General features: G+C 46.2%; 4 protein-coding genes and 1 long non-coding RNA gene across 5 annotated transcripts; 2 read left to right on the top strand and 3 right to left on the bottom strand.

The window, feature by feature from the left end:
- Positions 1 to 1,216: 1,216 nt before the first annotated feature.
- LOC142260649 (uncharacterized) lies at positions 1,217 to 10,626 on the top strand. Its single transcript, XM_075332035.1, is given in 4 exon segments — positions 1,217 to 1,247; positions 1,879 to 2,612; positions 2,614 to 2,726; positions 9,565 to 10,626. Coding segments are annotated over 4 exon segments (1,635 nt in total). The 3' UTR covers positions 10,322 to 10,626.
- A 24,226-nt stretch (positions 10,627 to 34,852) lies between these two features.
- Positions 34,853 to 100,822, bottom strand: LOC142260648 (uncharacterized; the record flags this gene model as incomplete). The annotated part of the gene is made up of 3 exons (XM_075332034.1): positions 34,853 to 38,982; positions 98,684 to 98,701; positions 100,261 to 100,822. Coding segments are annotated over 3 exons (1,713 nt in total), but the record flags the coding sequence as incomplete, so codon positions are not given.
- LOC142260645 (uncharacterized) lies at positions 57,559 to 64,732 on the bottom strand. Its single transcript, XM_075332032.1, has 4 exons — positions 64,600 to 64,732; positions 64,419 to 64,516; positions 57,956 to 58,105; positions 57,559 to 57,826 (listed from the first exon to the last, which is right to left on the bottom strand). Exons 1-4 carry the CDS (start codon positions 64,730 to 64,732, stop codon positions 57,602 to 57,604), a joined length of 606 nt encoding a protein of 201 aa, XP_075188147.1. The 3' UTR covers positions 57,559 to 57,601.
- Positions 71,753 to 81,214, bottom strand: LOC142260644 (uncharacterized). Its single transcript, XR_012728678.1, has 2 exons — positions 81,158 to 81,214; positions 71,753 to 73,323 (listed from the first exon to the last, which is right to left on the bottom strand). It is a non-coding gene; the product is annotated as an uncharacterized LOC142260644 (long non-coding RNA).
- Positions 82,386 to 89,839, top strand: LOC142260660 (uncharacterized). The gene is made up of 4 exons (XM_075332043.1): positions 82,386 to 82,607; positions 82,689 to 82,812; positions 82,896 to 83,009; positions 86,925 to 89,839. The coding sequence occupies exons 1-4, from the start codon at positions 82,386 to 82,388 to the stop codon at positions 87,758 to 87,760; spliced, it is 1,296 nt and encodes a 431-aa protein (XP_075188158.1). The 3' UTR covers positions 87,761 to 89,839.
- Positions 100,823 to 144,179: the final 43,357 nt, after the last annotated feature.

Genomic DNA, 144,179 nt, shown 5'->3' with positions numbered 1-144,179 from the left:
TATCTGTATGTAAGGAATGAATTCAGTCCTTGTATGTGTTTCCTCCAGCTCTATCCAGTAAGAGCTATCTACTCATGTACTTTCTGCACTAATTTTGTGTTTACATTTTTAGACTTTTTGCTCTGGTTTTTCAGCTGTATTTTCTTTGCTTCTGCTTCTTCTGCTGTTTGTTTCTAGTGTCTTCTCTATGTCATTATGAAGGCAACTCAAAGATCTGCAGAGGGTTCATGAATACCCTGTTTCCCTGAAAATATGATCTACCCCCAAAATAAGCCATAGCACGATTTTATGGGATTTGTGGAGAATACTTGAAATATAAGCCCTACTCCAAAAATAAGGCCTAGTTACAGTCAGGGCCAGTATTGGGAGGAGTCAAATTCACAATTTCTCAGGAACCCAACTCTCTTAAGGCTGCTTTACACCAAACAATCTATCGTGCGATAGATCGTCGGGGTCACGGTTTTTGTGACGCACATCCGGCATCGCTGGCGATGCCGGCCTGTGTGACACCTCCTAGCGACGCAGTATCGCTCACAAATCGTGAGTCGGGTACTGCTCGCTAGGTTCCATAATATCGTTTGATTTAGTTGACCATCATTTCCGTGGTAGCACACGCCGCTCCGTGTGACACCACGGGAACGATGAGCAGCTCACCTGCCTCCCGCGGCCGCCGCCGGCTCTATGTGGAAGGAAGGAGGTGGGCGGGATGTTTACGTCCCGCTCATCTCCGCCCCTCCGCTTCTATTGGCCGGCGGCCGTGTGACGTCGCTGTGACGCCGAACGTCCCTCCCACTCCAGGAAGTGGACGTTCGCCGCCCACAGCGAGATCGCACGAGAGGTAAGTATGTGTGACGGGGGTTACTAACTTTGTGCGACACGGGCAGCGATTTGCCCGTGACGCAAAAAGGCCGGGGGCGGGTACGATCGATTGTGAAATCGCACAATCGGTCGTACCGTGTAAAGCAGCCTTTAGGGTCCCCATCAGTTGTATTCTAAGGTTGATTGTTTAAGGACCTTTGATGATTGCAAAGTAGTTTGACATGATGGAACCAAAGGCCTCTTAATTACAGAAGTCTAAATGAACTGAACAGACAACAGGCTGGCATACAGGACTGGCATTAAGGGAAAGGAAGTGGAAACTGAGTAGTTTCACAGGGCCCCCATTCTCCTTTTATTTGTATGCCAATCATAGGACTGCTTAAGGACATGATTGACAATGTCTTTCATCTCATGTTGTAGAGGAGAAAGTATCATTTGCTCCCGTTCTGTATATGCTGGCTGGACTATTTCATTAATGCCAGTTATAGGTTACCTATACTGATCTGGTGAGATTTTGTGATCCAGACTTACAGGTGGTTGTTGTGCATTATTGCTGTGAACTGTTGTGGTGTTAACTCTTGTTGTCTTTTTGTTGCTACCTTCCTCCTTCCTCCTCTTGCTTTTGTCCTTAGTCTGTCACTATTTATTTCTATGAGTTTGCAATTTGTCCCATCTGTCTTAATCTGTGTTTCCATCATACTCCTGTCCCTTTCTTCCCAAGGGGATCACAGAATAAATCTGATCAGGAAGACAGTAATGCACGGGACTCCGGCATCTCCATCTTTAGTGTGAGGGACAGTATAGGAGCCCCCTGTCCCTCATTATCCTGCAATCACATTGTGACAATCCATCAGATTATTTACTGTAACACATTCCAGAGAACTGGTGCTAGGAATGGGAGATCCGAAGTAACGAAGATGTAATTCTTAGATGTCAAAATTAGATAGCAGATTCAGAATAAATTTTTTTCCTAATTTAATTTCTTATATTATGGTTTAAAAAAAATAAATGTATTTTCAAGATATCATTATAAAATAATAACATTGTGTTTATTTTTAGCAGATGACTCTATTGGGAGTTCGGATGTAAATCTGATATCTTCAGAATTTAAAACAGATGATCAAAGTATAACACATGATACATATAAAGGGCATGCTGTTGTCCCAGATATACCTCCAGTCCTTTCTCGGAAAGCTTTAACAACTGATCTTTTCAAACCAGTCCAAAATTCCGATTTTTCACAGAATTGTAAGCAAAATGAAAGTTACAGAAGGGATGTGGAACATGAAACAGCTCCCACAAGGGAGAAGCCATTTTCATGTTCAGAGTGTGGGAAATGTTTTATTCGGAAATCTGAATTTGTTGAGCATCAAATATCTCACACAGGGGAGAAGCCATTTTCATGTTCAGAGTGTGGGAAATGTTTTATTCGGAAATCAAATCTTGTTGTGCATCAAAGATCTCACACAGGGGAGAAGCCATTTTCATGTTCAGAGTGTGGGAAATGTTTTATTCGGAAATCAAATCTTGTTGTGCATCAAAGATCTCACACAGGGGAGAAGCCATTTTCATGTTCAGAGTGTAGGAAATGTTTTATTCGGAAATCAGAACTTGTTAGACATCAGAAAATTCACACAGGGGAGAAGCCATATTCATGTTCAGAGTGTGGGAAATGTTTTATTCGGAAATCAAATCTTGTTGACCATGGAGAACTTCACACAGGGGATAAACCATTTTTATGTTCTGAATGTGGAAAATGTTATTTTCAGAAATCAGAACTCGTTAAACATCTGAAGAAGCCGCACAGGGAAGGAACTTTTTTCATGTTGTGAATATTTGAAATGTTTAACTGGTAAATCAAGTCTTGTCGACCATGAGAAAACACACACAGTAGAGGAGCCATTCTTGCCTTTGAAATTTGGCAAATGTTTTTATCATTAATCAGGTCCTCTTGTCAGATGAGTCACATGGGAGAAGCCATCATGAGGTATCGTGAGTCAAAGGTTTTTATCCAAAAATTAATTGCTCAAGTAAGAATTGGTCATGGAAAGCACCATTTTCTTTTTTTAAACTTACTGTATTATTATGACCATAAGAGACACCTAGGTTTTAGAGAAGGAAAATAGGAAAAAGATTTGAAGCAAAAAATGTAGTCATGATACACTGTTATGTGGGGGGGGGGGATCTGCTGCTGTCACTTTTATAGTGATAATATCCCCCAATTCTGTACTAATGTCCCCCATCCTGGGCCCTTTCCAGTTATATGTGTCGATCATGCTGGTGTATATGTCTTTCATCCTGGTATATATATTCCCCATCTTTGTCCCATCATGGTAAATATAGCTTGCATCCTGGTATATATGGCCCTCATCCTTGGCTCATCCTAGTATATATGGTCCTCATCCTGGTATATATAACCCTCATCCTGGTATATATGGCTCTCATCCTGGTACACAATCTTCATCCTGGGCCCTTTCTGGAATATATAGCCCTTATCCTGGTATATATGGAATATATAATCCCCATCTTGGTATTTACAGGTGAAAATGGGCCCCCTTACCTCTTGGGCCGCATGTTCCACCAATGATATGTCTTTCCCTGCCATTATCCTGGTATATATGTCCCTCATCATACTGCAGACATAAAAAATGGTTATACACACCATCCCTCTGCTCCCCCAGTGTGTGGTGTTGTCTTTGATCCTGGCAAGTGAATTCAGTGTGTAAGTGACGCATTGCATGACGTCACTGCCATGCACCTGCAGTTACATGCGGACATCAGCTGCCGGAATATTCACTGCTCCCATACACCCGAGATTATGGGCTTGTGAAGCAGTGACTATTCATTCTCTATTAGAGATCATCCAGCCGCAGCAGTAAGTTGGCAGCTGGGTGATCATGTGTGCCCATCATTAAAGAGAAGGAATAGTCACTGCTCCCCACACCCATAATTTCTCCCACTCCTCAATGGCAGCTTCAGTGCCTAGAGGTAGATGGCATTATGAGAGTGAGCAGCAGTGAATATTCACTTTCGTTATAAGTGGGCACAGTGTTAGCCCTGACTCTGGTTCCTGCCTCCTGTGACCCACTTGTCCACTGCCACCCCTCCAGCAGGAGCACTCGGACTATGAGACAACCCCCCCTTTTCCTACACATTTTTTTTTGGGGGGGAGGGGGGAGAATGTGTCTTACAGTCTGAAAAATACTATAATTGGTTAATAGTAAAAGTAAAAAAGTACAATAGTCAAAATCACATATCATAAAAGGGCACAAATTGTTGTGAATCTGTCTGACCGTTTCAGGCACCACCCTCTTTCACTAAACTTTTCTGACAATTTTTAGAAGTGTCCCTAATGTCCCCCGAAAGAAACTTCCAGGTTGTGAGATCCCAGAGCCCTCAGCAATCACTCTCACAGTAAAAGAGTGAGCTCTACGACCCCAGCTCTGCGGCATCCTTCTTAAGCAGTTCAGTAAAATCTTAAAGTATGTGACCGCGCTGGATTAGTTGAGAGCAATGTCTCGTGCTTAGAGCAGCCACAGAGATTTGTGGGATCCCGCTCTGCACACTGAGATCCCACAAAATGGAAATTCAGGCTTAACTCAGGCTTAACTCTGCTAGTAGTTCATTTCGAGAGCCTTTAGGAACATTTGTGAAAGGTTTTGATACTGGATTATATTTAGATTATTCACTAATCTCAGGTTGCCCACTGCTTTATTTACTAAAAAGCGCAGCCCCAGATTGGAGATAGGAACTCTGAAGTATATCACATTGTATATAATTGCATTTCAAAACTTGTTTTGTTAATAAATGCTTGTAAATATATATTTTTCATGCCTACCTAGAAGGTCGACAGCAGCTGGGGGAGCAGGATGTCTCCAAACTTTTTGTAAATCTCTGTGGGGATCCCATCTGAACCCGGTGACTTATTATTGGGCATGGAGGACACTGCTAAATGCAACTCTTCCAGTGTGAGTGGACTGTTTAGGTATACCCTGTCCCCATCTGAAAATGAGGGCAGGGGGATGTCTTTCAGGTAAGAAGCTATCTGTTCCCTATCATATTGCAGTTTAGTACTGTAAAGTTGTTCGTAGAATTCAGAGAAGGTAGCCAAAATTTGGTCAGGTTGATTGACTATGGTCCCGGTTTTGTCCCTTAGCGCCCCCACAAATGTGTTCCCCCTTTGTGCTTTAGCAATCACCGCTAATAAATAACCCGCTTTTTCGCTCTTTTCAAAGAATCTCTGTTATGAAAAAAGTCTTTTGTTAGTGGCCCGTTCCTTAATGTGAGAGTCATATGCTTCTTGTGCCTCATTCCATTCCAGTAAGTCCCGTGTGTCCCCTGACAGAATGTACTTCTGTTCTGTTGTCTGGACCCGTTCTTTAAGAAAAATTTCAAATTGTGCCGACTTAATTTTAGATCTACTGACCCCCTGTATCAGTGATCCCCTCAAACAGGCCTTCATGGCATCCCAAACAGTGTTAAGCGACATCTCCCCAGTACAGTTGTCCTGAAAATAGTATTCAAGGGCTAGTTCAACCAGGCCCACATCTATAATCTGTAGCCAAAAAGGATTAAAGGACCACAAGCTACTGGTATGATCAAGCTTGGGTAAAATATTAAGTCGTGTCAACAGTGGGGAATGGTCTGATAAACCTCTAGGAAGGTATTCTGTGTTTTCCACCTTTGGTAGTATACCCTCCGAGCCCAAGATCAGGTCTATTCTGGACAGAGTGTTGTGTGTTTTGGAATAGCATGAGAATCGCTTGATCGGTTTCTGATTCGCCACAGATCTGAAAGTGCCAGTTCAGCCACCGTCTCCCCAAATTTGGAGTTAGGATAGTGTTCTGAGTACCCGCATTGTGTTTGTCCCAATATGGGTGAAAGATGTTGTTGAAATCCCTCGTGCACACCACCTGTACATTGGGGGTCTTGCTAATCATTTCCGCAATTTTGTTCATAACAGTATTATTATATGGAGGCGGTATATAAACTGTTATCAGAAGGAGCTCCTTGTTAAATATTTTACAGTGCATGCAAATTAATCTACCTTCCTGATCTACTGTGGATGAAATGATCTCAAATGGGATTGCTCTGTGGACTAAGATACTGACACCTCTGGAATGAGCTGTGTAGGTTGAGTGGAAACAATGGCCCACCAATGAGCGATTCATGTATGCTATTTTGTCGCCCTCCAAATGTGTTTCCTGTAGGCAGATGATTGCTGGAAAGTGGGATTTGACCTGTTCCATTACTGCTACCCTTTTTGTGGTGTCCCCCAAGCCACAGACATTCCAAGAAAGAATGTTAATCCTACCCGCCATCCTGGTGGTATGCGTATGTAGTGCAGGCAGTCACACCCGGCAAAGAGTTCCAACCCTCCTCCACCTTCCTGAACCACATGAGAACCATTAACAGACATAAATATAAAAGCATCATTAAAGCTGCAGAAACATTCCCCCCCTCCATCCTACCCCCCCTTCCCCCACATCTAACAGTTGTCCCACAACATAAACATTGAAACTGAGGCACCAGTCCATCCTGCAGCCGAAACAAGAGAGACAATAAAATTCCCACTTCCCAAAATGGTTTAAGGCAAGAAAAAAAAGCCTGAGAACAATGAAAACTGCAGGGAAGAGAGAAAAACAAAAACAGTCTCTGTAAGTGAAAAAGGGAAAGAAGAAGAAACCCAAACTCCTCTTCCAGGGAATTCTGCTGGAACCAATCAATGGGTATCATAATAATTTTATCCACTGTGCCAATCCTATGTAATCGCAGCAGAATGTCGAGTATTCATCATCCATAAAGTCCTTAAAGGGTTACATATCAACGTTGTGGACTTTGCCTGAGCTGTTGCTCATTCATGTCGAGCCATCTGAGAGCATCTTTAGGATTTTCAAAAAAAGAATGTCTCTTGCAGTGCAGCTACCAGAGCTTTGCTGGGTACAGCATGGAGTATGAGACTTGTGCATTTCTCAGGCATCGTTTGACATCTGTGAATTGAGCTCTTCTTTTTGAAATTTCAACTGAATCATCAGGAAAGACGGATATTTTGTGGCCATCCACCGTTATGGACCCTTTGTTTCTAGCCGCTCTTAGGATCGCATCCCGGTCTCTATAATGTAGTAGTTTCACCAGGACAGGTCTTGGAGGAGCTCCCGGAGGCAGGGGTCTGGTGGGCACTCAGTGGGCTCTCTCTACAGCATACAGGGGGGAATAGGACCTCTGCGTCAAATACGTTTTGTAGCCATCTCTCAAAGAATTCTGACAAATTTGTGCCTTCCGTTATTTCTGGAACCCCTATCAGCCGCACATTGTTTCTCCTCAGTCTATTTTCTAAATCATCTGTCTTGTTAAGTAGAAATGCCAGTTGCTGATCATGCCTGCGGGAGTCACGGGTAACCTGGGGCATTTTGTCACTGATTCTTCCCTCTGATGCCATCATGCGGTCATTCACTTTTTGGAGGCTCTGTTTCACACCTGATAACTCCTCCATGATTTGGCCCATCAGGAAGCTGAGGGATGTCATCGTGGAGCCATTTTGAGCTATAGCTGCAAGCACGTCTTTCAGAGTGGGCTCAGCACCCTGCAAAGTTGTGGCAGGCTCAGGGGGACATTTATTATGCATGGATGCAGGGGGCTCCAGCTTGTTTTGCAAACCTTGCTGTAATAATAATGAGTCTGCACTAGTTCCTCCTTCCTCCTCCACTGTATTGTGAGGGCTGTGCTGCCTGGAGCTCCCCCGTTCAGCTCCTTCATCCCTGTGTACCGCGTCCTGTGCCCCTGGCGTACTCAGACAGTTTTTCAGCAGCGTGCATGGCTGCAGCTCTCCGTGCTTTGGAGGCTGGTGTCTGTGTCCCACAACCATTTTGTGCAGTACCCTCCATTCCTGCCGCCGCCTCCTTCTGCCTCCTGCTCGTCCCCCCGGCCATGTAACCACCGTCCAAGCTGTGCAGTAAGTGCAGGGTAGTCTCTGGTTGCTGCACGGATGATTTTTGTCCTCTCCTAGGCCCAGTAGAAGTTAGGATAATCGGCAGTTCCAGGAGCTCTCCCTCTTAGCTTCCTCTCGCATCTCCGGTCAGTCCACACCCCACACCACCCATTATTAACCTGTAAGTGAAAGTAATAAACACGTACACCCTTTATTTGGAATAAAAGACAATAAACACCCTCTTTTACCACTTTATTAATCCCCCAAATACCCCTCCAAGGTCCGACTTAATCCACATGAGGTCCCATGATGCTTTCAGCTTTACTACATCAGAAGCTGACAGTAGCAGCAGTAGAACACCGCCACTCTCTGAGCTCCACGCAGAAACTGAAGTGAATCGCGCGGTCAGCGGGGATGTCACTGAGGTAGTGCCTGTGTGTGTGCGGTAATAATGGGGGTTGTAGTGCCTGTGTGCGGTGATGATGGGGGCGGTAGTGCTGCCGGTGTGTGCAGTGATGATGGGGGCGGTAGTGCCGGTGTGTGTGTGTGCGGCGATGATGGTGGTAGTGCCTGCGTGTGTGCGGTGATGATGGGAGCAATTGTGCCTGTGCGTGTGCGGTGATGATGGAGGCGGTAGTGACGGTGTGTGCAGTGATGATGGGGACGGTAGTGCCGGTGTGTGCGGTGATGATGGGGACGGTAGTGCCGGTGTGTGCAGTGATGATGGGGGCGATAGTACATCCTTGTGCGGTGATGATGGGGGTGGTAGTGCTGCTGACGGATGCCTGCAAAATAACGCATCCTTTGGATCTGTTAGCAACACAAAAATTGACGGATGCATCGTTTCGACGCAGCAATGGACAAGGCGGATGAGACACAACGCAAGTGTGAAAGCAGCTTAAAGCCTGCTTTACACGTTTCAATATGTCGTGCGATCGCATTTGCGATTGCACCCGCCTCCATCGTTTGTGCGGCACGGGCAATTTCTTGCCCGTCTTGCACAATGTTGTAACCCCCCGTTACATGTACTTACCTTCCAAACGACCTCGCTGTGGGCGGCGAACATCCACTTCCTGAAGGGGGAGGGACGTTCGGCGTCACACAGCGGCCGGCCAATCGAAGCGGAGGGGCGGAGATGAGCGGGACGTAAACATCCCGCCCACCTCCTTCCTTCAGAATTGCCGGCGGGACGCAGGTAAGCTGCAGTTCATCGCTCCCGGGGTGTCACACGGAGCGATGTGTGCTGCCCCAGGTACGATGATCAGGACGTGCGATTTTTAGAAAATGAGCGACGTTTCAGCGATGAAGGGGAAGGTGAGTATTTCTGCTCGTTCATAGCTGTCACACGCTACGATATCACTAACGAGGCTGGATGTGCGTCACTAATGAGATGTCGGCGGGGACACGTCGTTAGATATATCGTAGCGTGTAAAGCCCGCTTTAGATATCGAAATTGGACAACAGATTCAGAATACATTTTTTCCTAATTTATTTTCTGATGTCATGGTTTAAAAAAATAAATTAATTTCAAGATAATATCATTAAGAAATAATAACTGTTTATTTTTAGCAGATGACTGTATTGGGAGTTCAGATGGAAATCTAATATCTTCAGAATTTAAAACAGATGATCAAAGTATCACACATGATACATATAAAGAGTATGCTGTTGTCACAGATATACCTCCAGTCCTTCCTCGGAAAGCTTTATCATCTGATGTTTTCAAACAAGTCCAAAAGTCTGATTTATCACAGAATTTTAAGCAAAATGAAAGATACAGAAAGGATGTGGAACATGTAACTGCTCCTGCAAGGAAGAAACCATTTTTCATGTTCAAAATGTGGGAAATGTTTTATTTGGAAATCAAACCTTGTTAGACATCAAAAAACTCACACAGGGGAGAAGCCATTTTCATGCCTAGAATGTGGAAAATGTTTTACTCGGAAAATAATTCTTGCTAATCATCAAAAAATTCACACAGGGGAGAAGCCATATGCATGTTCAGAGTGTGGGAAATGTTTTATTTGGAAATCGGATCTTGTTGAGCATCAAAGAATTCACACAGGGGAAAAGCCATTTTTATGTTCAGAATGTGGGAAATGTTTTATTCAGAAATCATATCTTGTTACACATCAGAAAAATCACACCGGAGAGAAGCCATTTTCATGTTCAGAATGTGGGAAATGTTTTACTCTGAAATCATATCTTAATATCCATCAAAGATCTCACACAGGGGTGAAGACATTTTCATGTTCAGAGTGTGGCAAATGTTTTATTGCGAGATCAAATTGTGTTACACATCAGAAAATTCACACAGGGGAGAAGCCATTTTCATGTTCAGAATGTGGGAAATGTTTTATTCGGAAATCGCATTGTGTTACGCATCAAAGATCTCACACAGGGGAGAAGACATTTTCATGCCCAGAATGTGGTAAATGTTTTATTAGGAAATCACATTGTGTTAGGCATCAAAGATGTCACACAGGGGAGAAGTCATTTTCATGCCCAGAATGTGGTAAATGTTTTATTAGGAAATCACAACTTGTTTACCATCAAAAAAATCACACCAAATAAATCATTTTTATGTTCTGAATGTGGAAACTGTAACTCTTAGAAATTAGATCTTGTTAAACATCTGAAGAAGCCGCACAGGGAAGGAACCTTTTTCATGTTGTGAATAATTTAAATGTTTAAATGGTAAACCAAGTTTTGCCGACCATCAGAAAACCAACAGAGTAGAGCAGCCATTCTTGCTTTCAGAATTTGCCAAATGTTTATTTATTATTTATTAATCAGGTCATGTTGTCAGATGGATAAAGAGTAAGCCCGGCTCAACCGTGTGGGACGGTGCTCTGAAGTAAAAATTAGCCAATATAGAATAGAGAAACTTCGGCACACGTGAAAGAATAGAGGAAAATTTGCTTGAATTTAATGTCTTTATGTTGTGAAAAAAAGGAGTAACAAAAGAACGTCCCTCATACCACCAACGTTTCGGCGTGTAGCCTTTATCTGGGTGATAGGGATCTAGTAAAGACAATAACAATGAAGAGAAAACACTGAAAAATACGTTTTGTGTTGAATCAAAGAGGCTCTCCTTTGCGCTGGGGGGGACTGTGTGAAAGGCCCTATCGATCCACCAGGATCACTATTCTTGTGAGATGCCAAATGAAAGGATATAATATCCCTGTATGTAGGACAGTGAATAAGGATATGGTAAATCCTTGTGGTATATATTTTGTGGAGCACTAAAGGGTTTTGGCATGCGTTATGTGCCTTATTTGCTAAGTTGTACAGAGGTATGTCCCTGTCCCTGTATGCCCAATAGTGAATTATGCGCTTAATGGATAGTATTAATCCAGGGAAAAAATGGGGAATCCTGTACTCTGGATCAAGGTGGAAGGAGCAAATGGCCTTGGGCAATGTGATACAGCGCCTGCAGTGGTGGCTGGAGTGAGGGTGAGAAGGCGCTTCTCACCCTGACTCCAGCCACCACTGCAGGCGCTGTATCACATTGCCCAAGGCCATTTGCTCCTTCCACCTTGATCCAGAGTACAGGATTCCCCATCTTTTCCCTGGATTAATACTATCCATTAAGCGCTTAATTCACTATTGGTCTTTGCTAGATCCCTATCACCCAGATAAAGGCTACATGCCGAAAAGTCGGTGGTATGAGGGACGTTCTTTTGTTACCCCTTTTTTCACAAAATAAAGACATTAAATTTAAGCAAATTTTCCTCTATTCTTTCACGTGTGCCGAAGTTTCTCTATTCTATGTTGTCAGATGGGTCACAAAAGAGAAGCCATCATGATGTACTATAATTCAAAGAGTTTTATCCAAAAATTGGCTACAATTGCTCAAGGAAGAATTGGTGAGGGAAAGAACCATTTTCTTTCTTTTTAAACTTATCGTATTTTTCGGACCATAAGACACACCTAGGTTTTGAAGTAGGAAAATAGGGAAAAAGATTGAAGCAAAAAATGTGGTCATGATGCACTGTTATGGGGGATCTGCTACTGACACTGTTACAGGGGTAATATCCCCCAATTGTTAGCGCAATGTGTTTGACGACCTTCCCTTTAAATAGTGCTTATCACAAATCTGCGGCTTCTTTTTTTATTTACTAAAGCAGAAGAGAGCCGCAGATTAGTGAATTTTCTAAATGTAATCCAGTCCAAAACTTTTGGAAGTGTCCCTAATGTCACCCAAAATGAACTTCCAGGTTGCGAGATCCCATAACCCTCATGGATCTCTCTCACAGTGAAAGAGTGAGCTCTATGGCCCCAGCGCTGCAGCATCCTTCTTAAGCAGTTCAGTAAAACCTTAAGGCCATGTGCGCACGTTGCGTTCTGTACCTTGCAGTGAAAAACGCATCCTCTGGCAGAATTTGTCAATGTCAAATTTCTTTGTGATCACAAAAACGCATTAAAAATGCATGCATTTTTCTTGCGTTTTTGCCGCGTTTTGACCGCGTTTTACATGCTTTTTCAGTGCTTAAAATGGAATGCGTTTTCAATACAAAGACCGTACTAAATAAAGTTTGCACATTCCAACACTAAGAAAAAAAATGGAAAAAAAAACAACCTTTAAAACAAACATTATAATGATAATTTTCATAAAAAGATTATTGAGATTTAATATGTATGTTAAAAATAAATTTCTTATTGTTTGACTCTTTTTTTTACAGTCGGGCTGCATGTGAGGGCAAAAAGGAAACCTCTTGATCTCACTATAATGCTAAAAATGCATGCTTTAAATTTTGTTAAAAAAGCATGCGTTTAGCATCACAAAAGCATGTAAAATGCTTGAATTTTGATTTTGGATGCGTTTTGATAATTCTCATTGACTTCAATGTTAGTAAAACGCTGCCAAAATGGCAAAAACAATTGACATGTTGCTTGTTCAAACGCAGAGATTTTGACAAATTTTACGCACCTAAAACGCTGCGTTTTTAAAAGCATTGTTCGTACAAGAAAGCCCAAATTTCCATAGACTTTGCCTGGAAATCAAAACGCATGAAATTTGGCATGAAAACGCTGCAGCTCAAAACGCTGCGGAAACTCATGAAAAAACGTAACGTGTGCACACAGCCTTAAAGAGTATGTGACCGCGCTGGATTAGTTGAGAGATCAGTGTCTCTTGCTTAGAGCAGCTGCAGAGATTTGTGGGATTCGCTCTGCACACTGAGATCCCACAAAATGGAAATTCGGGCTCAACTCTGCTAGTAAGCTGGGTATTTGTAGAGCCTTTAGGAACATTTGTGAAACGTTTTGATACTGGATTATATTTAGATAATGCACTAATCTCAGTTTACCCACTGTTTCATGTACTAAAAAGTGCAGTATATCAGAGTGTATATAATTGCTTTCAAAACTTGTTTTGTTAATAAATGCTTGTAAAATATATATTCTTCATGCCTATCTTTCTCTATTGTTTAGATGTGATGATTTTGCCTCAGAACCTCTGGAGTTGAGGCAGAGCTGTAGACATTTCGCACAAAAATAGTGAGGGGATGTCACAGAGGTGTCATGGCCGGTGGACAATCCAGTAGCAGCGAGTGTTAGAAAATCCCAGAGATCCCTCACCCTGGGGTGCTTTGGGTGCGGTTTATAGTTGTTCCCGGCTGTGGTCTGCAGCGGTTGTCTCCTCTTGTTGTTCCAGAGACTTCTGTGGTAGCTGCTCCTAAGATAAGTGTTTGACCTTTGATATCTACCTGGGCTCAGGTGGTAGAATTTGTGTTTCCCCTGTATCGGGTCCTTTTGTCTCCCTTAGCGTTAGTGATGTTGATGAATAGCTCATACCTGCCGTTTTTACTTAGGGCTCAGATCACGGTTTGCCTAGGGTGAGGTATTCCTGCTCGGCGACAGGTGCAGAACTTGTGTAGGGTTGGTGAGGACAGTGAGGGTGAGCTGCAGGTTATTATCAGGGGTCACCACTTCCCCCTTTCCGTAGTAATAGGGCATTCTTTTCCCTTTCCCTTTATATTTTATTATACGGCCTATATACCTTCTATCCCCAGCCGTGACAGGGGAGAATTGACTGCAATTTGGACTGCATCCAAGATATGTGGAAGTTGTTAAGACACTCTGGTCCCAATTCATCAAAGCTTTTATGCCAAAAAAGTGGCACAAAAGCTTTGAAAAGTCACAACAATTTAGATAAATGAGTTGTGCCAAACTTTGGCGGCTTTTGGCTTTTTCACTCCAAAATTTGCAGAGCTTAGGTGGGATGGGGCATGACAGCACAGCTCCTTAAATACATAACAAGCTGTGGTGTTCTCTATGACAGAAATCTCACTCCAGTCCCTGAAGGGAGTAATATTTCTAGGAGGCACATGCCACTTGTCAAACGCTCCAGATTCATGAAGAGGCATGCACCACTTCATGAATCAGGAGTGGCCACCGCATAATTTGGGCCCTTTATGTTATAAAAATGATCCCTTTACAAAGTATAATTGTTGTAATTGAAAAATGAAAGGATTTTATATGTCTGATATCCAAGTGCTTATTTTGTTTAATGGGGCTACCCACAAATAGAGATGAGTGGACCTGTTTGAAGTTCGGGTTCGGCTTTTTCAGATGGACTTTAGATAAAGTTCAATTTGGGAACCGGACTTGACCTGAACCCCATTGGAAGTCACTGATTGGGCAATTTGGGTCTCCGCCCACATGCAACCGGTCATAAACAGAGCATTTCCAGGGGAGGGAGAGTGGGATTTCTTTCTTGTACACAATGCATCCTTTAGCAATGTTTTTACCCCCAGTTAAAACCATTCAGACACTGCAAGCGGCTCACACTGTGCCGAGCACTGAGCATACCCGAGTACACCAATTAAAGATCGAGTGGTTAAAACGTAAAGCACCCTTAAGGAGCAAACAACACCCAAGACTGACTTAGAGAGGCAGCAAACTCACCAACTGTCAGTACATGGATCATTATCTCCTGAGGAGCGTAGGAACGCTGTACAAGCCTGGATCACAGCAGAAGGAGGAGGGGGTGTGCGGGGATAAGATGGCGCCGACAGTGAGGAGGGAGGAGGGAGAGGAAGACCAACGGCAGCCGCAGCAGCATGTCGATACAGGAGGCTAGGATAACAGAAGAACCCAGAGAAATCAGAGCAGTACAGAGACACTGGGTGAGATTAATTACCTAAGGCTGGCAAAAGAAGTGGCAGACCATCTGACTGCAGACATTAGGGAGTCACTAGCAGTCTCAGTGAAGGAGGCTATGGCGGTGCTGCAGGAGGACGTGGAACATCATGACATGAGGCTGACAGAGGTAGAACAAAGAATCTCTGATGCCGAAGACAATTTGACAAGACTGGAGGGAAGATTTAAGGAGCTAGACACTAATGCTCCGCTCATGAAGGATGAAATAGAAGACCTTGAAAATAGGTCTAGGAGGAATAACTAAGGATGGTGGGCCTGCCTGACTCAGTGATGACAAAATATCTGGACTCAATCTGTGAAAAATAATTACCCCAGTCCCTAGGTCTACCACACAGCTGCCGGTAATAAAGGTAAAAAGGTTTTTTTCAGCTCACCCGGTAATCAGTAGAACTAGTTCCTCTGTCCAAGACGGTGCAAGGAGGTGGGCTCTTTGTTCAGGGGTGGAATGGCAATAGGTTTTGGAAAGGTGTTTCCTGTCCAGCAACACGTCCAGAGATAGTTTAGTTAAAATTTCATTTTATTTTAGAAAAAAACATAAAACTAACATGACGTTAGATGGACATCCAGAGCAGATAAAAAGCGTCTTACGCGTGTTTCAAGCCGCTGTGGCTCTTAATCTTAGACATATGCTGTTTGAATAAGACACAATATGTATAGAAAATACCTGATCACTCCCTTGAACATCATATCTGGTTTGGACACACACAGGTTGTACTAATCACTCTCCCAGAGTAGCAGCAGCAAAACATTATGACCCAGAGGTCTCTGCAAGTCATTTAACCCATCATAAGCCATTAAACATAGCAAATCCTTATGAGATAAAATCTTTACAATCATGAAGTCATCAATTAACTTTATTACTCGAGAAGCAAAAAATGACATAACATATTACTTTTCTCAATATCCCAAAAAAAGTTGAAATTTTTTTTGAAAAAAATTTTTTTTAATAAATTTAACCCCTTCACGACCTTGGACGGATCTATCCGTCCAGGATCGTGTCCCGTTAAGCCCCGCCCCCTGCCGCGAGCAGGCGGCGTGGATCGGCACACATATCAGCTGTTTTCAACAGCTGACATGTGTGCCTCCTAGCCGCGGGTGGAATCGCTTCCACCCGCGGCCATTAACCCCTTAAATCTTGCTGCCAAAGTCTGGCAGCAAGATTTAAATGCGCGCGGCCATGTTTGTCACTTACCGCCGCCCCCACCGGAAGTCACGTGTGTTATCACGTGACTATCGGTGGTTGCCATCGTAGCACAGGGTCATGTGATGACGCCTGCTGCTATGATGTTTCACTTTCGTTTTCCCTCGGCCGAGAGCAGAGGGAAAACCAAAGTGACTGAATCTGCTGTTTACAGCTGTATTGCTGTGATCAGCAGATAGCGATCAGCGATCGGATTGCTGATTGCTATAGCCCCCTAGGGGAACTAGTAAAATAAAAAAAAAAAAAAACCTAAAAGTTCAAATCACCCCTTTTTCCCCCCATTGAAAATTAAAGGGTTAAAAAATTAATAAATATACACATATTTGGTATCGCCGCGTTCAGAAATGCCCGATCTATCAAAATATAAAATCAATTAATCTGATTGGTAAACGGCGTAGTGGCAAAAAAATTCCAAACGCCAAAATTACGTTTTTTGGTCGCCGCAAGTTTTACGGAAAATGCAATAACAGGCGATCAAAACGTAGCATCTGCGCAAAAATGGTACCATTATAAACATCAGCTCGAGATGCAAAACATAAGCCATCACTGAGCCATAGATCCCAAAAAATAATAACGCTACGTGTTTCGGAAAATGGCGCAAAACGTGCGCCACTTTTATTGGACAAACTTGTGAATTTTTTTTAACCCCTTATATACAAGTAAAACTATACATGTTTGGTGTCTACAAACTCGCACCGACCTGAGGCATCACATAGATACATCAGTTTTATCATAAAGTGAACACGGTGAATAAAATATCCCAAAAACTATTGTACGATCCCACTTTTTTTGCAATTTTTCCGCACTTGGAATTTTTTTGCCGTTTTCCAGTACACTATATGGTAAAACTTATGATTTAATTTAAAAGTACAACTCGTCCCGCAAAAAACAAGCCCTCATATGGCAAGATTGACGGAATAATAAAAACGTTACGGCTCTCGTAAGAAAAGGAGCAAAAAACAAAAACGCAAAAACGGAAAGTGCCCGGGGGCTGAAGGGGTTAATGGACTTGTAGCTAATGCAATTAGTATATATACATAAGGTCGCTTCTAATATTCATACCCATTGACATGCAGGAATTGTATGTTAAAATCCATTTGGCCTCTTTATCTCGCAGCATGTGAATGCGATCTCCCCCTCTTCTAGGGAGTGGAATTTGTTCTATGGCATTCACCCGATAAGAACTAACATCACCACTGTGGTCATATAAAAAAATGCCTCGATGCTCCTGACAAACTCCTAGAAGTAGGATTTAGGATGTCACACAAATGCTCCCCTATGCGTTTCCTCAAAGTGCGGCTCGTGCAACCTATATATTGTCTCTGGCATTTTTCACGTTACAACATAGACACAATAATCCGTGCCACAGGTAATAAAAGAATTGATCCTGTGGCGCTTTCCCGTGATGGAATTAACGCTTTCTTTGGTATTATACATATAGGCGCATATCCCACATTGTTTTTTGCCGCACTTGAAGGAACTGCATGTGGGTAACCAAGATTTTATCTCATATTTGCTATGTTCAATGGCTTATGATGGGTTAAATGACTTGCAGAGACCTATGGGTCATCATGTTTTGCTGCTGCTACTCTGGGAGAGTGATTAGAACAACCTGTGTGTGTCCAAACAGGATATGGTGTTCAAGGGAGTGATCAGGTATATTTTATACATAGTGTCTTATTCAAACAGCATATGTCTAAGATTAAGAGCCACATCGACCTGAAACGCGTAAGATGTTTTTTATCTGCTCTGGATGTCCATCTAACGTCATGTTAGTTTTATGTTTTTTCACACAGCTGCCGGGTAGAAAGATCACACAGAGTGGGACCCAGATGGGAGCAAAGAGATCGACACAGTAATAATGACAATACCTCCAGGCAAAGTGAAATATCCAGAGCAAGACAGGTTATTATTAAATACCTGGAATACAAAGATAAAAAAGAAATTCTACGGGCCTTCAGGAATAGGAGACAGACACTACGCATTTAGGGACACAAGATTCTACTATTTGGCGACTATTCGGCAGAAGTCACACGAAAAAGAAAAGCATTTAGCCAGATCTGCACTGCTCTCTATCACAAAAACATTCAATTTCAGCTTTCATACCAAGCAATACTAAGAGTAAAAGGAGCAGATGGGGTCACAAAGACTTTCTGGGATCCTTCGGAAGTGGAGAAGAGGATACTACAGGAGGGGAGCACACAGGGACAGGAGAGGAATGGCAAAGAAGGGATGTCCACTGATCTGAAACATGCAAATCCTGCAAACATAACATCTGCAGGTAGACCCGACAAAAAGTCAGAGTGGAGTCAATTGATATCCAGACCAGCCAGTCCGAAGGAAAAGCGACAGATGGCAACTTCAGCTGGAGAAAGAGGAGGAAGAGGCAGCAGCTAGTGAAAAAGCAGGACAAGACGACTTAATTTGGGACTGGTGAAGGGAGCCATATGGTGATAAATGTGCCTTAACTCTCTAAAGTCTCACCAGCTTCCCTCTCTCTTTCTCTTCCTTTATCTCTCTCTTTTTCATGCCTAGTCCTTTTTCCCTTCTATCACTCTCTAATGCTCTTTTTTTACCTTCCTTTCCTCTTTCTTTTCTCCTTCGTCCCTCTTTTATGTCTCACCTCTTTCCATCTTCCTTTTTATCCTTTCATCTGCTTTTATTCTTACCCTTATTTTGTACCTTTCCTTTTCCGGCTCTCTTCCCCCCCCTCTTTTTTTTTTTTTTTCCTTCTCTTCTCTTAATGACCGGTGTAAGCTGTTTTAGGATTTTGAAAAATGTATAAAGGCTGTTTAGGGACAAAGAGCTAATAGCTGATAGAGGGGGAGGGGTGACATAGTGGGGTGGCTTCACAAAGAGCTTGACCTGAAGCAGGGGTTTGAAAGGAGTTTAAATCATCTCAGATAAAATGGAAGACATTAATTGTATTTGTAAAGTTGGGGATGGGAGGGGTTATATACAGTTGGGTGGGGGGATGGGAGGGGTTATATACAGTTGGGTTTGGGGAGGGTAGGGAAACGGAGTTGGGGAATCCATGCAACACGGCCAGAAAAAGGAATTGTTGATTTTGGGAAATATGGTTAAGCTCATTATGTGGAATGTTAAGGGACTCAGATCGCCACACAAACGAAATATGATACTACATCATCTCAAGAAGCTTAAGGTTGATATTGCTTTATTACAGGAGATGCACTTGCAAAAGGATGAGTTCTTCCGTATGAACAAGATGTGGGTATATGGGTCGGCCTCAAAAGGTAGGAAAGCAGAGGTTCTTATTTTGATCAATAAAAACTTTGCACACGAGGTGGAAGCACAAGATTCAGATGAAGAAGGAAGATCCATACATATAAAGATTTCACGTACTCAAGGCACTTTTAGTATCCATGATATACAGTATATGCACCCAATACGGAATAAAGGCCTTTTTTCGAAAATATAACTAATAAGATTTTGATGGATGGGGAAATACTGTATGTAAACTGGTGGGGGGAGATTTCAACACAGTGGTTTCTCACTAAGAAGATAGGAGGAGTCAGGGGAAACAAAGGAGGAGTACGGAGGGGCTGCTGGAAGCAATGCTAAAAACAACGACACTGCATGATTGCTGGAGAATACATCACCCGCAAGAGAGAGAATTTACACATGACTCTTGGTCATGGATTGACCTCTAGCTGACAACTGAGAATTTATTGCAGAGGGTAGAAGAGATAGCTATAGAGAATATGGTAATCTCAGATCATAGCCCAGTGGCAGTCAGTGTAGCTGATAAAATTCAGAGAGGACAGGAATATATATGGCGCTTCCCCTCATTCTTGACTGTGGACGAAAACTTCCATAGAATTCTGAGAGAGTGGTGGGTGGATTATACATTCACGAATCAGGAGCACAATGGGGAAACATGCACACATCCGATCGCATACATGCACACATCCGATCGCATACATGCACACATCCGATCGCATACATGCGCACACACACTCACGATATCACACGTACCACTACAATCGCGCGCGCACATACACAACATCCGGAGATGTCACATGGTTCCGGCCATGTGAGCAAGGTCCTGGAAGATCACAGCACAATATCGCCGCCGAGAAGCAAGCAGTATCACTGGATGGGGTGAGTGTGTGTAAGCGATCTGTAGTCTGTGTGTGTGTCTGTGTATGTGAGATCTGATGTGTGTGTGTGTGTTCCGCTGCAGGACCATGATGTGCTCACCTGCTCCCGGTCGGCGTCTGGTGAGTATGATCGGGGCGTCTTCTCTCTTCTTTCTTTAGTGGGTCTCCGTTGTCTATGATGAAGTGTCCTGCAGTGTCTTTAACTTTTTCATTGCTGCATGACACTTCATTAATGACCGCAGCTATGTCTTATTTTCAGGGGATGTCTTATATTAAAGCATCCCTGAAAACTCCTGCTATGTCTTATTTTCGGGGGGGCGTCTTATTTTCGGGGAAACACGGTAGTGCCAAAAGGTTAATGTCAATCGAAAAAGGAGGGATCAGACTACCAAACATTAGGGGGTACAATCTGGCCTGTATCTTGAGACATGTAGTCGATTGGATAAGACGAACAAGTAGGTACTCTGACTGGGATATAGAGGCTGAATTTTGTAAGCCTTGAGACCCGAGTTGAATTTTAAATACCTCCATTCCAAATTTGCCGCCCAATATTAAACACTCACTGATTTGTAGACACACAGTGATAACTTTGAAGGCGGTTAGGAAAAAGTTCGGGTTAGCCTGGAATATCTCCAAATTCCTTAATCTATGGGCTTGTCCTAACTTTCCACAGGGAAGGGAAAATGATCTCTTTAAAGAGTGGAGGGAAAAAGGGATTAGAACTCTAAAAAACCTGATGCATGATACAGAACGGAGATGGATGACGTGTGAGGAGTTGAGAGAAAAGTATGACTTGCGCCGATTCCAGATTCACCAGTTTGAACAGGTGAAACAAGGGATAATGAAGAAACTATACAACATAAATAACGAATATGAGGCAAATCAGATGGATGCGATCATATTAAGGGACATTCATGCTACAAATATATCAAGTTTATACGGAATTATGAGAGAAGTGTTAGTCCCTAACATATCAAAAAGAATTTTGGAAGGGTGGGCAAGGCAGTTGGGAGATCAAGAGGGGGGAGGAGAAGTTTTTGAAAGGTTGGAAGAAGGTTGAGGAAGAAGATTGTGAATGAGAACTTAAGGGATACCCAATTCAGGATCATACATAGAGCTACCTATGGATTTAATATATTGTATGCTGGACATCCAGATAAGATGATGAGTTGTCCAAAATGTAGTACGGAAAAAACAGACCTATTTCATGGGTTATGGCAGTGCGGGAGGATTGAAAGATTTTGGAAACAAGTCCAGCGGGTAGTGAGGAAAATCTGGAACAGAAACGTGGAGATGGATCTAAAAGTTTGGTTATTTCACTATCAGCATCAGGAGGAAGAAGGAAGTTTAGTGTAGATCACAGAGGGAAACTGGTTTATGCCGCGCTAAAAACCACTGATGCCGGTATATTAAAAATTTCTTTTTTATTTCACAAACTTATGCGTTTCAGAGACATGACCCGTCTCCTTCTTTAATATACTGGCATCAGTGGTTTTTAGCGCGGCATAAACTCGTTTCCTTCTGTGATCTACACTAAACTACGTTATCCACGGGGCCGCTGCTGAACCACGCAGACACTCACATGCGTGTATAAGGGGTTGTGACTGGCACAACCAAACTAGGTGAGTGTACCTCTTTTCTTCATTTCTAAATGTTTTACCGGGTAAGACCCTATTGCGCCTTGTGTCCCCCATCTCTAGCAGCATCAGGAGGAGGGAGAGGAAGAGGGGGACAAGTTACCGAATCTTTTCCATGATATAGCAATAAGTAAAAGGGCAATTCTTCAGAAGTGGCTGGTGAAAAAAATACCAACGAAAGAAGAACTGGTTAATCAATTGAAAAAAACGCTCATGTTGGAGAAGGTGGTGCTGGAGAGATGCAAAGAGAGGATGGCAGCAAAATTTTTTTTTTTTTCAATTTAAAGTTTTATTAAATTTTTCAAAAAGAAACATATAACATACATGAGAAGGACACAAAACCATGCTGCATCAAATAGCATTCATCCATAATCTGGATCAATAAAAAACTATCAAAAGCTTCATAATGGAATATGGATGATTACAAAAATATATGGATAATCATTTTTAAACCCTAGAAAATAGTGAAACAAAGAAGAAAGCTTAAGAAAAGAGGCAGTCGTGAAGAGTAGAGAGAAAAGAGCGGGTCAGAGGAGGAAGTGGAAGGGAGGGAAGTTGGGCACGGCGACCGGAGCTGATACTGTGTCTGTTGGACCATAACACATCAAAAGGGTAGTATATTATCTGAAGAATAAGGGGGGCCAGGGTACTTGTCCTCCGGAGATTAGATTAGTTCCAGAAATTTTTTACCCGACAGGAATGATTCCCACTGAAACCATTTGGCGGCTATCTCTACCGTCTGCCCACGTGACTGGGCCATCACCATTTCCATTCGGTGGATTACATTCACCTCCATTACCCACTCATCTAGCGTAGGGGGGGTAGGATCCTTCCAACGTCGTGGGATCACTGTCTTGGCAGCCTGGAGGAGGTGACCTAGGATAGATTTTTTATAGACCTTTTCGGGTATGTTAAAGATGTACAGCAAAACTGCTTCTGGGCGGCTGGGAACCACAATCCCGGTAACCTCATGGATGGCCACCAATACTTTGTTCCAAAAGACCGACAGACTCGGGCAGTACCACCAGATGTGTGACATGGTGCCCCCCTGCGCTCCACAGCGCCAGCATGTGTCAGGAACTTCGGGACACCATGCATGGAGAGATGCTGGGACCCTGTACCACCTAGAAAGAATTTTATAGCTGGTTTCTTGCATCCTGGTGGCCACCACTGACCTATGGGTCAGGCGGTAACAACGCTCCCATTGTTTCCTAGGGAACGTCTGATTGAGCTCTGTTTCCCATGCCGCACAGAAGTGAGGGCGGGACGTCTCTGCCGCGCCTGTCATAAACTTGTACACTCTTGAGATTGCATGGCGCGAATCAGAAGACCCACTACAAAGATTTTCAAAAGGTGTTTGGGGCGGGCAGTGGGCCCTGACAGTGTCTGGGGAGGTTATAAAGTGTTTGAGTTGGGCATATTCAAAATGGAACCGCAGTTTGAAGTTACGATTCTCTACAATCTCCCGGAGCGGAAGGAGGGAACCCCCCGGGGCCACCTGTTTTAATCTCAGGGGGTTTAGTTTCGTGCTGCCCAAAAAACTGTTGGACGATGCTCCCGGCAGGAACTCTGGATTATCAGTTAGTGGCATAAGGGGTCCTCTAGGCTGGATCATGAGGTTGCGTGATGACATAGAATGTATTGTTTTCAATGTTTGTTTGGTGCTATATGACATCTCAGTTTTATGTTTGGTGAGGAGAGGCCAAGTCCACGGCAGGGTCGGAATTGACAAAGGGCACAAATCCTGCGCCAGATCAACCCAGAGCTTGGATCCAGAACAATGCAGAAGGTCCAGAACCCTGGCGTACGCGGCTGCCATGTAGTACCGCCTACAATCGGGCAGACCCGCCCCGCCTGCGTTCTTGGTCCTAGTTAAGACGCTGAATCTCAAGCGAGCTCGCTTTTTGGACCAGACAAATTGATTGAATAGGCGCTGTACCTTGGCCCAGTATGCTGCCGGGATGTAGACCGGAACCGTCTGTATTAAGTACAACAGTCGTGGCAAGGCCGTCATCCTGAGAGCGCTAATCCTGCCAAACCACGATAGAGTGCCTTTTTGCCATGAGGCCAAATCTCCCTCGAGCCTTGACAGGAAAGTTTGATAATTTAATTGGAAAAGCCTGGCTGGGTCAGCAGGGATCTTTATACCCAGGTATCCAATACTGCCGTGGGGCGGCCATCGGAAGGGAAAATTTGGTTTAAGAGCATTTACCGTTGTTAGGGGTAGAGAGATATTTAGGGCCTCTGATTTATCAAAATTGATTTTAAAGTTGGACCATTTGCTGAAGCGGTTTAGCTCCAGTAGTAGAGACAGGAGGGATGTGAGAGGGTTACTTAGATAAATAAGGAGATCATCGGCAAACGCGGAACATTTATGCTCCCGGTTGGCGATCCGAACACCCTGTATATCCGGGTTATTCCTGATGGCCGATAACAGATGTTCCATTACTAGAACATAAAGTAACGGTGACAAGGGACAACCTTGTCGGGTCCCGTTCCGGATGGGGAAGGGTCTCGACAAAGTGCCATTAATCTTAAGATATGCAGTCGGAGAATGATATAAGGCCATAATCTTGGATGAGAAAACAGGTCCCAGGCCTATATGCTCCAGTGTCTGTGAAAGTGACTGCCATGAGACTCTGTCGAACGCCTTCTCGGCATCCAGGGACAGCAACATAAGAGAGAGTTTTTTATTGTGCGCGTGTTGGATTAGATCTAGGGTCTTTATGGTATTGTCCCTTGCCTCCCTACCTGGGACAAATCCGACCTGGTCTAGGTGAATTAGGTCAGGGAGCAGAGGGCCCAATCTATTTGCCAGTAGCTTGGCGTAGAATTTTAAATCGACATTAAGGAGTGATATCGGTCTGAAACTACCACATGCCGTGGGGTCCTTTCCCTCTTTACGGATCAGGGAAATATAGGCGGTGGTTGAATGGGGCGGGAAAGGGGCAGAGTCCGAGATTGAGTTGAAGGAAAGAAGCATTAAAGGTGCCAACCGCTCCGCAAAGGCCTTGTAAAATTTGGCAGGGAATCCGTCGGGTCCAGGACTCTTGTTACCCGGTGTGTCACGGATCACTGCTAGCAGATCATTCAATAAAAATGGACTTTCCAGGTCTTCAATTATGGAGCTATTGAGACGCCGAAAAGGTGAGGGTATTGCGGGGCATCCGTCACTCGACGCAGGGGGCTCGACAGGTAAATTATATAGCTTGGAATAAAAATCATGGAAAGTATTAGATATATCAGGGGTGGCATAGATTAATTCGTTGCGTGAGTTCTTAATACAGGGTATGAGGGTGTGGGCTCTCCTTTGTCTCAATGCATTAGCCAACAACCTACCTGGCTTGTCCCCAAACTCATAGAATCTCCCCTTTCCTACCTGCATTAGGCGCTTATATGAGGAGTCCAATAGTTTTTTAACCTCTATCCTGGCCTGTAAAAGAGCCTGCAAGTTTGCGGCCGATAAGGCCTGCTTGTGAATGAGCTCCAGTTCAGAAACCTTTTGAAGAGCTTTTACTATATCTTGGGCCCGTTCTTTTTTAATTCGGGACCCATGTTTGATAAAAATACCTCGCATGACACATTTCAATGCTTCCCACTTATAAGTGGGAGCTGTGTCATCTACGGAGTGGTCTTCTATGAACCTTGTGATAGAGGTCTGAACATCAGTAACACAGAGCTCATCCAGCAGCAGCGACTCCTTCAACCGCCACGACCCCCTGGGGGCTGGGAGAGAGGGGATCTCAATCGAACAATAGACCGGCGCATGGTCCGACCACAATATGCTATCCATCTCAGTGTGTTGGATCCAGGGGAGAGCGTTGTGCTGTAATAATATGTAATCTATGCGGCTATATGAGTCTTGGGTATGGGAATAGTAACTATAGTCTCTGTCGGACGGATGTTCCAATCTCCATGTGTCAAATAGTTGAATGCGCAATAAGGCTTTTTTGATCCGTTTAATGGTGGTATAGGCAATGTTAGATTTCCCCCTGGAGTTATCCAAAGTGGGGTCAAGGGTGACATTGAGATCACCGCATAAAATTACTGTACCTTGTATCAGGGGGATCGCAGCGTCCACCAGACGTGTAACAAAGCTGTCCTGCTTTTGATTTGGGGCGTATGCGTTAATGATTGTAAGTATTTGGTCCCCCACCCTCAGTGAGAGGATAATGTATCTTCCAAAACTATCTGTCGTGCACTTTAGGATTTGATGTGGGAGGGATTTATGGATAGCTATCGCCACACCCTTGGAACGGGAATCCGGGTTGTCTGAGGATACCCATGTCTGTAATACTTATTTTTAAGAGTGGGGACATGCCCTTGTTTGAAATGGGTCTCCTGAAAACACACCATGCTTACCTTCCGTTTGTGAAGGTGGTACAATATCTGTGATCTCTTCTCCGGGACATTGAGGCCCCTGGCATTGAAAGAAGCAATAGTCAGGTCCGCCATCTATAAAAGAGTGAGACATTAGAAATATATGAGAAAGGGGATCGAACACGATCAGCCCGGCCGCCCAAGTAAAGGGGAGAAAGAGGTTTAAGATGGGTAGAGTGTAGCGGGAAAGAAAACAAAAAGAACATCAGGTAAAAAGACCTTGCACAGTAAACTAAATCCGAATAAACGTTCCTAGGGAACATATCCGCCCTAACTAGGCAGGACAGAGGATCCCGACCTATTTGGGGAAAAAGGATGTCAGGCATGACCAAGCAGAGCTCTGGATATATGAAGAACCTTAAAGATAACCATAAACACCGGCAAAAGAGTTAGATGCTGATATGATACGGGCATTGAATAAACTTTAAAACACAAGTAAAAGTCATTTAGCTTTGAATATTTGTAGAGAAGATGGGCCAAAGGGGCACACGCGGCCTCTGAGCCTCTCTATGTCAAGTAACGAGGGCGGCCCGCCCCACGGCCCCGTTCACCTTGCGGAGGTAGTCCCCTGTTGTACCCAGAAGGTGGGTCTGGCCTGGTATAGGTGTTCCTTTCCCTTGGGACCCAGGGCTGGAGCAGCGTAAGTGGCCAGGCTGTGATAGAAATGGCAGGTAGGCCCAAGTTCTTGGTGAACGTCGGGATATCCTCTGGGGAGCGTAGGACCATCCATCGGGAGTCTTTCTGAATCGATAGGGAGAATGGAAATCCCCACCGGAACGGTAGTCCCTTTTCTTTTAGGACATCCAGAAGAGGCTTAAGGGTAGCACGTTGGGCTAGGGTGTGCCTTGAAAGATCTGGCATGATGCGAATGGCAGAGCCGTTGTATGATAGGTTCGGTTTCTTCCTGGCAGCTTGTAAAATGGCTTCCTTTGCAGCAAAGAAGTGCACCCTGCACACAACATCCCTTGGGCGAGGGTCCTCTGGGTCCGGGGGACGTAGAGCCCTATGGGCTCTGTCAAGCTCTAGAGGGGTTCCTGGTGGTTTCCTTAATAGATTATTGAAAATGGAACGGAGGACGGCTGGGATGTCTGGGGGCGCAATCGATTCAGGAAGGCCTCTAACACGCAGATTGTTTCTTCTATTTCTGTTTTCTTGATCATCTACGTGTTGTTGAAGGGCAAATAATTGTTTGGACTGGTTCTGTACTGTCTCTTGGATGGATTGAATAGAGACTTGAGAATTTGATTGCTGTTCGGTAAGGGTATCAACCCTATGGGTAAGTGAGGAGAGATCAGACCGCAATTGGATAAATTCCTGTTTACATTCCGCCACCACCTGCTTGGCCAGTGCTGCAATGTCGTTCTTAGTAGGAATTGCTTGTAGCAGTGCCCGCAGATCTGCCAAGGATGCCGGGCGATCTTCGCTCGCTGAGGCGTTAGCATGAGGTATATTGGGGTATGCATAAAAAGAGTCCTGTATAACTGGGCCAAAGATCATTTTCTGCGTATTTTGGGGGTTGTTCATGTCCTCCCACAGCGGTGGTCCGGCTACAAGATGGTGTGGGGGAGCCCCCAGCGTCATGGGCCCTTTGTGTACGGGTATCAATGTGCCCCTATCCAGAACCCCGTCTGCACCCGTCTGGCTCTCAGCCCAGGAGGATCCCGTGCACCAACTGTCTGGAGAGGTGGGGGGCAACTCCTTCTGAGGTATCCCCCAGAACTCAGCGGCCACCTCCATAGACTCGTGCGGTTCTCCTCTGTCCGCAGGTCCCTCTGAAGTCCGTGTGGTCCTTGGTAGGGGAGTGTGGTTTATGCTGCTACCACCGTCCCTGATGTGGGCCCCTTTTAGCAGGTCCCCTTTCCCCCCCTGTACCTGCAACGTTTGGTCTAGCAGTCCTGCAGGGGTGCCTGCTGCGTCGTCCCCACCATCATCAGTCGCCCTCACATAAGAGGCTGGCAGTACCTGAGCTTCGGCCGCTCTGCTCGGCATCTGACTCTTCATTGCCCGGGGCTGCAGCGGTGAGTCATCACCTGGGCCCGGGCACTTGTACAGATCACTCTCGCACGCTGCAACTCTCCAGGCTCCACTGGCACTGGCTACAGGTAAGTTGTGGGGGTTAACCGGTCTCATCAGCGACACCTTGGGGTGCAGGGGAGGCAAGATCGCGGCCACGGGTGTCTCGTCCTCCAGTGCTAGTCTTTCAGGCCGCGTCTCAGGGGAGCGGGCGCCATCTTGGAATGGCGCCAGCAGATTTACCGCTCCTCCCGTCGCTGGGCTCTTGAATGTGCACACCGCCGCTGTGGGTCTCTCGGTCGGCTCACTCATATCACGGGAAGTCTCTGCTGCTTCACATCTATCCCGGGTCTCCAGCATTGTCACATTCTCAGGCGTCAGGACAGGGGCAGGGACCGGATCAGGCCCTGCAGGCCGCGATTTGTGCCCCGGCTGCGCAGTTGTCTCATACTCCTTGGAGCGGGTGAAATATGCCCCAATGTTGTTCTGGGGCGCAGGGGGTCGACTTGGGGTGCTGGGCTTAGTCTTTTTAGTGGTGGATTTGCCCATTTTGCATATAAAAGCCGGCTTTATGGGGGATTATATGGAGGAGCTCCAGAAATCACGTCTTCACTCAGCCATGTCTACCTCCGCCCCCGGCAGCAAAATTTTTTAGTAAATGGAGAAAGTTTATAAGCGTGATCTGTTCAAGAGAAGAATTACTACAAATAATGTCCTTTGTGTCCACAGAGTGGTATATGAAGGAAGATCTGTCAGGGGCCCTGGGCAAGCTGAAAGTATAGTTGGCTAAGTTTGGGGTTGTGTCGCATGGAGAGGGGAGGGGGGGATGGGAGGGATAGTGTTTATAAGTAATGTTTGTAACAAGTTATGAAGGAGGGCTGAAGGGGGGCAGCGGAGATTTAACAATGGAAATATACACTGACAAAGATGTAGTTTTGTTGTCAGAACTTTCTGACATTTGACTTCCCAGCAAAGTCTATTAGAATTCAGATTTGCTGTGCGCACCTGTGGCGCCCTGGACAAGCCAGGATGTCACAGGTACTACAACAACACACCCCACACCCTGGTTAGGCACATCAGTCACACACACAAAACCTTGTTGCCTCCCTCCAGGGTCTGATGTCCACACCAGGTGGGGCGGGGCCAGGCGGTTGGCCCCACCCACCGAGGAGTTCACAGTTCTGGAGGTGGGAAAGGAAGAGAGATCTGTGAGGGAGAGTGGTAGTGGAGGAGTGAAGTGGTAGTGGAGAAGCGAGAGGAGACTGACCGTGTCCGGTTACGTGGCCCGGGCACTCAAGAGCAAGGTTGGCAGACGGTGGTGACCGTCTGCAGGCGAGGCCGATTGACGCACAACCGTGAGGACCGGGGACGGGCGGTGGCCCGCCGGTACCGAACCGGGGAGCGAAGAGAAGCCAGCACCATTCGGCAGGGCCTACGGACCCCGACCAGGCTTGGAGTCACCGTTAAACCGGTGAAATCCGACAGCGACGGGAACCTCCGGGGTTTCTCAGCAGCAAAGACCCGACTGAAGGCAAACGCTCAACCGTGAAGGGAAATACAGCTACCGCCACAGCTAGAGTTCCCAGGGCCAGAGCCTGCGGGCAAAAAGGGGCTCCTCTGGCAAATACACCGCTGGGGAGCGGGTTACCGGTGGGAAGCCATCGGAGCCGAAAACATATCACAGGTGCAGGGAGAGGCAGTCCCCGCCAACCTACCGGGAGTGACCACCGCGGCCGGCTGCGGGACCAGTCCATGCAGCCGTTTGTTTTACCAGAGACTCCGTCTACGTTATTGGCTGAGTGAGTACCACCGTGCCGTCTGGCACTGCGCTGCCCCCGTGACCCTGCACCTCACCAAACCCCGCCATCCACCTTACAGTCCCCATCACCGGGCCCCGGGACCACCAAAACCCCCTACCCACGGAGTGGAGAAAAACATCTCAGCTGCTCCCTGTCATCGTTCCCGGGATCCCCGTCCAGAGCAGCGGTCGTGTCCCAACCTCACCACAACCGTGGGTGGCGTCACGGACTAAATCCCCAAACCAAGCCACCCCTTTCACTCACGGGCGAGGAGCGCCGCTCGAGGCCCCGGATCCGGCCCACCGCTCGAGCCACCGAGCAGCAGCAGCGCCGGACCCGAGCGTTAGTGAGCGCAGCGTCCCCTCCCCGCCCGCGACACACCTTGCAGTTTGTCAGTGTTTTCTTTGACAAAAGTTTGTGACAAAAAAGAAGCAGCATGTTCATTCTTTAGCGTTTTTGTCAACATTTGTCACAAAAAACGCATCAAAAACACATGCTATGCTGTCAATTTGGTGCGTTTTGGGTGCATTTTTCACGTGTTTTTGGTGCATTTTTGTCATAAAAATGGCATAAAAAATGCACCAGAAAACACAGCTACATTACAAGCAGTTTTTTTTTTTTTTACATTTCCAGGCTCTCTGACAAGGTGCAGTTTTGGTTGCAATTTATGTGCAGAAAAAACTGCAGCGTGCGCATGTAGCCTAAAGCTCCTCTCCATCTCACCGGAGCAGCTTGATCCTGTCAATGCACCACTAATATGTGCGGAAATAACGACCGCAATAAACCTCCTTCCGGTTAATAAAGCCCCAGGCCCAGACGGCCTATCGAATTTTTACTACAAAACTCTCAGAGATGCTAGTTCTGCACCTGCAGGAAGCAATTCAGTTCACTTTTGTAATATCTTTTGTATATTTTTATAAATACTGCCTACTTTTCAGATTAAATATATAAAATAGCGTATGGCGTTGGAATGTGGTTTATAGATTAAGGGGCACTTTGCACACTACGACATCGCAGGTGCGATGTCGGAGGGGTCATGTCGAAAGTGACGCACTTCCGGCGTCGCACTCGATATTGTAGTGTGTAAATCCTAGATGATACGATTAACGATCGCAAAATTGTCGTAATCGTATCATCGATGTAGTGTCTGGGAATTCCATAATTACACGACTGCGACAGGTACGATGTTGTTCCTCGTTCCTGCAGCAGCACACATCGCTGTGTGTGAAGTCGTAGGAGCGAGGAACATCTCCTACCTGCGTCCTGCAGCTCACGCCGTCTATGCGGAAGGAAAGAGGTGGGCGGGATCTTTACATCCAGCTCATCTCCGCCCCTCCACTTCTATTGGTCGCCTGCCGTGTGACGTCACTATGACGCCGCACGACCCACCCCCTTAAGGAGGCGGGTCGCCGGCCAGATCGACGTCGCAAGGCAGGTGAGTCCATGTGAAGCTGCCGTAGCGATAATGTTCGCTACGGCTGCTATCACAAGATATCGCACCTGCGACAGGGGCGGGGACTATCGTGCTCGGCATCGCAAGCATCGGCTTGCAATGTCGTTGTGTGCAAAGTGCCCCTAAGAGGAACAAACCTACTTATATTGTGTGTCCAATTGAGCGATTGGTGGTGGCAGCTAGTAGTAGTTCCTTTCATTATTGTGGAGTTGGCAGTGACTGTACTGAGGTATAGATATATTCCAGAGATAGAAACGATCGTATATATACTATACCTTCACTGTGAGCTTTTCAATAATCATCCTACTAGTGGAAACAGTCATGGCTTCGTCTATTAATCATTGGTCAATTGCGTAAATGTCCTGACAATTGGCGGCAGCAGAGCGCTGTTCGTGACATCCTGTATCAAATGTTTTGGTGTTGGGGGGATTATCCTTATTCATTGTGAAATTTAAGGGTTAATTTACATATGATTGTGTAAAGGTCCATGAATAAGGAGAATTTATCCATTGTATTTGTGGGACAAATCGAGTGTATTTTAGATACCACAATTGACTCCATTTCCAGTGATTTGGCTGCTTGTTGAAGTGTTTGCTAAAAATTAGTTTTATCTGCTGAAGATCTATCAGTTCTAGAAATGCTGTTGTGTATAACCCCGCCCACATCACTGATTGGCAGCTGGCTGTGTACAATGAGCATAGACAGAAAGCTGCCAATCAGGGGTGGGACGGGATTATACAGAGCTTATGGAGATAGAGGATACATGGCAGCAGGTTTACTAGTTCTTTAGTGATAATAGTTATTTTATGAAAACTACATCAAGCAGCCCAGTAAATTACACGTCATTGGATATTTTTATATTGATTTTTAATTAAGTGGTAAACACTAAAGCGGGCTTTACACACTGCGATCTCACTAGCGAGATCGCAAGCGATCGTACCCGCCCCCATCGGTTGTGCAATACGGGCAAATCGCTGCCCGTGGCACACAACCTCGCTTACCCCCGTCACACGTATTTACCTGCCCTGCGACGTCACTCTGGCCGGTGATCCGCCTCCTTTCTAAGGGGGTGGTTCGTGCGGCGTCATAGCGACGTCACACGGCAGGCGTCCAATAGAAGCGGAGGGGCGGAGGTAAGCGGGACGTAACATCTCGCCTGCCTCCTTACTTCTGCATTGCCGGTGGAGGCAGGTAAGGAGATGTTCGTCGCTCCTGCGGTGTCACACACAGCGATGTGTGCTGCCGCAGGAACGACGAACAACATCGCTAACATCCTGAAAACTATTTTTCGTTTCAGGACGCGCTCTCCGCGGCAAACGATTTTGGCCGCTTTTGCGATCGTTTAAGGTCACTCCTCCTTGTCATACACTGCGATATCGTTAATGACGCCGGATGTGCGTCACAAACACCGTGACCCCGACGATAATTCATTAACGATATTGCAGCGTGTAAAGCCCCCTTTAGTGATAGATTCCCATTAAATTCAAAAAACCTCAGCATAGGTATCATAAATGTTACTCGCTCTTCACCAAGAGATAGACCCCTTTCAGTTCTGGTCTCTTAATACACCCATAATCTAAACTGTAATAAAGCTTCACTGGCAGAGAAGAGGAAACCCGAACAGTAAAGTTTGTACCGAAAACAGACTTAATAAAAAAAAAAAAAATCAGTGACCGAGTTTGGAGTTGGGGTGCTTTACGTATCCTAACCACTCGACCTAGAATCACTGTGCTCGGGTATGCCCGATGCTTAGCACAGTGCAAGCTCCTAGCAGTGTTTGAATGGCTTTCACAGTAAGTAAAAACATTGTTATTGGATGTAGTGTGCGCAATTCCCGCTCTCCATACCGCGGAAATGTTTGCTTTTTGGCTGGTGGCATGTGGGCGAAAACTCGAACTGCCCAATTAGTAACTTCCAATGGGATTCACGTCAAGTCCGGGTCCCGAAATGAACTTTATCTAAAGTCTGGATTAAAAAGCCGAACCCGAAGTTCAATGGGTACTCTTATCACTATTTGTGGGGAGCCCCATGAAAAAAAATAACCAATTGGATATCAGACGTATAAAATTCTGTCTGTCGGTTTTTTAACTACAACAATTATCCTTTGTAAAGGGATCGTTTTTATAATATAAAAAACCCAATTTATGCGGGGGACACTCCTGGTTCATGAAGTGGTGCATGCCTCTTCATGAATCTGGGGTGTGCCTTCGTGTGCCATAATAGAAATATTACTCTCATCAGGGACTGGAGTGAAATTTCTGGTATAGGGAATGCCACAGCTCGTCATGAATTAAAGCTGTAATGTTACGCCCCCGTCCCACCCATGGCTTTTATAATTTTGAAGTGAAACTGCCAAAAGCCACCAAAATTCTCTTAATTGATCCACATTTTTTAGACTTTTCAAAGCTTGTGTGACAATTTTTTGGCATAAAAGCTTTTATGAATTGGGACAAGAGTGTCTTAACAACTTCCACGTATCTAGGATGCACAGTGTGATTCAGTTCTTGTTGATAGACACTGCAAGATTGATAAGCTACTTTGATCCAAATGATATCCAAACAGCCAGTTTTGTGTGTTTATACGTCCAAAATAGGTGTGTTGCAGTGGGAACAAAAAACCTCTCATTATGACCTACTGATACAGTATATAAAATTGGTGTTTCATCAAGAAAAAAGACATATATCCATATATATTTTCCCAGAAACATTAATCATTACCCGAGAGAAAAAAAAATCCAGGTCACAGCGGTGTCCTATGGCTAAATTTATGTGGGTATGATTATAACAACAATATTCATGATTTCATATTCGCCTAAAGGTTATACATCCAGATCAATGATAAAAGACAATGTGCAGTCACACAGTTGATAATAAGGGTTGGTCTCACCCATATCTAGATCCGGGTCAGTTGTTGGAGGGGGGTCATCAACATAGGTGAGTCAGGTGGCTGTCCGCGACCAGGCATGAGCTCTTTCCCTGGAGTGGACTAACTGACGCCCTTTTTTTAGGGCCATTTCACTTAGGCTCAGTTTGGTACTGCCCTTGTAAGGGCTGGAGTCAATGGGGTTTTGAGGTGTCACTTAGTTCACTCCAGGGAAAGAGCTCATGCCTAAAGTAAGGATCGTGGGTATGAGCTCTTCGTCAACACCACTAATGCTAAAGGAGACAAAAGAAAACAATACAGGGGAAACACAAATGCTACCACCTGAGCCGAGATAGCAAAAGTCAAACACTTATCTTAGCAGCTACCACAGAAGTCTCTGGAACAACAAAAGGAGAAGAACGCTGCAGACTACAGCCAGGAACAACTATAAACAGCACCCAAAGCAACCCAGGGTAATGTTTATAAAGGAAGTCAGAGGCTGACAACTGAGAGGAAAAACTGACAGTTTGCCAGGGTCATAGAGTCCACTGCTGCAGAAATGGAAAACTGTCAGATAAGAACACGCACTGCCAATCTCTGGGATTTTCCAACACTCGGTCACTATTTTTGTGCAAAATGTCTATAGCTCTGCCTCAACTCCAGAGGTTCTGAGGTAAAATCATCACATCTAAACAACAAAGAAAGACAGGCATGAAGAATATATATTTTACAAGCATTATTAACAAAACAAGTTTGGAAATGCAATTATATACCATGTGATATACTTAAGAGTTCCTATCTCGAATCTGGGGCTGCGCTGTTTAGAAAATAAAGTCGTGGGTGCTGGGGTTATAGAGCTCATTCTTTCACTATGAGAGTGATCACTGAGGGTTGTGGGATCTCACAACCTGGAAAATCCTTTCGGGGCAGACTTCTAAAAGTTTTGGTACTGGATTATATTTAAAAAATTCACTAATCTGCGGCTCTCCACTGCTTTAGTAAATATAAAAGGCAGCCACAGATTTGCACTATTTAAAGGAAAAGTAAAAAAAAAAAAACACATTGTGTTCAAAATTGGGGGATATTAACCCTGTAATATAACATTGTAAGCAGCAGATTCCCCCCCATAACAGAGCGTCATGACCACATTTTTTGCTTCAATCTTTTTCCCTATTTTCCTTCTTCAAAACCTGGGTGTGTATTATGGTCCGAAAAATGCAGTAAGTTTAAAAAGAAAGAAAATGGTTCTTTCCCTCACCAATTCTTACTTGAACAAGTGTAGCTGCTTTTTGGATAAAAACCCTTTGAATTATAGTACATCATGATGGCTTCTCCCGTGTGACTCATCTGACAACAGGACCTGATTAATGATATAAAACATTTGCCAAATTCTGAAAGCAAGAATGGCTGCTCCGCTCTGTTGGTTTTCTGAAGGTTGGCAAGGCTTGAGTTACCAGTTAAGGCCCTGTGCGCTATGGAAAACGGAATTTTAGTAAGAAAATTCCGCAGGCACTGAAAGATTACTGCACCCGCAGAAAAAAACCCCCACAAAAAAATGCACCGAAATCCGCATGCGTTTTGTTGCGTTTTTCGTGCGGTTTCGGTGCAGTTTTTCTGCAGGTTGGTACATATGTTTTAATGCATTCAATGCAATAAAGCACATTGAGAAAAAAAAAAAAAGTAATTTTCTTGATAGATAGATAGATCACTCTAGTTCTCCCCAGCGGTAGTGTGTTCACATTACCAGCCATGGGAAATGACCTGTGGTTACCTCTCTGCAGGCTTGTTGCGAGGCTGCATTCTGTACAGTGTCAGTCGCGGCTTGATGCAAGCATCGTAGGACATGGATTACGCTGGAGCTGTGTGTTTGGGAGGGGTTAATAAAGAGGTGAAATGGGCTTTTTTGTGTTTTATTTAAAATAAAGGATTTCTCGGTGTGTGTGTTTTTTCACCTTAATTACGGGTTTTAATCATGAAAGCTGTCTCATAGACACTGCCATGATTAAAAGCAGTGACTTAAATGGCAGCGATCCGCTGTCATTTAACTCCTTATTACCTGGATAGCCACCGCATCACGGCATCTGGAAGACCTGGGGACACTCCGGGAATGCCGCATAATGGATGCAACAGTCCCGGGGCAGCTGCGGGCTGATATTCTCAGCTGCGGGAGGGGGGAGGGAGGGGGCGGGCATTAACCCTGCCCCTTGCCCTCCCCAGCCTGACAATACCGGGCTGCCGCTGTGTGCTTACCTCGGCTGGAAGGTAAAAATACAGCGGAGCCCGCATTTATTTTTATATGTCCGTTTGATTTCTATGTGTATTCTATATGTCTGTGTCTGTGTGAGTGAGATGTGTGTGTATTCTATGTCTGTGATCTCTGTGTGTTTACTCTCTGCTCCGCTTCCTCTTCCTGTCATAATGACATCACTTCCCTGCAAACCGCAGGCAGCGATGAAACATTATGTCCCAAAAACGAGAAATACCCGAGGGAATAACACAGGAAAACGCAATGAACCGCACAGAATTTGCTACCTGCGTTATTCCCTCCTGGATTTCACGATAACATTGTAGTCAATGGAGTGAAATGCCGCAGCTACCTGCGGAAAAGAAGTGACATGCAATTATTTTTGCTGCGGGAATCCCACATAAAAACAAAAAAACAAAAAAGTGAGCCGGAGTATGAGATGGTATACATGGAGCTTGTGAGACTATGTTCACACTAGCCATAAGATAAAGAGAAACCAAGGAAAAAATTGTGAAAACATACCCTGCTGTAACTAAATAAAAGCATAGTGCATATAAACATAGGGTACTTAGTAAACACTGTTTTTGATCAAAAAAAGCATAAAGCTATCCCACCAAACGTCAAGGTGTACCCAGTTGGGATAGTACCTACACTCTCTAATATTCAAACCTTACCATGGGTCTAAAATAGGCCTCAATGTGGCTAAGGGGTGAGAGTGACCGGGTCCCAACAGGACACACAGTCAGGGGATGCACAGAATGAAATGCCCAGCTCACTGAAAAGGGGGCCAGTCCCTGTTTGTACTGAATACAAAAAACTACATAAAAACAAAAAAGTGAGCCGGAGTATGAGATGGTATACATGGAGCTTGTGAGACCATGTTCACACTGGCCATAAGACAAAGAGAAACCAAGGAAAAAATTGTGAAAACATACCCTGGTGTAACTAAATAAAAAACATGCAGCTGTCAAAATCTGCATAGTGCGCACAGGATTTTTTTTTCCCATAGGTTTTGCTGGTGAATCACTGTAGAAATGTTATGAACATAACATGCAGCAAAACCGCAGGAAATCCGCGGCAAAAACCGGCAAGTGCGCACAGGGCCTTAACATTTCAGTTATTCACAACATGAAAAACGTTCATTCCCTTTGTGGCTTCTTCACATGTTTAACAAGATCTGATTTCTGAAAATTACATTTTCCACATTCAGAACATAAAAATGGTTTATTTTGTGTGATTTTTTTGATGGTAAACAAGACCTGATTTCCTAGTAAAACATTTACCACATTCTGGGCATGAAAATGGCTTCTCTCCTGTGTGAGATCTTAGATGCAAAACAAGTTTCGATTCCTCAATAAAACATTTCCCACATTCTGAACATGAAAATGGTTTCTCCCCTGTGTGAATTTTCTGATGTGTAACAAGATGTGATTTATGGATAAAACATTTCCCACATTCTGAACATGAATATGGCTTCTCCCCTGTATGAGATCTTTGATGCCTAACAAGTTGCCATTTCTGAATAAAACATTTTCCACACTCTGAACATGAAAATGAAAATGGCTTCTCCCCTGTGTGAATTTTCTGATGTTTAACAAGGTCTGATTTCTGAATAAAACATTTTCCACACTCTGAACATGAATATGGCTTCTCCCCTGTGTGAATTTTCTGATGTTTAACAAGGTCTGATTTCTGAATAAAACATTTCCCACACTCTGAACATGAAAATGGCTTCTCCCCTGTGTGAATTTTCTCATGTGTAACAAGATGTGATCTCTGAATAAAACATTTCCCACATTTTGAACATGAAAATGGCTTTTCCCCTGTGTGAGATCTTTGATGCAAAACAAGTTCTGATTTCTGCATAAAACATTTCCCACACTCTGAACATGAAAATGGCTTTTCCCCTGTGTGAATTTTCTGATGTCTAACAAGATTTGATATCTGAATAAAACATTTCCCACATTCTGAACATGAAAATGGCTTTTCCCCTTTGTGATTTTTCTGATGTGTAACAAGATGTGATTTATCGATAAAACATTTCCCACATTCTGAACATGAAAATGGCTTCTCCCCTGTGTGAATTTTCTGATGTCTAATAAGATTTGATATCTGAATAAAACATTTCCCACATTCTGAACATGAAAATGGCTTCTCTCCTGTGTGAATTTTCTGATGTCTAACAAGATGTGATATCTGAATAAAATATTTCCCACATTCTGAACATGAAAATGGCTTCTCTCCTGTATGAATTTTTTGATGTTTTAAGAGATCTGATTTCTGAATAAAACATTTCCCACATTTTGAACACAAATATGGCTTCTCCCCTGTATGAATTCTGTAATGTATAACAAGATCTGATTTCTGAGTAAAACATTTACTGCATTCTGAGCATGAAAATAGCTTCTCCCCAGTGTGAGTTTTTTGATGATCGGAATTTTGGACTTGTTTGAAAAGATCAGATGATAGTTCTTTCCTAGGAAGGACTGGAGGTATATCTAGGACACCAGCAGACTCTTCATATGTATCATGTGTGATACTTTGATCATCTGTTTTAAATTCTGAAGATATTAGAGGTCCAACTGAACTCCCGACACAGTCATCTGCTAAAAATAAAGCACAATGTTATTATTTAATGATATTACTTTGAAAGTACTTTTTTTTTTTAAACCATAACAGCAGAAAATAAACTAGGGTAAAAAATATTCTGAATCTGTTTTCTAATTTTGAGATCTAAGAGTTACATCTTTGTTAATTCAGACCTTCCATTCCTGTATCCAAGATATCTCTCCAGTAATACCAGTTCTCTGAAATGTGCTACAATAAATAATCTGAGTGATTGTCACAATGTGACTGCAGGATAACAAGGGACAGATGGCTCCTATACTGTTCCTCATGCTAGAAGACCCTAGGCTATCAATAACCTCTGGATTATCCCTGAAGGAGGAGATTCCAGAGACTTGTGCCTTGCTATTCTCCGGACCAGATCTAATATGTTATCCCCCGTAGGGAACGAAAGGGCTGGAGTATGATTGAAACACAGATTAAAACAGATGGGAAAATCAAAATTCAGACACACTACAAACTCACAAAAATAAAGAGTGAGAGACTAAGGAGAAAAGCAAGAGCAGGAAGGCAGTAACAAAAAGACAGCAAAGGTTAATACCACAACTGCTCACAAAAATAATGCACAACAACAAACACCAAACACCAGTTAGTTTGTATCACAACACTTCACCACACCTGTCTAGGTAAACTATAGCTGGCATTAATGGCATATACAGTAAAGAAGCGAATAACACTGGCTCCCCTATAGCATGTGATCAAAGACATTAACAAGTAGCCCAGGAGAGAATGACCTTGCTAGATTAATTAGACTCAGTGTGTTGATTAGAGATGAGCGAACCGGTCCCGGTTCGGCTCGAGGCGGTTCGCCGAACGGGGGGTCTGGCTCGAGTTCGGCTCGTCGAACGTTCGACGAACCGAACTCGAGCCCATAGGAAACAATGGCAGGCAATCACAAACACAGTAAAACACCTAGAAAACACCCTCAAAGGTGTCCAAAAGGTGACAAACAACTCACAACACAACACAAACACATGGGAAAGTGACAAGGACATGTACTCATGCGAAAACAAAACAGCTGGACAAGGAAAAAGAGGAGGACACACAGATATAGGCATGGCACGCCCTTCTAAAGTCATGTAAAACACCGCAAGGTGACTCCAAGCGGAGTCTCCCTTTTTTCCAAAAATTGGGCCCCACACACACCCACCCCTTCAGTGGCAGCACTTGGGCCCCAGTTGTACACTTCACAGCTAGATTTGCATCAAGCACATTCAAAAATACGCTATTCTTAACCGTCCCCAGGATGACACCGGGGTAGGTAGCAAAGTCTTTCCTGATCCCAGCTCTGTTCATCTTGGCTTCTTTTAAAAACACAGCAAGCAAGGGTTACTCCAAGCGGAGTCTCCCTTTTTTCCAAAAATTGGGCCACACAGACACCCACCCCATCAGTGGCAGCACTTGGGCCCTAGTTGCAAACAGGATGTTTTGATTTGCATCAAGCACATTCAAAAATACGCTATTCTTAGCCGTCCCCAGGATGACACCGGGGTAGGTAGCAAAGTCTTTGCTGACCCATGACTTGTTCATCTTGGCTTCTTTTAAAAACAATGTAAGCAAGGGTTACTCCAAGCGGAGTCTCCCTTTTTTCCAAAAATTGGGCCACACAGACACCCACCCCATCAGTGGCAGCACTTGGGCCCTAGTTGCAAACAGGATGTTTTGATTTGCATCAAGCACATTCAAAAATACGCTATTCTTAGCCGTCCCCAGGATGACACTGGGGTAGGTAGCAAAGTCTTTGCTGACCCATGACTTGTTCATCTTGGCTTCTTTTAAAAACAATGTAAGCAAGGGTTACTCCAAGCGGAGTCTCCCTTTTTTCCAAAAATTGGGCCACACAGACACCCACCCCATCAGTGGCAGCACTTGGGCCCTAGTTGCAAACAGGATGTTTTGATTTGCATCAAGCACATTCAAAAATACGCTATTCTTAGCCGTCCCCAGGATGACACCGGGGTAGGTAGCAAAGTCTTTGCTGACCCATGACTTGTTCATCTTGGCTTCTTTTAAAAACAATGTAAGCAAGGGTTACTCCAAGCGGAGTCTCCCTTTTTTCCAAAAATTGGGCCACACAGACACCCACCCCATCAGTGGCAGCACTTGGGCCCTAGTTGCAAACAGGATGTTTTGATTTGCATCAAGCACATTCAAAAATACGCTATTCTTAGCCGTCCCCAGGATGACACTGGGGTAGGTAGCAAAGTCTTTGCTGACCCATGACTTGTTCATCTTGGCTTCTTTTAAAAACAATGTAAGCAAGGGTTACTCCAAGCGGAGTCTCCCTTTTTTCCAAAAATTGGGCCACACAGACACCCACCCCATCAGTGGCAGCACTTGGGCCCTAGTTGCAAACAGGATGTTTTGATTTGCATCAAGCACATTCAAAAATACGCTATTCTTAGCCGTCCCCAGGATGACACCGGGGTAGGTAGCAAAGTCTTTGCTGACCCATGACTTGTTCATCTTGGCTTCTTTTAAAAACAATGTAAGCAAGGGTTACTCCAAGCGGAGTCTCCCTTTTTTCCAAAAATTGGGCCACACAGACACCCACCCCATCAGTGGCAGCACTTGGGCCCTAGTTGCAAACAGGATGTTTTGATTTGCATCAAGCACATTCAAAAATACGCTATTCTTAGCCGTCCCCAGGATGACACCGGGGTAGGTAGCAAAGTCTTTGCTGACCCATGACTTGTTCATCTTGGCTTCTTTTAAAAACAATGTAAGCAAGGGTTACTCCAAGCGGAGTCTCCCTTTTTTCCAAAAATTGGGCCACACAGACACCCACCCCATCAGTGGCAGCACTTGGGCCCTAGTTGCAAACAGGATGTTTTGATTTGCATCAAGCACATTCAAAAATACGCTATTCTTAGCCGTCCCCAGGATGACACTGGGGTAGGTAGCAAAGTCTTTGCTGACCCATGACTTGTTCATCTTGGCTTCTTTTAAAAACAATGTAAGCAAGGGTTACTCCAAGCGGAGTCTCCCTTTTTTCCAAAAATTGGGCCACACAGACACCCACCCCATCAGTGGCAGCACTTGGGCCCTAGTTGCAAACAGGATGTTTTGATTTGCATCAAGCACATTCAAAAATACGCTATTCTTAGCCGTCCCCAGGATGACACCGGGGTAGGTAGCAAAGTCTTTGCTGACCCATGACTTGTTCATCTTGGCTTCTTTTAAAAACAATGTAAGCAAGGGTTACTCCAAGCGGAGTCTCCCTTTTTTCCAAAAATTGGGCCACACAGACACCCACCCCATCAGTGGCAGCACTTGGGCCCTAGTTGCAAACAGGATGTTTTGATTTGCATCAAGCACATTCAAAAATACGCTATTCTTAGCCGTCCCCAGGATGACACCGGGGTAGGTAGCAAAGTCTTTCCTGATCCCAGCTCTGTTCATCTTGGCTTCTTTTAAAAACACAGCAAGCAAGGGTTACTCCAAGCGGAGTCTCCCTTTTTTCCAAAAATTGGGCCACACAGACACCCACCCCATCAGTGGCAGCACTTGGGCCCTAGTTGCAAACAGGATGTTTTGATTTGCATCAAGCACATTCAAAACTACGCTATTCTTAGCCGTCCACAGGATGACACCGGGGTAGGTAGCAAAGTCTTTCCTGATCCCAGCTCTGTTCATCTTGGCTTCTTTTAAAAACACAGCAAGCAAGGGTTACTCCAAGCGGAGTCTCCCTTTTTTCCAAAAATTGGGCCACACAGACACCCACCCCATCAGTGGCAGCACTTGGGCCCTAGTTGCAAACAGGATGTTTTGATTTGCATCAAGCACATTCAAAAATACGCTATTCTTAGCCGTCCACAGGATGACACCGGGGTAGGTAGCAAAGTCTTTCCTGATCCCAGCTCTGTTCATCTTGGCTTCTTTTAAAAACACAGCAAGCAAGGGTTACTCCAAGCGGAGTCTCCCTTTTTTCCAAAAATTGGGCCACACAGACACCCACCCCATCAGTGGCAGCACTTGGGCCCTAGTTGCAAACAGGATGTTTTGATTTGCATCAAGCACATTCAAAAATACGCTATTCTTAGCCGTCCACAGGATGACACCGGGGTAGGTAGCAAAGTCTTTCCTGATCCCAGCTCTGTTCATCTTGGCTTCTTTTAAAAACACAGCAAGCAAGGGTTACTCCAAGCGGAGTCTCCCTTTTTTCCAAAAATTGGGCCACACAGACACCCACCCCATCAGTGGCAGCACTTGGGCCCTAGTTGCAAACAGGATGTTTTGATTTGCATCAAGCACATTCAAAAATACGCTATTCTTAGCCGTCCACAGGATGACACCGGGGTAGGTAGCAAAGTCTTTCCTGATCCCAGCTCTGTTCATCTTGGCTTCTTTTAAAAACACAGCAAGCAAGGGTTACTCCAAGCGGAGTCTCCCTTTTTTCCAAAAATTGGGCCACACAGACACCCACCCCATCAGTGGCAGCACTTGGGCCCTAGTTGCAAACAGGATGTTTTGATTTGCATCAAGCACATTCAAAAATACGCTATTCTTAGCCGTCCACAGGATGACACCGGGGTAGGTAGCAAAGTCTTTCCTGATCCCAGCTCTGTTCATCTTGGCTTCTTTTAAAAACACAGCAAGCAAGGGTTACTCCAAGCGGAGTCTCCCTTTTTTCCAAAAATTGGGCCACACAGACACCCACCCCATCAGTGGCAGCACTTGGGCCCTAGTTGCAAACAGGATGTTTTGATTTGCATCAAGCACATTCAAAAAAACGCTATTCTTAGCCGTCCACAGGATGACACCGGGGTAGGTAGCAAAGTCTTTCCTGATCCCAGCTCTGTTCATCTTGGCTTCTTTTAAAAACACAGCAAGCAAGGGTTACTCCAAGCGGAGTCTCCCTTTTTTCCAAAAATTGGGCCACACAGACACCCACCCCATCAGTGGCAGCACTTGGGCCCTAGTTGCAAACAGGATGTTTTGATTTGCATCAAGCACATTCAAAAATACGCTATTCTTAGCCGTCCACAGGATGACACCGGGGTAGGTAGCAAAGTCTTTCCTGATCCCAGCTCTGTTCATCTTGGCTTCTTTTAAAAACACAGCAAGCAAGGGTTACTCCAAGCGGAGTCTCCCTTTTTTCCAAAAATTGGGCCACACAGACACCCACCCCATCAGTGGCAGCACTTGGGCCCTAGTTGCAAACAGGATGTTTTGATTTGCATCAAGCACATTCAAAAATACGCTATTCTTAGCCGTCCACAGGATGACACCGGGGTAGGTAGCAAAGTCTTTCCTGATCCCAGCTCTGTTCATCTTGGCTTCTTTTAAAAACACAGCAAGCAAGGGTTACTCCAAGCGGAGTCTCCCTTTTTTCCAAAAATTGGGCCACACAGACACCCACCCCATCAGTGGCAGCACTTGGGCCCTAGTTGCAAACAGGATGTTTTGATTTGCATCAAGCACATTCAAAAAAACGCTATTCTTAGCCGTCCCCAGGATGACACCGGGGTAGGTAGCAAAGTCTTTCCTGATCCCAGCTCTGTTCATCTTGGCTTCTTTTAAAAACACAGCAAGCAAGGGTTACTCCAAGCAGAGTCTCCCTTTTTTCCAAAAATTGGGCCACACAGACACCCACCCCATCAGTGGCAGCACTTGGGCCCTAGTTGCAAACAGGATGTTTTGATTTGCATCAAGCACATTCAAAAATACGCTATTCTTAGCCGTCCACAGGATGACACCGGGGTAGGTAGCAAAGTCTTTCCTGATCCCAGCTCTGTTCATCTTGGCTTCTTTTAAAAACACAGCAAGCAAGGGTTACTCCAAGCGGAGTCTCCCTTTTTTCCAAAAATTGGGCCACACAGACACCCACCCCATCAGTGGCAGCACTTGGGCCCTAGTTGCAAACAGGATGTTTTGATTTGCATCAAGCACATTCAAAAATACGCTATTCTTAGCCGTCCCCAGGATGACACCGGGGTAGGTAGCAAAGTCTTTGCTGACCCATGACTTGTTCATCTTGGCTTCTTTTAAAAACAATGTAAGCAAGGGTTACTCCAAGCGGAGTCTCCCTTTTTTCCAAAAATTGGGCCACACAGACACCCACCCCATCAGTGGCAGCACTTGGGCCCTAGTTGCAAACAGGATGTTTTGATTTGCATCAAGCACATTCAAAAATACGCTATTCTTAGCCGTCCCCAGGATGACACCGGGGTAGGTAGCAAAGTCTTTCCTGATCCCAGCTCTGTTCATCTTGGCTTCTTTTAAAAACACAGCAAGCAAGGGTTACTCCAAGCGGAGTCTCCCTTTTTTCCAAAAATTGGGCCACACAGACACCCACCCCATCAGTGGCAGCACTTGGGCCCTAGTTGCAAACAGGATATTTTGATTTGCATCAAGCACATTCAAAAATACGCTATTCTTAGCCGTCCACAGGATGACACCGGGGTAGGTAGCAAAGTCTTTCCTGATCCCAGCTCTGTTCATCTTGGCTTCTTTTAAAAACACAGCAAGCAAGGGTTACTCCAAGCGGAGTCTCCCTTTTTTCCAAAAATTGGGCCACACAGACACCCACCCCATCAGTGGCAGCACTTGGGCCCTAGTTGCAAACAGGATGTTTTGATTTGCATCAAGCACATTCAAAAATACGCTATTCTTAGCCGTCCACAGGATGACACCGGGGTAGGTAGCAAAGTCTTTCCTGATCCCAGCTCTGTTCATCTTGGCTTCTTTTAAAAACACAGCAAGCAAGGGTTACTCCAAGCGGAGTCTCCCTTTTTTCCAAAAATTGGGCCACACAGACACCCACCCCATCAGTGGCAGCACTTGGGCCCTAGTTGCAAACAGGATGTTTTGATTTGCATCAAGCACATTCAAAAATACGCTATTCTTAGCCGTCCACAGGATGACACCGGGGTAGGTAGCAAAGTCTTTCCTGATCCCAGCTCTGTTCATCTTGGCTTCTTTTAAAAACACAGCAAGCAAGGGTTACTCCAAGCGGAGTCTCCCTTTTTTCCAAAAATTGGGCCACACAGACACCCACCCCATCAGTGGCAGCACTTGGGCCCTAGTTGCAAACAGGATGTTTTGATTTGCATCAAGCACATTCAAAAATACGCTATTCTTAGCCGTCCACAGGATGACACCGGGGTAGGTAGCAAAGTCTTTCCTGATCCCAGCTCTGTTCATCTTGGCTTCTTTTAAAAACACAGCAAGCAAGGGTTACTCCAAGCGGAGTCTCCCTTTTTTCCAAAAATTGGGCCACACAGACACCCACCCCATCAGTGGCAGCACTTGGGCCCTAGTTGCAAACAGGATGTTTTGATTTGCATCAAGCACATTCAAAAAAACGCTATTCTTAGCCGTCCACAGGATGACACCGGGGTAGGTAGCAAAGTCTTTCCTGATCCCAGCTCTGTTCATCTTGGCTTCTTTTAAAAACACAGCAAGCAAGGGTTACTCCAAGCGGAGTCTCCCTTTTTTCCAAAAATTGGGCCACACAGACACCCACCCCATCAGTGGCAGCACTTGGGCCCTAGTTGCAAACAGGATGTTTTGATTTGCATCAAGCACATTCAAAAATACGCTATTCTTAGCCGTCCACAGGATGACACCGGGGTAGGTAGCAAAGTCTTTCCTGATCCCAGCTCTGTTCATCTTGGCTTCTTTTAAAAACACAGCAAGCAAGGGTTACTCCAAGCGGAGTCTCCCTTTTTTCCAAAAATTGGGCCACACAGACACCCACCCCATCAGTGGCAGCACTTGGGCCCTAGTTGCAAACAGGATGTTTTGATTTGCATCAAGCACATTCAAAAATACGCTATTCTTAGCCGTCCCCAGGATGACACCGGGGTAGGTAGCAAAGTCTTTGCTGACCCATGACTTGTTCATCTTGGCTTCTTTTAAAAACAATGTAAGCAAGGGTTACTCCAAGCGGAGTCTCCCTTTTTTCCAAAAATTGGGCCACACAGACACCCACCCCATCAGTGGCAGCACTTGGGCCCTAGTTGCAAACAGGATGTTTTGATTTGCATCAAGCACATTCAAAAATACGCTATTCTTAGCCGTCCCCAGGATGACACCGGGGTAGGTAGCAAAGTCTTTCCTGATCCCAGCTCTGTTCATCTTGGCTTCTTTTAAAAACACAGCAAGCAAGGGTTACTCCAAGCGGAGTCTCCCTTTTTTCCAAAAATTGGGCCACACAGACACCCACCCCATCAGTGGCAGCACTTGGGCCCTAGTTGCAAACAGGATGTTTTGATTTGCATCAAGCACATTCAAAAATACGCTATTCTTAGCCGTCCACAGGATGACACCGGGGTAGGTAGCAAAGTCTTTCCTGATCCCAGCTCTGTTCATCTTGGCTTCTTTTAAAAACACAGCAAGCAAGGGTTACTCCAAGCGGAGTCTCCCTTTTTTCCAAAAATTGGGCCACACAGACACCCACCCCATCAGTGGCAGCACTTGGGCCCTAGTTGCAAACAGGATGTTTTGATTTGCATCAAGCACATTCAAAAATACGCTATTCTTAGCCGTCCCCAGGATGACACCGGGGTAGGTAGCAAAGTCTTTGCTGACCCATGACTTGTTCATCTTGGCTTCTTTTAAAAACAATGTAAGCAAGGGTTACTCCAAGCGGAGTCTCCCTTTTTTCCAAAAATTGGGCCACACAGACACCCACCCCATCAGTGGCAGCACTTGGGCCCTAGTTGCAAACAGGATGTTTTGATTTGCATCAAGCACATTCCAAATCCACAAGCATTTACTCTCCCCAGGATGACACAGGGGTAGTAAATTCCTTCTGGATCCATGACTTGTTCATTTTGATGAACGTCAGTCTGTCCACATTGTCACTGGACAGACGCGTGCGCTTATCTGTCAGCACACACCCAGCAGCACTGAATACACGTTCAGAGACAACGCTGGCAGCTGGACACGACAAAATCTCCAAGGCGTAAGTTGCGAGCTCTGGCCATTTTTGTAGGTTTGAAGCCCAAAAGGAGCAAGGCTCCAGTTGCACAGTCATGGCATCGATGTTCATTTGGAGATACTCCTGTATCATCCTCTCCAGCCGTTGACTATGTGTCAGACTTGTTGTCTCTGGTGGCCTTGCAAAAGAGGGTCTAAAAAAATTATGAAAAGATTCCATAAAATTGCTGTTACCGGCACCAGAAAAGGTCCTACTGGTACGGGTAGACTGTTGAAGATGACGAGACCGTCCCATGTTTGTCAAGTTACAACTGGGAGATTCACTCCCTGCACCTGCACGGTTGTTTGGTGGAAAAGCCGAGCTAAGATCTAGTAACAGCTTCTGCTGATACTCCTGCATACGTGCGTCCCTTTCTATGGCTGGAATTATGTCACAAAATTTGGACTTGTACCGGGGATCTAATAGTGTGGCAATCCAGTAGTCATCATCACTTCTAATTTTGACAATACGACTGTCATGTTGGAGGTAGTGCAACAAAAAGGCACTCATGTGTCTTGCGCAGCCATGCGGACCAAGTCCATGCTGTGTTTGTGGCATAGAGGTGCTACCCGTTCTTTCTTCCTCTGACATCTGACCCCAACCTCTTTCAACTGAAATTTGACCAAGGTCTCCCTCATCCGCTGAGTCTTCCATGTCCATGGACAGTTCGTCCTCTATTTCTTCATGTTCTCCTGCACCTTGCTCAACATTTCGCCTGCTACTATGCGCCCTTGTCGATCCCTGTCCCCCATGGTCCCATGCCTGCTGCGTTGGTGATGATGAACGTCTGGACCTTCGTGATGTTGTTGTCCCTTGCGCATATGAATCCTCCTGTAGTTCCTCCCCTTCATGTTGTCCCACCCCCTGACTCCGAATAGTGTTTAGCGTGTGCTCCAGCATGTAAATGACTGGAATCGTCATGCTGATAATGGCATTGTCAGAGCTAAACATATTCGTCGCCATGTCGAAACTGTGCAGAAGGGTGCATAGGTCCTTGATCTGAGACCACTCCATCAGGGTGATCTGCCCCACCTCTGCATCTCGTTGGCCCAGGCTATACGTCATGACGTATTGCACCAGGGCTCTGCGGTGCTGCCACAGTCGCTGTAACATGTGGAGAGTTGAATTCCAGCGTGTCGCCACATCGCATTTCAGGCGATGAACCGGCAGGCCGAAAGACTTCTGGAGCGATGCAAGTCGCTCTGCTGCGGCGCTTGAACGGCGGAAGTGAGCTGACAGTTTTCGTGCCCTGTTCAGAAGGCCATCTAGGCCGGGATAGTGTGTTAAAAATTGCTGCACGACAAGGTTCAACACGTGAGCCATACAAGGTACGTGTGTCACCTTGCCCAGGCGAAGTGCCGCACCCAGGTTTGCAGCATTGTCGCACACGGCCTTACCAGGCTGCAGTTTGAGTGGAGACAACCATTTATTAAACTCGGACCGCAAAGCTGACCACAACTCCTCAGCTGTGTGACTCTTATTACCAAGACATGTCAAGCTAAAGACCGCCTGATGCCGTTGCGCTCTGCTGCCAGCATAGTAATGAGGGGTGCGTGATTCCTTCTGCGCAGTGAGAACGCTGGTGGCCTGACCAGGCAGGCTTGGGGCGGAGGTGGAGGACCCAGATGAGGTGGAGGATGCAGAAGCAGTGGCGGAACTTGGACAGACAGAGGATTGACACACAAGTCGTGGGGACGGCAAGACTTGTGCAGCAGACCCTTCACCATCTATCACCATAGTTACCCAGTGCCCAGTCAGCGACATGTAACGTCCCTGTCCATGCTTACTGGTCCAAGTATCGGTGGTGAAATGCACCCGTTCACACACAGAGTTTCTCAAGGAAGCGGTGATGTTGTGTGCGACATGCTGGTGTAGCGCGGGCACACCTTTCTTAGAGAAGTAGTGGCGACTAGGCATCTGGTACTGGGGCACAGCGACAGACATAAGGTCTCTAAAATCCTGTGTGTCCACTAGGCGGAAAGGCAGCATTTCGGTAGCCAACAGCTTACAGAGGGATAGAGTCAACCTCTTAGCTTTGTCATGGGTCGGAGGAAGTGGCCTTTTATTTGACCACATCTGAGGGACAGAGATCTGGCTGCTGTGTGTAGACGGTGTTGAGTAGGGTGTCCCTGGAAAAATGCAGGTTTGTGAGGAAAGTGCAGGCGGAGACATGATGTTGCCTTCATCCAACGTTGGTGCTATCGATGTCTGAGAGAGCTGTACACACTCACTTGTTTCCCCTTCCAAACCAACTGACGACCTTACAAGCAAACTGCCTGTTGCGGTTACAGTGGTGGAAGTTTTGCGTGGAAAAACAGGTGTGGCAGCTGTCCCCACAGTCCTAGAAGATGAAGAGCGCGCGGATGCAGTGGAAGGGGCGGGCGGTGGATGGTTCGCTCCGCTAGGCCGCATTGCAGCACGGTGAGCTTCCCACCGGGACTTATGATATTTATTCATGTGACGATTCATGGAAGAAGTTGTCAAACTGCTGAGCTTTTGACCTCTACTAAGAGAATCATGACAAATGTTACATATCACATGAGTTGGGCGATCTTTTTCGATGTGAAAAAAGGACCAGGCTAGGCAAGGCTTAGAGGCCATGCGACCTGTTGATCCACCCCGAATAATGCTCATAGGCAGAGTGGTGGCTGAGGATGCAGTTGTAGACGTGCTACCAGTGCTCCGACTCTGTCCAGGAAGGCGCAAGGTAACTTCGTCGTCGGTTGCATCCTCCTCCACCGCCTCTGTTGACCTCCTCGAGTGCCTGACTGGGGGTTGACAGTAGGTGGGATCTAGAACGTCATCATCAATTGTTGTGTTTGCACTCCCCTCCCCCTCAGACCGAGCCTCTTCTTGCCCTGACGGAATATTTAAGTTGTCATCCCAATCGGGTATCTGCGTCTCATCTTCATCAGTATGTTCCTCATTGTCTATAACCACAGGTGTTACAGTTTGTGACAAAGGGTCAACATTATGCTCAGAAACTTGGTCCTCACGGCCTGAATCTGAGTCACAAAGGTTCTGGGCATCACTGCAGACCATTTCCTGTTCTGTACTCACTGTAGCTTGGGAGCAGACCTCTGATTCCCAGGCTATAGTGTGACTGAACAGCTCTGCAGACTCAGCCATCTCAGTTCCACCATACTGTGCAGGGCTGATGGAGACTTCAGAGCTGGGAGAAATCAAGTGTGATTGGGATGACAACTCAGAGGACTGGTGTTTTTTGGATGCGGTACTTGAAGTGGCTGAGAGGGCACTTGTTGGACCACTTGAGATCCATTCAAGCATTTTCCTTTTTTGCCCATCATCTACCTTTCTTCCTGTTGTTCGTGTCCGTAAAAAAGGGAGCACATCGGATTGTCCACGGTAAGTAGTAGACATCTTACTTTTGCTGGTAGATGGTCTCTCTTCAGCAGATGATAATGGAGCTTTGCCACCTTCCCCACGGACAAAACCTTTTTTGCCTTTTCCACCACGCCTCTTCCCCTTTCCACCAGCATCTGTCATTTTGCCACTCATGTTGATTGCGACAAGATTGTGGACTGAAAATGTGGTAGTAAAAATTGAGAGGTGGTGAAGATTGCAGTGGTGGTCTAGCTTTATTAACAGCAGAATAATAAAGAATAAATATCCCTGACAATGCAACTTAGTTATAATTAGTTGGAGTGTGCAACGCAGGCAGACGTGCTGCAAATGTCTTTGCACTAGTGGGACTATAGCAAAGTCCAATAGCCACGTATAGGATGCCACTAGGTACACTGAGTGTTTGCTAGTATAATGGCTTGGTTAGAATGAGTTGTAGTGTGCAACGCAGGCAGACGCGCTCTGCAAATGTCTTTGCACTAGTGGGACTATAGCAAAGTCCAATAGCCACGTATAGGATGCCACTAGGTACACTGAGTGTTTGCTAGTATAATGGCTTGGTTAGAATGAGTTGTAGTGTGCAACGCAGGCAGACGCGCTCTGCAAATGTCTTTGCACTAGTGGGACTATAGCAAAGTCCAATAGCCACGTATAGGATGCCACTAGGTACACTGAGTGTTTGCTAGTATAATGGCTTGGTTAGAATGAGTTGTAGTGTGCAACGCAGGCAGACGCGCTCTGCAAATGTCTTTGCACTAGTGGGACTATAGCAAAGTCCAATAGCCACGTATAGGATGCCACTAGGTACACTGAGTGTTTGCTAGTATAATGGCTTGGTTAGAATGAGTTGTAGTGTGCAACGCAGGCAGACGCGCTCTGCAAATGTCTTTGCACTAGTGGGACTATAGCAAAGTCCAATAGCCACGTATAGGATGCCACTAGGTACACTGAGTGTTTGCTAGTATAATGGCTTGGTTAGAATGAGTTGTAGTGTGCAACGCAGGCAGACGCGCTCTGCAAATGTCTTTGCACTAGTGGGACTATAGCAAAGTCCAATAGCCACGTATAGGATGCCACTAGGTACACTGAGTGTTTGCTAGTATAATGGCTTGGTTAGAATGAGTTGTAGTGTGCAACGCAGGCAGACGCGCTCTGCAAATGTCTTTGCACTAGTGGGACTATAGCAAAGTCCAATAGCCACGTATAGGATGCCACTAGGTACACTGAGTGTTTGCTAGTATAATGGCTTGGTTAGAATGAGTTGTAGTGTGCAACGCAGGCAGACGCGCTCTGCAAATGTCTTTGCACTAGTGGGACTATAGCAAAGTCCAATAGCCACGTATAGGATGCCACTAGGTACACTGAGTGTTTGCTAGTATAATGGCTTGGTTAGAATGAGTTGTAGTGTGCAACGCAGGCAGACGCGCTGTGCAAATGTCTTTGCACTAGTGGGACTATAGCAAAGTCCAATAGCCACGTATAGGATGCCACTAGGTACACTGAGTGTTTGCTAGTATAATGGCTTGGTTAGAATGAGTTGTAGTGTGCAACGCAGGCAGACGCGCTCTGCAAATGTCTTTGCACTAGTGGGACTATAGCAAAGTCCAATAGCCACGTATAGGATGCCACTAGGTACACTGAGTGTTTGCTAGTATAATGGCTTGGTTAGAATGAGTTGTAGTGTGCAACGCAGGCAGACGCGCTCTGCAAATGTCTTTGCACTAGTGGGACTATAGCAAAGTCCAATAGCCACGTATAGGATGCCACTAGGTACACTGAGTGTTTGCTAGTATAATGGCTTGGTTAGAATGAGTTGTAGTGTGCAACGCAGGCAGACGCGCTCTGCAAATGTCTTTGCACTAGTGGGACTATAGCAAAGTCCAATAGCCACGTATAGGATGCCACTAGGTACACTGAGTGTTTGCTAGTATAATGGCTTGGTTAGAATGAGTTGTAGTGTGCAACGCAGGCAGACGCGCTCTGCAAATGTCTTTGCACTAGTGGGACTATAGCAAAGTCCAATAGCCACGTATAGGATGCCACTAGGTACACTGAGTGTTTGCTAGTATAATGGCTTGGTTAGAATGAGTTGTAGTGTGCAACGCAGGCAGACGCGCTCTGCAAATGTCTTTGCACTAGTGGGACTATAGCAAAGTCCAATAGCCACGTATAGGATGCCACTAGGTACACTGAGTGTTTGCTAGTATAATGGCTTGGTTAGAATGAGTTGTAGTGTGCAACGCAGGCAGACGCGCTCTGCAAATGTCTTTGCACTAGTGGGACTATAGCAAAGTCCAATAGCCACGTATAGGATGCCACTAGGTACACTGAGTGTTTGCTAGTATAATGGCTTGGTTAGAATGAGTTGTAGTGTGCAACGCAGGCAGACGCGCTCTGCAAATGTCTTTGCACTAGTGGGACTATAGCAAAGTCCAATAGCCACGTATAGGATGCCACTAGGTACACTGAGTGTTTGCTAGTATAATGGCTTGGTTAGAATGAGTTGTAGTGTGCAACGCAGGCAGACGCGCTCTGCAAATGTCTTTGCACTAGTGGGACTATAGCAAAGTCCAATAGCCACGTATAGGATGCCACTAGGTACACTGAGTGTTTGCTAGTATAATGGCTTGGTTAGAATGAGTTGTAGTGTGCAACGCAGGCAGACGCGCTGTGCAAATGTCTTTGCACTAGTGGGACTATAGCAAAGTCCAATAGCCACGTATAGGATGCCACTAGGTACACTGAGTGTTTGCTAGTATAATGGCTTGGTTAGAATGAGTTGTAGTGTGCAACGCAGGCAGACGCGCTCTGCAAATGTCTTTGCACTAGTGGGACTATAGCAAAGTCCAATAGCCACGTATAGGATGCCACTAGGTACACTGAGTGTTTGCTAGTATAATGGCTTGGTTAGAATGAGTTGTAGTGTGCAACGCAGGCAGACGCGCTCTGCAAATGTCTTTGCACTAGTGGGACTATAGCAAAGTCCAATAGCCACGTATAGGATGCCACTAGGTACACTGAGTGTTTGCTAGTATAATGGCTTGGTTAGAATGAGTTGTAGTGTGCAACGCAGGCAGACGCGCTCTGCAAATGTCTTTGCACTAGTGGGACTATAGCAAAGTCCAATAGCCACGTATAGGATGCCACTAGGTACACTGAGTGTTTGCTAGTATAATGGCTTGGTTAGAATGAGTTGTAGTGTGCAACGCAGGCAGACGCGCTCTGCAAATGTCTTTGCACTAGTGGGACTATAGCAAAGTCCAATAGCCACGTATAGGATGCCACTAGGTACACTGAGTGTTTGCTAGTATAATGGCTTGGTTAGAATGAGTTGTAGTGTGCAATGCAGGCAGACGCGCTCTGCAAATGTCTTTGCACTAGTGGGACTATAGCAAAGTCCAATAGCCACGTATAGGATGCCACTAGGTACACTGAGTGTTTGCTAGTATAATGGCTTAGTTATCAGTTGGAGTGTGCAGAGGACAAGAGGGTACAGTGGCAGGATTGTGGTGCTCTGGGTAGAGGAATGGAAGACTGCCTTTCTATTCCCTCCTAATGGTGAAATGCAGGTAGGAAATCCCTGACCTGGGCTACACAGACGCTGTTGCTGTTTGCAGGACCTGTCACCTATGGCTCTCTGACCCTGCCGGTTGGAGCCCTTAAAAGGACTGCTATAAAGTGCTCTCCCTAAGCTGTCTAACGCTGTGTATGCAGCGCATACAGCTGTATCGGCTATAGGACTCAGGAAGACGGAGCTGCGACAGTGATGTCTGACACCAAAGACGCAGAAGGCAGATAATGGCGTCCGTGAAGAAAATGTCCGGTTTTATAATGCAGGGACATGTGACATGCAGATCCTATCACACATGCCGTTGCTTCTCTGGCTCAAAGTCCACTTAGCTGTGTGTGTGTCTGGGATTGGCTGACATGCTGGCCCGCCCCACAAGACGCGCGCGCTTAGGGAAGGAAGACAAGAAAAAAAAAAAAAAAAAATGGCGATCGCCATTATAGAAACAGCAGTGATCTGAAGGCGCTGTTCACGCACACTATACACTGAAATGTGATAATAGTTTGATTCACAGAGTGACTTACACTATTACAGCAGAAACCAAGCTATGATTTAGCTGTTTTTTGGCTGCTAGAACCGTTCTCGAACGTTTCTAGAACTACCGAGCTTTTGCAAAAAGCTCGAGTTCTAGTTCGATCTAGAACATGCCCCAAAATCACTCGAGCCGCGAACTGGAGAACCACGAACCACGAACCGCGCTCAACTCTAGTGTTGATCACAGACATCAAAGAAGTTAACAGGCACAGTACCAGAATTTGTAGTTTCTACAGATCCTGATGCCGCCATGAGAGTTGACGATGCCTGCAAAAAATCTCTTTGTGACGTTGATCCACAATATAGACAATTTCAAAGAGATTTTTTTTTTAAGGGCGAAAATAAAATAGTTAAAGCCACATGTAATAAAAAAATATTAACTCATATGTGACAATTCACCTGTATCCGCTCCATTCTGTAGTTCCTGCTGCTGCGTGACTGATCAGGGAGGAGTAGTGAAAAAACACATCTTATATCATCAATTTTTCTCGAACATTTATAGATTGTTGTAACTAATGTTATATTTTGAACATCCAAGGAGTACCAATACAGCAGCGATAGGGATCTTAGTAACCCTTCAATATCCCGTAATCGAGTCACAAGGTTGTCGACTGGAGTTGTGAGGTTGCTGTCAAAAATTGACAGCTAAGTTTAAAGTCTGTTAGAGACATATGCTGGATATCTAATAGGGATGTCTGGGACTGTAACGCTGATGGCCTATCCTTAGGCTTTGTAACCAAAGCAGGTATCAGGGTCTTGTAGTCTGTGCAGATAAACATTAGGGCTCCAAATCATCAAGACAATACACTGAAAAATTACATCATGGACTGGAGTGAGAGTTCTGGCATAGGGAACTCCGCAGTTTTTGATGAAGTAGAGAAGCGGTGGCATCACACCCTTCTTCTGGCCAAGCAATGCCAATTTTGGCAAAGCTGGTTAAAACTAGCGTAAACACACACCAGCCTGTCTCCTCTTCAGCTTTAGACATGTGCAAGTAAGAGACCTTTGGTCACATGACGTGATGTTGAAAAGGTTCTTAAGGTAATCCTATAATCGGCAAATAAACACCGAGCCCTAGGAGAATAGGGGCCCTGTGTTATTGCTTAGTACTTTGCTCAACTCTTTCCCCCAAAGGCTGTCTTCTGTTCAGTTCTTTTAGACTCCTGCAATTAAGAGACCTTTGGTTACATCATGTCACATGACTTTGAAGTCATCAAAGGTCCTCAAACAATCAACCTTAAAATAGAACTGATGGGGTCACTAAGAGAATGGGTGGGGTTCCTGAGAAATTGTGCAGTTTGACTCCTCCCAATGCTGGCCCTGACTGTAACTAGGGTTTATATTTCAACCATTCTCCAAAAATCCCATAAAATCATGGTAGGTCTTATTTTTGGTGTAGGTCGTGTTTTCTGGGAAACAGAGTATTCATGAACCCTCTGCAGGTCTTTGAGTTGCCTTCATAACGACATAGAGAAGGCACTAGAAACAAACAGCAGAAGAAGCAGAAGCAAAGAAAATACAGCTGAAAAAAAAAACAGAGCAGAAAGTCTAAAAATGTAAACACAAAATTAGTGCAGAAAGTACATGAGTAGATATCTCTTACTGGATAGAGCTGGAGGAAACACATCCTGAGGAACATCGGGGTCTTCTTGTTTACAGTCCTGTGGGAGAAGAGGACGGGGACATCTCTCTGGTGTTGTCCTCTTACTGGATAGATCTGGAGGAGACACATACAGGGATTGAATGCATTCCTTACATACAGATAATTATAGGCCGTGTGTATTTAGTCCTGTCTATTACCTTGTGATGTGAGGGGCTGGGGAACCTCCATCATGACGTCCTTGTACAGATCTTTGTGTCCTTCTAAATACTCCCACTCCTCCATGGAGAAATAGACGGTGACGTCCTGACACCTTATAGGAACCTGACACATACAATGATACCGTCACCCCCGATCCCTTCATAGCGTTAATGTATAATGTCCCAGCATTCCCAGCAGTGTCACCTCTCCAGTCAGCAGCTCAATCATCTTGTAGGTGAGTTCTAGGATCTTCTGGTCATTGATGTCCTCATGTATCGGGGGGTGAGGTGGAGGCCCCGTGATTGGGCTCAGGGGTCTTCCCCATCCCTCAGACACAGGGGCCTGACAGCGCTCACTAGAGGTCTTCTTCACTACTGTGTAATCCTGGTTATGGAGAGACACAGTAATAAATCTCACTCCAGACATTTCCAGAGTCCTCACCTCTCCAGTTCTGTCCATCTGTTATTCCCATAGATAAGAATGATGTAATGTGACGTCATCAGAATCTCTCACCTCTCCAGTAAGCTGGAAGAGGATCTCTAGTGTGAGGTGTAATATCCTCTCCGCCATCTTGTCCCTGTCCATATCCATTCTTGATGGGTCAATCAGGAGAATTCTCTTATATAAAAGATCTCCACTGAAAGGATCCGATATTGTAGGGACCTGAATGGGGAGAAGAGGACGATGTAACATCATAAAGAATCCGGTGTAATAATACAATTACTGGAGATAACCGTTCACTAGATAGGGATGATTGCCGCGCTGCCATGAGGAGTCCAGACTAACTCTGCTGCCTTATTACAGTGAATGGATCTTTTGGGGGTTTCATCTGAATCATGTAATTTGAAGAATTACATGTAAACCTGTCATGCTAATAGGTTTAGGAGAAGGGACGTAGCCTCACTGCGCCCTGAACCAGGCTTACCAGGAGGGGCATGATTAAGTGCCTACCCAGTCATCACCAGAGCCTCTGAGGTTGGACTTTGCTAACAGTAGGCAACAGTTACCAATACAGGGCAGTCCCTGGTTGTTGTGCTCCACCAAGAGGCTGAGCAGTGTATCATGAGAAAGAGGGGGTGGGAACCACTGCATCTAGGGAAGAACAGGAAGGATAAACCCTGTCACTTACTCTGAGCAACCCTGAACTCCCCGATGTGCCAAGACAGGTTTTTTCCTCTTGTGCGGCAATCACGTGTCTATCCCTGTCTTACCCTAATCACAACCGTGTCTAGTAAGCAGGGCAGGAGGAACACTAGTCCTGCTTTATGATAATGACACAAAAGGAAAACGACAGACAAAAGGAAAAAGAAACTGTATTCCCCAACAACAAGTGGTAAAAAAGGGGGATGGAAAGAGAAATGAATAAAACGGGAGATGATCAATAGGAAGACACCAAAGAATACTTATAGTTTCATAGTTTTTAAGGTTGAAGGGAGACTCTAAGTCCATCTAGTTCAACCCGTAGCCTAACATGTTGATCCAGAGGAAGGCAAAAAAAACCCAATGTGTCAAATAAGCTCCAATGGGGAAAAAAATTCCTTCCTGACTCCACATCCGGCAATCAGACTAGTTCCCTGGATCAACACCCTGTCATAAAATCTAATATACATAACTGGTAATATTATATTTTTCAAGAAAGGCATCCAGGCTCTGATTAAATGTTAGTAGTGAATCACTCATTACAACATCATGCGGCAGAGAGCTCCATAGTCTCACTGCTCGTACAGTAAAGAATCCTCGTCTGTGATTATGATTAAACCTTCTTTCCTCAAGACGTAGCGGATGCTTCCGTGTTCCAGTCGCAGGCCTAGGTGTAAAGAGATCTTTGGAAAGGTCTCTGTACTGTCCCCTCATATGTTTATACATTGTGATTAGATCCCCTACTAAGCCTTTGTTTTTCCAAACTAAATAACCCCAAGTTTAATAACCTGTCTTGGTGTTGCAGCCCACCCATTCCTCTAATAATCTTGGTCTCTGTTCTATCTACCTGTAAGATTATGCTATTTATAACCCTCTATACTTTTGCTATCAAGAAAAGCATCCATTCCTCTCTTAAATTCATTCAGTGAGTTGGCCATCACCACTTCCTCAGGAAGAGAGTTCCAGAGCCTCACTGCTCTTTCCGTGAAGAACCCTCTTCTATGCTGATGTAGGAATTTTCTTTCCTCCAATCGAAGAGAATGCCCCCTTGTTCTTGTCATAGTCCTTGGTACAAACAGATCATGGGAGAGATCTCTATATGGCCCTCTGATATATTTGTACATGTTTATTAGGTCTCCCCTAAGTCTTCTCTTTTCTAGAGTAAATAGACCTAATTTTGATAACCTTTCCGTGTATTATAATGCACCCACTCCATTTATTATTTTAGTAGCCCGCCTCTGAACCCTTTCAAGTTCAGTAATGTCTTTCTTGAGCACCGGCGCCCAAAATTGCACACAATACTCCAAGTGTGGTCTGACGATTGATTTGTACAGAGGGAGAATGATGTTTTCATCTCGTGCCCCCAGACCTCTTCTAATGCATCCCATCACCCTATTTGCTTTGGTGGCTGCTGCCTGACACTGGGCACTCCAATTTAGCTTCTTATTGACTAAGATGCCTAAGTCTTTTTCCATGTCTGATTTCCCCAGCAGTTTCCCATTTAGTAAGTAATCGTAGCATCTGTTTCTCCTTCCCATGTGCAGAACCTTACATTTATCTGTGTTAAACCTCATTTGCCATTTTTCAGCCCAATTCTCCAATTTACTCAAATCCATCTGTAGTTGCAAACTGTCCTCCTTTGTGTTAACTACCTTATATAGTTTTGTATCATCTGCAAATACTGATATTTTACTCTGTAAACCAACCACCAGATCATTAATAAATATATTAAATAGTAGGGGGCCCAATACAGACCACTGTGGCACCCCACTAGTAACCCTGGCTCAATCGGAATATGCGCCATTAATAACCACTCTTTGTTTTCTACCACTAAGCCAGCTACCTACCCATCTACACAAGCAGATCCAAGCAGCAATCTCCAGGATCAAATTCAAAACAATTTCTCTTTCCATGGCTCACACCTCCATGCCAGGACCATGGAAAAGCAAGTTATCACTGGCAACTACTGAGGTAAAGTGGTGAGAACTTATACCAGGAAGTGCAAAAAAATCAGAACAGCTGAGACAACACAGGATGATAAGTCAAGAAAGACACATGGGTCTGCTTAACCCTAGCAGCGCCAGCACAAGGATAGTCTGCACAGCTAAATGGAAGGCAAATCAGATCCAACTAGTGCTGGCTTATGCTGTGACCTTCTAACCCATGGAATAGGGGCGACCTCTCTCTGTCCGATAACCTGGTGTCGAAACCCTGATGTAAGTGCTCAGTGTAGAGAACGGGCTAAATGTGATCCAAAAGTCACAGAGAGATGGAGAAGTCAGATCTATGATAAGCTCTAATCCTGCCATCTCCAACGCTCTCATTACACAAGTATATTCAATTGAAATACTATGTCCCAAGAATGACAAAGGTATTTTAGGAGTGATACCTTTATAGGCTAACCTATTAACCAGAAAGATTATATTAGCAAGTTTTCAGAGCACAGAGGCTCCTTCTTCCGGCAAATTACAAATTAATTACTGAAACTAAACACAACATTTAAATGAATGTTACAACAGGACATGGGAAAGATGATGCCTCCTAAAAGATAAGCCAAGGAAATCAAATTAAGTTTTTTCTTAGAAATGCAGATGAGTTGGAGGTGTCTGTTCAGATCACTTCTGAGGTTCTCCTGTTGGAGGTGTGAAGTGTGTCCATGTAGTGAGTCATAAAACCAGGTGTTAAATGGAGTCCTTTTGTTAAGGATCCAAACATCTTTATCAGTTTGAATTCCCAAATTTTTCTGTCTGTGTCATCTTTAAAATGACCTTTCAGTATTAGTACTTTTAAATCTGTCATACTGTGTCCCGGTCTGGAGAAATGTTTTCCCACTGGTGTGTCCAGTTCATCTTTTATTGTGTGCCTGTGTAGATTCATCCTTGTTTGTAGTTTTTGTTTAGTTTCCCCAATATACATTCCTCCAGGGCACTTTGTGCACTGTATCATGTATACCACATTGGAGGACGTACATGAAAAGAGGTCCATGATCTTGTAGTTCTGATTAGTGTTGGCTATGTGGACCGTATTTGTTGGTAAAATATGGGTACAGGTCTTGCATTTCTTACCATTACAGGGGAATGTGCCCGTCTCTGATGGTGATGAGAGGACACTTCTAACAAGGAGATTCCTTAAGTTAGGGGGCTGTTTGTAGGAGAGAAGTTGTAATTCTGGGAATATTACTTTCAGTCTATGGTCCCTGTGGAATATGGGTTGAAGATCAGCACCAATTTTCCTTAGGATGCTCATGTGGGGATTATATGTGACCACAAGCAGTACCCTATTGTTATCCTCCCTCGGTTTGTAATCCAGGAGGCTGCTTCTTGGATCCTTGTAGCTCTGTTCATCTATTACCAGTGGATGGTATCCTTGTTGTAGGAATGTATTTCTCAGGAATAGCAGATGTAGTTTTCTGTCCTCACTGTCTGAGCAGATCCGGATGTACCTCAGAGCCTGACTGTAGATGATGGATTTTTTTTATGTGTCTTGGATGAAAGCTGTTCCATCTCAGATATGCCGGACGTCCTGTAGGTTTATGATAAACTGACGTTTGTATGGTATTGTCTTTGATGTATATGGTTGTATCCAGAAAATGTATTTGGGACTTTGAGAAGTTGAGGGTGAGTTTGATTGTTGGGTGGAATTTGTTGAAGTTGTTGTGGAAGGTGATCAGATCATCTTTTGAGCCTGTCCAGGTTATTATTAGATCATCAATGTAGCGGAAGTATGCTAGAGGTTTAATAGCACAAGATTCCAAGAATTCCTCCTCTAGTTTATCCATAAACAGGTTAGCATATTGTGGTGACATTTTGCTTCCCATAGCGCTGCCCATACACTGTTGGTATATATTATCTCCAAAGGAGAAATAGTTGTGGTGGAGCACAAACCTGATGAATTGCAGAGCTGGTTCCGTGGCCAGATTGTTTTTGGGAGGAAATATTTGCATGCAGCAATTCCATCTTCATGTGGGATGTTAGAGTAAAGAGACTCTACATCCATAGTGGCTAATATTGTATCCTCTGGAAGTGGACCCAAGGCTGACAATTTGCAGAGAATGTCTGTGGTATCCTGGATGTAACTAGGTGTGCTTCTCACCAGGGGTTTCAGAGTGTTCTCCACCCAGCCTGAGATATTCTCAGTTAATGTCCCAATACCAGAGATGATGGGTCTCCCTGGATTACCTTCTTTATGTATTTTGGGTAACATGTAGAAGGTACCTGTTTGGGGATTGTCTGGTATTAGATCCAGTAGAGAGGATGACATAGAGCCAAACTCATTGATAATATCGGTTAGTTCCTTTGTGTATTTTTTGGTGGCATCTTCCTGGAGCGGAGTGTAGTATTTTTTATCCAAGTGTTGTCTGTGTGCTTCCTGGATGTAGTCCGTCATATTCATAATTACTACGGCTCCTCCTTTGTCTGCTGGTTTAATAATGATATTTTTGTTAGATTTTAACGATTTTATGGCTTTTCTTTCCTTCTTGTTAATATTGTGTGGTACTTTGTGGTTTGTCCAAAATTTCAGATTTTACTTTTTTACGGAAACAGTTTATGTAGTGGTCCAGAGTTTGGTTTTGCCCAGGTTGTGGAGTCCAGTTTGTCCTCTTCTTCTTTTTTGATAAGTCTTTCACATTGACTTGTGATGTAATATCTGTGTGGTCATGGAAGAATTCTTTTAGCCATAATTTGCGGAAGAATTCTTCAACATCACTACAAAACCGAGCCGTGTCAAGTTGCTTAGTGGGACAGAATGTTAGTCCCTTTGATAGAACATTCATTTCTACCGTGCTTGGCTCATAATGTGAAAGGTTCACAACAGAGGACAATGTATTTAAATTATTCTGGAACTTGGGCTTACCTTCAGCTACATTGAGACCTGCTTTCTTCCGGAGTCTGATGAGTTTCTTTTTCTTGTTGATAATCAGGCTGTATTGTAATTTGTTGTAAAAATCCTGTAATGTGTCCTTAATTAGATGTGATCCAGGTCCTTGTATTCTGTCCTTTAAAGCATCTATGTTGTTTTGGATGGTTCTCTTTTTGTTGTAGAAAAATCCAATGAGGTGATTCCGCAGTCTCTCAGATGATCTGTAGCAGAGTTTCTGTGAAAAATGCATATTGTAGGTGAAATGAGTGGGGTTCCTTATTGTGAGGCCTTTAGGGATCGAGTTTTCTTTTTTGTATTTGGATAGAAAGAAGATGTCGCTGTTCAGTTGTGCCAGATTCTTCAGTAGGTTTTTCAGATCCATATGTGTTCGGTACAATGGGGTATCTTCCATTCTTACAATGTGCAATACAGGGTAATATTGTGGTACCGTGTTAGGATTTCAATTGATTTTTCTGGCTATGTCCCAAGAATGACAAAAGTATTTTAGGAGTGATACCTTTATAGGCTAACCAGAAAAATCATATTAGCAAGCTTTCAGAGCAAAGGCTCCTTCTTCAGGCATTTACAAATGAATTACTGAGACCAAACACAACATTTAAATGAATGTTACAACAGGACATGGGAAAGATGATGCCTCCTAAATGTTGTGTTTAGTCTCAATAATTAATTTGTAATTTGCCTGAAGAAGGAGCCTTTGTGCTCTGAAAGCTTGCTAATATAATTTTTCTGGTTAGCCTATAAAGGTAACACTCCTAAAATACTTTTGTCATTTTTGGGACATAGTATTTCAATTGATTTTTCTGGCTAACACGGTACCACAATATTACCCTGTATTGCACATTATTACACAAGTATAAAACATATAATACTGGTGGATAAAACAAGACTGAGCACAAGACCTTCACAGCCGTCTACACATCATAGGGAGATTTCATGGCCCCTTCTCTCCATCTACCTGATGATCCTGAGGAACATCGGGGTCTTCTTGGCTACAGTCCTGTGGGAGAAGAGGACAGGGACATCTCTCTGGTGTTGTCCTCTTACTGGATAGAACTGGAGGAGACACATACAGGGACTGAATTCATTCCTTACATACAGATAATTAGAGGCAGTGTGTATTTAGTCCTGTCTATTACCTGGTGATGTGAGGGGCTGGGGAACCTCCATCATGACGTCCTTGTACAGATCTTTGTGTCCTTCTAAATACTCCCACTCCTCCATGGAGAAATAGACGGTGACGTCCTGACACCTTATAGGAACCTGACACATACAAAGATACCGTCACCCCCGATCCCTTCATAGCGTTACTGTATAATGTCCCAGCATTCCCAGCAGTGTCACCTCTCCAGTCAGCAGCTCAATCATCTTGTAGGTGAGTTCTAGGATCTTCTGGTCATTGATGTTCTCATGTATCGGGGGGTGAGGTGGAGGCCCCGTGATTGGGCTCAGGGGTCTTCCCCATCCCTCAGACACAGGGGCCTGACAGCGCTCACTAGAGGTCTTCTTCACTACTGTGTAATCCTGGTTATGGAGAGACACAGTAATAAATCTCACTCCAGACATTTCTAGAGTCCTCACCTCTCCAGTTCTGTCCATCTGTTATTCCCATAGATAAGAATGATGTAATGTGACGTCATCACAATCTCTCACCTCTCCAGTAAGCCGGAAGAGGATCTCTAGGGTGAGGTGTAATATCCTCTCCGCCATCTTGTCCCTGTCCATATCCATCCTTCACGGGGCAATCAGGAGAATTCTCTTCTATAGAAGATCTCCACTGAGAGGATCCGATATTGTAGGGACCTGAATGGGGAGAAGATGACGATGTAACATCATAAAGAATCCGCTGTAATAATACAATTACTGGAGATAATAAGGGGAAACATAATGAGAACATTCTGGGGAAACATTGTACTGTGTGGGGGCAGAGAGGGGCCGAGGACCAAGAGGGCAAAAAGGGGCCGAGGACCGAGGGGGCAAAAAGGGGCCGAGGACCGAGGGGGCAAAAAGGGGCCGAGGACCGAGAGGATGGAAAGGGGCCGAGGACCGAGAGGGTGGAAAGGGGCCGAGGGAAGAAAGGGGCCGAGGGCCGAAAGGGGCCGAGGATCGAGGGCGGAAAGGGGCCGAGGACTGAGGGCAGACGGGTTTCTTCACTTCCGGCCTCTCATAGTTGGGGCGTTTGTATCTATCAGAGGAAAAGGAACAAAAAAATTACGATTCATAGAAATCAGCGAGAGAAAAACATCATAAAGTCTCAGAGCTGAAGGGGTTAATGCCGCCTGCCCCAGTAATGGGGAATCTCCACACACCTCCACCTGCAGAGCCGCACACTAGATATATAATACCCTGCACCTACCTCCACCTGCAGAGCCGCACACTAGATATATAATACCCTGCACCTACCTCCACCTGCAGAGCCGCACACTAGATATATAATAACCTGCACCTACCTCCACCTGCAGAGCCGCACACTAGATATATAATACCCTGCACCTACCTCCACCTGCAGAGCCGCACACTAGATATATAATAACCTGCACCTACCTCCACCTGCAGAGCCGCACACTAGATATATAATAACCTGCACCTACCTCCTCCTGCAGAGCCGCACACTAGATATATAATACCCTGCACCTACCTCCACCTGCAGAGCCGCACACTAGATATATAATACCCTGCACCTACCTCCACCTGCAGAGCCGCACACTAGATATATAATACCCTGCACCTACCTCCACCTGCAGAGCCGCACACTAGATATATAATACCCTGCACCTACCTCCACCTGCAGAGCCCCACACTAGATATATAACACCCTGCACCTACCTCCACCTGCAGAGCCGCACACTAGATATATAATACCCTGCACCTACCTCCTCCTGCAGAGCCGCACACTAGATATATAATACCCTGCACCTACCTCCACCTGCAGAGCCGCACACTAGATATATAATAACCTGCACCTACCTCCACCTGCAGAGCCGCACACTAGATATATAATACCCTGCACCTACCTCCTCCTGCAGAGCCCCACACTAGATATATAATACCCTGCACCTACCTCCACCTGCAGAGCCGCACACTAGATATATAATACCCTGCACCTACCTCCACCTGCAGAGCCGCACACTAGATATATAATACCCTGCACCTACCTCCTCCTGCAGAGCCGCACACTAGATATATAATACCCTGCACCTACCTCCACCTGCAGAGCCGCACACTAGATATATAATACCCTGCACCTACCTCCTCCTGCAGAGCCGCACACTAGATATATAATACCCTGCACCTACCTCCACCTGCAGAGCCGCACACTAGATATATAATACCCTGCACCTACCTCCACCTGCAGAGCCGCACACTAGATATATAATACCCTGCACCTACCTCCACCTGCAGAGCCGCACACTAGATATATAATACCCTGCACCTACCTCCACCTGCAGAGCCGCACACTAGATATATAATAACCTGCACCTACCTCCACCTGCAGAGCCGCACACTAGATATATAATAACCTGCACCTACCTCCACCCGCAGAGCCACACACTAGATATATAATACCCTGCACCTACCTCCACCTGCAGAGCCGCACACTAGATATATAATAACCTGCACCTACCTCCACCCGCAGAGCCGCACACTAGATATATAATACCCTGCACCTACCTCCACCCGCAGAGCCGCACACTAGATATATAATAACCTGCACCTACCTCCACCTGCAGAGCCGCACACTAGATATATAATACCCTGCACCTACCTCCACCCGCAGAGCCGCACACTAGATATATAATACCCTGCACCTACCTCCACCTGCAGAGCCGCACACTAGATATATAATACCCTGCACCTACCTCCACCTGCAGAGCCGCACACTAGATATATAATACCCTGCACCTACCTCCACCTGCAGAGCCGCACACTAGATATATAATAACCTGCACCTACCTCCACCTGCAGAGCCGCACACTAGATATATAATACCCTGCACCTACCTCCACCTGCAGAGCCGCACACTAGATATATAATACCCTGCACCTACCTCCACCTGCAGAGCCGCACACTAGATATATAATACCCTGCACCTACCTCCACCTGCAGAGCCGCACACTAGATATATAATACCCTGCACCTACCTCCACCTGCAGAGCCGCACACTAGATATATAATACCCTGCACCTACCTCCACCTGCAGAGCCGCACACTAGATATATAATACCCTGCACCTACCTCCACCTGCAGAGCCGCACACAGATATATAATACCCTGCACCTACCTCCACCTGCAGAGCCGTACACTAGATATATAATACCCTGCACCTACCTCCACCTGCAGAGCCGCACACTAGATATATAATACCCTGCATCTACCTCCACCTGCAGAGCCGCACACTAGATATATAATACCCTGCACCTACCTCCACCTGCAGAGCCGCACACTAGATATATAATAACCTGCACCTACCTCCACCTGCAGAGCCGTACACTAGATATATAATACCCTGCACCTACCTCCTCCTGCAGAGCCGCACACTAGATATATAATACCCTGCACCTACCTCCACCTGCAGAGCCGCACACTAGATATATAATACCCTGCACCTACCTCCTCCTGCAGAGCCGCACACTAGATATATAATACCCTGCACCTACCTCCACCTGCAGAGCCGCACACTAGATATATAATACCCTGCACCTACCTCCACCTGCAGAGCCGCACACTAGATATATAATAACCTGCACCTACCTCCACCTGCAGAGCCGCACACTAGATATATAATACCCTGCACCTCCCTCCACCTGCAGAGCCGCACACTAGATATATAATAACCTGCACCTACCTCCTCCTGCAGAGCCGCACACTAGATATATAATACCCTGCACCTACCTCCACCTGCAGAGCCGCACACTAGATATATAATACCCTGCACCTACCTCCACCTGCAGAGCCGCACACTAGATATATAATACCCTGCACCTACCTCCACCTGCAGAGCCGCACACAGATATATAATACCCTGCACCTACCTCCACCTGCAGAGCCGCACACTAGATATATAATACCCTGCACCTACCTCCACCTGCAGAGCCGCACACTAGATATATAATGCCCTGCACCTACCTCCACCTGCAGAGCCGCACACTAGATATATAATACCCTGCACCTACCTCCTCCTGCAGAGCCGCACACTAGATATATGGCTGCTCTGTGCTTACAGGAACTGTGATGATGTCACATGGAGGGGAGGAGTCAGGGGTCACATGATCAGCTCCTCAGTGTATGCAGGGCTCTGCTGTGCTGGGTGTCATGGTGCTGGATGAGGGGAAGTTTATGTGTGGGGTCAGGAGGGGTTTACAGTGTGGATGTAGCGGAGCCCTGTGTGTACGAGGTGTACGGAGCGGAGCCGTGTGTGTACGAGGTGTACGGAGCAGAGCCGTGTGTGTACGGAGCAGAGCCGCGTGTGTACAAGGTGTACGGAGCAGAGCCGTGTATCTATGAGGTGTACGGAGCGGAGCCGTGTGTGTACGAGGTGTACGGAGTGGAGCCGTGTGTGTACGAGGTGTACGGAGCGGAGCCGTGTGTGTACGAGGTGTACGGAGCAGAGCCGTGTGTGTACAGAGCAGAGCCGCGTGTGTACAAGGTGTACGGAGCGGAGCCGTGTGTGTGTACGAGGTGTACGGAGCGGAGCCGTGTGTGTGTACGAGGTGTACGGAGCGGAGCCGTGTGTATACGAGGTGTACGGAGCGGAGACGTGTGTGTGCGAGGTGTACGGAGCGGAGCCGTATGTGTACGAGGTGTACGGAGCGGAGCCGTATGTGTACGAGGTGTACGGAGCGGAGCCGTATGTGTACGAGGTGTATGGAGGGGAGCCGTGTGTGTACGAGGTGTACGGAGCGGAGCCGTGTGTGTACGAGGTGTACGGAGCGGAGCCGTGTGTGTACGAGGTGTACGGAGCGGAGCCGTGTGTGTACGAGGTGTACGGAGCGGAGCCGTGTGTGTACGAGGTGTACGGAGCGGAGCCGTGTGTGTACGAGGTGTACGGAGCGGAGCCGTGTGTGTACGAGGTGTATGGAGTGGAGCCGTGTGTGTACGAGGTGTACAGAGCAGAGCCGTGTGTGTACGACCAGAACTATTTACCCCGGCCAGAGTAAGCGAGGGTCCCTGAGCTTGTGAGGGGCAGTAAAGTCTGAGGGGGCAGGGAAGTGCATAGTTTACACACAATATCATAGTGTGACACAGGGGCATAGTTTGGAGTTTTCCTTACAAGTTTCCCATTGTTTTTTGCTTTTATCTGCACTGTTCATCCCCATTAATAGCGGCTCCATGGACAATGCTACCAGGTGTGTGTCTTGTCAGGTGTATGCCTGCCTTGAGCAGCTGTTGGAGGGTGAATATGTCTGCTCTCGATGTCAGCGTGTTACATATTTGGAAGCCCAGGTAACTGATCTAAATATGCCACTCACAACACTCAGGAGCATTGCAAACCTGGAGAGGAGTTTAGAGCTCACTGAGCAGCTCTGGCTGGGGCCAGTGCTATGGAGGAGGGTGGAGGAGGGGAAGGTCAGGACCCAGAGGTAGGTAGCTGGGTAAGAGAAGAAGAGGTAGGGGGAAAAGTGTCAGGGAGCCTGGTCCTGATCTGGCACAACCTAGTAAATATGCCTGTGTGGCTGATATTAGGAATGCAGGCCCATGGCTAGGATCACTACAGCAGGACGTTGCTCCTAGCAACCAAGAAAATGGCTGCTGTAGGAAGGAGGGAAATAGGAGTGCAGCAAAGGCCCAACAGATGTTGGTGGTAGGGGACTCTATAATTAGGCGGACAGACAGGGTCATCTGTCTCCAAGACCATGAATGACAAACAGTGTGTTGTCTGCCGGGTGCTTGCGTTCAGTATATTGCAGATCTGATGGACTGATCGGTGTGTGGGACTGGGGAAAACCCAGCAGTCATGGTGCACATTGGTACTAATGACAAAGTTAGAGGCAGGTGGAAGGTCCTTAAAAATGATTACAGGGAACTAGGAGAGAAGCTGAAGTCCAGGACCTCCAAGGTGGTGTTTTCAGAAATACTACCGGTGCCACGAGCGTCACTAGAAAGACAGCGGGAGCTTAGGGAGATAAATACGTTTCTTATAAATTGGTGCAGGAAGGAAGGGTTCGGGTTCATAGAGAACTGGGACGACTTCTCAGTCAGTTACAGGCTCTGTGGTAGGGACGAACTGCACCTCAATGGGGAGGAAGCAGCTGTGCTGGGGGAGAAAATGGTCAGATGGATGGAGGAGCTTTAAAACTAGGGTTCTGAGGGGAAGGAGGGTAGTGGAGCAAATAAGGGGATAGATAGAGCAGATAGAGATAGTGAGACGGTAGGGTTCAATGAAGGTTTGGGGAGGCTTGGACATGCAAGGAAAGTAGGCAGTCTAGGAGTAATGAATGTGTTAATAGTATTAAATGTTTACTGGCAAATGCAAGAAGTCTTGCAAACAAAATTAATGAATTGGAGACTCTTATGTCAATCATGGATTATGATGTGGGGGCATTATGGAAACCGAATGAGAGCCATGACTGGGTGACAAACGTAGAGGGTTATACTACATTTATGAAGGACAGGAAAGACAAAAAGGGTGGAGGGGTGTGTATATTTATACAATTTAACCTAAGACCTGTGCTGAATGACAACATTGGGGGGACTTCAACAATGTAGGGTCAGTATAGGTAAATGTACTGTCACGCTTCCCGGTCCCCGTGCCCCGCTCTCCGGGTCCCGTGCCCCGCTCTCTGGGTCCCGACGGCGTCCCCTGCTCACCGCTCCGGTCTCTGGCCCTCTCCTCCACGGCCTTCCTGCTTCCTCTCCCTCGCCTGCGTCCTCCATACGTCCTGTTCCCTGCTCCCTGCGCTCCTCTGCGACGCTGGATACTCTGCCAGGCACCCCTGCGTCCTCTGCACCGCTTCCTGCCCTGGCGTCTGGCACACGGGCCTCGCGCCTGCGCATTAGGGCGTGCGCACGGTCATTGACCCTTTCTTAAAGGGCCAGCGTCCAGAAACAGGATATTGCATATGCAGGTACAGGGTATAAGAGGGTTATCAATCCAGGTGGGCGGGGCCTGTTCTACGTGTTTAGTAAGCTAGGAGTTCAGGTCCCCCTATTGCTTTGTCCAGTACTGTCGTGGAAACCACTTTCTTGGGAGAGCTAATTTAGGGTGAGATACAAAGTGATCTCCAGATCTGCCAGTGTTGGTCCAATTAATAGCGATGCATCGGAGACAAACACACGAACACACAGTTAATGTCCGTGTACCAGGCTTTGTCTGAATCTCAGATGCCCAGACAGTAGTTTATTAACACCACAAAAGAAAAGGGGACGGCTTAGTACATGACCAAAAATGGAATGAAAGTTGAAAATAACAAAATCGTAAATTATGGATCCTGCTGCATTCCTAAAAATCTAGTTCTGTCCAGTTTTCTGGACCTTCATTAACAAAGACATTTGAGACAAAAGCATCCTTATAACAAAGAGTACACCCTGTGTTATTGCTTTTATGAATAACACTTATGAAGCTAATATAAAAGTACAAAATTATCAAAGATATATAGATATATAAATTGCTTAAATGATAATCAAACTTAATATAAAATATTAACCATAACAATTCCTCCCTTTTTATTATTTACAGACAATTTATCCATCAGCTATATCCCCATGCTGTGACAGCATGAAGGGGCCAACCCCGTTCACTGATAGATATCTTGTTTGTAAATTTCATCATATATATATATTTACTAAGGGAGCACTGAGATGTTTTGCAGATGTGTTAACTGACGGCCTGTGATGTTTGATCTTACGAGTCTCTTTACATAATGTTGTCACAACAAATATACCAATTCTAGCAGCTACATACACTAATAGTACCAACATTCCCATCTGTAGAATGCCCATCAGCCACCCAGTGATACCTGAGAACCAAATTGTCAGAGACATTTGTCTGCAGCTTGGTTATATAGGGAATGTTTGGGTAAAGCACTTATATCTAGAACACCATGAGGAAATATAAAGGTAACGGTATAAGGCGTGCAGAGGTGTCGATCCCCTCTGCGCCCCGGGGAAGTCATTTATAGGCCTGGTGACCACATACTAGATATAAATCCTTAGGCATTATGCAGTGTATTATGTCAGTGGTTCTCCCAACACAACACATATCAGTCAAACGTCCTTTGCTTCGAAGGTTTGGCGCACCAATTTCAGCAGTTTTTTGAGACAGACCTCATTCCTTCAGGATGTCTTAGACTCAAAATGTTAGTTAAATTGGTAAAGTTGTTCACAAGTCTACACAGAATGTGTAAACCACAGTTCACTATTGCTCAAAACATCCATGGTCACTTTTCTGGAAACAACTATCATTACAAATAATCACGAGTAATTGAAGTACTCTCACAGTTTTTTCCAGTCCTGAGAGTGTGAGCATCACAGGCGTAACTTATAGTCCTCATATAGGGTCAGGGGATCTGCAAGATATGGCATAGAATTAGAAGATATTGGGCTCGGAGTGCATATCCAACAGTTCTTAGTGCTTTAGAGTCCATATCTTGGAACAGAACTTGGTGATGCTTTATCAGTTTGTTATCACAGTCCTCTTTTAGTGCCTCATTGATAGGACAAGAGGTACAGTTGCCATCAGCATAATCCAAAAGGCAGAGTGGTTATCTTTGTATCTTTGCCTTGGATCTTGACAGAAGTGGCAGTGGTTAGCATCACTTAGAATGGTTCCCTGGATCTAGGCTCCAATGGTCTCTTTATGTGTCTCTTGACCACGACCCAGTCACCTGGTGCCGGTGTGTGTGTGCCACTTATAAACATGGGGTCTGGGATGGAGGAAAGAACACAGTTATGAGTAACAGTCAGATGTTTGTGCAACTCAGGGACATATTCAGTGAGAAAAGCATACGCATATTCAGTGAGAAAAGCATACGAGGCCTGCAATTGCTGTGGGAAATATAATTCTGTCTCAGGAACACTACCAAACATTAATTCATATGGGGACAGCTTCTTTATACCTCTTCGGGCAGTTCTCACTGAAAGCAATGCGATGGGCAAGCAATCTACCCAGGGCAAGTGTGTTTCCTCCATGCACTTTAATTTAAGAGTACCGTTAAAGCGTTCCACCTTCCCACTACTTTGTGGGTCATAGGGAACGTGGAAAGCATGTTCTAATCCCAAAGTAGCCATGATCTGTTTCATTTAATTCTCCATTGAAGTAAGCACCTCTGTTACTTTCTATAGTTTTGGGAAACCCATATCTGCAAACCATCTTACTTATTACTTTCTTGATGGTAATTGTGGTCTTTGTGTTATCTTTCATCACGGTCTAAGCTTCAGACATACCAGGACATATTCATAAGTACCCACCTTAGGCAGCAGTATGTAGTCCACCTGCAGTCTCTGAAATGAGTAATCTGGTTTTGGTGCTGAATTTCTGCGGAACTCAAATAGGCCTACCGGGGCTGTGTTTTGCACAAACAAGACATACTTTGCAGCCATATTCGGGAACCCTGGGGCACATCAGTTTTGCAGCACTACCGCACACGTCACACCTTTGCACCGGAGAATGTGCCAGGGCAGCCATCATGGGGAACAGGCAGCGTGGGAGGCAAATCCGGGTGTTTACCTGCCATACCCCTGACTCTGACCGTACAGCGCCCACTTTGACCCACGCATTCTGTTCGTTTGAGGGGGCCTGGGTCTGGAAGACCTGCAATAGTTCACGATCAACAGCCACTGGCGCCGGTACGGTGCCAGCCTCCTTTGCTGTAAGGGGGCACCCCGCACTATCGGTCACTAAGCTCCCTGAGAGGGCTATGTCTGTTATGGCCAGTATGTCTGTCAGAGGTAGTCTTGCTGCTTCTTTAGCCGCCTTGTCGGCCAGTGCATTCCCTACTGCAAGGGGAGTTTGTTCCCGTGTGTGTGCCGATACTTTGACTATGGCTGCCCTTCGGGGAAGGGTGAGTGCTGTCAGTAGCTGCTCTACCGCCTGCGCATTCTTTATGGGTTTGCCAGCAGAGGTCAGGAAATTACGGCTTCGCCAAATGGCGCCAAAGTCGTGTGCTACCCCAAAAGCATATTGTGAGTCAGAAAATACATTGCTCTTCTTACCTTTTCCCAGACTGCACATTACAGCGAATGCCTTCAACTCAAACCTCTTGCGCAGAGTAGCTCGAAGGGAATGGTTCTTACTGCCTTACCATTGTGGACTACTGCATACCCGGTGATGAACAGTCCTTGATCATTGTCCAAAGCTCTGGAACCATCTATAAAATACTCAGCAGAGGGGTTAGTGAGTGGTACATCAGTGATATTTGTCAAGTCCTCTGTTTCTGCCTCCACCAATGCCTGACAGTCACGTGTCATATCAAACTGAACTTCATCTGCTAGTTTGAAAAACAGGGGCAAGTCTTGTCTCACGGTCTCTCCCACAGGGGCCGGTCTTGTCTCACGGTCCCTCCCTCAGGGGCAGGTCTTGTCTCATGGTCCCTCCCACAGGGACAGGTCTTGTCTCATGGTCCCTCCCACAGGGACAGGTCTTGGCTCACGGTCCCTCCCACTTCCCCATCCAAATATTCTCCTCCCTTTTCTACAATCCACTGTTAATCATGCAGCTGGATTTAGACCATTACAGTTTGAGAGCATTATGGGGGAATGTAAAGAGGGAAAAGCTTAATATTTGTCCGGCCTTTATACTGAAGGATGGTGGGTTTGAGCCTGTTGGAGTCTTTCAGATACAGCATGAGGAGCTTGGAGTGAGGGGGCAGCTTAACACTATGTCCTCTGTCTTTCTAATAGAGTCCTGAAACAGCTGCCCAGCTCTTACACAAGCAGGGGTCACTGTAATAACTGAATGTAGTATCCCAGAGTAATACTCTGGAGGGTGCTGTCTGCCACCGTGTTCTTGGGTGAGGACGCTGGCTATATGTCCAACCTGCTTGTGGCGGTAAAGGGTTAAAGGTTTTTCCCACGTCTATTTTGCTTATGTGAACACAACTGTCTGGATTTATTCTCGAGTCAAACAACTAGCTTTGGGAATTGTCAGTCAGGATTCGGAGACTACACAGGGCGCCTTCTTTTAAGGGGGGGTGGTCACCTTGGGCCCAATTAGGGTAAATTATATGCAGGTCCCAATTTTCTGCAACACGTCTGTCCTTAAATTAATAAGTGAATATGAGAAAACTAAAACCTGGGTCACAAAATAGGAACAATGACTATAGTCCCCGGGGGATGACAATGGGGTTGTGGGAGACATCTGAATTGTCAGTTTCCTATGGTGGTGGGGGTCACGATAGTAGTTGTTGCCTTTTTGGGACATTTGTCCCCTCAAAAAAAAAACAAAAAAAAACCTTTTTGTCCACAAGCCCAACCTTTTACATTGCTGTAGTCTTAAGCGGGCTTTACACGCTACGACATCGCTAATGCGGAGTCGTTGGGGTCACGGAATTCGTGACGCACATCCGGCCGCATTAGCGATGCCGTTGCGTGTGACATCGATTAGCGATTTTGCATCGTTGCAAAACAGTGAAAAATCGCTAATCGGCGACACGGGGGTCCATTCCCAATTATCGTTACTTCAGCAGTAACGAGGTTGTTCCTCGTTCCTGCGGCATCACACATCGCTGCGTGTGACGCCGCAGGAGCGAGGAACGTCTCCCTACCTGCCTCCCGGCCGCTATGCGGAAGGAAGGAGGTGGGCGGGATGTTACGTCCCGCTCATCTCCGCCCCTCCGCTGCGATTGGGCGGCGGTTCAGTGACGTCACTGTGACGCCGCACGGACCGCCCCCTTAGAAAGGAGGCGGTTCGCCGGTCACAGCGACGTCGCCGGACAGGTAAGTATGTGTGACGGCTCTGGGCGATGTTGTGCGGCACGGGCAGCGATATGCCCGTGTCGCGCAACAGATGGGGGCGGGTACCCACACTAGCGATATCGGGACCGATATCGCAGTGTGTAAAGTAGCCTTAAGCCTTCAAAGCCTCTAGGGCTGCGACAACCCCACACCCTGATGAAGGTGACACTAATCACAAAACCACACATTGGTTCTGGACATCACACACCAACAAGATGTCCGTAGCGAGGTACCATCCTCTCACACATTGTGCTATCTTCCTATGCAGCATGGCTGACATACCTTCAGTCTTTTTAGCTGACACATTTACCATTGCTACTGCTTGCACATTTTCTCTTTTTTTTTTTTTTTTTTTTTAGCACCTTACATTTACACCATGTACTTTTGTATGGTTCTTCATACATTGCTGCTGTAATATACTTCACCATCATTCCATCCTGTTCTATAAACTCATTGCCTTACATACACACGCAGCATGTTACTTTTTATAACGCATACTGTTTTTTGTATCATTATAGGTCAATACGGGTCTATTCACATTGCTGCTTGTGGTCATCATTATAAACATTCCATTATAATCCAACATTATAAATATTCCTTTTACATATTTTGATTGTTGTGATGCTGCCCTTTCTCGGTTGTACCCACTGCATCATTTTACTTGTTATCAATAAACATTATTGTGTTATTTCTCCTCTATAATGGTTACATATAGGCTATTTTTTTTTTCCTCACTCTTTTGTGCATTCCTGTAGTTTAGTCTCTTATCTCCTTCTTGTGGTGGATTCCCCCTCTACCCCTCCCTTTTCTTCTACTTGGCTGCAGAGGGGCCAAATTAACGCTTTCCTTTCTAGTTCAGCTACCCAGGGGATATTTCCCTCAAATACATCCATTTAATATTGCTCCACTTTGGGAGACTGGTACAGTGCCCTGGACTGCAGGTCTATGGGCATTTATAACACACCGCAGCAATAGTCCATGAATCTTATCATTATGTTCATACCCAAAACTGAGTATGGTCCTATGCTACAATCTGCAACAAATCTTGTTGCTTATTCTGCCTATGGGTACCTTCACACTTAGCGATGCAGCAGCGATCCGACCAGCGATCTGACCTGGTCAGGATCGCTGCTGCATCGCTACATGGTCGCTGGTGAGCTGTCAAACAGGCAGATCTCACCAGCGACCAGTGAACAGCCCCCAGCCAGCAGCGACGTGCAAGCGACGTTGCGCTTGCACGGAGCCGCCGTCTGGAAGCTGCGGAGACTGGTAACTAAGGTAAACATCGGGTATGGTTACCCGATGTTTACATTAGTTACCAGTGTGAGCAGGGAGCAGGGAGCCGCGCACACTAAGCGCTGGCTCCTTGCTCTCCTAGCTACAGTACACATCGGGTTAATTAACCCGATGTGTAATGCAGCTACATGTGCAGAGAGCAGGGAGCCGCGCACACTGAGCGCTGGCTCCTTGCTCTCCTAGCTGCTGTACACATCGGGTTAATTAACCCGATGTGTACAGCAGCTACATGTGCAGAGAGCCGGAGCCGGCAGCACAGGCAGCGTGAGAGCTGCAGAGGCTGGTAACTAAGGTAAATATCGGGTAACCACCTTGGTTACCCGATGTTTATCTTGGATACAGCTTACCTCAGCTGTCAGACACCGGCTCCTGCTCCCTGCTCGCTTCATTTGTCGCTCTCTCGCTGTCACACACAGCGATCTGTGTGTCACAGCAGGAGAGCGGCTTTGAAGAAAACGAACCAGGGCTGTGTGTAACGAGCAGCGATCTCGCAGCAGGGGCCAGATCGCTGCTCAGTGTCACACACAGCGAGATCGCTAATGAGGTCACTGCTGCGTCACAAAAAGCGTGACTCAGCAGCAATCTCGGCAGCGAGCTCGCTGTGTGTGAAGCACCCCTAACACCAGTGTCTAATCCTCTGTTAAACTCCATTCTCTGGAAAGTTACCAAGATTAGGTTTTCCTATGTGGCCAGATATACCTCCTGATTACCCTGGAGATATGTTCTAAATGTAAGGGTAATTTTACAGGAGATTCAGGATCTAGGTAGCAAGGACAATATGCCTGGGCATAGGGAAACACAGGACACGCAATATTAGCTCCAGAGGGACTGTGTTGGCCACAGTGTCTGCAGGTCTATCCCAATGATCCTGCATATGGCAGGGGTGCTGAAGGGGGGAGGCAGCGCAGGTTTTACATCAGTTATAGAGACTGCAGCGTTCCCTGGGCCTTTATACTATCACAGATTACATATACACCACCATGAATGGTTTAATCTGATTTATGGTCACTCAGTGAGAGACGCTTGGATACTTTACCACATTCTAACCTGTTTGTTTTTATCTTTCAAACAGTCTTCACATTTGCAGAAAAAAACATCTCCCAAAACAAAAAAAAAATTCCAATAACATGTTGCATCAATCCATTGCTTCATTCCCTTTTCGTCTTTCTTCTATATCCTTTGTAGGGACATGGGTGGTACCTCTGAGGCTCATTACATCCTATAGCTGCCAGTCCTCTGACTGCAACTTCAATGCCCACAGTTAACCGTAGAACTGAAATGGGCCACAGAGTCTTAACCGCAGAAGACTCTACTCTTCTCCCAGCACCAATTTGCTCGCAAGAGAAGGATTTCTACTCCCAGAACCACTGTTCTCGCAAGAGAAGAATTTCTAGGAAGCATCAGGTTACCAGCCCTCTGTACCCGTACAATTCTGAGACAGAACCAAACAAATAACAGTTCATAAACTCTACTACCAACAGTTATTGGGATTACTTCTACTTCTCAATATAATATATCATGGGAGACTAAGCTAATTTCCTACAAAATCTCCATCTACCTCTGACTCAAACAGATTACATCAAACACAAAAGAGACAGTGTATCCAGACCAGAGCATATCAGATTTCAACTACTCAAACAAGATCCCTTTCTTGTCCTGTAGAGGGCGCAGCTCCAAAAATAAAATCTTCAATAAGTTTTCCCTCTCTGGCTATATGTTCTTGTCTGGATAAACTGGATGATTAAAAACTACACCTCCTATTAAGCCAATTCCCATCTTAAATGCAAATGCAAGAGAACATAAACACCAGCACAATGGTTTATCAGATTTTTACAATACATCCGTCACTCAAAGATCAATCAGTCCCACATTAAAGGATCCTCATAGCTTAAAATATAATTCCAGACATAACAGTCATATAGAAAACACAGGACAACATATAATCTTTCAACTGCTGAGATGATATACTCTTCATTCAATTTCCTTCAACAATCATTCGCACATTTAAAAACACATTGATACATATAACAGATCACAGATGGCATATCTCTATTATTTCAATCATACACACAAAATCCAAACACTGGCAGAGGTTTGAGAAGAATGGTCTTGTTGGACCACTACGTACCCGTCTCGGACCTCCAGAAAGCACTGAAACATTTGTAACACAATGGGTTACTCACCGCGAATTTTGTTCAGTGGTTCCTGGGAAGGTCTTTGTAGTCGGGTCACAGAGAGGTCCAGTTAACCATCCCAGGTTTCTGCACCATGTTCTGTCGTGGAAACCCCTTTCTTGGGAGAGCTAATTTAGGGTGAGATGCAAGGGATCTCCAGATCTGCCAATGTTGGTCCAATTAATAGCGATGCATCGGAGACAAACACAAGAACACACAGTCAATCCGTGTACCAGGCTTTGTCTGAATCTCAGATGCCCAAACAGTAGTTTATTAAAACCACAAAAGAAAAGGGGACGGCTTAGTACATGACCAAAAATGGGTATATAGGTTGAAAATAACAAAATCGTAAATTATGGATCCTGCTGCATTCCTAAAAATCTAGTTCTGTCCAGTTTTCTGGACCTTCAGTAACAAAGAAATTTTAGACAAAGGCCTCTTTAAAGCGACTACACCCAGTACTATTGCTTTTATGAATAACACTTATAAAGCTAATACAAAAATACAAAATTATTAAACATATATAAATTGCTTAAATGATAACCAAAACTTAATATAAAATATTAACCATAACAGAAATTACCTTGGCTTATATCTTACTTTACCTGGTAAGACCCTATCCTGCGCTTCTATCCACAGTATTTCCTATGTACACTGTGATGGTCAGGCAGAGACTGAGTGAGTCGCGTGATGAGCTGTGAATGAACTCCGGTGAGGTCACTGAAGTCACCTGAGGTCAAGTTACCTGCGGTCACAGGTGGAGGACCGTGGGAACCGCCAGCTGTGGCCGCAGCTAACCTGAGTGACGTCACCACTGATCGCTGCTCAGTTTCTGCCTGAACCTCACAGCAGGCGGTCATGTGCCGTGATCGCGTGCTGTGACTACATGTAGCAGAGCTTGAATCGTCTTGGGACCTCGTGTGGATTATGTTGAACCTGCACGGGTGTTTTTAGGGATCAATAAAGTGGTAAAAGAGGGTATCCGCTACATACATATTGTGCACACACGGCTCCACTACATACACATCATGCACACACGGCTCTGTTACATACACAGCTCCGGTACGTAGACATAGTACACACATAGCACTGTCCCATACACATCGTACACATGCGGCTCTGCTCCATATACGTCATACACATATTTTCAGCAACTTGTGTTCAAGACCAATCAGGTCCAAATGTCTTAATTTTAAAGTCGCTCAACAAATCTTCTCCTCACCTGAACTTATCAATAAAGAATTCAATAAAGCAAAGATTGAAATAAGAGTGTGCAGGGGTCACATATATACGCAACAGGGGGCACATACATACGCAACAGGGGTCACATACATACGCAACAATAGTTTACTATAACCGTCCACTGACACCGCGCCTCATCCCATCTAGGACTACACTGAGGAGCTGATCATGTGACCCCTGACTCCTCCCCTCCCTGTGACATCATCACAGGTCCTGTAAGCACAGAGCAGCCATATATCTAGTGTGCGGCTCTGCAGGTGGAGGTGTGTGGAGATTCCCCATTACTGGGGCAGGCGGCATTAACCCCTTCAGCTCTGAGGCTTTCTTGGTGTTTTTCTCTCGCTGATTTCTATGAATCGTGAGGTTTTTGTTCCTTTTCCTCTGTTAGATACAGACGCCCCAACTATGAGAGGCCGGAAGCGAGGAAACCCGTCTGCCCTCAGTCCTCAGCCCCTTTCTGTCCTCAGTCCTCGGCCCTTTCTGCCATCAGTCCTCGGCCCCTTTCTGCCCTCAGTCCTCGGCCTTTTTCTGCCCTCAGTCCTTGGCCCTTTCTGCCCTCAGTCCTCGGGCCCTTTCTGCCCTCGGTCCTCGGCCCCTTTCTGCCCTCGGTCCTCGGCCCCTTTCTGCCCTCGGTCCTCGGCCCCTTTCTGCCCTCGGTCCTCGGCCCCTTTCTGCCCTCGGTCACCGGCCCTTTCTGCCCTCAGTCCCCGGCCCCTTTCTGCCCTCGGTCCCCGGCCCCTTTCTGCCCTCGGTCCCCGGCCCCTTTCTGCCCTCGGTCCCCGGCCCCTTTCTGCCCTCGGTCCCCGGCCCCTTTCTGCCCTCGGTCCCCTGCCCCTTTCTGCCCTCGGTCCCCTGCCCCTTTCTGCCCTCGGTCCCCGGCCCCTTTCTGCCCTCGGTCCCCGGCTCCTTTCTGCCCACGGTCCTCGGCCCCTTTCTGCCCTCAGTCCCTGGCCTTTTTCTGCCCCTACACAGTATAATGTTCCCCCAGAATGTTCTCATTATATGCTTACCATTATTCTCTCCAGTAATTGTATTATTACAGCGGATTCTTTATCATGTCACATCGTCATCTTCTCCCCAGTCAGGTGCTTACAATATCGGATCCTCTCAGTGGAGATCTTCTATAGAAGAAAATTCTCCTGATTGCCCCGTGAAGGATGGATATGGACAGGGACAAGATGGCAGAGAGGATATTACACCTCACCCTAGAGATCCTCTTCCGGCTTACTGGAGAGGTGAGAGATTCTGATGACGTCACATTACATCATTCTTATCTATGGGAATAACAGATGGACAGAACTGGAGAGGTGAGGACTCTGGAAATGTCTGGAGTGAGATTTATTACTGTGTCTCTCCATAACCAGGATTACACAGTAGTGAAGAAGACCTCTAGTGAGCGCTGTCAGGCCCCTGTGTCTGAGGGATGGGGAAGACCCCTGAGCCCAATCACGGGGCCTCCACCTCACCCCCCGATACATGAGGACATCAATGACCAGAAGATCCTAGAACTCACCTACAAGATGACTGAGCTGCTGACTGGAGAGGTGACACTGCTGGGAATGCTGGGACATTATACAGTAACGCTATGAAGGGATCGGGGGTGACGGTATCATTGTATGTGTCAGGTTCCTATAAGGTGTCAGGACGTCACCGTCTATTTCTCCATGGAGGAGTGGGACTATTTAGAAGGACACAAAGATCTGTACAAGGACGTCATGATGGAGGTTCCCCAGCCCCTCACATCACCAGGTAATAGAGAGGACTAAATACACACGGCCTATAATTATCTGTATGTAAGGAATGAATTCAGTCCCTGTATGTGTCTCCTCCAGCTCTATCCAGTAAGAGGACAACACCAGAGAGATGTCCCCGTCCTCTTCTCCCACAGGACTGTAAACAAGAAGACCCCGATGTTACTCAGGATGTGTTTCCTCCAGCTCTATCCTGTAAGAGATATCTACTCATGTACTTTCTGCACTAATTTTCTGTTTACATTTTAAGGTGTTTTGCTGTGGGATTTTTTCAGCTGTATTTTCTTTCCTTCTGCTTCTTCCGCTGTTTGTGTGCCGCCCCTGTAGCGGTCGAACCACTCAGATCCGGGGCCGCTGCTGTTGCTCGAGGGTCTATGGACCCGGGGGCTTGTGGCCACTTCAATGTGAAGGGGGGAGACTATTTACAGGGGGTAAGAGTTCTTGACGCCACCCGTTGTTCACAGTAAGGGAGTACCGCCGCTGCTGGGAGTGCTCGGGCTACATGGAGTGGGGTAGCCTGATGACGTTCCCTCCACAGGTAGGGGAGGCCCCGGGACTCTGGATAATGGTGGAGCGGGGGTGCGCAGGGCCAGACGGAAGCAGGGGACGACCATGTACTCACTCAGGCAGCATCGGTGATGGTGCGACCGCAAAGCAGACTCTGACAACAAGGTAAACCAAGTCTCTGGGTGCCGCTGGCCTCTTGGGGGAGCCCGTCTGGAAGTCCATCCCCTGTAGTACTGTCGGGTGATCCGGAGCCTCCCTCCTTGCACAAATTTAAAGTGTTCTGGTGGCCCGTATGCGTAAAGCTGTCCGGGCCCTGCTCCCTACTTTAGTGTAAGTGGAGCTGTGCTCTCAAAGGCTCATTCGTGGGATTTCTGTGGGCTGCTTGGGTTGGAAAGCCCTATCCCCCTTGTTGCGCTAGTGCCCCTGATCTCTGAGCTTCATGGGAACAGTCCTCCACAGGTTAATTGCCGGGTTGCCTGAAGATACTCCCCGACCTAGGGTCCTGTACCCTGCCATGCTTTTGGACCCAGACCGGTTATTAGACTCTGATGCTTTCTGTACTCTGAGACCAGGTCTAGACACCCAGGCTCAATACCCTGCAACTGGGTCTCCGACTCCACCGGTCCCAGACCACCGTCTGCGACCCAACCTGCCACAAACAGGGAGCCACACACTTCCCAGCCCCTCACTTCTCGAGGGCTACCACTCAACTCTCTCTACTTCCTCTCCCTTTGCTCCCCTAGGGCCAACTACTCTGTCACCTCCCAACCGTCTGCCTGACCCCTAGGTGGGCGGCCCTATTCCAGCTCAGCAACCCACTGGTGTGCCTGACAGTGTGTGGTGTGAGGTGTGGTTGGGAGTTTGGATGCTGATGGAAACAGTACCACAGGTTGGAACCCAGAACCATGAGGGGTTGAAAACTGCCCCAAGAATAGGAAGTGCAGTACCCTGTGACACCCCGAATAGTCCAGGGGCGTCACATTTGTTTCTAGTGCCTTCTCTATGTCATTATGAAGGCAACTCAAAGACCTGCAGAGGGTTATGATTACTGTGTTTCCCAGTAAATAAGACCTACTCCAAAATTAAGCCCTAGTTACTGTCAGCGCCAGCGTTGGGAGGAGTCAAACTGCGCAATTTCTCAGGAACCCCACTCTCTTAGGGTCCCCATCAGTTGTATTCTAAGGTTAATTGTTTAAGGACCTTTGATGACTTCAAAGTCATGTGACATGATGTAACCAAAGGTCTTTTGACTTCAGGAGTCTAAAAGAACTAAACAGAAGACAGGCTGGCATACAGGACTGGCATTAAGGGAAAGGGAGAGCAAACTGGGCAATTTAACAGGGCTCCCATTCTCTTAGGGGCCCCAGTGTTTATATTATAATAATAATAATTTTAACCAGCTTTGCCAAAATTGGCAAAGCTTGGCCAGAACAAGGGTGTGATGCCACCACTTCTCTAATTCGTAACAAACTGCGGCGTTCCCTATTTCAGAAATCTCACTCCCGTCCCTGATGTCATTTTGCAGTGTCCATCGCCGGTCTTGATGAATTGGAGCCCAAATGTTTATCTGCACAGACAGCAATACTTTGCTACCTTCTTTGGTTACAAAGCCTAATTGTCTATGTTGTGGACCAATGTCACAGAGATGTTTACAGGTTATTCAACTGTCAAGGTGGTGTCAGGATCTGTGGAAACTACACTCTGCCTGCTAACTTCTCTGATGTCCGTGAGCAGTGCAGGGAGACACAGGCATCAAAGCACAGACAGGCAGGCTAACAAAAGTTAATGTCTGCTGGGCTGCTAGTTAGTGTCTTTGATCAAATGCAGCAGGAAGCCAGTATCATTCTCTCACCTTCTGTATATGCTGGCTGGACTATTTCATTAATGCCAGCTATAGGTTACCTATACTGGTGAGGTGTTGTGATACAGACTAACGGGTGGTTGTTGCGCATTATTGCTGTGAATTGTTGTGGTGTTAACCCTTGTTGTCCTTTTGTTTCTGTCTTCCTGCTCTTGCTTTTCTCCTTAAGGATGCTTTACAAGCTGTGACATCACTAGTGATTGCTAGCGATGTCGAGCGCGATAGCACCTGCCCCCGTCGTATGTGCGACATTTGGTGATCGCTGCCATAGCGGACATTATTGTTACAGCAGTGTCACACGCACATACCTTGTCAGCGACGTCGCTGTGACCGCCGAACAATCCCTCCCTCAAGGGGGAGGTGCGTTCGGAGTCATAGCGACGTCACTGCGGCATCACTAAGTGGCCGGCCAATAGAAGCGGAGGGTCGGAGATGAGCGGGACGTAACATCCCGCCCACCTGCTTCCTTCCGCATTGCCGGTGGACGCAGGTAAGGAGATGTTCGTTGTTCCTGCGGTGTCACACATAGGGATGTGTGATGCCGCAGGAACGACGAACAATGTCGTACCTGTGGCAGCAGCGATATTAAGGAAATGAACGACGTGTCAACGAGCAACGATTTTTCACGTTTTTGTGCTCATTGATCGTCGGTCATTTGTGTCACACGCTGCGATGTCGCTACCGGCTCCGGATGTGCGTCACTAACGACGTGACCCTGACGATATATCCGTAGCGATGTTGCAGCGTGTAAAGCACCCTTAAGTCTCTCACTGTTTATTTCTGTGAGTTTGCAGTGTGCCTGAGTTTTAGTTTTCCCGTCTGTCTTAATCTGTATTTCCATCATACTCCTTCACTTTCCTTCCCTGGGAGATCACTGACAAAAGCATCTCCACTTTCAGGGAGATCATCAGGGAGATCATCTCCACCTTCCAGAGATTAGGGATAGCCTAGGGTCTCTTAGCGTGAGGGACAGTATAGGAGCCCACTGTCCTTTGTTATTCTGCAGTCACAATGTGATAATCAGTCAGATTATTTACTGTAGCACATTCCAGAGAACTGGTGCTACTGGAGAGATATCTTGGAGACGGGATTGGGAGGTCTGAATTAACAAAAATGTAACTCTTACCCGCCCCCGTCGCACATGCGATATCTTGTGATAGCTGCCGTAGCAAATATTATCGCTACGGCAGCTTCACACGCACTTACCTGCCCTGCGATGTTGCTCTGGCCGGCGACCTGCCTCCTTCCTAAGGGGGTGGGTCGTGCGGCGTCACAGCGACGTCACACGGCAGGCGGCCAATAGAAGCGGAGGGGTGGAGATGAGCGGGACGTAAACATCCCGCCCACCTTCTTCCTTCCGCATAGCCGGTGGAGGCAGGTAGAAGATGTTCCTCTCTCCTTCGGCTTCATACACAGCGATGTGTGCTGCCGCAGGAACGAGGAACAACATCGTACCTGTCGCAGCAAAATTATGGAAATGACCGACACTACACAGATCACCGATTTACGCCGCTTTTGCGATCGTTTATCGGTGTATCTAGGTTTACACGTTACGACGTCGTTACTGGCGGCGGATGTGCGTCACTTTCGATTTGACCCCGACGACATCGCAGTAGCGATGTCGCAACGTGCAAAGTACCCCTAAGAATGAATTTTTCGCTAATTTAATTTCTGATGTTATAAAATAAATGTACTTTCAAGGTAATATCATTAAAAACTAGTAACATTGTGTTTATTTTTAGCAGATGACTGTATTGGGAGTTCAGGTGGACATCTAATATCTTCAGAATGTATAACAGATGATGAAACTATCACACATGATACATATGAAGAGCGTGCTGTTGTCCCAGATATACCTCCAGTCCTTCCTCGGAAAGTTCTATCATCTGATCTTTTCAAGCAAGTCCAAAATTCTGATTTATCACAGAATTTTAAGCAAAATAAAAGTTACAGAAGGGATGTCGACCAAGAAACGGTCCCTACAAGGGAGAAACCATTTTCATGTTCAAAATGTAGGAAATGTTTTACCAGGAAATCACATCTTGTTAACCATCAAAGATCTCATACAGGGGAGAAGCCATTTTCATGTTCCGAATGTGGGAAATGTTTTAGTCAGATATCAAATCTTGCTGCGCATAAAAAATATCACACTGGGAAGAAGCAGTTTTCATGTTCAGAATGTGGGAAATGTTTTATTCGGAAATCACACCTTGTTAGACATCAGAAAAATCACAAAGGGGAGAAGTCATTTTCATGTGTAGAGTGTGGAAAATGTTTCATTCGGAAATCAGATCTTGTTTGGCATCAAAGATCTCACACAGGGGAAAAGCCATTTTCATGTTCAGAATGTGGGAAATGTTTTATTCAGAAATCAAACCTTGTTGTACATCAAAGATCTCACACCGGGGAGAAGCCATTTTCATGTTCAGAGTGTGGGAAATGTTTTATTCAGAAATCAGATCTTGTTAGGCATCAAAGATCTCACACAGGAGAGAAGACATTTTCATGCTCAGAATGTGGTAAATGTTTTACTAGGAAATCAGGTCTTGTTTACCATCAAAAAAATCACACAAATTAACCATTTTATGTTCTGAATTTGGAAAATGTTATTCTCAGAAATCAGATCTTGTTAAACATGTGAAGAAGCCGCACAGGGAAGGAACATTTTTCAAGTCGTGAATAATTGAAATGTTTAACTGGTAAATCAAGTCTTTCCGACCATCAGAAATCCAACAGAGCGGAGCAGCCATTCTTACTTTCAGAATTTGTCAAATGTTTTTCATCATTAATCAGGTCCTGTTGTCAGATGAGTCACATGGGAGAAGCCATCATGATGACCATAATTCAAAGGGTTTTATCCAAAAATCGGCTAGAATTGCTCAAGCCATCATGATGACCATAATTCAAAGGGTTTTATCCAAAAATCGGCTAGAATTGCTCAAGTAAAGGGCCATTTACATGCTGCGACATCGCTAACAATATATCGTCGGGGTCACGGTGTTTGTGACGCACATCCGGCATCGTTAGCGACGCAGCGTGTAACACGTATGAGCGACCTTAAACGATCGCAAAATAGCCAAAAATCATTGGTATGTGAGAGATCGTTCACTTACCAAAAATTGTTGTGTATTCAGTAGCGAGGTTGTTCGTCGTTCTTGCGGCAGCACACATCGCTATGTGTGACAACGCAGGAACAAGCAACAACCTCGTACCTGCGGCAGGCCGCAATGAGGAAGGAAGGAGGTGGGCGGGATGTTCGTTCCGCTCATCTCCGCCCCTCCGCTTCTATTGGACGGCTGCCGTGTGACGTCTGTGACGCCGCACGTACCGCCCCCTTAGAAAGGAGGCGGATCGCCGGCCATAGCGACATCGCAGGGAAGGTAAGTCCGTGTGACGGGTGTAAGCGATGTTGTGCGCCACGGTCAGCGATTTGCCCGTGACGCACAACCGACGGGGGCGGGTACGCTCTGTAGCGATATCGATACCGATATTGCAGCATGTAAAGTACCCCTAAGAATTGGTGAGGGAAAGTACCATTTTCTTTCTTTTTAAACTTATCGTATTTTTCGGACCATAAGACATACCTAGATTTTGAAGAAGGAAAATAGGGAAAAAGATTGAAGCAAAAAATGTGGTCATGCCGCACTGATATGGGGGGATCTGCTGCTGACACTGTTATAGGGGTACTCTCCCCCAATTTCTAGTGCAATGATGGCTTTCCCTTTAAATAGTGCTTATCACAAATCTGTGGCTGCCTTTTTTTATTTACTAATACAGTGGAGAGCTGCAGATTAGTGAATTTTCTAAATATAATCCAGTACCAAAATTTTTGGAAGTGTCCCTAATGTCCCCCAAAAGGAACTTCTAGGTTGTGAGATCCCACAACCCTCAGCGATCACTGATCGTGAAAGAGTGAGCTTTTCGACCCCAGCTCTACGGCATCCTTCTTAAGCAGTTCACTAAAACCTTAAAGTAAGGGACCTCGCTGGATTAGTTGACAGAGGAATTTCTCGTGTTTAGAGCAGCTGCAGAGATTTGTGGGTTCCTGCTTTGCACACGGAGATCCCACAAACTAGAAGTTCGGGCTCAACTTTGCTAGTAAAATTTGTAAAATGTTTTGATACTGGATTGTATTTGTAAAATTGACTAATTTCAGATTGTTTGATCTTTTTAGTAACTAAAGCAGTGGGCAATCACTGATCTCGGGAAGACCAGCCAGAAAACACTGCCGGCAGCCAGCAAGGGCGCTTAACACAGTGAAATCCTAGGTGTATTGCCCCCTGAGAAGTATGCAAATCAAAAAGGTCCATGAAGCCTCTGTTAGGAGTCTCGACACAGAAAATAGCCAGAAATACCCCGCCTTGGTATTTCCCTTGTCATATCTTTAAACTTGTCAAGAGCTGGATATTGACTAAAAGGGCCACTTAATATGGTGGTCTCCTAAAAAGAGCCACTCCTTGGCTAGGTCCTTCCAGGAGGGATATCTGGCTATTTTCTGTGTCGAGACTCCGGACAGAGGCTCCATGGACCTTTTTGATTTGTTTAGTTACTAAAAAGCGCATCCCCAGATTGGAGATAGGAACTTTTAAATATATCATATTGTATATAATTGCATTTCAAAACTTGCTGTTTTGTTAATAAATGCTTGTAAAATATATATTCTTTATGCTTATCTTTATTGTTTAGATGTTATGATTTTGCCTCAGAACCTCTGGAGTTGAGGCAGAGCTGTAGACCTTTCGCAGAAAAATAGTGAGGGGTTGTCACATAGGTGTCTCGGTCAGCTGACAATCCCATTGGCAGCAAGTGTTGGAAAACCCCAGAGATTGGCAGCACGTGTTGTTATCTGACAGTTCTCTGTTTCTACAGCAGCGGACACTATGACCCTGGGAACCTGTCAGGTTTTTCCTCTCAGTTGCCAGCCTCTGACTTCCTTTATACACCTCATCCTGGTGTGCCTTCGGTGTGGTTTATAGTTGTTCCTGGCTGTGGTCTGCGGTGGTTGTCTCCTCTTGTTTTTCCTGATAGTTCTGTGGTATCTGCTCTTAAGAAAAGTATAAAAGTGAAATAAAGTAAGAATTTTATAGTAATCTGCGCCACTTCAAATTATTCAAAAAGGATATAGATAGGGTAAAATAGAGTAACTAGACCGAACGGAAATATTTACATTTTTTAATTTTTGTTCTTTATTTTTCCACCAAAAATAGTTATAGACACTCAAAAAACTATTAATCAATTGTTTGATAAAGATCAATAACTAAATGATGCGCATATAAAATATTTGTGGCACAGCTACAAATAAAATATATGTGCACACAAATAAAATCCCCGGCCGGTGGCTAATAGCTGCAATACACAGTATGATATTACATATATTTCAATAGTTGCAGGAAATAATCTTTGAATAAAAATAAATTAAAAAATCATTTGAATTTTTACAAAAAAACTATTGAAAAAAATGGCGTTTTTTAACTGTTCAAAGTCTGAAAAAATTTCCATCAATGTCAATATTAACTCTTGAAAAGTTTCTCAAGACAGGCAGTTCAGTTTATTGATAAAAGAAAAACTCAATTAAAAAGGAGTAAAAATTTGATCCTCCAATTATTCGAAGAGATCAAATCATATAAAAACCACCCAGATGTTAATTTATCCAAAAAGATCTCAAAACGTATATATTTAAAAAAGAAAAAAATTATGGAAAAAAAAAAGAGAAATTTTGACGAGACTTAGGTTCATCCGAAAGTTGAAATAAAACAAATTTCAGATTATGGGCATCCGAAGTGCACAATAGGAGGAGTACAATAGAAACTAATCAATATGAAATTATTGACGAGAGAGTGTTCCCCAAAAAGGGAAAGTGAGGTGGAAGAATTAGATTTTTCTGTACATGAAACCTCGGTGGACTTCCTACTATAGAGCCCTCAAACAAATAATAATATACCTAATATACTGCTAACTCCCATTGTAATTCAAACTAATGATTCCAATACCCAACAAATTAACAATACAGATATTAATATAGACATACGTACTCCTAATTTAGGAGATGCAAATGAACCAAGTACATCACAAAATTTTAATATTAATACGCGTAATAAAAACACGAGGATTTCCCCTAGGAATACAAAAACATATGGGGGGCCAACAATAATTCAAATAAATTAAAGACAAAACCCACCACTTTGGATTTTTTCATAGTGGGAAGAAAAAAACGCAAGAGGGGCTGTAGGGGAGGGAAACTCACCGAAAAGAAAACAGACAACCAGATAGTAAAGGACCCCCAACATTTTTTTAATCTTAGTCAATGTAATCTAACCAAAAATAAAACAACATTATTATATTTGCACCCACCACAAATTTCAATCGATTCTAAGCCTTTATTGGAATTAAACAATTTATGAAGAAATTAGCGTTAAAATATTTTTCATGAAATATCTTATATTGAATCAAATCCCTAACAATTCAAATTCTAACGTGAAACATACTGACTTAAAAGGGAAATCAAATTTTCATCGTCAAAACGATTATTCAGACGTGTTGTTAACTGCCCAGCAGACAAAGGGGGTGGTATTGTAATTAGGCACCTATAGAATTATGAAAAGGAGTCAGCTTGACTTCTGGGGGATAGGAAAACATATGAAGGCCTAAAAAAGGACCCTACACGTCAGTATAATGAAGAATTAAATGCCTTAGTTAAAAAAGGTTTTGAATTAAAAATTTTGAATAAGGAAGAAGCTACATATATTAAACACCAGACCCCTAGGACAGCTGTATTCTACCACATACCAAAAATCCACAAATCATCAGAAAATCCACCGGGACGCCCTATAATATCAGTGATCGGCTGTCTGACAGACAATTTATCCAAATATATCGATACACATCTCCAAAAATGTGTTTCATTATTGCCGGCATATCTTAAGGCTAGTACCCAGGTACTTCGACTCTTGCAAAAAATTAAGTGTTAATGAGTTTTACCTACACTTTAGATTTACAATTAGTAAGTAAATTATTAATTTTTGAGATTTAAGTATATTTATTGAAAATGGAAAAATTTAGACCAAAACATATAATTAGCCCACGGATAGTAACAGCTGTTATTTCCTTAACAAGTTGCCATCTTCCGGGTTGGCTTTTAAATGTCCCCAAAAGCCAATTCATTAGGGCATATAGAAATTGCAGTAGCCCAGAAGATTTTGAAGTTGAAGCAAAAAAACTGGTAAATAAATTTGGCAATTGGTGTCTGTTCACAATCAGCCATCAGGCCCTGTCCACAGGCTATTTATTTCATGCATCATTTGCTTGGGCCTGTCCCACCCACAGCCATGATTCAGTCATGGCTACAGAGTTGAAAAGCACCAAGTAGGTGCTGCTATAAACAGTTCTACTTTTTCATATGTGAGGCCGTATGGCACATTTTATATATAAAATATTTTAAAGTAGGACTGCCCCAAAGAGATTTTCCGTGACGTGGCGCGGTAGCTCAAGAAATTGCAATTTTTTTGCCAAAAATCTCAAATTTATAATAGTACAGTTTGGAATTTTTAGTGCAGTACACACCTTATAATACATGCTATTTTGACTTTAGCTGGCTTTCTTGTTTTTTTTTTAATAAAAAACTATTAGCGTTTATTAAAGGAAGATAAAATGAGGAATTAATCCCTCTTTATCCAAAATTTGTGTATAGAAAGGCTAATAATTTGGGGAATTTGATAGCACTTACCATACGAAGACTTAATAACACTCAGTGTAATAAGGGTGCTATCTGTAATACGAATGGCTACTAGCCTTGTAAAAAGTGTATTGTTTGCAAAAACGTAACAAATAAAGAAAAAACTTTATGAAAGGTAAGGAAAAAGTTATCATTAGTGATTTAATCACGTCAGACAAAAGGGGTAATTAATTGTATAGAGTGTCCCTGTCAGGAAAGATACATTGGCAGAACAATTATACCCCTGTGTAAAAGAATTGGGGAACATATTAGAAATGTGAAGAAAAAGTGTACCAAACACCCCCTCTCTATACATTATATGAAAACACATGGAGGATCCTTCTCTAGTTCACAAGTTTGTGGGATCCAAAAAATAATGAAAGACTGGAGAGGAGGAGAGGGGGGGTTATTAAAAAATGTCGAGAGCAGAAAGCCAATGGATATTTGAATTAAATACTCTTAAGCCATATGGATTAAACAATGACTTTGAGTTTCTTGCTTTTAACTAAAGATAGTACATTTTATCCATTAGTATACCTATGTATTTGGTTATATAATAGTGAAAATTGTTTTTTATATATATATTTATATATATATATTGCACCTATCTTTCAAAAAAAAAAATTTCAGCGAGATGTATATGCGCGCTGCCATTAGGATCCGCGTCACTTCCGGTCCCGCGGCACTTATCACCGCTCACTTGGAGGTTTAAAAAGCCCACCCTATCACAGCTCAGTCACGCCATTCACCACAGGGACACCGCTATCCGCAGGTGTGCAGTATTCACTTTCTCCACCTGGTCAGGTGTTTTCCCTCCAGTGACTCCTGATTATTCATGGTTGGGCTTATACTTTTTAACATAATGTATTCACCATTGTGCCTCTTTCTCATCACAGATCCCTCACCTGCTGTGCACAGCATTTCACACCTGATTATCTGTTTTCTTTGTATCCAGCACGTTTGACAGTGTATACATGAGGAAGGTCATATAGACCGAAATGTCGATGATATTGATATTCTACACTATACCAATTATTATTATTATTATTGTTTATTTATAGAGCACCATTGATTCCATGGTGCTGTACATGAGGGGGTTACATACAGAATACATGTACACGTTACAATAGACAGACTAGCACAGGGGGAAGAGGGCCCTGCCCTTGCGGGCTTACATCCTAAAGGATTTTGGGGAGGAGACAGTAGGTGGGGTGTAGGTGGGGCGGCAGCTCCGCACGGTGGTGGGGCGGCAGCTCCGCACGGTGGTGGGGCGGCAGCTCCGCACGGTGGTGGGGCGGCAGCTCCGCACGGTGGTGGGGCGGCAGCTCCGCACGGTGGTGGGGCGGCAGCTCCGCACGGTGGTGGGGCGGCAGCTCCGCACGGTGGTGGGGCGGCAGCTCCGCACGGTGGTGGGGCGGCAGCTCCGCACGGTGGTGAAGCAGTGAGGTCATTGAAGGTTATAGGCATTTCTGAACAGATGAGTCTTTAGGTTCCGTTTGAAGCTTGCGAGTGTAGTAGATAGTCTGACGTGTTGAGGCAGTGAGTTCCAGGAGACTGGGGATGCTCGGGAGAAGTCTTGGAGTCGGTTGCATGAGGAGCGAATGAGAGAGGAGGATAGAAGGAGATCTTGGGAGGACCGGAGGTTACGTTTTGGAGTGTAGCGAGAGATTAGTTCAGAGATATATGGAGGAGACAGATTATGGATAGCTTTGTAGGTCAGTGTTAGTAATTTGAATTGGATACGGTGGAAGATTGGGAGCCAGTGGAGGGACTTGCAGAGAGGAGACGCGGGGTGGTATTGAGGAGAGAGGTGGATCAGTCGGGCAGCGGAGTTAAGGATGGACTGGAGAGGGGCAAGTGTGTTAGCAGGGAGACCACAGAGGAGGATGTTGCAGTAGTCGATGCGGGAGATTATGAGGGCGTGCACTAGAATTTTTGTAGATTGGGGATTGAGAAAAGGGCGGATTCTGGAGATATTTTTGAGTTGAAAACGGCAGGAGGTGGTGAGGGATTGGATGTGCGGTATGAAGGACAGGGCAGAGTCAAAGGTCACTCCGAGGCACCGAACTTTGGGTGCTGGGGAGAGCGTGATGTTATTAATTGTAATGGATAGATCAGGTGGAGAGTGCAGGGGAGATGGAGGAAAGATGATCAGTTCAGTTTTGGCCATATTGAGCTTTAGGAAGCGAGAGGAAAAGAAGGAAGATATAGCAGATAGGCACTCTGGGATTCTGGACAGCAGAGATGTGACATCTGGACCAGAGAGGTAGATCTGAGTGTCATCAGCATATAGGTGGTACTGGAAGCCATGGGACTTTATGAGTTGTCCCAGGCCAAATGTATAGATAGAAAAAAGTAAGGGTCCCAGGACAGAGCCTTGAGGGACACCAACAGAGAGAGAACGGGATGAAGAGGTTGTGTGGGAATGGGAGACACTAAAAGTGCGGTTGGAGAGGTATGAAGAGATCCAAGAGAGAGCGAGGTCTCTGACACCAAGGGAAGAGAGGATCTGTAGTAGCAGGGAGTGGTCAACAGTGTCAAAGGCTGAGGATAGGTCTAGAAGTAGGAGTACAGAGAAGTGGTTGTTAGCTTTGGCGGTAAGTAAGTCATTTGTGATTTTAGTCAGGGCAGTTTCAGTGGAATGATGTGGACGGAAGCCGGACTGTAGGTTGTCAAAGAGAGAGCTAGAGGAGAGGTGGGAGGAAAGTTCAGCATGGACATGCTGTTCCAGGAGTTTTGAGGCAAGTGGGAGTAGCGATATGGGTCGATAGCTGGTAGTAGAGGTTGGGTCGAGGGAAGGTTTCTTTAGGATAGGTGTGACTGTTGCATGCTTAAAGGCAGAAGGGAAGGTACCAGTTGTTAGAGATAGGTTGAAGAGATGGGATAAGGCGGGAATAAGGATAGTGGTGAGGTTGGGGAGGAGGTGGGATGGGATGGGGTCAAGTGCGCATGTAGTGAGGTGCGCTTTTGAGAGAAGATGTGCAAGCTCTCCTTCGGTGATAGTGGGGAGGAAGTTTATGGGGGAGGGGCAGTGGTCTGTTATATAAAGGGGTTGTGGTGGTTCAGCAGAAAAGACTTGTCTGGTTTGGTCGATCTTTTCTTTGAAATATGTGGCAAATTCTTCTGCGGAGATGAGGGAGGTTGGAGGGGGCAGCGGTGGGCGAAGGAGGGAGGTAAAAGTGTTAAATAGCTGTTTGGGGTTGTGTGTTAAAGAGGATATGAGGTTTTTGAAGTAATTCTGTTTAGCCGAGGTAAGGGCCAAGCGAAATGTGTGAATTGCATTTTTGAATGTGGTGAAGTCTTCCTGGGAGTGCGTTTTCTTCCAGCGCCGCTCTGCGGCTCTAGACACTTGCCGTAGTTTTTTAGTGAGGCTGTTGTGCCAGGGTTGTCTATTGATTCGTCTTGCTCTGCCGTTCACAAGAGGAGCGACTGAATCAATAGCTGATGTGAGAGTGGCGTTGTAGAAAATGGTGGCACTGTTTGTGTCGTGGAGTGAAGATATGGAGGACAGCGGTAGGATAGAGTCAGAAAGGGTGTGTATGTTGATGTGTGCAAGGTTTCTGCGGGGGTGTGATATGTGCTGGACAGGGGGGGCAGGTGAGGAGGACAGGGCTGAAAAGGTCAGCAGATGGTGGTCAGATAAGGGGAGAGGGGAGGTAGTGAGGTTAGATAGAGAGCAGAGACGGGTGAAGATAAGGTCTAGTGTGTGGCCATCATCTTTTTTTCACTACAATATTGAGTGCCGGAGTCTTCTTTCTATATAAATACGAAGTTCGACCCTATCTGACAACCAATCATAACCCACTGGGGGGAGCACAGACATCACTAGGGGGAGGCACAGACATCACTGGGGGGCTGCACACAACACTTGCGGAGCCCTGAGATCACTGGGGGGACACAAACCTGGGGGCAATACACAGCACTGAGGGTTGCATGCAACTCTGAGGGGGGGTGGTACACAGAACTAAAGGGGGCGGGCCACAAAGAAGCACTGGACGGGGAACACAGCAGCAGAGGGCAGGCACTGGACACACAGCAGCGCCGGACTCACAGCACTGGAGAGCAGGCACCGGAGGGCGGGCACACACCGCTGGAAGCTATGAAGCTGCTGTGGGATGGAATCACAGAGCGCTAAACCTGCACAGTAAATAAGTCCTGAGCAAGCTGGCACTGGACAGCGGGAGAACCCACTAGTATGCACAAGCAGAGCATGTGGGGATTTAAAGGGCCGGTGGCCTGCAAGACAGCAGTGGCGGCTTGAACACTGCTGCCCCCCGCAATCTGCCCAGGGGCCGCAGAAAAGGACATGGCGGGCCGCATGCTTCCCGCAGGCCTGATGTTCCCCACCTCTGAGGTAAACACTGCTTACTTTTCAGATTAAATATATAAAATGTAATAGTGTATGGCTTCAGGATGTGATTTATAGATTAAGAAGAACAAAGCTATTTGTAACGTGTGTCCAATCGACCTGTATAAGAAGAGACCCTTATTCCAGCGATGGGTCACTTACTTGGCTGCTTGCTGAAGTTTTGATAAAAATCAGTTTTATCTGCTTAAGATCTACCAGTTCTCGAAATGCTCTTGTGTATAACCTCCCCACACCACTGATTGGCAGCTGTGTACAATGGGCTTTGACAGAAAGCTGCCAATCAGGGGTGGGGTGGGGTCATACAGAGCTTATGGAGAACGAGAATACATGGCGAAACACGTACCATCACCACATGTCATCATTCATGGGGATTTTATATCCTGGATGTGATTGACATTGGATTTTTAATGGAATATAAATAAAAGTCAAGTTTTATATATATTGAACACGAGTGCTGGATCTTCTCTGTTTTCATGGCAGCAGGTTTACTAGTTCTCTAGTGTTTATTCCCTAGCGGTAATACAGTGTTTTATCAAAACTACAGCAAGCAGCCCAGTAAGTGACACATCATTGGAATCAGAGTCCCTGTCTTTATATTATTCTGACGTTTAATTGTGAGTTAAACACTTAGTGACAGAACCCCATTAATTCTGAAAACCCCAGCAGAGGTATCATACATGTTACTTGCTCTTCACCGACTCGGAGTTAAGCCAAGTATGTGAGACTTTTCAAAGTTTGTGTGACCTTTCTTGGTATAAAAGTGTGATGAATTGGGACCGGAGTGTCTTAATAACTTCCACATAGCTAGGTGTCACGGGTGACAGACAGTCATGTGGTTTCTTGCCATCAATGCTCACAGCGTCCGTACAGAATGCATTCCTGCTGGATTTATCTCTCTCCCTTTTGGACCCAGCAGGAGCTCGCCTTCCACCCACCTGTTGATTATCAGTATTCCCTTTGTGTTTAAATTCCCATTCCTTCCTTTGGATTGTACTGGTGATATTTTCAGTTCTTTCCAACCAAGGTTGCAAGCAGATGGCTTGTTCTCCTCTGTGGTGTTGTTGCTGAAAGCTCTGCTGAACTCCTTCCTGAGACATTAATGATAAGTAGTTCATGCTTTTCCCCGTGTCCCCCTTGTGTCTTCTATAGTTCTTTAGTGGGGTTGACAAAGAGCTCATCCCATCTGTTCCCTATTTAGGGCCCAGCATTAGGGATACCTAGGGTCAGGTATCCGGCTTGGCGCATAGGTGCAGAACCTATTTCGGGTAATGAGGGACCTCAGGGACCAGCAGTAGGTTTAGTCAGGGGTCATCATCTTCCTAGACACAGGGTTTCCCTTCCATTCCCTTCCGCCGTGCACTTGGTACTTCCCCGTACCTAGCGTGACACTAGGATGCAGTGTGATTCAATTCTCCCCTCACTATTTTTGTGTGAAATGTCTACAGCTCTGCCTCAACTCTAGAGGTTCTGAGGCAAAATCATCACATCTAGACAATAAAGAAAGACAGGCATGAAGAATATCTATTTACAAGCATTTATTAACATAACAACAAGTTTTGAAATGCAATTATATACAATGTGATTTACTTCAATACCGACTCTTCAATATTCACTGCTCCTCACTCCCATAATCCCGTCTACCTCTCGGCACTGAAGCCGGCATCGAGGGGTGGGTAGAATTGTGTGTGAGGAGCAGTGAATATTCATCCACTTTAATAGCAGGCACACATGATCACCCAGCCGCCAACTTAATGCTGCAACTGGGTGATCACGTGTGTCTGCTATTAGAGAATGAATATTCACTACTCCCCAAGTCCATAATCCCAGGTATGGGGAGCAGTGAATATTTCGGGAGCTGATGTACGCGTGTAACTGCAGGTGCATGGCAGTGACGTCAAGCAACGCACCGCTTACACACTGAATTCACTTGCCGTCACCAAAGACAACACCGCAAACTGGGGGAGCAGTGGGATGGTGAGTATAATCATTTTTTTTTGTCTGCAGTGTGATTAGGGATATATACCTGGATGACAGCAGGGGGAGATAGATTATTCGTGCAACCTGCAGCCCAAGAGGTAAGTGGCCCATTTTCACCTGTACATAACTAGATGGGAATCATACATAAATGACATATTCCAGAATGGGCCCAGGATGGGGACCATATGCACCAGCATGAGCCCAGGATGAGGGCCTTATATACCAGGATGAGAGCTATACATACCAGGATGAGCACCATATATACCAGGATGGGGATCATATATACCAGGATGAGCCCAGAATGAAGGCCATATATACCATGATGATTGCCATATATACCAGGATGAGAGCTATACATACCAGGATGTGAGCCATATATACCAGGATGGGATCATACATACCAGGATGAGCCCAGGATAAGCGCCAGATATACCAGGATGCGAGCCATATACACCAGGATAAGACAAAGATAGGGAACATATTTACCAGGAAGAACCACATATACACCAGAATGATCGCCACATGTAACTGAAAGTGGCCCAGGATGGGGGACATTAGTATAGAATTGGGGGATATTGCCCCCATAACAGTTAGCATCAGATTCCCCGCCATAAGTGCATCATGACTATATTTTTTGCTGCATACTTTTCCCTATTTTCCTCCTCTAAAACCTAGGTGTGTCTTATGGTCATAATAATACAGTAAGTTTAAAAAGAAAGAAAATGGTGCTTTCCCTGACCAATTCTTACTTGAGCAATTGATTTTAGGATAAAACCCTTTGAATTATGGTACATCATGATGGCTTCTCCCATTATACTCATCTGACAACAGGACTTGACTAATGATACAAACATTTGCACAATTCTGAATGCAAGAATGGCTCCTCTACTGTGTGGGTTTTCTCATGGTCAATAAGAATTGATTTACCAGTTAAACATTTCAATTATTCACAACATGATAAAGGTTCCTTCCATGTGCGGCTTCTTCAGATGTTTAATGAGATCTGATTTCTGAGAATAACATTTTCCACATTCAGAACATAAAAATGGTTTATCCCCTGTGTGAGCCTTTCCATGGTTAACAAGAGTTGATTTCCTAGTAAAACATTTACCACATTCCAGGCATGAAAATGGCTTCTCCCCTGTGTGAGATATTTCATGCGTAACAAGATCTGATTTCCAAACAAAACATTTCCCACACTCTGAACATGAAAATGGCTTCTCCCCTGTGTGAGCTTTCTGATGTCTAACAAGTTCTGATTTGAGGATAAAACATTTCCCACACTCTGAACATGAAAATGGTTTCTCCCCTGTGTGAGATATTTCATGCGTAACAAGATCTGATTTCCAAACAAAACATTTCCCACACTCTGAACATGAATATGGCTTCTCCCCTGTGTGAGTTTTCAGATGTCTAACAAGTTTTGATTTATGAATAAAACATTTCCCACACTCTGAACATGAAAATGGTTTCTCCCCTGTGTGAGTTTTCTGATGTCCAAGAAGGTCTGATTTATGAATAAAACATTTCCCACACTCTGAACATGAAAATGGCTTCTCCCCTTTGTGATATTTTTGATGATAAATAAGGGTTTATTTTCGAGCAAAACATTTCTCACATTCTGGACATGAAAACAGATTTTCATGTGTGTGAACCTTTTGATGGGCAACGAGATTTGATTTCCCAGTAAAACATTTCCCACATTCTGAACATGAAAATGGCTTCTCACCTGTGTGAGTTTTTTGATGGGCAACAAGATTTGAATTCCTGGTAAAACATTTCACACATTTTGAACATGAAAATGGTTTCTCCCCTGTGTGAATTTTCTGATGTCTAGTAAGGTGTGATTTCTGAATAAAACAGTTCCCACACTGAGAACATGAAAATGGTTTCTCTCTTGTAGGAGCCATTTCATGTTCCACATCTCTTCTGTAACTTTTATTTTGCTTACAATTCTGTGATAAATCGGAATTTTGGACTTGTTTGAAAAGATCAGATGATAGCGCTTTCCAAGGAAGGGCTGGAGGTATATTTGGGACAACAGCATGCTCTTCATATGTATCATGTGTGATACATTCATCATCTGTTATAAATTTTGAAGATATTAGAGGTCCATGTAAACTCCCAATACAGTCATCTGCGAAAATAAACACAATGTTATTAGTTTATAATGATATTATCTTGAAAGTACACTTATTTTTTTAAACCATAACATCAGAAATTAAATTAGCAAAACATGTATTCTGAATCTGTTTTCCAATTTCGACATCTAAAGCCCACTTTACACGTTGCAATTAGTTGTACAATCGCATTTGCGATGTGACACGCCCAGGTTGCATACGGGATCTATGATATTTCACGTTGGTCGTTCATTTGCTGTCACACGAGCGTTAGTAGTCTATGTTAAATTGATCAATGTAATGTGCGATCCTTTAGATCATGTGCTCTGTGACGTATGCATTGGGCACCTTTTTTTTTTTTTTATTTATTGACTTGACAAGCATGTGTAATGTGTAGGGATGCGTTTTTACTATGTCATCTGCCATTCAGCTCTGCTACATGGCCGCTAACAGCAGACACAGACAGCCATGTAGCAGAGCTGAATGGCAGATGACAGCAGACACAGACAGAGCCGCACTGTCAGAATGAACTCGGGTGAACTTCACCCGACTTCATGGTCATGCTGCGGCTCTGTCTGTGTCGCGCCCTGATTAGCGGTCACCAGTGAAGACTCACCGGTGACCGCTAATCTCCTGAGTAACTGAAGTTAGCAGCCCTCTCTCATACTCACCAATCCCCGATCCCCGGCGCTGCACGGCTTTCTCACTGCTCCGGCGGCTTTTACTGTTTTGAAAAAGCCGGCCGCCCATTAAACAATTTCGTATTCCCTGCTTTCCCCGCCCACCAGCGCCTATGATTGGTTACAGTGAGACACGCCCCCACTCTGAGTGACAGGTGTCACACTGCACCCAATCACAGCAGCCGGTGGGCGTGTCTATACTGTGTAGTGAAATAAATAATTAAATAATTTAAAAAAACGGCGTGCGGTTCCCCCCATTTTTAAAACCAGCCAGATAAAGCCATACGGCTGAAGGCTGGTATTCTCAGGATGGGGAGCTCCACGTTATGGGGAGCCCCCCCACCCTAACAATATCAGCCAACAGCCGCTCAGAATTGCCGCATACATTATATGCGACAGTTCTGGGACTGTACCCGGCTCTTCCCGATTTGCCCTGGTGCGTTGGCAAATCGGGGTAATAAGGAGTTATTGGCAGCCCATAGCTGCCAATAAGTCCTAGATTAATCATGTCAGGCGTCTATGAGACACCCTCCACGATTAATCTGTAAGTTACAGTAAATAAACACACACACCAGAAAAAATCCTTTATTAGAAATAAAAACACACACATATACCCTGGTTCACCACTTTAATCAGCCCCAAAAAGCCCTCCTTGTCCGGCGTAATCCAGGATGATCCAGCGTCGCATCCAGCGCTGCTGCATGGAGGTGACCGGAGCCGCAGCAGACACAGCCGCTCCGGTCACCTCCACACAGCAAGTGAAGACAGCCGCGCGATCAGCTGCTGTCACTGAGGTTACCCGCGGCCACCGGTGGATGCAGCGGTGGCCGCGGGTAACCTCAGTGACAGCAGCTGATCGCGCGGCTGTGTTCACTTGCTGTGTGGAGGTGACCGGAGCGGCTGTGTCTGCTGCGGCTCCGGTCACCTCCATGCAGCAGCGCTGGATGCGACGCTGGATCATCCTGGATTACGCCGGACAAGGAGGGCTTTTTGGGGCTGATTAAAGTGGTGAACCAGGGTATATGTGTGTGTTTTTATTTCTAATAAAGGATTTTTTCTGGTGTGTGTGTTTATTTACTGTAACTTACAGATTAATCATGGAGGGTGTCTCATAGATGCCTGACATGATTAATCTAGGACTTATTGGCAGCTATGGGCTGCCAATAACTCCTTATTACCCCGATTTGCCAACGCACCAGGGCAAATCGGGAAGAGCCGGGTACAGTCACAGAACTGTCGCATATAATGTATGCGGCAATTCTGGGCGGCTGTTGGCTGATATTGTTAGGGTGGGGGGCTCCCCATAACGTGGAGCTCCCCATCCTGAGAATACCAGCCTTCAGCCGTATGGCTTTATCTGGCTGGTTTTAAAAATGGGGGGAACCGCACGCCGTTTTTTTTTAATTATTTAATTATTTATTTCACTACACAGTATAGACACGCCCACCGGCTGCTGTGATTGGGTGCAGTGTGACACCTGTCACTCAGAGTGGGGGCGTGTCTCACTGTAACCAATCATAGGCGCTGGTGGGCGAGGAAAGCAGGGAATACGAAATTGTTTAATGGGCGGCCGGCTTTTTCAAAACAGTAAAAGCCGCCGGAGCAGTGTGAATGCCGTGCAGCGCCAGGGATCGGGGATCGGTGAGTATATGAGAGAGGGGGATAGACTGACATGGACTGAGAGTGAGGGACAGAGATAGTGACGGACTGACAGAGATTAGTGCATGACAGACATTGTGAGGCGCTTCAGAACGCAGCTTTTCAGCTGCGCTCTGAAGCAGACCTTTTTTAAGCTGCGGTGCAGAGCGCACACCTGCGCACATAGCATCAGACAACAAAATCGTATGAGGGATGTCACACGTTACAATTGACTAGGTTCGTGCAACAAAACGCTCAATTCTAGAGAATGATACGATGTGTTTGCGATCAACGGTTTTGCGTTCAATCCTGATCGCATGTAGCTGTCACACGCAGATACCTCACAAACGATGCCGGATGTGCGTCACTTACAACTTGACCCCAACGACGGATTGTGAGATATATTGAAGCGTGTGTAGCGGGCTTAAGAGTTACATCTTCGTTAATTTGGATCTCCCATTCTTATCACCAGTTCTCTGGAATGTGCTACAGTAATCTGATTGATTGGCACAATGTGACTGCAGGATAATGAGGGACAGGGGGCTCCTATACTGTCTTTCATACTAGGGCACCCTAAGCTATTCCTAACCTCTGGATTACCCCTGAAGTTGGAGATGGCGGAGTCCCATGCCTTACTACTCTCCTGACCAGATCTAATCTGTTATACCCCTGGGGAAGGAAGGGGCAGGCATGTGATGGAAACACAGATTAAGGCTATGTCCGCACTTTGCGTCATCCAAAACGCATGTCAAAACGCACCCTCTGGCAATAATTGATTTTGCCCAAAGTTGCTTTTATTTCAAATCTGTTTTATTATTAAGTTTATAAATCAAGCATACATCTTGAACATTTATAAAGATTATAAAACATAAACAGTGATCTCTCAGTTTCGGAATGACAAAAATAACATCACATTGTAGATTTCATTGGAACTCTATAAGCTATCCTTATGCTAACACTCCATGGCAAACCATACACTAGAAATCAGAGTTCCAGCTAAACATGTCTTCCTGATAATTGACAAGACCACTCTCAGCATAAAACAATCCCCTTTTAAGTTATTGAATAAACATTTAAGAAAAAGTAGAAAACTAGAAAAAAAAAAAAGAACAGATATAAGCTTAGAAAAGAAGGAATCAAATAGAGTGAAGAAAGTAGGGTAAAGAGGGGGTGGGGGAAAAAAGTGTGTGGGGAGAGGGGAAGACAAGGTATGTCACCATTTCTCATCCCAAATAACCTGCCAGACTCACCGTGAACTCAGGAGACTCCATGAACGTAATCCACGGTCCCCACACTGTGATAAATTTTTCCGTGAGCCCATTAAGTTCAGCTGTGAGTTCCTCCATTCTCTGGAGGTTTGCCATCTCCTCTACCCAGTCAGCTAACGTGGGGCATCTAGTCTGTTTCCAGTATCTGGGAATAATTATACGGGCTGCCGCTAAACAAAATCGCAGCAGGTCCCTCTTTTGTGACTTGAATGAACCTGGGAGGATAGAGAGGAGGGCCACCTGGGGAGATCTCTCCACCTCACCCCCACTCATCTTTTTATACAGAGAAAACACTGAGTCCCAGAATGGTTGCAATTTAGCACAGCTCCACCATATATGTAACATAGACCCTTTTTCTGTACCACATCTCCAGCACATGTCGGACACTGAGGGAAAGATAGCATGCAATTTGGTCGGGTATTGGTACCACCTTGTGAGAATTTTATAGTTTTTCTCTTGGGCGGCACAAGCCAGAGAAAGTTTGTGGGTCCACAGAAACGCCCTGCTCCATCTGTCCTCCGAAATGTCCTCTCCCAGTTCCTCTCCCCATCTATAGACAAATTTGGGTTTGTCCGACATGTCTCTCTGGTTCAGCATTTTATAAATAAGAGAGATGACATGCCCAGGTGACGAACCCTGCAAGAACAATTTCTCAAATGGAGTAGGGGGGGTCCTCAACTTCCTCTCCCTGTCCTGGTTGGATAGAAACGATTTCAGCTGCATATATTCTATCCAGGAAACCTCTCTCCCTGTGGCCCGTAGAGATGCATAAGGGGGCAGGGTATTTCCCTGGAGCACATGAAAAAAACGAGTTTCCTCCACCCGAGCATATCCCAGAAATTTATTGGAATGAAGCCCCGGAGGGAACTCCTGGTTGCCAAAGAGGGGGGTAAGTGGACCCCTCCCCTGTGAGAGAGAACCCCTCTTAACCTCACCGTCCCACGTCCCCATCACTGTCCAAATAAACTCCATTCCCTTCTCTATCTGTGACCTACTCTCCTTTCCCATCCATGAGAGGAAGTGCAAAGGGACTCCCAATCCGTCCTGTTCGATCGCGACCCATTGTTTCGAGTTCCTATGGAAGTGCCAATCCATTATCCTCGTTAGAATAGTTGCCCTGTAGTATAACTGGAAATTTGGGAGCCCTGCCCCTCCATTATTTTTGTGTCTGGTAAGAGTTTTTATGCTTGACCGAGGTCTCCTATTCCCCCAAACGAACCTTGACAAAGCCGTCCGAATTTTGGAAAAGTAACTCCCCGGCAGCTGAATAGGTACCGTTTGGAACAAGAAAAGAAACCTAGGAAGAACATCCATTTTAATAGCGTTGATACGCCCAAACCACGATAGTCTTTTTTTGTCGTACTTCTTTAAATCCCTAATTGTCCTCTCTAACAGGGGTAGAAAATTATGATGCATAATTTTTGTTGGATCCCGAAGTACAACTACCCCCAGATATTTTATAGCTGACGGTTGCCACTTAAAGGGAAAATTTTGGGTTGTACGGGCTAGATCTTCCGCCGACAGGGTCACATTCATAGCCTCTGATTTAGAGAAGTTCACTTTAAAATTACTTAAGTTACCAAACTCCTCGAACTCTTTGAGCAAAGACGGGAAGGATATGTGTGGCTGGGAAATAAACATGAGAAGGTCGTCAGCAAATAAAGCTAACTTGCGATTCCCTCCCCCGGCCTCTATCCCATGGATACTAGCATTATTTCTTATGGCGACCGCGAGATGCTCCATGACAATGACGTAGAGCAGAGGTGACAATGGACATCCTTGCCTTGTTCCATTGTGGACCTGAAACGATGACGACAGAAACCCATCCGTCCTAACTTTTGCTGAGGGTCTCGAATAAAGGGACGCAATCCTATCTAAAAATTTTTTGCCCAAACCCACCTGCTTTAGAGCGGCCATCATGAAATTCCAACTGACCCGGTCAAAGGCCTTCTCCGCATCCACTGAGAGTAAACACATGGGAAGAGAATGAGCCCTCGACCGGGTCATCAGGAGGAACAGTTTGTTGGTATTGTCACGCGCCTCCCGACCTTGTACGAACCCCACTTGATCTGTGTGTATTATCCCGGGCAAGGAAGGAGCAAGTCTGTTGGCTAAGGCTTTGGAAAAATGTTTTAGGTCTAGATTGATCAGTGAGATGGGTCTGTAATTTGTAACTAACATGTGATCCTTCCCCGGTTTGGGGATAACACATATATGGGCTTCGAGAGATTGCGCCACCCATTGGGAATTTTCTGAGATGGAATTAAATACTTTAGTCAAGAACGGGGATAGCTGAGTTTGGAATATTTTATAAAATTTAGGGGTGAACCCATCTGGACCCGGACTTTTGCCTGAGGGAGATTCTTTAATGATAGATGCCACTTCTGCTTCTGTAAAGTCCGTCTCTAAATTTTCAACCTCAGCACTGGGTATAACCGGTAGGGCCGTTCTGGATACGTAGTCGTTTATTTTATTTTCTAATGCGTCATGTGGCATGTCTCCAAATTTGCCCTTTATGTTATATAGGTCTCTATAATACTTTTGGAACTGTTCCGCGATGAGAGTTGGGTTCTGAGTCGAAGAGCCGTCTGCTTGTTTAATCATGGGAATGTGGCTGGGGTCTCCCCTAGGGTGTAGAATCCTAGCTAGTGGTCTACCACATTTATCTGCATACTCATAGAGGAATCTTTTTATTCTAGTCCTATGTCGCTCATACTGTCGGTCGAGAATCGATTTAAGCTCCTCTCTATTTTTGACTAGCTCCGCCAGTGTCAAAGGTGATAATGTCTTCTTATGGGCCCTTTCCAGATCTGAAATATTCTGAAGTAGGGACAAAATGGTTTGGGCTCTCTCTCTCTTAAGCCTAGCCCCATGTTTGATCAAAACCCCTCTCAACACACATTTAAGTGCCTCCCACTGCACGGGAAGGGCTGTGGGGTCTTCTGAGTGTATTTCTAAAAATTCATCAATCGTGTTCTGTAGATCCTTCATGCACCCCTGATCCCCAAGCAGACTATCGTTCAGCCGCCAAGACCACGGCTTCCCTGCCCCATCTGGGATAGTAAGGCTCAAGAATATAGGAGCATGGTCAGACCAGGATATACTGCCTATAGAGGCCTGTATCTGCCAAGTCAGAGCCTTTTGGCTCACAAGAAACAGGTCTATGCGGCTGTACGAGGAGTGAGCCGGGGAGAAGTATGTGTAGTCACGCTCCACTGGGTGTAACGTTCTCCACACATCTACCAATCGAAGCTCTTGTATTGAGCGTTTAACTTTTGTTAGCTTTCTGAGAGAGAGAAAATTGTGTCCCGAAGTTGTATCTACCTTAGGGTCCAAAGTGAAGTTTAAATCGCCACCCACGATCACGGTCCCTTCTGCGAATTCATCCAATGATGACAGGAGAGAGGAGCAGGACGTCGCCGGATCTCTGTTTGGTAAATACCAATTGACAATGGTAAAGATAGATGAATTAACATTAATTTTCAGAAAAATGAATCTTCCCTCAGTGTCCACTCTCGTGTCCAGAACCGTGTGCACCAGGGCTTTATGGATGCCTATAGACACCCCTTTTGATTTTGACTCTGGGTTGGTGCTATGGACCCATTTGGTGTAATATCTGTCTTTAAAGTTAGGGAGGTGACCAGTTTTGAAATGTGTTTCCTGAATCAATAATATATGGACTCGTTTCTTATGCATGTCAAAGAATACCTGAGACCGTTTTTGCGGGACATTGAGGCCTCTCACATTCAATGAGCCAAAGGTAATCTGCGTCATTCTGAGGAGGAGGAACGGTGAGGAACCGGGAAGTAGGGTCAGAGGATGGGGATGGGAAGAGAGGTGTGGGTGGAGAGAATAGAGAAGGTTAGGAGAGGGGGAGAGAAAAAAAAAAAAAAGAGGGGGGGGGGTAGAAGGATTAAGTATATGAAGGAAACTACAAACAAAGAGAGAGTACCGTAGGCAAAAAGGTCAAAGCACCTCTTGCCTGTAGGGTCGTAACGTGACCCTTATACTTGGTCAAATAGACTAGAGGTAAATGCAGAAAAATAAGAATCTCTATATACCAGGGATGTTAATCCTACGCCACTACCCTGTGGCGTGTTATCCCAATCAGGGAGGGAACTTTCCACAAAGGAGCCCCCTGCCCTGGACTAAAAAACAACTTTTAACTATATATATTTTGATTTGCAACTAAAGCTCTGTATAAAGAAGGGAGAAGGGGCTTTGAGAGGGTATTGTACCTTATAATGTTGAGGGGCGCCCCCCATTACACCCAGGATGGAAGGAGGGAACCCCCCACCCCCCTGTCCAGGGCGATACAATAACCCCACAACGCGAAATTCCCATCAGGACCAGGGGATAGACTCCATCGTACTGTGATCCTATAACCAAAAACATACTAGAACAATTTAATCCACCATTCTCTTATACATCAGACCGGCCTCCCTCCTCTTTCTCTATGAGAGCCACGCATCCGATCACCGGATGCTACGTTTTGAACGCCTGTTATTGCATTTTGCGCAAAATTTGTGACGACCAAAAAAACGTAATTTTGCCGTTTAGAATTTTCTTGCCGTTACGCCGTTTACTGATCAGATTACATGATTTTATATTTTGATAGATCGGGCCTTTCTGAATGCGGTCATACCAAATATGTGTATGTTTATTTTTTTTTAACCCTTTAATTTTCAATGCGGTGAATGGGGGGTGATTTGAACTTTTATTTTGTTTTATTGTTTTAAATTTTTTAAATCTTTTTTTTTTTCATTTTACTAGTCTCCCTAGGGGACTATAACGATCAGCAATCTGATCGCTCTACCATATCTGCATATCACAGCTACACAGCTGTAATCTGCAGAAAATGAGCTCTCCTGTTACACCCGGCAGACTGCCGGGTGTAAGAGGAAGTGACTCATAATAGCTACAGGTGGCATCACATGACCCTGTGCTACCATGGCAACCACCGTAAGTCACGTGATCATGCCACGTGACTTCCGATGGGGGAGGGGTAAGTGATCCTAATTGCGACGCGCATATACATCAGTTGCCAGATTTTGGCAGTGAGATGTAAGGGGTTAATAGTCGCGGGTGGAACGCGATTTCACTGGCGACTAGCAGGCACACATGTCAGCTGTTGAAATCAGCTGAAATGTGTGTGGATCGCCGCAGGGATTAACCTCACACGATCCATGACGTACCCAGTACGTCATGTGTTGTGAAGAGTTTAAAAAATCATTTGAATTTTTACAAAAAAACTAACTCAGTGGGTAAAGAAGTTGAACTGTGTCGACCCTTTACTACCGGTGCCCACAACACCGCCAGATAGATAGAGAAGTTGTGGAAATTCTGTCATTTTAATTAAGTTAGCTCTACCCAGATATGATAAACTGAAGATTCTCCATGTAACCAGAGTGGATTCTAAATTGTCGATATACAGTTTGATATTAGTATTATATAATCTGGCCAGGTGCCTCGTCACGTTCACTACCTGATATTGTAAAGAGCAGGTAGTCCACTGACAGGGAGAACTCGATGCCCACAATGGCCTAGGGTGCCTCGTAGAATCATTACCTCTGTTTTATCCCAGTTAATAATATAACCCGATAAGTCACCCATTACTTCTACGTCTTGTATAAGTGAACCTAGGACTTGATTAGGGTTGGCTATGATCAGTGAGAGGTCGTCTGCGAATGCAGCAATTTTTAACTTCCTAGAGTCAGTCTTGAGTCCCCTAAAGGTAGGGGTTTGCAACAGATAACATAGTAAAGGGTCAATAGAGAGGTTATATAAAGGAGGTGACAACAGGCACCCCTGTCTGACTCCTCGGAAGATGTCTATTGGTGGTGTGATATAACTATGTACTGTCACACAGGTGATTGCATTTGTGTGTAGGTATTGAATATATTGTCGGAATTTTGGACCGAATCCTCCCCTACCTAAAACTTCATATAAAAAGGATCATGCTACTTTGTCAAAGGCCTTTTATCATCCAGACTCACCAGTATTGCAGCCGGTTGCGATGGATCTTGGGTAAGGACAGTAGCCGCGACCGCAAATTGTATGTTTACCACACTGCTTCGCCCTTGGGTAAAACTCGTCTGGGCCTCGCAGAGAAGACCCAGCAGTAGGACCTGTAAGTGGCTTGCCAGAATTTTCGCTAACAGTTTATAATTGTGGTTGAGAAGTGAGATAGGGCGGTAAGACTGAGGCAGTTGTAGGTCTTTATTTGGTTTAGGGATAACTATGGTGCGTGAATCAGTGTACCGGTCTATGGGGATCCCTTGGAGGAAAACTACATTTAAAAGATTAGTAAGGATGGATATCAGGTCAGGGGATAAAATCTTATGATATTCAGCGGTATAACCATCAGGGCCTGGAAATCTGCCATTAGACGCGCCTGCTATGGCTTGTCTTACTTTATCCTCTGTTATCCTTCAGTCTAGCATCTCCTGTTGCTCACTAGTCAGGGAAACATCTGTCTTTTTATAGTAATGCTTCAAAGAACCAGCTGCAAACAATGACATATCACCCTGGCTTTAACATATAAATCCCTTAATTCCCAGCTCACCAGATAAGGAACTTGTGACCATTATCTATTATAAATAAGACTTTGTTTGGTCTTCAATAAATCTTTTGTCTTCTGCCCTATTGCCCAGACAGGAGAAGCCTAGATAAATGAAGTCTGGACAATAACTAACACTCCCCCTCTTCACACATCAGCAGATACAAAATCATGAGTACAGAGAACTACAATTACTGATAATATCCAGCTATTAATAAGAGATTAAAATTCCTAGAAAACGACTTATAATGAACACAGACTATTGAAAATTAATATGAGATTAATATTTTCATAACAACCTCATGTTGTGAGCCCTTGACAGAATCCAAGACCATGGTTCCCAATGGTGCAGTTATGAACTCTTTTGGGAGAGTCCCTTTGAGGGGGTCCTGTCACACCCCTGTCCTGGGTCTGGGCTCTTCTCCCTACACCACGGTCTGCTAAACTTTCTTGTGCTCCCCATTGGGCTTTGCCAGTATCCCAGCATGCTGCATGTGTTTGAGCTTCCTAGGCCTCTATAAAACCTATCAAGACATAAACCTGTGCCTTGGTAGTAATGGCCACGTCTCACTAAGCGACATCGCTGCTGAGTCGCGGGTTTTGTGACGCAATAGCGATCTTGCTAGCGATGTCGCTGTGTGTGACATCCAGCACCGACCTGGCCCCTGCTGTGAGGTCGCCGGTCGTTGCTGAATGTTCTGGATCATTTTTTTGGTCGTTGCTCTCCCGCTGTGAAACACACATCGCTGTGTTTGACAGCGAGAGAGCAACGATCTGAATGTGCAAGGAGCAGGGAGCCGGCTTCTGCAGATGCTGTTTACCAAGGTAACACATCGGGTAACCAAGCAAAGGCTTTGCTTGGTTACCCGATATTTCCCTTGGTTACCAGTGTCCCCAGCTTCTAGAAGCCGGCTCCCTACTCCCTGCACACGTAGCCAAAGTACACATCGGGTAACTATTAGCAAAGCACTTTGCTTAGTAACCCGATGTGTACTATGGTTACCAAGCACAGCGTCGTTACACGGGTCGCTGGTAGCTGATCTCTGATCGCTGTGGAGATTTGCCTGATTGACAGCTCACCAGCGACCATGTAGCGACGCTCCAGCGATCCCTGTCAGGTCAGATCGCTGGTGGGATCGCTGGAGCGTCGCTAAGTGTGACGGTACCTTAAGACTTTTACTTTGTATGTGCACACTACACCAATTCTCATTATGCAGTGTGATATGTATATGCACCAATACTCGTTATGCAGTGTGATATGTATATACACCAATACTCGTTATGAAGTGTGATATGTATATACACCAATACTCATTATGCAGTGTGATATGTATATGCACCAATACTCGTTATGCAGTGTGATATGTATATACACCAATACTCGTTATGAAGTGTGATATGTATATACACCAATACTCGTTATGCAGTGTGTATGTTGTGAGGTAGCACGGTCGGCTGCGCAGCAGAAGACACGGGATCCAGGCATTAAGGCTCACAGCACACGGTTTTAATGTCCAAACAAAAGTCCACAACAATATACATGTGCCTCTCCAGCAGAGAACTCAGGGAGTTGTGTTCACTCCCTCACACCCGGCACACCTGCCCTTGTTCCTGTTTCCATTTAACCCTTCCTTCAGCCTGTAAGGAAACAGCATTAACCCTAGAGTGGATTTACTTTCTATCATGGAGTGAGCACAACCGGGGCGAGACATACCGGCCATCATAGATAACCCCGGTCACAGTCTCACATACCCCCCCTCAGTTCAAGCGTGCGGGGTTGAACTCCCGCCATCAAACACGGGCCGCTGGACAAGGCATCGGCGTTGCCCTGCAACCTACCGGCCCTATGTTCAACCGTAAACCGGAAGTTCTGCAGAGAAAGGAACCACCGGGTAACCCGGGCATTCCGTTCCTTGGCGGACCTCATCCAGACCAGTGGAGAGTGATCCGTCACCAAGCGAAACTGCCGTCCCAGCAGGTAATAGCGTAGGGACTCCAAGGCCCACTTGATCGCCAGGCACTCCTCCACTATGCTATAATTCTGCTCGGGAGGGGTGAGCTTCCTACTTAAGAAGGTGACGGGGTGTTCCTCCCCCTGAACCACCTGAGACAACACTGCCCCCAGGCCGACCTCTGAGGCTTCAGTCTGTACTATGAACTCCTTCCGGAAATCAGGGTGTACGAGAACGGGCTGTCCGCACAGGACCCCCTTCAGGGCCCGGAAGGAGTCCTCGGCCTGCGGAGTCCAGCGCACCATGACGGACTTCTTGCCTTTGAGAAGGTCCGTCAAGGGGGCTGATAGTCCCGCAAAATCCTTTACAAACCTCCTGTAGTACCCCACGATACCCAGGAAGGCCCTAACCTGCTTCGTGGTCAGGGGTCTAGGCCACTTCTGGATCGCCTCAACCTTGTTAATTTGGGGCTTAATCACTCCTTGGCCTATCACGTAGCCCAAGTAGCGAGCTTCCGTGAGTCCCAATGCACATTTCTTGGGATTGGCTGTCAATCCGGCTGTTCGAAGTGCGTCCACCACCGCTTGTACCTGTTCCAAGTGGGTCTGCCAATCGGAGCTGTAAATAATGATGTCATCAAGGTACGCTGATGCATACGCCTGGTGGGGTTCCAGCACTAAGTCCATCAACCTCTGGAACGTGGCCGGAGCGCCATGTAACCCAAAAGGCAAGACAACATAGTGGAAGAGACCCTCCGGCGTAACAAAAGCGGTTTTCTCCTTGGCGGACTCCGTCAGTGGCACCTGCCAGTACCCCTTGGTCAGGTCGAGCGTGGTAAAATACCGCGCCTGTCCCAGCCTATCAATCAGCTCATCCACCCTGGGCATGGGGTAGAGATCGAACTTGGATATTTCGTTCAATCTCCTAAAGTCATTGCAGAACCTTAAGGAGCCATCGGGTTTTGGTATTAGGACAATCGGACTAGCCCATTCACTCCGGGATTTTTCGATGACCCCCAGGCGTAACATTGTCTTTACTTCCTCCGATATGGCTTGTCGTCGAGCCTCCGGTACCCGGTATGACTTCAGGCGTACCTTCAGGTGGGGCTCGGTGACAATATCATGTCGTATCAGACTGGTCCTACCGGGCAGCTCGGAGAAGACATCGGGGTTCTGCTGAACCAACCGTCTGGCCTCTCGCCTCTGAGTCTTGGTGAGGGCTTCTCCAATCCTTACTTCCGGTTCGTCCTCTCCGGAGGTCGCTGGAGCCGGAGGTGAACGACCCGAAGAGGAGGGAGATGGGGAAAAAACAGCCATCAGGCTTTCCTGTTCCTGCCAAGGTTTTAATAGGTTGACATGGTATATTTGTTCAGGTTTCCGCCTACCGGGCTGCAATACTTTATAGTTAACCACCCCGACTCTTTCCTTTATCTCGTAGGGGCCTTGCCACTGAGCCAGGAATTTACTCTCCGCCGTGGGGATTAATACCAACACCCGATCCCCGGGTTTAAAGGTCCGCACGGTGGCTTGTCTATTGTAGCGGCCGCTTTGCGCGGCCTGAGCCTCCTGTAAATGCTCCTTCACAATTGGCATGACCGCGCTTATGCGGTTCTGCATACCCAAAATGTGTTCAATCACACTTTTATGGGGGGGTGGGCTCTTGCTCCCATGTTTCCTTTGCCAGGTCCAACAATCCCCGGGGATGTCGCCCGTATAACAATTCAAAAGGCGAAAACCCCGTGGATGCCTGTGGCACCTCACGGATGGCAAACATCAAATAGGGAAGCATCATATCCCAGTCTTTCCCGTCTTTTGAAATTACCCTTTTGAGCATGGTTTTCAGGGTTTTATTGAAACGCTCGACTAAACCGTCCGTTTGAGGATGATACACAGACGTACGCAACTGCTTGATCTGGAGTAGCCGGCATAGCTCTTTGGTCACTTTAGACATGAATGGGGTCCCCTGACCCGTAAGGATCTCCTTGGGCAACCCCACCCGGCAGAACACAGCAAACAACTCCCGAGCTATAAGCTTTGCTGCAGTATGTCTGAGAGGTATCGCCTCGGGATACCGGGTGGCATAGTCAACGATCACTAGGATGTGTTGGTGCCCTCGAGCGGACTTTACGAGGGGCCCCACCAGATCCATCCCTATCCGTTCAAAAGGGACTTCTATAATGGGTAACGGTACCAACGGACTGCGAAAATGGGTCAGTGGTGCGGTAAGCTGACACTCCGGGCAGGTTTCGCAGAACCGTTTTACCTCCCCAAAGACTCCGGGCCAATAGAACCTTTGCAATATTCGCTCTTGAGTTTTCTTGACCCCTAGGTGGCCACTCATCAGGTGTTTATGAGCCAAGTCGAGGACCCGCCGACGATGCGGCTGGGGCACCACCAACTGCTCTACCCCCATGCCCCGTATTTCATCTACCCGGTAGAGTAAATCCTGCTTAAGAGCGAAATGGGGGTACCTTACCTGGGCACCGGGCAGCTGTGACACCCCGTCAATTACTGTCACCCGACTCCGGGCATGTATTAATGTAGGGTCCTGGAGTTGGGCAGTCCCAAACGTATCCGGGGACGCCTCCAACTCCGGGATGGGTTCGACCGTCTCAGCCTCTCCTGCCAATACCTCTAGGGGCGACCTATCGGGTTCACATTCTGTCCCTATCATGGGGACCCCTACGGCAGGTGTCCCGGATTCAGGATTGTAGGGCTCAGGTCCCGGACTGACCAATATCTGAGGAGACTTAGGGGGTCCCTTCCATAAAGTCCAAAAATAGGGCAGATCCCTTCCTAGGATCACGTCATAGGGAAGAGTGTTAAGAAGTCCCACCTCATGTTGCACCTGACCGCAAGGTGCTGTGATGGTGACAATCCCTGTGGGATAGTCTCGGCGGTCCCCATGTATGCAAACCACCCCCACGGTACGTCCTGTGGCCTTTACTTTAGCCCTCAAGGTGGATCGCACCAGGGTCACTAAGCTTCCGGAATCCAACAATCCTGTAACCGGACATCCATTCACCTGTATTTGGCACAAGTGGGGCTCCGTCTCTGGGGAGACCAGGTCAGCGGTACACACCACCTGAGCATACATTGAACCCCGCCGGGTAACCCCACAATCCATGGGCTCCGTGGTGAGTGGACACTGGGCTTCCATATGTCCCACCCGCTGGCATCGCCAACATCTAATGGGGACGGAAACCCCCTTGACGGGTTGTCGTTTAGGGTACAGAACCTTCCGGACCTCAGGAATGGCGGCCGCGGCCTCAGACGGGACGGTAGGGGACTCCTGCACCGTTGTCAGCGGTGGGTCCTTGGCCCTAGGCTTGGAGGGGCCGGACCGACGGGCGGTACGCAAAGTCTCAGTGTCCCGTATCAAGTCCTGCGTAGCCACATGCCGCTCTACCAGGGACACTAATTGGTCGAGGGTACTCGGGTCACCCTGTCCTACCCACCGTTGAACGGTGACGGGTAAAGTGCGCACAAAACGATCCACTACTACCCTTTCCACCATTTGCGCTGGGCTCAGAGTGTCAGGCTGCAACCACTTTTTTACAAGATGCAACAAGTCATAGGCCTGGGAGCGTACGGGTTTGGCTTCCTCATAGAACCACTGATTTACCCGCTGAGCCCGTACATAGGTATTCACCCCCAACCGAGCCAGTATTTCGGCTTTCAGGGTCACATAGTCAATGGCGTCCTCGGTACAGAGGTCCAGGTACGCTTTTTGGGGTTCCCCCGTCAGATAGGGTGACAATACCTCAGCCCACTGGGGGGTCGGCAGCTTTTCCCGCTCGGCCACCCGCTCAAACACCGCCAGGAACGCTTCCACATCATCCCCCGGGGTCATCTTTTGCAACGCTTGTCTCACCGCTTTCCGGACGCTGCCGTCATCACCCGGTCCCGGGGTTGTTGCTGCCGGTCCAGCACGGATCGACTTGGCCAGGAGAACCAACTGTTCTTGATGTCTTTGTTCCTGCAATTGTAAGGCTTGCTGCTGACGTGCATTGGCCTGAACCAGCTGTTCTTGGTGCCTTTTGTCCTGCACTTGCAAGGATTGCTGCTGACGTTCCAACGCCCGGAGCAGGTGTGCATTGGTCTCTTGTTGCTGTGCATTAGCCTGTTGTTGCTGTGCATTAGCCTGAGCCAGCTGCTGTAGTATGTCCTCCATGGCGTCGCCGGGTTTGGGCTGTAGTATAGCCGCTCGAATCCAGGACATGTGCTACTGGGTCACCAGGGATGGATGCTACACCTCACTGGGCTGGCATGCCCACCGATTCTCCACCATATGTGAGGTAGCACGGTCGGCTGCGCAGCAGAAGACACGGGATCCAGGCATTAAGGCTCACAGCACACGGTTTTAATGTCCAAACAAAAGTCCACAACAATATACATGTGCCTCTCCAGCAGAGAACTCAGGGAGTTGTGTTCACTCCCTCACACCCGGCACACCTGCCCTTGTTCCTGTTTCCATTTAACCCTTCCTTCAGCCTGTAAGGAAACAGCATTAACCCTAGAGTGGATTTACTTTCTATCATGGAGTGAGCACAACCGGGGCGAGACATACCGGCCGTCATAGATAACCCCGGTCACAGTCTCACAATGTATATACATTAATACTCATTATGCAGTGTGATATGTATACGGTATAAATGTCGCATGTGTTCGACTCCAGTTCAAAACATTAACCATGACATACAAAGCCATGCACAACCTGTCTCCTCCCTACATCTGTGACCTAGTCTCCCAGTACCTACCTGCACGCAACCTTAGATCCTCACAAGATCTCCTTCTCTGCTCCTCTCTTATCTCCTCTTCCCACAATCGTGTACAAGATTTCTCCCGTGCATCCCCCATACTCTGGAACGCTCTACCTCAGCACATCAGACTCTCCACTACCGTGGAAAGCTTCAAGAGGAACCTCAAGACCCACCTCTTCCAACAAGCCTACAACCTACAATAGCCCTCAGCCCAGTAGACCACTGCGCAACCAGCTCTGTCCTCACCTATTGTACCATCACCCATTCCCTGTAGACTGTGAGCCCTCGCGGGCAGGGTCCTCTCTCCTCCTATACCAGTCTGTCTTGTACTGTTAATGATTGTTGTACGTATACCCTCTTTCACTTGTAAAGCGCCATGGAATAAATGGCGCTATAATAATAAATAATAATAATAATAATAATAATAATAATGTGTTAGCTATACTTTGTATTGATTTTGTCATGTACAGTGCCTACAAGTAGTATTCAACCCCCTGCAGATTTAGCCGGTTTGATAAGATACAAATAAGTTAGAGCCTGCAAACTTCAAACAAGAGCAGGATTTATTAACAGATGCATAAATCTTACAAACCAACAAGTTATGTTGCTCAGTTTAATTTTAATAAATTTTCAACATAAAAGTGTGGGTCAATTATTATTCAACCCCTAGGTTTAATATTTTGTGGAATAACCCTTGTTTGCAATTACAGCTAATAATCGTCCTTTATAAGACCTGATCAGGCCGGCACAGGTCTCTGGAGTTATCTTGGCCCACTCCTCCATGCAGATCTTCTCCAAGTTATCTAGGTTCTTTGGGTGTCTCATGTGGACTTTAATCTTGAGCTCCTTCCACAAGTTTTCAATTGGGTTAAGGTCAGGAGACTGACTAGGCCACTGCAACACCTTGATTTTTTCCCTCTTGAACCAGGCCTTGGTTTTCTTGGCTGTGTGCTTTTGGGTTGTTGTCTTGTTGGAAGATGAAATGTCGACCCATCTTAAGATCCTTGATGGAGGAGCGGAGGTTCTTGGCCAAAATCTCCAGGTAGGCCGTGCTATCCATCTTCCCATGGATGCGGACCAGATGGCCAGGCCCCTTGGCTGAGAAACAGCCCCACAGCATGATGCTGCCACCACCATGCTTGACTGTAGGGATGGTATTTTTGGGGTCGTATGCAGTGCCATCCAGTTTCCAAACGTCATGTGTGTGGTTGGCACCAAAGATCTCGATCTTGGTCTCATCAGACCAGAGAACCTTGAACCAGTCTGTCTCAGAGTCCTCCAAGTGATCATGAGCAAACTGTAGACGAGCCTTGACATGACGCTTTGAAAGTAAAGGTACCTTACGGGCTTGTCTGGAACGGAGACTATTGCGGTGGAGTACGTTACTTATGGTATTGACTGAAACCAATGTCCCCACTGCCATGAGATCTTCCCGGAGCTCCTTCCTTGTTGTCCTTGGGTTAGCCTTGACTCTTCGGACAAGCCTGGCCTCGGCACGGGTGGAAACTTTCAAAGGCTGTCCAGGCCGTGGAAGGCTAACAGTAGTTCCATAAGCTTTCCACTTCCGGATGATGCTCCCAACAGTGGAGACAGGTAGGCCCAACTCCTTGGAAAGGGTTTTGTACCCCTTGCCAGCCTTGTGACCCTCCACGATCTTGTCTCCGATGGCCTTGGAATGCTCCTTTGTCTTTCCCATGTTGACCAAGTATGAGTGCTGTTCACAAGTTTGGGTTGGGTCTTAATTAGTCAGAAAAGGTTGGAAAAAGAGATAATTAATCCAAACATGTGAAGCTCATTGTTCTTTGTGCCTGAAATACTTCTTAATACTTTAGGGGAACCAAACAGAATTCTGGTGGTTTGAGGGGTTGAATAATAAATGACCCTCTGAATAAACTTTTCACAATTTAAAAAAAAAAAAAAAAAGAAATAACATTCTTTTTTGCTGCAGTGCATTTCACACTTCCAGGCTGATCTACAGTCCAAATGTCACAATGCCAAGTTAATTCCGAATGTGTAAACCTGCTAAATCTGCAGGGGGTTGAATACTACTTGTAGGCACTGTATAATGAGTCTGCTGATATGAGTGTATGTTACGTCCGATATGTTGTACATTAATGTATCATTTCTGCAAATTTAAAGAACTATGTCACACCGTGATGTGAGTCACAGTTTATGACATCCTGGCCAAAACATCAATCTGTTTAACACTATAAGAGATGTCAACAAATTTGCCCGACTTTTAACAGTAAAAAGGCATTTTTTTCTGAAAATAAATCTGATACTGCAGTTGCATCTTGTGGAAAATGTATAGCCAATGACTTTATGGATTTGTAATATAATGGACAATGTGCCCTCCTGAACCTCCGGCATCTTCAGGGTGAGAACCATATAATCTGTCTGATGAGGACATCACAGCTAATTTTGGGAATCCTTCATACTGTCCGTTGGAATCAAGAGTTCCGCTCTTCATTTATTCCAGCAGTTAGTTGAAAAAGATCTTAAAGAACTGTCTGATGATACTAACGTACTCCCTTATACAATGCAAATCTATATAAATATTTATACACAGCTATCAAAGAAATAAAGAATATAAATGTCACCAGACGATCAGATGCGGCTGGAGTTGTGGTGGTTCTGGACGCCATGTTATATCGGGATCAGGTACAAACTATGAATAATCATAGAACGTACAGGACAGTCATGGCGAAACTTTTACAGGCCGAGTGCCCAAACTGTAGCCCTAAACCCAATTTTTTTTCAGAAGTGCCAACCAATCCTCTCATAATTGGAAAAGAAGAAAGGTATACCAGATACGGGATCACCACAAAATCAAGTTTTATAAGAAAATTACTTTATTGTACAAAAGCCATAAGTCTCCAAACCGGGAGCGTAGCACACACAGAGGATGGTTAAAAACACTTAAAAAAGCCTATGGCATGATACATCTGACACATTGGGAAACATTAATACAAGTATGGATATGTATAAATATACAATACCAATAAATTCTCCTTATGCACAATAAATATTTGAAACACAATTACACATTATATGTGATACATTGGCTTTGTAGTTTGGTTAATATTAAGTAGCACAGTCAGTTTTGGTATACCACAGAAAAGAGGATTATAACACCATTAGTGATATGGCAAGCTACATAGGGTCCCCAAGAAATTATATAAATGGTTGCTATGCTATAGAGAAACACAGTATCAAATCCTGGGGTCCTGAGCAGTATAGCCAGCTGCGTAGTTCTGACTGTGACAACATCAACACATAGTAACCAGTGATCTACTATCACCTGAGACAGACCAGAGCATTAAGCCTGCACAAAGCATTAGGATATCCCAGTCTATACTCACTATCTGTAAGATATCAATAAGAAGGAAAAAACCATGTAAGTGGAAGTGGCATAAGGAGAAGGGTTTCCCAATGGAATGACCCCACGCGTATCGCCACCTCTAAGGGTGGCTTCCTCAGGGGAAAGAGAAAAGCTGTGCATTCCTTCCTCATGTGTCATATATAAAGAGAATGTATTAACACTCACCAGTAACGCAGCTGGAGAGTCTTATGTGCTTGCAGCGTTCTGATGGCAGCCGCCATCTTGTTTGAGTCACATGACATGAAAAGTGCAACCCCCAGCTCGTACTGCGCATGCGCCGACCGTCAAAGCGGGCAGCGCTCACAAAATCATCATCGCACACCGTTAAGCATGCTAGCTACAGATGCGTTGGGACTAGAGCTTTGTCTTGGACCTTATCTTCTCTGTGAGAGAGGGCCAGAGACTTATTTTGTTTATAAGTATACCCCCCAAAGGTCTAATATTGTGCATTATTCACTTTTGCACTTGTCAAGATGAGTCTTAGTACCCGCTGGAAACTGCACATTATGAGAGGGTTGAGTGACTCTCTGTACCTGCACTTTATAAATTGGTATGATCAATAACGAAACTTTACCTGTGAGATAGGAACAGAGATTTATTCTGTTCATATCTGATTATACCCCTCAAAAGGTTAATAATATTGTGTACCATCTACTCCACGCTTGATGACTGAGTCCTACTGTATGTGCAGAATCTGCTGAAAGCTGCATATATGGAGAAACAATAGTGACCTCCTGCGCTTGCGATGTATGAACCTGCATATGTGTATATATTAGAGGCGCTCCTATATTATAGGCCTATATGTAGTAGCCATAGCGTTATGCGCCGGGTAGGAATGTGATTAGATAGCGCTATAAGCTTTTATGTCCGGCGCATGCGCAGTGTGAGATGGAGGCGGCTCCCTCTTTGTCATGTGATGTAAATCGGATTGCTGGCGCTGCATAAGTCTGCACAGATAATAAGGATTATATTCAAGCGCCACCATATTATACATCTGCAGCTAGCATGCTTAACGGTGTGCGATGATGATTTTGTGAGCGCTGCCCGCCTTGACGGTCGGCGCATGCGCAGTACGAGCTGGGGGTTGCACTTTTCATGTCATGTGACTCAAACAAGATGGCGGCTGCCATCAGAACGCTGCAAGCACATAAGACTCTCCAGCTGCGTTACTGGTGAGTGTTAATACATTCTCTTTATATATGACACATGAGGAAGGAATGCACAGCTTTTCTCTTTCCCCTGAGGAAGCCACCCTTAGAGGTGGCGATACGCGTGGGGTCATTCCATTGGGAAACCCTTCTCCTTATGCCACTTCCACTTACATGGTTTTTTCCATCTTATTGATATCTTACAGATAGTGAGTATAGACTGGGATATCCTAATGCTTTGTGCAGGCTTAATGCTCTGGTCTGTCTCAGGTGATAGTAGATCACTGGTTGTAGATAGTAGATAGTAGATAGTAGATAGTAGATCACTGGTTACTATGTGTTGATGTTGTCACAGTCAGAACTACGCAGCTGGCTATACTGCTCAGGACCCCAGGATTTGATACTGTGTTTCTCTATAGCATAGCAACCATTTATATAATTTCTTGGGGACCCTATGTAGCTTGCCATATCACTAATGGTGTTATAATCCTCTTTTCTGTGGTATACCAAAACTGACTGTGCTACTTAATATTAACCAAACTACAAAGCCAATGTATCACATATAATGTGTAATTGTGTTTCAAATATTTATTGTGCATAAGGAGAATTTATTGGTATTGTATATTTATACATATCCATACTTGTATTAATGTTTCCCAATGTGTCAGATGTATCATGCCATAGGCTTTTTTAAGTGTTTTTAACCATCCTCTGTGTGTGCTACGCTCCCGGTTTGGAGACTTGTGGTTTTTGTACAATAAAGTAATTTTCTTATAAAACTTGATTTTGTGGTGATCCCGTATCTGGTATACCTTTCTTCTTTTCCAATTGGCATAGCTTCTTGTATACCTGGAGATCCCATTGGTTGGTGCCCTTCCTCCTTTTGTGTTTATCCTTCTTTGGGTGCAATATTGGCACCGTTTCTGGAAGGAGGCACACCCTTTTCCTTTATTGGTTAAACCTATTTTTGTGTGGATAAGTTACTAGAATTTACATTGTGATACAGTAAACCATATGGATCTAGCAGCTAGAGAAGCAGCCTGGTCTTGTCAATCTTCAGATATTTTTGGTGCCGCCCCTAATTCTGGAGCCACTGGTGGAATAGGCAGTCCGCAGGATGAGAACCAACAACTTATGCAAAATTTAATTTACTTACACAAGAGAGTAGTAAAGGTTTGGTGGAATATTAGAACCCTAGAGGAATACAAAAAACTTAAAATTACACCAAGAGGTCTGAGAGTACAGATATTCCCTGCTTGGGAGACCGATACGCAGTTTAGAATTACATGGGAGCAGGGACTACAGGCATGCTCAGCTATACTTCTGGATATGCTAATTGAGCATGATTGCTCCTTGCTTACCCAATTGAAAGAAGAGATTAACAACAAAGAGCATATACTAAAACAGCAAGACGCACAAACAGTGGTAGTCCCGTTTCAGAATAAACTAAAAAATATTCTTGATAGTTACGAGAAAGATATGATTAAGGGCAAAAAGAGTAAATTCCAACGAGACAGAAGCGATTACGCTGAGAACAGGGCCTATAAGTGGTCGCATAAGGGCAATAGGCGTAGACCAGCTAATCGAGAACCTAATAGTTTTCCGGCGGCCTCTGAACCCTCCTCTAGTGAATTTTTATCCACCGATACGAGCGATCCAGAAAGCGTACCAGGAGGGGCCGTCGGAAACCAAAACACCAAGAGAAAGAACAGGAGAGCCCAACCATGGCGGTCACCCTTGCAGAGGCAAACAAGGAGCCGGAGGCAGAATTGGTAACAGGTAATATGAATGACTTACAAATAGTGAATCTTTCTGGATACCAATTGTCTGAAGTAGAAACCAATCTACTCACCAGGGGACTATCCTTTGCGCCCATGAGTAGATTGGATAAATTCACTGTAACCAAGGACATTTACCTCTTCTGCAGACAACTTACTTTTAAATATCTTTATAGCCGACCTGAGCTCATCGATACATTGGCTCCCGAGGATCGCCAGGTGTTTAACGATCTTTTGGACCTCCTGGAGGAGAACGAGCGACAAATTGGTAAGAAGATTCCCTTTACAGGACGACTTCTGTCCCAAGCCACACCCCCCCAGGCCTCTGTCCGGCTGTTGGCATTTTTTTCAATAAAATGTGTAAAGATATCGAAAAACTCAAACCAGATAATAATAGAGCCAACAATCTAACCATAGGGGAGAGACGAACTTTATCTAAATTGAAAAACAACAAGGAGTTCTTAATAAAAGAAGCCGATAAGGGGGGGAATGTGGTGTTATGGCCAACAGAAATGTATGTCAGGGAGGCGAAGAGACAGCTGTCCAACAGGGAATGCTACACAGTACTACCGTCAGATCCAACGAGTACTTTCAAAAAGAATCTAGATAGATTTCTGTCTGCAGCGCATGACCAAGGTACTATCACCTTGAAGGAGAAAAATTTCTTAACAACAAAAGACCCAGTGACACCAACATTTTATATGCTACCCAAAATCCATAAGGGCCGTCCGGAACCTCCGGGCAGGCCAATAGTATCAGGAATTGGGGGCCTATTTGAGAGGCCTTGCATCTACTTGGATTTTTACCTTCAACCCCTGGCACAATCTTCCCCATCCTATGTGAGGGACTCTACACACCTAATTGACCAACTGGCACATCTGGAGGTTGCACCTGAAGTCCTTTTGGTTACACTTGATGTGGAATCGCTATACACCTCAATCAACCATGAGTTGGGATCAAGGGCAGTCTCTTTTTTTCTGGATAATAGAACAACTGGGAATAGGAGGCACAATTCCTTCATTCTGGACTTACTCTATCTAGTGTTGGATAGGAATTATTTCCTGTTTGATAGGGTGTATTACCGCCAGACGTCCGGGACCGCTATGGGGGCTTGCTGTGCGCCACCCTATGCTAACATCTTCTTAGGGTGGTGGGAGGAGACACAGGTATATACTCTGGAACAATACAAAACCAATGTGGTTCGTTGGTTTAGGTATATCGATGATATTCTGTTTTTTTGGTCAGGAACTCTGGAGCAATGCGAATCCTTTATTGCCACCTTGAATGATAACATCTTTAATATCAGGTTGACTTCTAGCATTGCCACCAAGACAGTCGAGTTTCTTGATCTCCAGATCACTAAGGTAGAGGGCGCTATTCGCACGACCTTATACCGTAAACCAACAGCTACTAACAGCCTGCTACACTATAGCAGCTTTCATCCTACATATGTCAAAAATGGTATTCCCAAAGGACAGTTTATGAGGGTGAAAAGGAACTGTAGTGAAAGTATTGATTTCGAGTCACATGCCCTTGATTTGACCAACAGATTCTGCAAAAGGGGATACCCGAGGAGAGTGGTCTCTGGAGCTCTGCAAACCTGCAAGACTATGGAACGGCGAACTTTACTCCAACCGAAAATACGGAAAAAACAGGCGACAGTGAGTATTATCACGCCCTTTAACAACCAGTGGCAAGATCTCTATGGTCTGCTTCACAACAACTGGGACATCTTGCGGAGTGATAAAAAGCTGATCCCCTTCTTGGGTGAAAAACCCAGACTTGTAGCAAGGAAAGCCCAGAATTTACGGGGCATTCTCTCCAGTAGCCACTTTACTAGACCAAAACAGAGTTTGGGCACAGGTGTTAAATTGAGAGGAACCTTTCCCTGTGGAGCATGCACAGTGTGTCCTTACATGGTGGCTGGTGACCATATCTCCTTATCGATTCCTCCTAGGCGAATCACTTCTGGGGCATATTACAACTGCCGGACCAGGAATGCAGTATATGTCCTTATTTGCAGCTGCCCTAAAGTGTATGTAGGCGAAACCACGCAAGAGGTAAGAAGGAGGGTTCAACAGCACTTCTCAAGTATTAACACGGCCAGTACGGACCTAAAGAAGGGCAAAGTGCTTACCTCAGTGGCTGCCCACTTTCTCACCCATCATGGGGGGCGATACAACACAATTAAGGTCCTTATTGTTGACTCCGTCAAACAGAACCTTAGGGGTGGGAACTGTACCAAGGAGCTCTTACAGAAGGAATCCCGATGGATATACACCCTTAAGAGCTTGGCTCCACATGGTCTGAACGAGGAGTTACTTTATACCGGATTTTATAACATCATCTGAAACTGTGGGTTTGCATAAATTTCTTCATCTTGTCCGTTTCCTCTTTTTATTAGTTTCCTGTACCTGTCAAGAAGAGCAATTTGATCAAGTGAAGAAGAAGGAAGGACAACAAAGATGAAAGATAATTGGAAACAGGAAGCGAAGAGGATACCGGGCCAAATCCCTAGGATCGCTTCTTCTCTATTCGGTGCCATTAGGCCTGTCTCGATGGAGCATTGTAGACGCCTTGGCTGAATCCTAGGGACAATAACCTAAACATGGTGCCATGGAAAGAAAGGATAAACAGGGACTTTGGTCTATAACTCTATGCTACAAGGATGAAGGAATTACAACTATGGACCTGGGACTAAGTGCTATACTCTCTGTGTGTCCTCATGTTGGGACCTGCAGACATTGGGAAGGGTCCATACTACACCCTTTCCTTTAGGTGTTATTTACTACTATAGCCTCGTTGGATTGGGCTTGTATCAAACTAGGTCCTGTACAAGCCTATTGAGTAATATTTATTTCACATGATCTTGACCTATAAGCCTTACATGTTCAGGTGCGGATTCCCCTATACATGCTTGGTGTCCACAATTTTGTGGTTTTCTCTATTTTGTGTTTCACATAAATGTTATTCCCTTTGAGGATGGTTTGATCAATATATTCGGGATACCCACTCTTTGAGTCGTCAATAATTATCCCAAACAGGGATTCAATCTTTTATGGTATTGCACATTCGCATTGAGCCTAGTGCTCATGATAATACTTTGTTCTTTGGGTTTTGCAAGTAATCTCCCTACCGTACTATATCTGATATCTCTCTAGTTTCCTCTTGGGAAAATAATAGTTCGTAAATGTATATATCATTCTACCTATACACCAATAGGATATGGATACATGTACTCGTCTGGGTTGTGTGCTCATTCCTCGGACTCTAGTTTCCTGTCTCATTGTAATGTACTGGGTATCCTTTTAATTTGCTTTATTATTAGGGCAGATTAATGGATTACAGACCTGACTCTGCCTACACATTAATGGGATGTATATGCATGTACTCGCTAGAGTAATATGTTAATCCGTTGGGACTAGAGCTTTGTCTTGGACCTTATCTTCTCTGTGAGAGAGGGCCAGAGACTTATTTTGTTTATAAGTATACCCCCCAAAGGTCTAATATTGTGCATTATTCACTTTTGCACTTGTCAAGATGAGTCTTAGTACCCGCTGGAAACTGCACATTATGAGAGGGTTGAGTGACTCTCTGTACCTGCACTTTATAAATTGGTATGATCAATAACGAAACTTTTCCTGTGAGATAGGAACAGAGATTTATTCTGTTCATATCTGATTATACCTCTCAAAAGGTTAATAATATTGTGTACCATCTACTCCACGCTTGATGACTGAGCGCTACTGTATGTGCTGAATCTGCTGAAAGCTGCATATATGGAGAAACAATAGTGACCTCCTGCGCTTGCGATGTATGAACCTGCATATGTGTATATATTAGAGGCGCTCCTATATTATAGGCCTATATGTAGTAGCCATAGCGTTATGCGCCGGGTAGGAATGTGATTAGATAGCGCTATAAGCTTTTATGTCCGGCGCATGCGCAGTGTGAGATGGAGGCGGCTCCCTTTTTGTCATGTGATGTAAATCGGATTGCTGGCGCTGCATAAGTCTGCACAGATAATAAGGATTATATTCAAGCGCCGCCATATTATACATCTGCAGCTAGCATGCTTAACGGTGTGCGATGATGATTTTGTGAGCGCTGCCCGCTTTGACGGTCGGCGCATGCGCAGTACGTGCTGGGGGTTGCACTTTTCATGTCATGTGACTCAAACAAGATGGCGGCTGCCATCAGAACGCTGCAAGCACATGAGACTCTCCAGCTGCGTTACTGGTGAGTGTTAATACATTCTCTTTATATATGACACATGAGGAAGGAATGCACAGCTTTTCTCTTTCCCCTGAGGAAGCCACCCTTAGAGGTGGCGATACGCGTGGGGTCATTCCATTGGGAAACCCTTCTCCTTATGCCACTTCCACTTACATGGTTTTTTCCATCTTATTGATATCTTACAGATAGTGAGTATAGACTGGGATATCCTAATGCTTTGTGCAGGCTTAATGCTCTGGTCTGTCTCAGGTGATAGTAGATCACTGGTTACTATGTGTTGATGTTGTCACAGTCAGAACTACGCAGCTGGCTATACTGCTCAGGACCCCAGGATTTGATACTGTGTTTCTCTATAGCATAGCAACCATTTATATAATTTCTTGGGGACCCTATGTAGCTTGCCATATCACTAATGGTGTTATAATCCTCTTTTCTGTGGTATACCAAAACTGACTGTGCTACTTAATATTAACCAAACCACAAAGCCAATGTATCACATATAATGTGTAATTGTGTTTCAAATATTTATTGTGCATAAGGAGAATTTATTGGTATTGTATATTTATACATATCCATACTTGTATTAATGTTTCCCAATGTGTCAGATGTATCATGCCATAGGCTTTTTTAAGTGTTTTTAACCATCCTCTGTGTGTGCTACGCTCCCGGTTTGGAGACTTGTGGTTTTTGTACAATAAAGTAATTTTCTTATAAAACTTGATTTTGTGGTGATCCCGTATCTGGTATACCTTTCTTCTTTTCCAATTGGCATAGCTTCTTGTATACCTGGAGATCCCATGGGTTGGTGCCCTTCCTCCTTTTGTGTTTAACCAATCCTATCATGTAAATAATTGATTGTAACCTTACCTTTGCAGTCTTCTCTTCTCCTCAGCGGGGGGCATCACGCTCATGCATACTTACCATACATTGAAGCTGAGCCCCTGCCCTTTCTAGACACAGCAGTTGGATTGATCTTTCTGGAAAAAATTGCAGCATATTAGACAGAGATTTTAGCATGGAATGCAATCAGATGTCACCCTGTAATCCACATCTACATTTCAAAGTCTGAACATCTTGAAATCCCATAAAGAAGTACGAGTTGATCCCCTTCCCTTTCATTGTGTAGTTATGTCCCCCTTCCTGGGCCATTTCTTGGTAAACACGTCCCCCATCCTGATATATATTTCCTACATTCTGGTATATTTGTCCCCATCATGGCCCCATCCTGGTAAATATAACTCATCCTGGTAAATGTTCCCCATCCTGGTAAATGTACCCCATTCTGGCATGTTCCCCCATGCTGGCAAATGTACCCCATCCTAACATATTGCCCATCCTTGTAAATGTTCCCCCATACCGACATGTACCCCATTTCTGGTAAATGTCCTCCATCCTGGTAAATGTTCCCAATCCTGGTTAATGTACCCCATCCAGGTAAATGTCCCCCTTCCTAGCATGTACCCCCATCCTGGTAAATGTCCACCTTCCTGGTATGTTCCCCTTCCTGGTAAATGTTCCCCATCCTGGTAAATATTCCCCATCTTAACATGTTCCCCATCCTGGTAAATGTTCCCCTTCCTGGTAAATGTACCCTATCGTGGCATGTTTCCTCCATCCTGGCATGTATGTTTCCTCCATCCTGGTATGTATGTTTTCCCCATCCTGGCATGCATGTTTCCTCCATCTTGGCATATATGTTTCTCCATCCTGGCATGTGTTACGTCCGGGTGGTGGAACCTCTGGGCCGTACACCGGTTTCCCTTGAGGAGGCAGCCAGGCAGGTCACCCCGCCAGAGGATCTGGGTGCACGGTAGCCGAAGCACTGGTGGTAGTCAGACAGTCCGTAGGGGAGCAGGAAAGGTGGATGGAGTTCTGGACGGTAGTCCGGGTGACAAGGCTCAGAGTCCGAGGCCAGGTGGTAAGGTCAGGCGGGATCCGGAACCTGCTGAGTGATGGGACGGGTCACCAAATGGAGCCAGGGACTGGAGACTGGCGGAGCTGTAGAGGTGGTGGCACATCCGCCGAAGTCACCGTCACTGTACGGGAAAGAGCGTGGTTCGGAGCGGCTGGCGTGGCAGGACAGGCTCTACGAGACAGGACAGGGTTAATACAGGCAAAGCACAAGGCAAAGCAATAGGGGACCTGAACACTAGCTTGCTAAACACGTAGAACAGGCCCCGCCCACCAGGAAAGTGAATCTTAATATACCCTGTACCTGTCTATGCAATTTCCTGTTTCTAGGTGCTGGCCCTTTAAGAGAGGGTCATTGACCGCGCGCGCGCCCTAATGCGCATGCGCGAGGCCCGGGTGCCAGAAGCCAGAGGAGGGAGCGGTGAGTAGGAAGCAGGAGAGCCGGGCTGAGGCAGAGTTGCCGACGGGCGCCGGGAGCGGGGACCGTGCTGCCTGGGGACCGCAGGCGATGGAGCAGGAAGGCTGTGGAGCGGGGGACCGGGAGGCCTGGCACGGGAGCGGCAGAGCGCGACCTGAGAGCGGGGAAGCGTGGCAGGGGAGCCGGTAAGCAAAGCAGAGGGGCCGGGGAGCATGGCAGGGGAGCCGGGGAGCGTGACAGTACCCCCTCCCCCACGCCCCCCTCCCCGCAACCGGGACAGGAAGGCACGAATCAGAGGAGTGCCAACATTCTCCCGGGGCTCCCAGGACCTATCCTCGGGACCATACCCCGCCCAGTCCACCAGGAAATACTGCCGACCTCGTACGGTCTTCATGGCCACGATATCCCTTACCGCATAGATGTCATCGTCAGCGATGGGAGGAGGAGCAGTACCGGCATCAGCGGAGAAGGGACCAAGGACAACAGGCTTGAGCAAGGAGACATGGAAAGAGTTGGGTATCCGCATCGTGGCCGGGAGCTGCAGCTTGTAGGAGACTGCATTGATCTTGCTGATGACTTAAAACGGCCCGATGTAACGAGGACCCAACTTGTACGATGGCAACTTCAATCGGACATACTTGGATGCAAGCCAGACCAGATCACCAGGGGAGAAACATGGGGGATCCAGGCGCCTCTTGTCCGCATGTCTCTTCATCCGCAAAGAAGCACGCTCAAGGGAGGTCTTGACAGAGCTCCATATGGCTGAGAAGTCCTGGACCAGAGCATCTGCTGCGGGGACATCGGAAGCTGAGGATACTGGCAATGGAACAGAAGGCTGAAGTCCGTAAACGACTCAGAATGGAGAGCTGGAGGTGGACTCGCTGATGTGATGGTTGTGGGAGAACTCAGCCCAAGGAAGAAGCGTGGACCAGTCATCGTGATGGGCATTAACGTAGTGGCGCAGGAAGGAGGTCAGGATTTGATTGACCCGCTCCACTTGCCCATTCGACTGAGGATGGTAGGCCGAAGAAAAGTCCAGAGATACTCCCAGATGTTTGCAGAGGGCCCTCCAGAAGCGCGAGGTAAACTGAGTTCCTCTGTCGGACACAATGTGTGCGGGAAAGCCATGCAATCGGAATATATGTTGGATGAAGAAGGAGTCAGCTAGCTCCTGGGCAGAGGGCAGCCCGGCCATGGGAATGAAGTGAGCCATTTTTGAGAAACGGTCCACCACAACCCATATGACTGTGTGTCCGGAGGATAAGGGTAAGTCCGTAATGAAGTCCATTGCGATATGTTGCCACGGAACGGAAGGAATGGGCAGAGGCAGGAGACGTCCATATGGTAGGTGCTTGGGTGTCTTGTTCCGGGCACAGGACGGACAGGCTGAGACGAAGGTTGTGACGTCTTTACGGAGGGACGGCCACCAGTAGTGACGGACAATCGTACTCCAAGTCTTCTTCTGACCAGCATGGCCGGCGATCTTCGAGGCATGGCCCCAGTGCAGGACTCTCTGTCTGTCAGTATCTGAGACATAGGTTTTCCCAGGGGGTATCTGAGTTAAAGCGACAGGATTCACCGGAATGATTTTGCTGGGGTTGATGATGGGCTGGAACGTCTCCTCCTCCAACTCCACGGGCACGAAGGACCTGGACAAAGCGTCTGCCCGCACGTTCTTGTCCGCAGGCCGAAAATGGAGTTGGAAATCAAATCGAGCAAAAAACAAGGACCAGCGGGCTTGTCGTGGGTTCAGTCTTTGGGCTGACCGCAGGTACTCCAGATTCTTGTGGTCCGTGTATATGATTACAGGGTATACTGCTCCCTCCAAGAGGTAGTGCCATTCCTCCAAGGCAAGCTTCACGGCCAGTAGCTCCCGATCCCCGATGGTGTAGTTGCGTTCGGGTGCCGAGAAGCTCTTGGAAAAGAATCCACAAGTGACCATCTTGCCGGAGGGGGAGTTCTGCATCAACACTGCCCCGGCTCCTGAGGAAGAGGCATCCACCTCCAAGGTGAACTGTCGGTTCAATTCAGGGCGATGGAGAACCGGGGAAGAAGCAAACGCCTGTTTCAAGGAGCAGAACGCGGCATCAGCCGCCGGGGGCCAGTCCTTAGGATTAGCTCCTTTCTTAGTCAAGGCAGAGAGAGGCGCAGTCAAGGCAGAGAAATGCGGGATGAATTGCCGATAATAGTTCGCAAAGCCGAGAAAGCGTTGGATAGCCTTCAGTCCGGAAGGAGGAGGCCAGTTGATGATGGCAGACACTTTCTCAGGATCCATCTGCAGGCCAGTGTCCGAGATTACATAACCCAGGAAGGGAAGAGACGACTTCTCAAAGATGCATTTCTCGTACTTGGCGTACAGACGGTTTTCTCTAAGCCTCTGGAGAACTAACTGCACGTTTTCTCTGTGGGTCTGTAGATCCGGAGAGAAGACCAGGATGTCATCCAGATATACCACGACACAGACATAGAGGAGATCTCTGAACACGTCGTTCACCAGTTCTTGTAAGACTGCCGGAGCATTACACAGACCAAAGGGCATGACACAATACTCGTAGTGCCCATCCCGAGTGTTGAATGCGGTTTTCCATTCGTCTCCAGAGCGAATGCGAACCAGGTTATAGGCCCCACGGAGGTCCAACTTGGTGAATACACGGGCTCCTCGGAGCCGATCGAATAGTTCTTTGATAAGCGGCAGAGTGTATTTGTTCTTTACGGTGATCTGGTTTAATCCCCGGTAGTCAATGCAAGGGCGCAGATCACCTTCCTTCTTCTTGACGAAGAAAAACCCTGCTCCGGCAGGGGATGAGGACCTCCGAATGAACCCCTTTGCCAGGCTCTCGGTAATATAGGCAGACATAGCTCGTGTTTCAGCAGGGGACAAGGGGTATATTCTTCCTCTAGGAGGCGTGGTTCCTGGCAGTAAATCGATGGCGCAGTCGTAGGGACGATGAGGCGGTAGTACCTCTGACTCCTTTTTATCAAATACGTCCGAGAAGGACCAGTAGGCAGAAGGCAGTCCTGGTAGAGACTCTGGAACCGGAGGGCGTCGAACGGGCTGGATGGTTTTCAGACATCTTTCATGGCACGAGGAGCCCCATCAGGTGATTTCACCTGTACTCCAGCTGACCGACGGTTCGTGTGTCCGTAACCATGGGAGTCCCAGCAGGATCTGATGAGACATGCGCGGGAGGACATAGAAGGTGATCTTCTCGGTGTGCAGAGCACCGATCCGTACTTCCACAGGCTTGGTGATCAGTGAGACGGTGTCAGAGAGGGGTCTCCCATCTACAGAGGTGATCACCAGCGGTTTCTCTAGTGGGAGGACAGGCACCTGGTACATATCTACCGTGGCCTGCTGGATGAAGTTGCCTGCTGCTCCGGAATCGAGATACGCCTCTGCCGTGAACCGGGTCTCTTCTGTAGTGACTTGAATAGTCCAGGTAACGGAGTCTGAGAGAGTCCCAGCACCTAGGGTGGCCTCTCCTACCAAGCCTAGGCTTTGGAGTTTCCCGGTTTCTCGGAACAAGAGCGTAGCAGGTGTGAGCCATCACCGCAGTAGAAGCAGAGACCCTTTGCTAGTCGTTCTGCTCGGCGTTGCTCCGACTGCCTCAGGCGGTCAATCTGCATGGGCTCGTAGGTAGACGCGCCAGGTGACGCCAACTGGGGAGCGATGGACTTCTGTGGTGGGGAGGAGTGCCGTATTGGACGCCTCTCGCGGGACACCTCTTTGGATCGTTCCTGAAAGCGAAGATCCACGCGAGTCGCTAGAGCAATCAGGGCATCCAGGGTGGAAGGCACGTCACGACCAGCCAGCTCATCTTTAATGCGACCCGAGAGTCCTTCCCAGAAGGCGGCGGTTAGGGCCTCGTTGTTCCACCCGAGTTCCGAGGCCAAGGTGCGGAAACGAATAGCATATTGGCCCACCGTCAGAGTCCCTTGACGTAGCCGGAGGAGGGATGAAGCAGAGGCAGTGGTGCGTCCGGGCTCGTCAAAGGTGTTACGAAAAGCCTGCAGGAATTCCTGGATGTCAGTGGTCACCGGATCCTCCTTCTCCCACAAGGGGTTCATCCAGGCCAGTGCCTCTCCCTCTAGATGGGACATCATGAACGCGACCTTGGCTTGGTCAGAGGCAAAAAGGTGCGGCAGCAGCTTGAAGTGGAGGGAGCATTGATTTATGAATCCCCTGCAGGTCTTGGGATCTCCGGCGTACCGGGGTGGTGAGGCCAAACGAAGCTTGGAAGCATCCGAGGAGGCTGCCACGGGAGCTGCGACCGTGGATTGTGCAGTGGAAACCTGAGATGCCAAGGACGTGGCCGTTGCTTGTAGCGTTTTCAGGCGGGTATCCACAGAAGACATGAAGTTCAGCATGCGGGTCTGGGTCTCGCGCTGTCGTATGAGTTCCTGCTGCAGGGCCGCTAGTGCTTCGGCGGGATCCATGGCCTGTTCTAGCTGTTATGTCCGGGTGGTGGAACCTCTGGGCCGTACGCCGGTTTCCCTTGAGGAGGCAGCCAGGCAGGTCACCCCGCCAGAGGATCTGGGTGCACGGTAGCCAAAGCACTGGTGGTAGTCAGACAGTCCGTAGGGGAGCAGGAAAGGTGGATGGAGTTCTGGACGGTAGTCCGGGTGACAAGGCTCAGAGTCCGAGGCCAGGTGGTAAGGTCAGGCAGGATCCGGAACCTGCTGAGCGATGGGACGGGTCACCAAACGGAGCCAGGGACTGGAGACTGGCGGAGCTGTAGAGGTGGTGGCACATCCGCCGAAGTCACCGTCAGGGTACGGGAAAGAGCGTGGTTCGGAGCGGCTGGCGTGGCAGGACAGGCTCTACGAGACAGGACAGGGTTAATACAGGCAAAGCACAAGGCAAAGCAATAGGGGACCTGAACACTAGCTTGCTAAACACGTAGAACAGGCCCCGCCCACCAGGAAAGTGAATCTTAATATACCCTGTACCTGTCTATGCAATTTCCTGTTTCTAGGTGCTGGCCCTTTAAGAGAGGGTCAATGACCGCGCGCGCGCCCTAATGCGCATGCGCGAGGCCCGGGTGCCAGAAGCCAGAGGAGGGAGCGGTGAGTAGGAAGCAGGAGAGCCGGGCTGAGGCAGAGTTGCCGACGGGCGCCGGGAGCGGGGACCGGGCTGCCTGGGGACCGCAGGCGATGGAGCAGGAAGGCTGTGGAGCGGGGGACCAGGAGGCCTGGCACGGGAGCGGCGGAGCGCGACCTGAGAGCGGGGAAGCGTGGCAGGGGAGCCGGTAAGCAAAGCAGAAGGGCCGGGGAGCATGGCAGGGGAGCCGGGGAGCGTGACAGCATGCATTGTTCCCCATCCTGGCATGTATGTTTCCTCCATCCTGGCATGTATGTTTTCCCCATCCTGGCATGCATGTTTCCCCATCCTGGCATCTATGTTTTCCCCATCCTGGCATGTATGTTTCCTCCATCCTGGCATGCATGTTTCTCCCCATCCTAGCATGCATGTTTTCCCCCATTCTGGCAAGCATGTGAAGTGATGGCCCAGGGGCACCTCTGGCTGTGTAGTCGTGGCACTGGTACTGAGGCAGACCCCTGGTTCCACCACTTCTTTAACTTCGGGGACTGACTTGAATGTGCAGTGTGGGACGTCTCTTTCACCGGCCGATGCACAAAGAGTCTTCAGGCAAAAGTTGAAATGCATAAAAACTGACATTTATTCAAACACAAAATAACACTCCGGTCAGCAGATTCCGGCAATATTGGTGGAGCTGGGGACAACCTGCCCAAACGCGCCCTCTGGTGGGGATATGCCCTAGATACTCTTCTTCTCCGGGCTCCCACTCTCCGGTCAAGCACGCACTGGACCCACACCAGCGGAATAGACCCTGAGGTTGCGTCCACCTCCTTTGCTCCGGTGTCCCCTGGTGTTCCGCTCACACACTCACACTTGCCGCTGCAGATGTTCACTGCCTGCTGTCCCGGATCCTTCTACTCCCACACACACACAGACCTTCCCTAGATATCCGGCCGACTCCTCCTTCCCCGGTGGCAACAGCCGTCCCACCCGGCCACTAGGGGGTGCCCTAACACAACACATACAATAATAAAAATCAACACTTTTAATAATCACAATGCCGGGTAAACTATGCTGAACTAGAAGGGGGTAGGCCCACCCACTACATGCCTCCCCTCTTAAAATCCGAGCCTCCCGGCAAGGCTCTTAACTATAAACACATTAAAACATAAAAACCTTTTAGGTCAGTCCACAACAACAGCGGCGCTCCCGGTCTTTAGGGGCGCTTAGAGGCGCAGCAGCGCTCCCGGTCTCTAGGTAGCGCCCGGAGGCTCAACAGCGCTCCCGGTCTTACGATGGCGCCCGGAGACGCAACAGCGCTCCCGGTCTTAGATGGGCGCCCGGAGGCTCAACAGCGCTCCCGGTCTTAGTTGGCGGGCAACAGACCCGTAAAACTTTCAACAGAAACCTTCTGCCGGTCTGGGAACAACACCGGTCTTAAACATGTTGGCTGAAACGACTTACTCTGGAGGCCTGGCCCTCTTCCACTCCTCCGCTTGAGCCTGGATGTAGGCCCCCAGAGATTGTCCCGGCTGACGGCGGACCCGTCGGAAGGACACAGGGGCGAAAGGCGGCTCCACTGGCGTGGCTGCCTCGGCTCCTGGCGGGGGTGAAGGTGTTGCTCCCCGGGGTGGCGGTGGCGCGTCCAAAACAATGACCGGTTGATTGGTCACATGCTGACTCACGGTTACCACTGGAGAAATCTTCTCCGGGTCAACGGTCGGCCCAGACGATGTTTCCGGGGCAGCAGTCACGGTGCGCCGGGGGTGAGAGGGCTCGGACGGGACCGGTCTTGCATGGCTCCGGCGCCGCTCTTGTTGCTCCTCCCACTCCAGCTCCTCTTGCCACTGAGTCGCTTCCCGGGCGGTCGGCATCCGGTTCACAGCAACGGCAAATAGGCCGCGACTACCTGCGTCCGGCAGAAATTGAACCTTCTCACCCGGTCAGAGTGTGTGGAGCCGTTTGGGCAACCCCTCCACGTCCAGGTGGACACTATTATAAAAATAGTCGTCCCCGGTGCTGACCTCGCGGATGAAGCCGTACCCCTCCTTCTGATTGAATTTTACCACCACGCCGGTGGTAAACTGCAGGGCCAGCTCCTCTCCGCCCGGACCGGACAGCATCTTCCGGACAAGGTTTTCGGCCAGAAGACGTTCCTGAACAGGGTCGGGCTTCGGGGACGGAGCTCTGGGGTGCGGTTCGGCGGACGGGACGATTACCGGGTCCCAGACGAAGCCCCGGTGGTCCTTCTCCAGACGCTCGGCAAACACTTCAGCCGGCTCCGACAAGGGAGCAGATGGTGTGGCGGCGCCAAGCTGTGGGGTCTCCCAAGGGAAGGCTGTAGCCCCCGAACGGCTTCCTGGTGGCGTAGCATACGTCGCCTTCACTTCGGTGATGGTACTTCCGGTCTGTGCGTCCCAGGTGGTTTTCCAAGACACCTTATCAGGGCGCGTAGAACCTCCCGGTCCCACTGGAAGATCCACCAATGCTGCCTCACTGGCAGGGGCAAACCTGGGTCGGCCCCGGCCTAAGCTGATCAAAGCCATGGTTGTAGCCAGTTCTTCCGGTTGCCCAAAAGCTTCCATCTCGGATCGCTGTGCTGTAACTAGCGGTGGCGTCAAAGTGAAGACTGAGGGAAAAGAAGGCGGGCCTCTGCTTCCCGCTCTTAAACAGTATCCTCCCCCAGCTTCACGCAACATCTTGACTCCTCCGCGGCGGTACTTCTTTCTCTTCAGTACACCGCCCTCTCTACATGTTCTTCGGCGTGCCCTGGGACTGGCGCCTCCCCTCTTTGGGCGGAGTACTCTGTACCTCTTCCTCGGCACCGGCCAGCCCCAGGCTCTTCTTTCGGCGCCAATTTTTCGCGCCTTTTCTTCTTCTTGGGCCCGGTCCAACGCTACGGGCACTGTGTTCTCTTCCCACCAGGGGGCTGGGAATTTTCTTCCATAGTCAGGATCCTGTGCCTCAGGTACTACCTGATCTTCAGCTTCCTGGGTCCCCGGCAGGGAACTCGTATCCTGCCGACTACGCCACATGAAGTGATGGCCCAGGGGCACCTCTGGCTGTGTAGTCGTGGCACTGGTACTGAGGCAGACCCCTGGTTCCACCACTTCTTTAACTTCGGGGACTGACTTGAATGTGCAGTGTGGGACGTCTCTTTCACCGGCCGATGCACAAAGAGTCTTCAGGCAAAAGTTGAAATGCATAAAAACTGACATTTATTCAAACACAAAATAACACTCCGGTCAGCAGATTCCGGCAATATTGGTGGAGCTGGGGACAACCTGCCCAAACGCGCCCTCTGGTGGGGATATGCCCTAGATACTCTTCTTCTCCGGGCTCCCACTCTCCGGTCAAGCACGCACTGGACCCACACCAGCGGAATAGACCCTGAGGTTGCGTCCACCTCCTTTGCTCCGGTGTCCCCTGGTGTTCCGCTCACACACTCACACTTGCCGCTGCAGATGTTCACTGCCTGCTGTCCCGGATCCTTCTACTCCCATACACACACAGTCCTTCCCTAGATATCCGGCCGACTCCTCCTTCCCCGGTGGCAACAGCCGTCCCACCCGGCCACTAGGGGGTGCCCTAACACAACACATACAATAATAAAAATCAACACTTTTAATAATCACAATGCCGGGTAAACTATGCTGAACTAGAAGGGGGTAGGCCCACCCACTACACATGTTTCCCCCCATCCTGGCATGCATGTTTTCCCCCATTCTGGCAAGCATGTTTCCCCCATCCTAACATGCATGTTTCCCCCCATCCTGGCATGCATGTTTCCCCCATCCTGGCATGCATGTTTTCCCCATCCTGGCATGCATGTTTCTCCCCATCCTGGCATGCATGTTTTCCCCATGCTGGCATGCATGTTTCCCCCCATCCTGGCATGCATGTTTTCCCCATCCTGGCATGCATGTTTCCTCCATCCTGGCATGCATGTTTTCCCCATGCTGGCATGCATGTTCCCCCCCATGCTGGCATGTATGTTCCCCTTCCCCCCCATGCTGGCATGTGTGTTCCCCAGCCCCATGCTGGCATGTGTGTTCTCCCCCCATGCTGGCATGTATGCCCCCCCCCATGCTGGTATGTGTTCTCCCCCCATGCTGGCATGTATGTTCCCCCCCATGCTGGTATGTATGTTCCCCCCCCATGCTGGCATGCGTGTTCTCCCCCCATGCTGGCACTGGCCTCCTCATCCCCACCTTGGCACAGCTGCACACAAGTTACAGTCATATGAAAAAGTTTGGGCACCCCTATTAATGTTAACCTTTTTTCTTTATAACAATTTGGGTTTTTGCAACAGCTATTTCAGTTTCATATATCTAATAACTGATGGACTGAGTAATATTTCTGAATTGAAATGAGGTTGATTGTACTAACAGAAAATGTGCAATCCGCGTTTAAAAAAAATTTGACCGGTGCAAAAGTATGGCCACCCTTATCAATTTCTTGATTTGAACACTCTTAACTACTTTTTACTGACTTACTGAAGCACTAAATTGGTTTTGTAACCTCATTGAGCTTTGAACTTCATAGGCAGGTGTATCCAATCATGAGAAAAGGTATTTAAGGTGGCCACTTGCAAGTTGTTCTCCTATTTGAATCTCCTATGAAGAGTGGCATCATGGGCTCCTCAAAACAACTCTCAAATGATCTGAAAACAAAGATTATTCAACATAGTTGTTCAGGGGAAGGTACAAAAAGTTGTCTCAGAGATTTAAACTGTCAGTTTACACTGTGAGGAACATAGTAAGGAAATGGAAGAACACAGGTACAGTTCTTGTTAAGCCCAGAAGTGGCAGGCCAAGAAAAATATCAGAAAGGCAGAGAAGAAGAATGGTGAGAACAGTCAAGGACAATCCACAGACCACCTCCAAAGACCTGCAGCTTCATCTTGTTGCAGATGGTGTCAATGTGCATCGGTCAACAATACAGCGCACGTTGCACAAGGAGAAGCTGTATGGGAGAGTGATGCGAAAGAAGTCATTTCTACAAGCACGCCACAAACAGTCGCCTGAGGTATGCAAAAGCACATTTGGACAAGCCAGTTACAATTTGGAAGAAGGTCCTGTGGACTGATGAAACAAAGATTGAGTTGTTTGGTCATACAAAAAGGCGTTATGCATGGAGGCAAAAAAACACGGCATTCCAAGAAAAGCACTTGCTACCCACAGTAAAATTTGGTGGAGGTTCCATCATGCTTTGGGGCTCTGTGGCCAATGCCGGCATCGGAAATCTTGTTAAAGTCGAGGGTCGCATGGATTGAACTCAGTATCAGCAGATTCTTGACAATAATGTGCAAGAATCAGTGACGAAGTTGAAGATACACAGGGGATGGATTTTTCAGCAAGACAATGATCCAAAACACTGCTCCAAATCTACTCAGGCATTCATGCAGAGGAACAATTACAATGTTCTGGAATGTCCATCCCAGTCCCCAGACCTGAATATCATTGAAAATCTGTGGGATGATTTGAAGCGTGCTGTCCATGCTCGGCGTCCATCAAACTTAACTGAACTGGAATTGTTTTGTAAACAGGAATGGTCAAAAATACCTTCATCCAGGATCCAGGAACTTATTAAAAGCTACAGGAAACGACTAGAGGCTGTTATTTTTTCAAAAGGAGGATCTACAAAATATTAATTTCACTTTTATGTTGAGGTGCCCATACTTTTGCACCGGTCAAATTTTGTTTAAATGCGGATTGCACATTTTCTGTTAGTACAATAATCCTCATTTCAATCCAGAAATATTACTCAGTCCATCAGTTATTAGATATATGAAACTGAAATAGCTGTTGCAAAAACCCAAATTGTTATAAGGAAAAAAAGGTTAACATCAATAGGGGTGCCCAAACTTTTTCATATGACTGTATATATATAAAAAAAAAAAAGCAACACACAACTCACCTTCCTGCACACGCTCCCCCGCTGCGCGCTGCTGGGTCCTCAGTTCCCACGCGGCCAGAAGACGTCATTACACCGGCGCTGCTCACTGACGCTCCTCCGTCTCTTAGGCAACAAACCTGCGGCCTGGGAGAGAAGAAGTGTCAGAGCGAGGAGAAATGTCCCTCCGCTCCAACACAGCTTTGATCTGCCGGCGCGACTGCACCAGCAGATCAAAGCGGCAGCACGCGTACCAGCAGAATGGGCTCTACGTGCCCCTGGTGGCACGCGTGCCATAGGTTCGCCATCACTGGTATAGGAAGTTGCCATTTGATCCAATGTTGGTGTGAAAAAGATACACTCTCTAAATTGGTTGAGGAGGGTAAAGCCTTGGGGATATTTAAGGATAAATATAAGAAATATCTCATTCCTGAACAGCCGATAATTCCAGTATTTCGTGGCTTACCTAACACATACGTGTGATTCCCCCACCATTATGCCCTATTATTGCAGGAATAGGCTCTCTGAATGAAGCCCTGAGTGGTGGCTTGATGAACACATGGGACCTTTGGTCACCAGGATTTCTGGTTATTTGAGAGACAGCACTTCAGTTCTTAATATTGTTGATAAATTTATATGGGAGAGACATTTTTCATTCTTTAGTTGTGATGTGACTTATATTCTACTAAACTCCATCATTTGGTGAAACAAGCAATCAGCTTTCATTTAGAAAAATACACTTCGTTTTTGGATGAAGGTAATGTATAATCATGGTGTTGGAATATTTATGAAGTCACAATTATTTTTCTTTGACTCTACATTTTATTTACAGTTGGAAGGAGCTCCAATGGGGTCCAGATTGTTCCCGTCTCTCGCCATTCTGTACATGGCATGGTGGGAGGAGAGATTTATATATGTCATCAACCATTCATTTTCTGGTGAAATCGTTTGGTATGGTCGCTATATGGACGACTTAAGGCCACTTTACACGCAACGACATCGCTAACGCGAAGTCGTTGGGGGTCACGGAATTTGTGACGCACATCCAGTCTCGTTAGCGACGTCGTTGCATGTGACATGTACTAGCGACCGCTAACAAGCAAAAATACTCACCTTATCGTTGCTCGTTGACACGCTCCTCCATTTCCAAATATCGTTGCTGTTGCAGGACGCAGGTTGTTCGTCGTTCCTGCGGCAGCACACATCGCTACGTGTGACACCGCAGGATCGAGGAACCTCACCTTACCTGCGACCGCCCGCAATGAGGAAGGAAGGAGGTGGGCGGGATGTTCTGCCCGCTCATCTCCGCCCCTCCGCTTCTATTGGGTTGCCGCTTAGTGACGTTGCTGTGACGCCGAACGAACCACCCCCTTAGAAAGGAGGCGGTTCACCGGTAACAGCGACGTCGCTAGGAAGGTAAGTACGTGTGACGGGTTTGAGCGATGCTGTACGCCACGGGCAGCGATTTGCCCGTAATGCACAACCGATGGGGGCGGGTACGCACGCTATCGAGATCGCAGGGTGTAAAGCGGCCTTTACTGTTTACACAACTGTGCCGCTTTCCTTAACAATAATGATTGTAATTTGGGGATCATATTTGAGGGTGCAGAGACCAAAATCCCCTTTTTGGATATCATTTTAGAAGGGGTTCCCAGTACAGGCAGAGTGTGGACATCCTTATTTAGGAAAATAGTAACAGGCAATACTCTATTGCAATCTTCCAGCTGTCATCCCGCACACACCATCAAGGCTATACCCTCCGGTGAGTTTACACACGCTCGTCACATATGTTCAGATGATTCTGCTTTTTCAGATGAAAGCGCAGTCATCAGACGCAGACTTATTGATCGCGGTTATAATAAAAAACCCGAAAATCTACGTTTAGTGATTCAAGTAAAAAATCAAAAGTCTTTACTGGGTAGAGTTGGTCGTAGAGATCGTACAAATGGAGATTTATTATTAACATTTAGCGCCCCATATAGCTTACAAATTAATAAAATAAAAGAATTCTCTCTAAATATCTATCTGTGGTTAGTCAGGACGAGACCCTGGGAAACATTATTCAGGGTGGGTGTAGATGTGTTGTTAGGCGGGGTAGATCCTTGGAAAACATTTTATCTCCTAGTCTTTTTCAGTCCACCTCTAGTAAATC

This window comes from Anomaloglossus baeobatrachus, unplaced genomic scaffold (assembly GCF_048569485.1).
Source record: "Anomaloglossus baeobatrachus isolate aAnoBae1 unplaced genomic scaffold, aAnoBae1.hap1 Scaffold_154, whole genome shotgun sequence".
NCBI lineage: Eukaryota > Metazoa > Chordata > Amphibia > Anura > Aromobatidae > Anomaloglossus > Anomaloglossus baeobatrachus.
Note: the sequence above shows the minus strand (reverse complement) of the source record. Positions and strands in the feature narration are given on the sequence as shown.

What these genes read in the sequence shown, in the direction of transcription:
- LOC142260645 (XM_075332032.1), bottom strand. Translation starts at nt 64,732, where the DNA reads ATGTGTCAGGTTCCTATAAGGTGTCAGGACGTCACCGTCTATTTCTCC. An exon ending in ATGTTCCTCAGGATCATCAG is followed by an intron (nt 58,106 to 64,418) that starts GTAGATGGAGAG and finishes CTCCCCATTCAG; the next exon opens with GTCCCTACAATATCGGATCC. An exon ending in TCTTCCAGCTTACTGGAGAG is followed by an intron (nt 57,827 to 57,955) that starts GTGAGAGATTCT and finishes CTCCATAACCAG; the next exon opens with GATTACACAGTAGTGAAGAA.
- LOC142260660 (XM_075332043.1), top strand. Translation starts at nt 82,386, where the DNA reads ATGTCTGGAGTGAGATTTATTACTGTGTCTCTCCATAACCAGGATTAC. An exon ending in CTGAGCTGCTGACTGGAGAG is followed by an intron (nt 82,608 to 82,688) that starts GTGACACTGCTG and finishes TGTATGTGTCAG; the next exon opens with GTTCCTATAAGGTGTCAGGA. An exon ending in GTTTCCTCCAGCTCTATCCT is followed by an intron (nt 83,010 to 86,924) that starts GTAAGAGATATC and finishes GTTTATTTTTAG; the next exon opens with CAGATGACTGTATTGGGAGT.